We start from the raw sequence: 142798 nt of genomic DNA on the forward strand, positions 1-142798 counted from the left end.
TTTAGCTCTGGTTTATGGTGGCGCTGAGGATTGAACCTGGCATCTTGGAGCCTCAGGCATGAAAGTCATTGTGCATAAACATCATGCTGTTCCCCCAGCCACCTGTACATTTTATTTTAATGACAGAATCTAGACCCAGGAAATTCAAGCAAATGTACTGAAGATTAGACAGGTAAAAGATGATAGAACCACGGATCCAATATCGAGATCATAGACATACAGATGGGGAGTTGGGCTGCAGCACAGAGGGTTAAGTGCAAGTGGCACAAAGTGCAAAGTCTGGTGTAAGAATCCCGGTTCAAGCAGGTCTGCAGGTGTCTATCTTTCTCTCCTCTTCTCTGTCTTCCCCTCCTCTCTCCATTTCTCTGTCCTACCCAACAGCAACAACACCAGCAACAACAACAATAATAACTACAACAACAATGAAAAACAACAAGGGCAACAAAAGGGAAAATAAATAAATAAATAAATAAATAAATAAGTAAAAGGAATTATAGATGATCTCTTATTTCAAGCTAAAGAATTTGGACTCTTTTCAGTTGATAATGAAGAAACTCTAATTTATCCTTCCCAGTAAGTATAAACCATAAATTCTAGTACTGAAGAAATAACAACAGTTTTCAACTACAATGGAAATGTCAAGGGCCAAGAGACTCATTTAATGGTGGTACTTTACTTAGTGAGGATGTCTCTAACTCATGGAGAAAGAAAACAACTAATCTAATAGAAAAACGAAGAAACTAACAAGAAATTCAGAAAAAAGAAAATACCCAATAAGCATATATAAATGTATCTAGCCAATTAAGGTAATTAAACAATTGAGACAATAATGAATATAGTCAAAAAGTACTTAACCAGTTAATTGAGGCAATAATGAATAAAGTTTTCCCATCAAATTCACAAAGGTAAAAAAGACAGAAAAATGCATAAAACTCTAGATTATGTTCACAGCAATTATACTAGGAAAAAGCTGAGAAGTTGAACTAAAGTAGGTATATTACTAAGTGAGAAAGAACTACAGAACCATACATATACTAACATCTATTTTAAGATATATAGAGAGAATTTTTTTAGATAGAAACAGAAGTGCAGAGAGAAAAAGAGTCCCTAGCACTGAAATTCCCTGCAATACAATGTAAGCCAGGCTTGAACCTGGGTCACACAGGGCAAAGCAACACACTATCCAAGTGATCTATTTTGCTGGTCTTAACAATTTTTGTGTGTGTGTGTCTCACCAAGTTTCTTTAAGATAATAGAACAAAAATTACAATCATTTATCTGAAAGCGGAAAACACTAAGAATCACCAAAACAATCTTGAGGAAAAGAAACAGAAATGGAGGCATCACACTCCCAGATCTCAAACTATATTATAAAGTCATTATAATCAAAACATCTTGTTACTAGAACAAAAATAGGTACACAGGCCAGTGGAACAGAATTAAAAGCCCAGAAGTAACCCCCCCCCACCTATGGACATTTAATTTTTGATAAAGGTTACCAAATTGTAAATGGAGGAAGGAGGCTCTCTTCAATAAATGGTGCTGGGAAAATAAGATTGGAATGTACAGAAGAATGAAGCTGAACCACTTTATCTCACCAGAAACAAAAGTCAATTCCAAATGGATCAAGGACCTAGATGTTAGACCAGAAACTATCAAAGACTTAGAGGAAACTATTGGTGGAATACTTTCCCATCTAAACCTCAAGGGCATTTTTGATGGCACAAACCAAATTGCAAGGAAGACTAAATAAAAAAGAAAATCAATGGGACTACATCAAATTGAAAAGCAAAAGAAACCACCACCCAAACAAAGAGACCCCTCACAGAATGGGAGAAGATCTTCACATGCCATACATCAGACAAGAGACTAATAACCAAAAAATATATAAAGAGCTTACCAAATTTAGCAACAAAAAGCAAATGACCCAATCAAAAACTAGGCAGAGGATATGAACAGAATATTCACTACAGAAGAGATCCAAAAGGCCAACAAACATGAAAAATTGCTCCAAATCACTGATTGTCAGAGAAATGCAAATAAAGACAACAATGAGATACCACCTCACCCCTGTGAAAATATCATACATCAAAAAAGACAGCAACGGGATTCGGGCGGTAGCGCAGTGGGTTAAGTGCAGGTGGCACAAAGCACAAGGACGGGCATAAGGATTCTGGTTCAAGCCCCCAGCTCCCCACCTGCAGGGGTGTCGTTTCACAGGCGGTGAAGCAGGCCTGCAGGTATCTGTCTTTCTCTTCCTCTCTCTGTCTTCCCCTTCTCTCTCCATTTCTTTCTGTCCTATCCAACAACAATGACACTAATAACACAACAATAATAACTAATAAAACAACAAGGGCAACAAGAGGGAATAAATAAATAAATATTTTTTTTAACTTATTTTATTTATTTATTCCCTTTTATTGCCCTTGTTGTTTTATTGTTGTAGTTATTATTGTTGTTGTTGGATAGGACAGAGAGAAATGGAGAGAGGGAGGGGAAGACAGAGAGGAGGAGAGAAAGATAGACACCTGCAGACCTGCTTCACCGCCTGTGAAGCGACTCCCCTGCAGGTGGGGAGCCGGGGTTCGAACCGGGATCCTTATGCCGGTCCTTGTGCTTTGCGCCACCTGCGCTTAACCCGCTGCGCTACAGCCCGACTCCCAATAAATATTTTTTTAAAAGACAGTAGCAACAAATTCTGTAGAGGTTGTGGGGACAAAGGAACCCTCCTACACTGCTGATATGAATGTGTATTGGTCCAACCTCTGTGGAGATCAGTATGGAGAACTCTCACAAGGCTAGACATGGACCTTCCATATTATCCAGTAATTCCTCTCATAAGGATATGTCCTAAGGACTTCATAACATGTGACCAATGGTATATGTACACCTATGTTCATAGCAGCACAATTAATAGTAGCTAAAATCTGGAAGCAACTCAGGTGTCCAACAGAAGATAAATGGTTGAGAAAGTTGTGGTATATATACACAACTGAATACTACACAGCTATTAAGAATAATGAACCAATCTTCTCGATCCATCTTGGATGGAGTTAGAAGGAATTATGTTAAGTAAGCTAAGTCAGAAAGACAAAGATGAGTATGAGATGATCCCACTCATAAGCAGAAGTTGAGAGAAGAACAGAAAGGGAAATTCAAAGCTTAAACTGACTGAGTTTGGAGTAGAGCACCAAAGTAAAATCTCTGGGTGAGGGTAGATGTTCAGCTTCACTGGAGGAAGGGGGTACACAAACCGTTAGTGGTGAGAATGGAAAGACTATTTACTTAGAGTCTTTCAAATCACTATTTAATCAATATAAGAGGGGAAAAACGGATCAAATTTCTCAAACGTTTTGATATATAGATCATAGTTCTGAGTACATGTTCCTTCAATCTAAGCACTTGAGACTTCAAGTTGGTAATAAAATTGAAATTTAACAGTAGGCTTAAATTAATGCATTTCCAATAATGACTTGTTCTTTGAAATATTTAATAACCTATAATCTTAGACCAGGGAGACCAGAAGCAACTGGTTTCATCACTATATAAGATACAGCTATATGTAAATAGCATTAAAGGACATAAATTATGGTGAGGTCTTGGATGACACAGTGAATGCTAACAATGGGATTTTCAAAGTTAACCCAATTGCCAAATAATTTGGTTATTATCTGTCACCTTCTTAAACCATAAGACAGCAGTAACCTTCCCTATTCTCTATAAAACCCATATTTCTCACAGTCCTGGAACCTCTAGGGTGGGGAACACTTTCCTGCATGCTTCTCTTGATTCATACCAATTGATAGAGAATCTGCTGACCTCAACCTAATCAATGCAATCAGTACTACCTTGACATGTTTAACTTTGGATTGTGCCCAGAGACAGCAGGTGTGGGATGTCAACCCTTCAATTTCATTACTCTACCACCAAGTTGCAGATGCTACCATGACACCAACCTGACTTCCCTGGGCAGACGATCTCACCAATGTGTCCTGGAACCCCACCTCTCCAGACCCCTGCCCCACCAGAGAAAGAGAGAGACAGACTGGGAGTATGATCGACCTGCCAATGCCCTTGTTCAGTGGAGAAGCAATTACAGAAGCCAAGCCTTCTACCTTCTGTACCCCATTATGATTCTGGGTCCATGCTCCCAGAGGTATAAAGAATAGGAAAACTTTCAAGGGAGGGGATGGGATATGGTGCTCTGCTTTGTGGAAATTGTGTGGAATTGTACCCCTCTGATTCTATAATCTTGTCAATATTTCCATTTCATAAATAAGTTTTAAAAAATAGTAGCTTTAAAAAAAGAATGTTTTGTGACAACTTTCACATAGGTTTATATGTGATGGAATACATTTAAAAAGCATTCAAAAGTACACATAAAAATAAGGGTGATTGTAGTATCTAGAGGTAAGGGAAGTAGGATTGGGGCCTAAGAATGAACATTTGTAAAGCTCAAATTCTATGAATATCTCTAAGAGCAACTTCTGCTTATGTGTTACTTATGTGGTTAATTTTTACCTTAATTAATATAGAGATGGCAAAAAAAAAAAAAAAAAAAAAACCCCAAACACTGACACATCAGTTTCTATGGAAAGTCCTGTGGCTGCAGAATTCACAACAAGGAAATTTTTACTAAATATGTGAATGTAGACAGATCTTGCCTTTAAAGATCTCTCAGGTTACATAGGTGAACAGGTGCATGTGTGGTACAAATTCCTGAAGGAGAGTAGAAAATAAAAAGAGATTTAGCTGGCTGGTGGCTCACCATATAGAGCATACATGCTACCATGTATGAGGTTCCAGCTTCAAGCCCTGGACCAACTCGTGAGAGCATGTGAAGGGTGAAAATTTCCCAAGTAGTGGAATGATACTGTGGTATTTCTCCTTTCTCAATCACACATCCTCTATCTAGGAGGAAGGAAGGAAAGAAGGGAGAAAGAAAGGGAGAAAGGAAGGAAGGAAAGAAGGAAAATATCTTTGATAACAGTGTAGTCTTGCAAGGACTGAGCTCCCCAGTGGTAAAAAGAAGCAAACAAACCAATCAACACTTGCATAGTACTCTTGCTTTTTCACAAGCGTGATCCAGGTTTGAGTTCATCTCCCACGACACCAAAGGACACTTCAGTATCGTGATGTCATTCTGTTTCTTTCTCTTGTTCTCTTCCTATCTGAAAAAGTCAGTCTGGAGTGATAAATTCCCAGTGTGGGGGAGAGTTGGGCCAGGAGGAGGGAGAGAAGGAGGAACAGAAAGAAGGAAGGGAGGGAAAGAGAGATTATGGTTGATAGAAAAGGGGATGATCAAGACATTTCAAGAATGAGAAAAGAGTTTATGGCAACCAAGGAGAGAGAAAGCTGAGCTTTGACTAGACAATCTCATGATGAGAGATTCACCTGTTCCTGGGGTGGGACTATGAGGATTACGTGAATGGGCAGGTTATTGTGGAAAGCTAGTCACAATATGAGAGTCTGGCATCCATATAGGTGTGGGTGGACTCAACTGATGAGAAAGATAGCTGGGCAGTAGTTGGCTGCTTATGGTAGGGGTAAAGAATCTGGAATCAGGGATTGAGTGGTGGCACACCTGGTTGAGTGCATATATTACAATGCACAAGGACCTAGGTTCGAGCTCCTGGTCCCCATTTGCAGGGGGAAAGCTCTGCGAGTGATGAAGCAGTGCTGCAGTTGTCTCTCTGTCTCTCTCCCTCTCTATCTTCCCCTTCCCTCTCAATTTCTGACTGACTCTATCCAACAAATAAATAAAAACAATAGAAAAAAATTTTTTTTAAGAATCTAGAATAATAGCTAAAGGAAAGAACAATATCAGTAGAAATAGATAGAAATGAGCCTGAGCTAACTTAACTGGAATAGGGACTGAATGGGGAGAGCAGAAATCTAGGGGACTTTAAGATCCAGTGATTAGTGGGTGTTGCAAGGAATGAGAAGGAGACCTGGTAATGGATGGCCTTCTGAGGCTACCCACTATGTGGCTTTCTTTTTCCCAGTGGAGCCAAACAATTCAGTGCATAAAGCCAGTCTGCACCCTAAGGACGTGCTAGCAAAGGGCAGGCAGGCAGACATGTAGTCCTTCTGGCGTCCAGCCACCAGCCTCACAGCCTTCCGGGAAAGGCTGACAAGGGCCTCTCTGTTCCTTTGCATCTGAAAATATGTAACTGGGGAAGCCTAAATTAATTAAGTGATGCTGAGACCCTGAGGCCCTCTTGAGGAAGCACATAGAGGTGGGTAGAGAGGACATGATAAATGATGCCCCTCCCCCTAGTACTGGAATCCAAAGAGGTTGATGAGCGTCATTGGAACTAAGCCTGCACTTAAGTGCTTCCAGGGAGACAAAGAAATAATAAATCAGGAGAGGTGCCCCGCCTACACATTGCCACCACAACCAACAACCTGCTTCTGCACAGAAATGCAGTCATTTCACATTTCTGGGATCAGATGTCTCAGTAAAGCAACAAATGGCAGGGTCTTGAGATTCATTCAGCTTATGACTTCCTAGAAAAGCAACCAAGACGGGCTAAAGCCTTCCTTCAAAGTAAAACTACTTAATTCACACACAACACAACTCCTCCCCCACCCCACACACACCACATTACCTCCACCCCACATACACACCAGACCTCACTCAGGTACAGATGCAGGGTGGTTATACTTCCACCTCCTCCCACGTGTGTATATGCAAGGCTCCTGAGAGTTCTCAACTAGTTTCGCTATGTCCACTGTTACACTAGTCCACCGTGAAAAGGACTTTGTTCCAGCTTGAAGTAACAACTGCATCAAATGGATAAAATGAGAAGAAAGGTTGTGAGCCATAAATCTCTCTTTATAAGTCTCTTTTTTTTCATGGATCCAGGAAAAGGGGGTATCATGACTAGTGAATGTGTCTGAAGACAAAATAAGATGCAATTTTGTTGACCCAGAACACTGCTCAGGTCTGGCTATTGACTATGTTGGAGATCTAACCTGGCATCTCTCTTATGCAAGTCACTATCTCCCTAGTGCACCACAGTGTCTCTATTAATGCAAAAACAATGGTAAGTAATATCCTATTAAATGTCGGCATTGAGCTAGGCACTTTTTAAAAATATATATTCATTTATTTATTCCCTTTTGTTGCCCTTGTTGTCTTATTGTTGTAATTATTATTGTTGTTGTTATTGATGTCATCGTTGTTGGATAGGACAGAGAGAAATGGAGAGAGGAGGGGAAGACAGAGAGGGGGAGAGAAAGATAGACACCTGCAGACCTGCTTCACCACTTGTGAAGCGACTCCCCTGCGTGTGGGGAGCCGGGGGCTCGAACCGGGATTAAGCCTGTCCTTGGGCTTTGTGCCACGTGAAGCTAGTCACTTTTAAATAAGTTGTCTCATAATCTTCATTCATCCTGGAGCAGGTCAGAGTGGTAGTTGAGAATCAGATGCTAAGGCTGAATGATCTGCATTTGAGGGCAGGGATAGATAGCAAAATGGTTATGCTAAGAGACTTTCATGACTGAGGCTCCAAAAAAGTCCCAGGTTAAATCCCTTGCACCAACCACCATAAACCAGAGCTGAGCAGTGCTCTGGTAAAAAAAACAAAACAAAACAACCTGCATTTGAATTCAAGCACTAGTGAATCCTCAGGCTAGAAATAAATTACTGTACCTCAGAACTCTTGTCTTAAAAAAGGTAATATGGGGAGTAGGGTGGTAGCACAGCAGGTTAAGCGCAGGTGCTGCAAAGTGCAAGGACCGGCGTAAGGATCCCGGTTCGAGCCCCCGGCTCCCCACCTGCAGGGGAGTCGCTTCACAAGCAGTGAAGCAGTTCTGCAGGTAACAATGACAACAGTAACAACAACAATAATAACTACAATTTAAAAAACAGGGGCAAAAAAAGGGAATAAATAAATATTTTTTTTAAATTTTTAAATGGAAATTTTAAAAAAAGGTAATATGATGAGCCCCCGGCTCCCCACCTGCAGGGGAGTCGCTTCACAATCGGTGAAGCAGGTCTGCAAGTGTCTGTCTTTCTCTCCCCCTCTCTGTCTTCCCCTCCTCTCTCCATTTCTCTCTGTCCTATCCAACAACAATGACATCAGTAACCACAACAATGTTAAACAGGGGCAATAAAAGGGAAAATTTAAAAAAGGTAATGTGAAAGTTGTTGAGAGTTAAGTAAACTAATGTTTTCAAAATGTTTAGAATTTAGCCCTCTGACTTACACTGAGCACCAGGTATGTATTTTGTAGTTAAATTTCTATATCTGGTTGAGAGAGGAAAGAAAAATATGTTTTTGGTTTGACAGGAATAAATGGGAAGATTCCTTTTGCATGTAAGTTTTGCTCAGATAGAAGAGTCTCCAGAAAAGAGTTTTCCAAGTGCTCTAGTGGTGAGAAACCCACAGATTTAGGAGGACAAAGGGGCAGGATCTTTGTGAGAGGTTGATTGGGAAGAGTAAGTACTGAGTCCAGAACCATGGACAGCTCCTTGGTAATCAGAACCTTGGACAGCTCCTGAGGTTTTGTGGAGGAAAAAAGGTATTTTAAGTCCTACCAAGGCTCAGATCCGAATCATTTTCTGGAAGAGAGATGAAATGCAGGGGAGGGAGTGGTGGTGGGATTCATTACCTCCCAGTAAATCTTGTTCTTTAGTTCTTGGGGCTCTGATGGCCTTAAGGGAACAGGGAGGGTTGCCCTCTAAGTTAGATGTTGGAGTACAAAGGAAAGGGGGCCCCCGTCACCTCCTTAGTGAACCAACCCAGGACCCTCTTCCTTCTATACATTTTCATCATTTTCTCTCCTAAACTGCCAGGGTGTGGTTATCTTGACAGAACAACAGAAACACAGTGAAGCGTAAGTAATAACGAGGCAGCATGAGGACTGCAAGACAGGTTCTACAGCCTGAAGTTACATTTAGGCTTTACTGCCAGGGTATTGGGCATGTGATCTAATTTATCCATTGCTCAGTTTCTTTGTCAATAAGACAGAGTGAATAACACCCACACTGCACTAGGACTAACTGAAGATTTAATAAAAGAGCACACATAATCCCCTTGACACCAAGAAGTTCTTAATAAATGAATCTGTTTCCTGTAATAGGAGAATGGAGGACTGGTGAATTAAGCAGGAACCCAGAGATGATTTGGCTTCATGCTCAATAACAGTAATGAATTATATGGAACAGAGGGCTGGAAAAAAAGGGATCTGCACCTTGAAAGCCTTGGAGATACATTCTCTTCTGAAAGATTCCATTATTATTCAAGTTTAAATCTCAATCTTACATTTCCCTTCACCCCCTTAATCAAATAGTGCTACAATATATCTATAAGTAATAATTTTCTCTAGGCAGAGAGACTTTTCCTTTAAAAGTTTCATATTATGGGTATCAGAAAAGGCCAGAGGGTGGAGAACTCTCAGAAGGCTAGAAATGGACCTACCCTATGACCCTGCAATTCTTCTCCTGGGGATATACCCTAAGGAACCCAACACATCCATCCAAAAAGATCTGTGTACACATATGTTCTTGGCAGCACAATTTGTAATAGCCAAAACCTGGAAGCAACCCAGGTGTCCAACAACAGATGAGTGGCTGAGCAAGTTGTGGTATATATACACAATGGAATACTACTCAGCTGTAAAAAATGGTAGTCACCGTTTTCAGCCGATCTTGGATGGACCTTGAAAAATTCATGTTGAGTGAAATAAGTCAGAAACAGAAGGATAAATATGGGATGATCTCACTCTCAGGCTGAAGTTAAAAAACAAGATCAGAAAAGAAAACACAAGTAGAACCTGAAATGGAATTGGCAAATCACACCAAAGTAAAAGACTCTGGGGTGGGTGTGTGTGTGGGGGGAGAATACGGGTCCAAAAAGGATGACAGAGGACCTAGTGGGGGTTGTATTGTTAAATGGGAAACTGGGGAATGTTATGCATGTATAAACTATTGTATTTACTGTTGAATGTAAAACATTAATTCCCCAATAAAGAAATAAAAAAAAGAAAAGGCCAGAGGTCTCAAAGTCAAATAAATTACTAGACAGATGACTTGAATGTGTGGTGCAAGAGGAAGACAGTAATGAGGCAAGCAAGTGTGTGCTGACAAAAAGACGTTCAAATTAATTTTAAAATTATTATCTCACCCCAATTGAGTGAGTGTATTTTCTCCTAGCAGAGAGGTCAAGGCAGGGGTGGGGTTGGGGTGGGTGTCTGTGACTTTCCCAAGGTCCTTCAGAGACAGGCATTTTCCCAACATTAGGGCTCCCCCAGCCATACTCAGAAGAAAGAAAGAAGAAGAAGAAAAAAAGGAAGTTTGGCCACAACATCTTAAATGGAAGACTTTTTCCTTCTTTCCTGGGATGCCTTGGTGGGTGGAGAAATTGAGTAATAGGTAGCTAGGCTTCTGCTTCTCACTCTGATGCTCTGGTCTCCATCACCTCATCCCACAGCCATTTCAGGGGCAGGAGCCAACTTTCCAATAGCTTCTGGCCTTCCTACCAGCCAGAACAGAGTCTGGAACCACAATGCCTACCTAACCTAAGGGCCCAGCCAAGAAGCAAGGGTGTCCCTGTGTCTTTCACCCACTCTTTAAAATACCCACAACAGGGAGTCAGGTGGTAGCCCAGCAGGTTAAGTGCAGGTAGTGCAAAGTGCATGGACCAACTTAAGGATCCCGGTTCAAGCCCCCAACTCCCCACCTGGAGGGCAGTCACTTCACAAGTGATGAAGCAGGTCTGCAGGTGTTTATCTTTCTCTCCCCCTCTCTGTCTTCCCCTCCTTTCTCCATTTCTCTCTGTCCTATCCAACAACGACGACATCAATAACAACAGTAATAACTACAACAATAAAACAACAAGGGCAACAAAAGGGAGTAAACAAATAGATATTTTTTTAAAATACAACTATGAGGGGGAAAGTTTCAGCACATTTTACAGGCAATCACAATAGCAATCACTAACACCACTCTTACTATTTTTCAGGCACTTTGCTATCATTAGGTGCACTTTATATACATAGAAACTGAGGAACAGAAAGGCAAAGTACACCCCCCCCCTCAGTTTTACCCTATCAATGGCAGGACTTGGGGCCATCTCACTCTCTAAAGCTCAAGTCATTTGAACTACATCATCCAAGCTCAAAGTTGCAAGAAGCTGGATCTACTTCTAGTTTGCTTTTGAGGCCAGAAAACCGAGGGTGGAGGTGTGCATGTATGTGTGTGGGTGTGTGTGGGGGGTGATCCTTTCGGACTCCGGAAGTGACAAGCTGTAATCACAACAACACAAGTCTCCCAATATCAGCTGCCTGGGAGCCTCTCTCCTGGCAGCACGCGGACCGGAACACAGACTGTAAGTAGCATGGAGAGTGAGCTCTGTGGAGGACAATAGTCCCAGCGCCCAGCTGGGGTCTGGTCTGCTCGCCTAGTCTACTGACAGTCCGGGAGTCTTGGTGGGTCCCGCCCTTCTGGAAGGTGAGTCTCTCTTGAGCTTCTAATGATAACAAACTACCGAGTTTCTGCTTCAGGAAGAGTGTTCCCCGCCCACGCGGGGTTTTCCCGTAGCTCCAGGAGAGATCACTGGCCACATGACTCCCCAGAGCTCACCCAGCAACAGTAGAGATGGGGTTGGGATGGGGCCTTAAGGAAAGGGGCCGAGCCTGGAGGAGGGAACATTGGAAGAGCTCAGTAGGGAGCGCAAAGAGTCTGGGAGGAGTTTAAGTGGGGAAGGGGTCGGGGAGGAGTGTAGAGAGTAGAGGCGGAGCCGAGAGACCCAGGACAGTTAATGCCGGAAGAGGGGCCAGTGGCTGGAAGAGGGTGGCAAGGTTGCGAAGGAGGGGGGGGGGATGAGTCTGGGTGATATTTAGCGTCCTGGAAGGAGGAGAGGCACCTTTTTCCCTCAGTCCCCATATACCCACAGCCAGGAATCCTCTGCCGGACTATGTCGAACAGAGCTAGTTAGTGGGACTCCAGTCTGTCAGTCTCTGCGCCTCCCCTCCCTTCCCGGGGGTGGAACGAGCCAAGGGGCGGAGCCAGAGAAAGGGTAGGGGGATCCAAATCCAGCGCCCCTTCAGTCGCTTCCCCACCCTCCTGCTGCGAGAACTGATGAACGCATCCCCAGCTCACCTCGGGGGCTCCTTGCCCACTGTGCTCCAAGAACCAGGTTGAGGTGGAGATCTAGAGCCCCGGGCATTCCCCTTTCCAGCTGGGCCAGGAGGAAGAGGTACCCCTTTCCCCCTGTCCCAGGGAGATGAAGATCTAGAGCTAACTCCGCGGATCCTTGATTTGGAATGTAGACAAAACCCGCTCTCCCGCCGCCCCAGATGCTGGGTACAGACTTTTCCCGCTCCGAGACCCCATCCAGGGGTTTCCAGCCAAGGCGCATCTGGGGAAGGGGACTCCCGCCCCGCCACGCCCCGCCTCCGGCCCCCGCCCCGCCGACGTCGCATTAGCATGAACGACGCAAGTGGCCCGGGCACCACTCGGGGACCGAGACTCGCCGCGTCACAACCCCGAGTGGAAAGGGAAAAAAGAGGAGACTGCAGAGGAGGAGGAGGCAAGAGCGGGCGCGAGGGGAGGGGAGAGGCGCGGTGGGGCGAGCGGGCGGGTGGGTGCGCGGCCGGCAGCAAGCCACAGTGCTCAGGCGGGCGGTCTCTCTGCGCGGAGGCGAGGACTACGGGTGCGCCCTAGGCGCGGAGCGCTCAGTCTTCGCCCCGGCCACTCGGCGCACCCGCCTTCCCTGACCACTCCTGAGCCCAGCGCGGGTGGGCCCAGGACTCGACTCTAAATATCCGCGCTGCCCAGCTGAGCAGGGCCCTGATCTTTTCCTGGGGCGCTGGGCCATGAGCCCCACAGCCACCTGAAGCTCAGGGGGCGCTGCGCGGTGCGGACGGCGCTCCCCGAAGTTTCGTACCCCAGTTTCTGCACTGCAGGGTGCCAACGCCCAGCCCCGGTGGAGGCTTCCTCCTAGAGCAACCGGGCGGGGGCAATGGAACCAGCGGCGCCCGTGGGCCAAGTCCGGGCGGCAGCCACCAAGCTGTCGGAGACAGTGGACGCGGCGCTGCAGGAGCCCCGGCGGCAGCGGCGTTTGGTGCTGGTCATCGTGTGTGTGGCGCTACTCTTGGACAACATGCTGTTCATGGTCATCGTGCCCATCGTGCCCGTATACATCGCTCATATGCGCGGGGACAGGGAGAACCCCACCCCGGCCCCCGAAGTGTGGGGGCCTACGCTGCCGCCGCCCACTCTAGACAATGCCAGTGCAGAGATTGCCAACACCACCGAGAACCCGACGGGCACGCCGACGACGACGACCAGGCCACCTTTCCGGCCCCGCTACCCCACTGAGAGCGAGGACGTGAAGATAGGGGTGCTGTTTGCCTCCAAGGCCATCCTGCAACTGCTGGTGAACCCGCTGAGCGGGACCATCATCGACCGCATGAGTTACGACGTACCGCTGCTGATCGGTCTGGGCGTGATGTTCGCTTCCACTGTGTTGTTCGCTTTCGCTGAGGACTACGCCACGCTTTTCACAGCTCGGAGCTTGCAGGGCCTGGGTTCGGCTTTCGCCGACACGTCCGGCATCGCTATGATCGCCGACAAGTACCCCGAGGAGCCGGAGCGCAGCCGCGCCTTGGGAGTGGCGCTGGCCTTCATCAGCTTCGGGAGCCTGGTGGCGCCGCCCTTCGGGGGCTCCCTCTACGAGTTCGCGGGCAAGTGCGTGCCCTTTCTGGTGCTCGCTGCCGTGTCCCTGTTCGATGCACTGCTGCTGCTGGTGGTGGCGAAGCCCTTCTCGGCCGCAGCGCGGGCGCGGGCCAACCTGCCGGTGGGCACCCCCATTCACCGCCTCATGCTGGACCCCTACATTGCGGTGGTAGCGGGCGCGCTCACTACCTGCAACATCCCGCTCGCCTTCCTCGAGCCCACCATCGCCACGTGGATGGAAAACACGATGGCGGCGTCCGAATGGCAGATGGGCATGGTCTGGCTGCCCGCCTTTGTGCCGCATGTGCTGGGCGTCTACCTTACCGTGCGCCTGGCGGCGCGCTACCCGCACCTGCAGTGGCTGTATGGCGCCATCGGGCTAGCGATGATCGGGGCCAGCTCTTGTGTGGTGCCCGCGTGCCGCTCCTTTGCACCACTGGTGATCTCGCTCTGCGGCCTGTGCTTTGGCATTGCGCTGGTCGACACAGCACTGCTGCCCACTCTCGCCTTCCTTGTGGACGTGCGCCACGTCTCGGTCTACGGCAGCGTCTATGCCATCGCAGACATCTCCTACTGCTTGGCCTACGCGCTAGGGCCCATTGTGGCGGGCCACATCGTGCACTCGCTGGGGTTTACGCAGCTTAGCCTTGGCATGGGCCTGGCGAACCTGCTCTACGCGCCTGTCCTGCTGCTGCTGCGCAAAGTGGGCCTCTTGTCGCGCTCGCGCTCTGAACGCGACGTGCTGCTGGATGAGCCGCCACAGGGGCTGTATGATGCCATGCGCCTACGTGAGCGCACAGGACCAGGAACCAAAGATGAGCCTACCAGCCCCCCAGGCCCGTTTGAGGAGTGCGAGGACGACTATAATGACTACTACACCCAAAGCTAGCAGCCCCGCTCCTCCTCCAGGCCATCCCCCCGCCCCCACTACCCCCACCCCGACTCCAGGTCTAGGTGACTGCTCAGTGAGCGCACTGGTCAGCTCAGGCTCAGGGCTGCTCCCTCCAGCAAGTACCCCCACCGTCACCTTCTGTTTTCACTTCATTGTCTCATCTCCTGTCCCTTCCTCGTCTAATGGGCCATGGAAGCACCGAGGAAAACAAAGCAACCGTGCTCCTGGCAGAGCTGAAGAAGCGGGCCTCCACCTCAGATTCCCCTATGTAGAGTTGCAGTCGCGCACGCCTTTCTTTTCTTTTTTCTTTTTTTCCTTCCAGTGCCAATTTGGCCCGCTGCACCGCGGTGCCTTCAGCCTGAATGAATAAACCATATCTGTCTGAGACCAGTCTCTTTACTAATGAGGGTGGGTGACAGGGAACAGGATTGAGGGAAGAGTGAGCTCTGTATAGTCCCAGTCTGGGTCTCAGCCTTGAGGGAGTGTGGCTTTTAGGATACCTGGAAAAGGAGACAGGAATGAAGCAAATGCACAAGAGCTCACCTATGGAAACCATGACACACACACCCTCTTTAGTGCACTTCTTTCCCACACACCCAGTGCAGCACCCTAGGGTGCCACCTGGGGGAGCCTGAGGACCCTCTCCCTCCAGGTGTGCTAGACGCCACCTCTTGAGGGTAGGACTGCCCCAGTCACTGAGCTCTGGGCTTCTTTGGAGCCCAGCATCTGCCACCATCCAGCCTCAGAGACCCAGCTGTTCAGGCAGAGACCTGACCTCTGGGACCCCTGGGATGATAAGTGTGTTCATTAATTGGGGGGGGGGGGCTCACACCAATGGACCTTTCCGTTGTGTCCAGACTGCTGCACCATCAGTGAGGATTTACATTTTTTTTCACTTAGAGAAGGTGAAAGCATGGAAACTGGTAATAATCCACACACACACACACACACACACACACACACACACACACACACACACACCAGCTACTGGGATCCAAATCCTTCATCAGCTGCTCCAAATACTATGCAAGCAACTACTGCCCAGGAGCTCTTGTAGAAATTCCTTCACCTTGAACTCAGGTAGGGGTACCTCAGACCCACCTATGTGTGCCACTCCCACTCTGGAACCTGCAGCACTGAGGCCACAAGGTCCTGGTGACTCTAGGTGTGGAGAGGCCACCCTGTTGAGGTGTGACTATGTATTAGACAACACTCATGAGGCTGGACACTGTTGGAGTGTACACACCTCTGTTCTCCATCTTCTGGTGTGTGTTTGTGTGTGTGTGTGTGTGTGTATCTTTGTGTGTGTATGGTCTGTCTTTGTGGTTCTGTGCCTGTGTATGAGTGTGAATATCTGTATCTGGTGGTGGTGGGATGTACCTGCCTGTCACCCATGTGTCTCTATGAATCCCCAGGTCTGTATCTCTCCCTCCCTTCTCCCCAGTAGTGTCTACAGGGTTCGAGTAGAAATAGAAATGGCTGGTGAAGTGACAGTGATCAGCAAATTGGTTTATTATGATTATTATTGAAAAGGGGTTGTGGTAAGTAGGATTTGAGTCTGGCTTAGATGGTGGGGAAGTCAGTCACAGGCTTCCCCAGATCTAACCTTCTCCAGGTCTTTCAGCTGCACAGCAACTAGGGTAACACGGTGGGAGAGTCTAGAGTCCGAGGGGAGGAAGGCTACACAGAGACAGAGGGCTCGGGCGGGGCAGCCCTTTCAGAGCCTGGAGTCGTCAGAGCTAGGAGTCTCCTAGAGGAGACTGAGGCTGGGGGGCGGCGCAGAGGCGGGGTCCTAGAGGACGGCGGGGGGCGTTGGCGGTGGCTACTGAGGGAGCAGAGGGAAAGACTCGGGGGTGGGGCTGGAGGAGGGGGAGAGGGAGGGAGTAAGGAGAGAGGAGGGAGGAGGGGGAGGAAGGAAGGAGCGAACAGGCGCGGCCAGCTCGCTCACAACCAGTCGGGAGGCTGTGGGGAGCCTGCGACGTCGGAGGCGCTACCTTGGACAGAGGCGGCTGTCCCTACCCCTGCTCCCCGCGCTGCGGACCAGCAGCTTTCCTGGGCCCCTCCCGCGCGTGTTCTTGCCCCAGTCCTGTCTGGTGTTGTGCGGCGGAGAGCAGCAGAGCAGGTGAGAGGAGCCGGGGCTGGCGGAGCGCGACGCGGGGAGGGGTGCGGAGAGCCCTGCTCGCTGGAGGGAGCCGCTTTCAGCCACCTCCCCACGCAGGGCCGGGAGGTCCCCCAACCCGTGGAATCCTACTTGTTCTAACCCTGCAGCCGCCGTCGGGGCGCCATCGGTAGATCAGAGGATTCCTTCCGCAGCTCTGACTGGGGAGTTGCTTGGTGAGAAATTGTAGAGGGGGAAGAGGTTTGGAGAGACTTGACCAGCGGGGCTCCGGGCTCCACGTGCATGCACCCTCTGCTCTTGAGCCCCCATCTGCTGCGTGCTGAGGTCTAAACTTTCTGTGCGGAGTCAGAGCGCCGCATAGCCCACTTCCGTGAAGGTGATGGGTGGGGCTGGGAGAGTGGCCCTGAGGGGGACAAGTATTAGCCAGGGCCCAGGGAGACCCGGGAATACAGTGGAAAAGGGGGGAAAATAAATAAGAATAGCGATCCAGGTATGAGGTGAGGTTGGGCTTCCCAGAGAAGAGAAACCCCTCTGGGTAGCCTTCAGAAAGTGATAGGTGGGAGTATTGATGACTGAACAGCAGAGACAGATGGATCGACCTTCTCGTGGTGCATCCCGTGAGTACCCATTTATTGGGGAAACTGACGATCCTTCCTAGCCGACTGAATCCACATGGATCCCAGTCACTTTCAAAGCCAGCAACAAGCAGACATCAGGCTCAACCTGACGCTGTTGACTGGCTACGGAAGAAGGGCAAACGCTAGAAGAAGAAGAAGAAGAAGAAGAAGAAGAAGAAGAAGAAGAAGAAGAAGAAGAGATAGACAGATGCATGAGTGTAAAACGTTCCAGCATCTGGCCAGTGAGCTCAAGAGAAGCTGTCTGGCTGGGACCAGACACTCCCTCTTTGTACCCTCCCTGAAGCCAGCTCCCCTCTACCCTGTGTACTCCTCTGTGATTTGGGCAATCCCAGCCTTGACTAGTATCTTGTGGTCCTGAGTCCAGCACAAGCAAGAAGTATGCTCCTCAGCACCACAAGCATTTGTACTGATCTGACCTTGTCCTAAGAGCTCTCTCAAACCTGCCCTGTGCTGGGATGGCCCCTTACCCAACACCGCTGAGTTTTAGAGAGTAGGGGGATGGGGAATGGATTTCTATCTCACTGGCAGGTCTGGGGGGGAGGGGGTTGGGTCTCATGGTCCAGAATGCCTTGGAATGGTGATTGAGAACAACTCTCCATTCCGCCTTCTGCACTGCTAGGCAACCACAGACTTCTCTGCCCATGGGCTTGTATCATATATCTTTCTGAATGCTTCACTGGCTGTGTCTCCTGCCTAGCCAGACACTACCTGGCTGTGCCTGCTTGAGAGTTGTGGGTGGGATGAGGTAGTGGCATGGACTGAGCAACAGTTTTATCTTCTTAAGAGAGACTACAAGATGGATGAATAGAAAGCAGAGCTGTGTGTCTCTGCAGATATATGCTTGTAGGGAAATCTGAGGGTAGAGGCTGGGTCCTACTGCCCTTAAACTTTGGTTTTGCCCCTCTTGGCTTAATTCAGTTCTCTTGCGCCTTCAAAATTAATTCATTTCTCACCCAACTGAGTCAGAGTGGGGGAGGAGAGACATGAGGGCCTATATTCAGAAAGGATGGACCTCAAACAATATCCTGGGTTCTGTCAGTTGGGCTGGGGTGACAGCAGCCTTGTAGAGCAAGCGTCACACTCTTACTTGGGGGGCTCAGCACAAAGAATTGGTATGGGAGGGGGGACATCAGGAGATTAGGACCAGGTTCCCTGTGATCTACTGGTCTTCTCACAAGAAGGGGGAAGGAGTATCAGGCTACAAAAGAAGAAGGGTCTATAGCAGAGATCTGGAGCTATTGTTTTGACATTTCCCCACTTTTTGGTTCCTAGATTGGCATCTTTGCTTTCCCAAGCAGGAGCCACCAAGATGCCCATTCTGGAAAAAGCTCCCACTAAGGTGGCAACAAAAACTCCCAGCAGTGAGGGAGACTCGGTGAGTAAACATTTGGAAGTATTTTTCTCTTCCTTTGTCTTATCACTCACATGCCCTTGCTTCCAGAGCAGTCCTACATGGGACTGACCTCTAGAACTTTAGACCTTAGTTCCACACTGTCCCGGGGCATAAGGCTGCAGCCCTCCTTATAGCTTGCTGGGAGGGTCTGAAGCAGCTAGGAGTGACTGATTCAAAGTGGTGCCAAGGAAATGTTGACAGTCATATTTCCTGACGCCCCCCCCCCCCCCACCAAGATCAAGGAAATCATTTGAACTGGACAAGGTATTCTTTTTTTCATAGGGCCACCCCCTGACAGCTTTGAGTTCAATGGGATTACTTTAAGAAAAGGTGAAATTCCCTATTCTTTTTTCTACCAGAGCATTGCTCAACTCTGGCTTATAGTGGTGCAGGGAATTAAACCTGAAATTCCCTATTCTAAGCCTTGTCATATTTCAGCCCCACCCACTGTCAAAACTTCAGCTCTGGAGCCTTAAGCACCCTCTTTCCCACTGTCTAGAGACAGAGCATGCCTCTTGGGTGGCATACTCTCTCCCCACCCTGCCTTCCAGAACTGTAGCGCAACTCATCTGATCTCCAGGTTGTTGCACAAGCTAGTTCCTTGGCTACACTTGTATTTTTGCCATCTTCTTATCCATACACCCCACCTCCCCCACCCCTCACCCCCAGGGCTTCATTTGAAACTCAGATCAGAACTGAACCTGCTGGCTTCTCTCCATGAAGTTGCTCACTGCAGTTTCCCTGTGTCAGCTGATGAACATCTGTGCCATGGACTATGGTCTACAGCACGCCCCTTCCGCTCAACTAGGGCTTCCTTGAGAGCAAGCACTGTCTCTCCAAATGTTCCTGATTCTAGGCCAGGGCCTGAATCACATAAACTGCTCAAGAAATATGTCCTGCCCCAAGATTTCAGGGTCAAAAGAACTTCTCCAGTACAAATCATAAGCGTGTTAAGGAGGAGTCCAAGGGGGCTAAGAGGCCTAGGTCACAACTTTCTGCTTTATTCCTTTTTACCTGTTACCTGATTCCCCCTTAACTATCACAGGTTCCACAGACTGTTTCTAGCAGGGGCTCCAACAAGACTTGTTGACACTATTGGCCAAGTTGTCAGCTGAGCTGGGTTTTCCTTAGCTGACAGTCCATTAACCTATCTTACAAGTCTACAGACCCTAAGCAAAGGAAGAGGGAACCAGAGCATGTGTGTGTGTGTGGGGGGGGGGGGCATGCATCTGGCTCTCTGGGAGTTGAAGGGACAACTTTGTGTGCTGCCCAGGCCAAGCTTCAAGTATTTCTCTGAGCAGAAGTTCTCAGTCATAACACTAAAACCTCTCTCCCACCCTCCTTCTAGGCTAGTGAACTCCGGAGAGCAGGCTTAGGCAGGTGGAGGGTTCCCATTTTACTCATCAGCACCCTCCCGTGTTCCTGTCTTCCCAGAGCTGCCCTGGGGGCTCCTCATCAGCTCTCTTCATCAGAAGCACAATGTTTCAGCTCCTCCCTTTGTTCTTTCTTTCTTTCTTTTTTTTTTTAATGAGAAAGATAGGAGAGAGAGAAAGAACCAGACATCACTCTGGTATATGTGCTGCCGGGGATCGAACTCTAGACCTCATGCTTGAGAGTCCAGTGCCTTAGCCACTGCACCTCCTCCTGCACCACCTCCCTTTGTTCTGCAGCCTATCTGGGGTGGAAATTGACCACCCTCACCACCCCACAGACCAGACAGCCATGAAAGGAGGCAGCTCCTGTCCAGCTTGGTAAAATTTAATTGAATGCACACACACAGACACACTTTCCTTCTATCCTTCCTTCCTTCCTTCCTTCCTTCCTTCCTTCCTTCCTTTCTTTTACCTCTAGGGTTATCACTGCTTCCATGGCCATTTTTTTATTTGGGGGGGAGTAGGACAAAGAGAAATTGAGAGAGGAGGGGACAATAGAGAGGGAAAGAGAGAGACACTTGCGGATCTGCTTCACCATTTGTGAAGTGACCCCTTTGCAGGTGGGGAGCCGGGGGCTCAAACCTGGATCCGTACACAGTCCTTGTAAAGACTTTATACAATATGCACTTAACCTGGTGTGTTACCGCTGGGCCTCTACCTCTTACCTCCCACCCCATTTCTAACTGTGACCAGCTAAGTAATGACAAGAGAGAGAGAGAGAGAGAGAGAGAGAGAGAGAGAGAGAGAGAGAGAGAGGCTACATGGATAAGGGGAAGGAGAAAACAACTAAGTTGCAGGATAGATGTTGGATGAAGACTGATTTCAAACTCTGGCTTTGTCAGCAAATTTCTCATAACATTGCACTAATCTCCACTCGCAAGTTCCTCATCAGTAAATGCAACAAAAACTCCTGCTCAGTTGAAATCCCTGGAGAGAACTGCTGTAAATGAGAAAGCATGCAGTGCACATCAGAAGGACATGGGTGGAGAGGTGGCACAGGGCTTCTGCCTCTTAGGCACCCCTCAGAAGGGGTTTACATTTTATGGTATATAAACTCACACTGGGCCAGTTGCTTCTCTCATTTAATTCCCTGTCCTATTCTCAGGTAGTAACTATTATCTGATGTTCCATCTCTGGATGAGGAAGCTGAGTCTTAAAGAGACCTAAGAGGAGGAATCCTGGTTGAATACTCATGTTACAATGCCCAAGAACCAGGTTCAAGCCCCTGGTCCCTACTTGTAGGGGGAAAGCTTTGTGAGTGGTGAAGCAATATTGCAGGTGTCTCTCTGTCTCTATCCCTCTCTACTACCCCCTTTCCTATCAATTTTGGTTGTCTCTATCCAGTAAATAATCCAGTTATAGAGTAAGAATGAGAAGCAGCCAGTGATAACAAGAACTGAGCTATTTCACCTTAGACCAATTCTTTTAAAATTAATATTTATTTATTTGATAGGACAGAGAGAAATTGAGAAGGAAAGGGAGGTAAAGAGGAAGAGAGAAAGAGAGACATCTGTCCCACTGCTTAACCTCTTGTGAAACTTCTCCTTGCAGGTGTGGGCCAGAGGCTTGAACCCAAGTCTTTCTGCATGGTATTGTGGGTATGCAAGTGCCAGGCTCCTTAGACTCATTCTTGATGGCTTGCAAACACTTTCACATCCACGACCCCTTTGATCAAAGGATGTTATTATATCTATTTTACAGGAGGGTAAACTGAGACACCTGTCTAAAGAAAATCTGTTCATGGTCACACAACTGATCATCAACAGAAGTAGGATATGAATCCAGGACTGTCTGGTACCAACTTCAAGATCTTTTTCTCTGCCCCTTGACCTTTCCTGTGGCAAAACTGGTCAGGGTGTGTGTGTGTGTGTGGGTGGGGTGCGGTGACAAATAGGAGCTTCCTAAGTTGATAACTACTGAGTTTTGCCTTCAAACAGATGTGTTTTGGCCAAGACATATATAGGGGAGCCAGAGTTGGACACTAGAAATCAACGTAGGATAGGCATGGACCACACATAAGGATATGCATAAAAAGTTGCAAACTCTGTCTTCCAGGAGCTGCCCAAACTTCCAGTGCCACCACTGCACCAAACCCTGACCACTTACCTGAGGTGCATGAGGCACCTGGTCCCTGAGGAGCAGTTTAAGAAGAGCCAGGCCATTGTGCAGAGATTTGGGGCCCCAGGTGGCCTTGGTGAGACCCTGCAGCAGAAACTCCTGGAAAGGCAGGAGAAGACAGCCAACTGGGTAAGAGATGCTGGGAGTGGAGTGACTGGAAGGGAAAGCAAGGGGCCTGTGAGGCAGGGTGTGGGGCAGAAGGCAGATATGGAGACAGAAGGGTTCAGATGAAAAGCAGATAGGGGACAAAGATGGGGTAGGTATGGGGATAAGAATGATTGTGAGAGAAGATGACAATTGGCGGGGGCAAAGGTGAGATACAGACAAGATATGAAATGGGAGGACAAATAGGAGGGATATGGGGCAATGGGATGCAGAGGACAGGATTGGAGGGCAGGTGGGGACAAGGATGGGGAGAAAATGGGGGCAGAAATAGGGGGGTGCAAAAATAGGGCAGCAAAGAACAGAGTGAGCTCAGGGAAGCAGAGAGGGATGAGAGGTGGGAAGGGACATGACTAAGGGTCAGGGATGGAGCACCAGGCAATCAAGATGGAAACTGGGATGGAAGAAAGGAGATAGTGTGGGGCAAAGATAAAGAACACAAATGGCAGGGTTGGGCAGTAACGCATCCAATTAAGTGCACATAGTACTAAGTTCAGGATCTCAGTTCAAGCCTCTGCTTCCCATCTGCAATGCGAAAGCTTCACAAATAGTGAAACAGGTCGGCAGGTATCTGTCTTTCTCTCTCCCTCTCTAGCTCCCCATCCTTTCTCAATTTCTCTCTGTCCTATGGAGTAAAATGCAAAAGGAAGAAAGAAAGAAAGAAAGAAAGAAAGAAAGAAAGAAAGAAAGAAAGAAAGACAGAAAGAAAGAGAGAAAGAGAGAGAGAAAGAAAGAGAGGAAGGAAGGAAGGAAGGAAGGAAGGAAAAGAAAAATGACTGTCAGGATCAGTGTATTCATAATGTTGGTATTGAGCCCCAGTGATAAACCTAGAAAGAAAGAAAAAAAAAAAAAAACAGAAATGGTAAAAATGGGAAACACATAGGTCCTAGCACCTATCTAGGGCTCAGTATGCATGTGGAATGGATGGATAAAGTGCATGAGCCAATGAAGTGTCCCCATAGTCCATTGGGCTTGCTAGGATGAACCTGGTGCCATTCTTAGGAGGAGTGTGTATATGACCATTGGGGGTAATAGCTCCCTTCCCCACCCTCTCGGCAGGTGTCTGAGTACTGGATGAATGACATGTATCTCAATAACCGCCTGGCCCTGCCTGTCAACTCCAGTCCAGCTGTCATCTTTGCCCGGCAGTATTTTCAAGACACCAACGACCAGCTAAGGTGAGCCCACCACACTCCTGGAGTCATAGCTCCTGGGTTCACTGCTTATGAATCTGCTTATGAATCTGCTTTGGGAGAGGAGAGAGGAGGTGGTCTGGCCCCAGTTCATGCCTTTGCTGAGCCTTGTGAGGTCAAATAACTCTGAAGATAGCAGCCACCCAGGGCATCAGGAAAGTGGTGAGGTGAAGTGAGGTGAGGCTAGGTGAGTGGCAAACACAGGGTGTTCTGCAGAAAGTATTTCTTTGGGGAATGGTTCAAATGGACTCTTAGATGCCCCCACAACAGTCTTAACCTGGCTGAGGTCCTAGAAGTAGGCATGTACCCTCTATCCTCCTTCCCCAAGGCTACCTGTGAGGACCTCTGTGGCCTCTAGCTCCCAGCTCAGAGCAGAGACTCCAAGGTGTAAATGGTTCCCTCTCAGCAGCCCCAGCCACCAGAGCCTCTGCCATCTGCTGCAATTTCAGAGCTCACTGAGCCACTGGAAGGGCCTCTGGGCCCAGGAATGATGGTGGAGGGCCATTTCTGCAGGAGTGGGGGCAGGGACAGAGGGAGGAAGGTCTCAGAACCAGATCAGAATGGGGCACAGAATGGGGAAAACTGGGGGAAGAGGGGAGTAGCAGGACTCACTTCAACACAGTGATGCTAAGAAGTCCCCTCTCTGTCCTCATTCTACACCAAACTGGCCTGCTGGTCAGGCAGCCTCCCCGGCGCCCCTCCTTGTCCCTGCAGCCCAGGCCTTCCTCTGGGCAAAGATAAATGTAGGGATGAATGAATAAGTCCTGGAAAAGTAGATCTCAGAATTGCATCAGAGGAGGTGTTTTCTTCCTAATGGAATTAAACCAGGGCTGAAGACAGTTAAGATGTGCATAGTCCCAATGCACAATTTTCTGGTACCTTTTTTTCCCAGCAGTAACTGCCCTTTCTGTTAGCTTTAAGGGGTTAGATTACTGACTTCCCAAAAACCCCGAAGTCCTGGCCCAGTCTTTCTTAGGAAGAGCCCCACCCCTGACCACCCAGTTCTCTCCTGCCTACTGTATGTGTGACCTCCTCTATCTGCCTCTCTCTCCTTCTCCACAGTCTCCTTCCAGTTTCCTCTCCTTCCTGCCCCAATCCTTCTCTCAATGGGACCACTTTTAATCCTAGGCTTGTGAAGGACTGACAGCATGGGGTAGGATGGGCGGGGGGGGGGGGGGGAACAGGGGGGGACTCTATGTAATTATAACTCTGGGTCTGGCATCTGGTGGGTGCTCCTGGAGTTAGGAGGGAGAGGGAGAGCCAAGGAAAGGGAAGAGGGAGAGAGAGAAAAGAGAGGAAGTTGAGGGGATGGAGGGCTCGGGCTCTTGGGAGGACAGACAGGAAGACAGCCTGAGACTACTTCTCTCCACAGGTTTGCAGCCAACCTCATCTCTGGTGTGCTCAGCTACAAGGCCATGCTGGACAGGTAGGACTGGGCCCTGTTCTAACACAGCTTATCTCCCTGTCACTCTAGACAGAGCAACTCCAAAGGACCAGGGACCTTCCCTTTTTTCAGCTGTGTCCCTGTATTCTCTAGCAGAGCAGGTGACCCTACCCCCACATTCTCAAGCACCAGGGTGATCTTTGTCCCAAGTTAGCCTGAAATTAGCAGTTCCTTTTCCTGGGGGTGAACAATGCTTTACAGTGACCCCCCCTTCCACCAAAGGTCCTGAGTTCAGTCCCCACCACCATCATAAGCCAGAGTTGAGCAGTGTTTCGATAAAAATAAAACAAAGTAAAGATAAAATCCCTTTGTGGGGAGTCGGGCGGTAACACAGCAGGTTAAGTGCAGGTGGCGCAAAGCACAAGGGCCAGCATAAGGATCCTGGTTCGAGCCCCTCCCCCATTCCCCACCTGCAGGGGAGTCACTTCACAGGCGGTGAAGCAGGTCTGCAGGTGTCTGTCTTTCTCTCCTGCTCTCTGTCTTCCCCTCCTCTCTCCATTTCACTCTGTCCTATCTAACAACAACGACATCAATAATAACTACAACAATAAAACAACAAGGGCAACAAAAGGGAATAAATAAATAAATTTTTTTTTAAATCCCCTTTGTGCCATATCTCCTCTGTTCCTACATGCTGTAAATTTATGTTAGGGACCTAGGGAAGCACAAGGACCCATAAGGATCCTGGTTTGAGCCCCCGGCTCCCCACCTGTAGGGGGTCACTTCACAGGTGGTGAAGCAGGTTTGGAGGTGTCTATCTTTCTCTCGCCCTCTCTGTCTTCCCCTCCTCTCTCCATTTCTCTCTGTCCTATCCAACAACAATGACATCAATAGAAATAATAACTAAAACAAAGGCAACAAAAGGGGAAATAAATAAATAAATATAAAAAAATAAATAAAATTTGTCTGTCAGGTCGCTACAAAAATTTCTGGAATCTCCCTTTGGATTCCATGTGAGTAGGTCACAGTCCAGATAGACACCCACACTTTGAGCTGTAGGGTTGTGGGATATCCCATTCAGTCCAACTCAGGGCTTCATATTTCCTGGGCTTAGAGCACCACTTTTATGTCTGCTTTTCAGTGAGACAGTTTTAGCTCCTGTAAGTTACTGCCTCATTACCTTGTTTCAGGACTTGAAATCTTATTTCCCAGTTTGCACACTTCGTAAGAACAGAAAACTTTGGTTTGTTTTTCTTGCTTTTATATTCCTATTTCTTGCTTTTATTTTCCAAGAATATAGGGTCTGGCACAGAAAAGGACTCAATAAGTACTTACTGGCTGAAAGAGTGAAAGAAAGGAACTGGAAGGAGGCTAGCAGAGGGAGGGAATGAGATTGAGAGAGGGATAGAGAAGAGGAAGAAGAAAGAAACAGGGAACAAGAGAGGGGAAGAAACACATGCTGAGTTTGCAGCAGAAAAATAACATTCTTGGGGCCAGGTGGTGGCATACCTGGTTGAGCATGCATGTTATAATGTGCAAGGACCCAGATTCAAACCCCCGGTTCCACCTGCAGGGGGAAAGCTTTGCTAATGGTGAAGCAGGGCTACAAGTGTCTCTCTTTCTCTCTCCCTCTCTATCTCCCTCTTCTGTCTCAATTTCTGGCTATCTCCATCCAATAAATAAAGATAAATTTTTAAAAATTAAGTATTTTTTTAAAAATAAAGAATGGTACCATTCTTGAATTTGGAAGAAACTTTCTTCCCCTCTCTTGTTCCCTGTTTCTTTCTTCTTCCTCTTCTCTATCCCTCTCTCAATCTCATTCCCTCCCTCTGCTAGCCTCCTTCCAGTTCCTTTCTTTCACTGTTTCAGCCAGTAAGTACTTATTGAGTCCTTTTCTGTGCCAGACCCTATATTCTTGGAAAATAAAAGCAAGAAATAGGAATATAAAAGCAAGAAGATATGGCAGTGGAGTAGGCTGCTAAAGAAGTATGAAAAGAGTTTTCTTTTTTTAAAAAAATATTTATTAATTTATTTATTCCCCCTTGTTGCCCTTGTTGTTTTATTGTTGTAATTATTATTGTTGTTACTGATGTCGTTGTTGTTGGATGGAACAGAGAGAAATGGAGAGAGGAGGGGAAAACAGAGAGGAGGAGAGAAAGACAGACACCTGCAGACCCACTTCACGGCCTGTGAAGCGACTCCCCTGCAGGTGGGGAGCCAGGGGCTTGAACAAGAATACTTACGCCAGTCCTTGCACTTTGTGCCACGTGCGCTTAACCGGCTGCACTACTGCCTGACTCCCTGGGAAGAGTTTTCTAAACATGTTGGTTGAGCACAGAGTGAGGGTGAAGGCATGTCAAGCAGAGCTCAGTACAAGCGGAGGCACAGAGGTCTAAGATGGCAAGATTTGCACACGTTTGAAATTGAAAATGAGATTGGAGGTCTATGTGTGCAGGGGTAGGGTAGGGGAAGGAAGCAAGAGAAGACCCTGAAGGTCTCCATGGACGTTACAACATGGAGGATTGAATTATTTGGCTGTGACTTGTTTTGTACAATCATGTTTTGATGGAACTAATTCTGATTTCCTGTCTCCCTTTATCCTCTCCTACTGTCTGCCTTCCTCTCCCCTCCAGTCATACAATTCCTATCGATTCTGCCAAGGGTCAGCTGTCAGGACAACCCCTCTGTATGAAGCAATATTATGGGCTCTTCTCTTCCTATCGCCTGCCCGGCCAGACTCAGGACACATTAGTGGCCCAGAAGAGCAGTGTCATGCCTGAACCAGAGCACGTTATTGTGGCCTGCTGTAACCAGGTAAGCTGCCTGACCCACTCCAGGTTTGGGTTCAGGGAGGGGGCACACATGTTCTTTTCCATTCCTGCTTCTCCAAGGGTGGTCAGTTCCTCCGGGAGTCACACAGTGAGGTGGGAAAGAGTGATCCCAAAGTGGAGTCTCCTGACTCCCAGAGGGTCCCACTTTCTCTCCACTGGAGAAAGGTAGCATATTGGTTATGCAAAAAAGACTTCCCTGGCTGCGATTTCAAGGTCCTAGGTTCAATCCTTAGCACTACAATAAGTCACAGCTGAGCTGTGAAGGAGGGTAGGAAAAGTCACCCACTGAGAAATCCTTCCTGAGCTCCCTCTTCAGTCCTGACCATCCCAGACATTTTGAAGGAACTGTTTAGCTGAACTAAGGGTCAGTAATGACACCCAGATTGGCTTCAGTCTCTCTACCTTCAGATAACCAGGTTTCCTTCCCAAGGATCCCACACAGATAGATGGACAGTCAGGACTTTACAGACTATCAGGACTTCCTCATTCAGACTGTGGACTCAGATTCATCCCATCTGACCTACAATGCCGATAGAGGAACATGTGGCATTTCTAGCAGACATGTGAAGAAATGAGATTGAGACAAGCTAAGGAACTTGTCTGAGGGTGGGCAGAGTTCCTAGGTCTGACACGCTTCTTATCTCCTGCAGTTCAAGTCTCTAGGTTGGGTTCCAGGTTACTAACAGGGTCCATGGGTACTCAAGAGACAGGTTGAATTATGAAAATTATGAAATTATGACCCCTCAACAGTGTCCACCAGATTGTATATATATGTTGAGGCACCATGCAGACATTTCATCTGACAAAAATCTACCTTTTGACAGCCACCTAGGAACTCCTCTGGCATTTTCCCTGCAGTACTTTTTCTTGGTCCCATCTCATATTTGTAGTCTAAGTGAGGAACTCAGGAAAAGTCCACCATCTTGAGGATGGCTAACCCCAGATATAAAGTTCACCTGAAAATCATAAAATGAGAACATTTCCCCATCTCCCTTCAAAAGCCAAACCCAGAATTTCCACACACACACACACACACACACACACACACACACACCTATCCCACCCAGTGGACCAGGCCACATATATACATACAGCTCAGGAGATGGCATGAAGTATTCATGTCAATGGATAAAAAGGGAGTTTTTTTTCCCCTGGGGCTAAGAACAAGATCCTTTACAACGCCCCAAATTCTGGCCTTAAAAGCTGTTCAATTGATACTTATAGGCCTTCCTTATAAAGCACAAACTGAAATAATGTATATATACACATTTGTACTTAGAGCATTTTGCATGTTGTTTTTTAATCTTCCTCTGTGTATTATTTGATGACTTGCCTTTATTTTTCTCTATTCACTAGTATATCTGAGATCTATCTCTGTAAATGTATCAAGAATTAGTTTATTCCTTTTCACTGTTGAGTAGATGCGCACTGGGCAACCCTACTACATTTTAATTAGTTCCCTACTGGAGAATATTTGGGGTCCCTCTCACATCTTATTATTGCAAAAAAGGCTGAGATGAAGTACACATTCTTTAAGATGTTTTCACAAAGGTTTATGTTTCTCCATGCCTCAGGCTAAAGTGTAGTATTTACATATTTAGTTGCTGAGAATTAATGTATGCACATTTTTAGTTTTGACAGACATTGCCCTCCAACAGCATTGTACCAATGTTATATTCAATTTCCCACATATTTTTATGTTAACTAGAAGTAGTAAAAACAAACTTTCTTTTACTGAGTTTAATCTAGACTGGTTATGATGTGGGGCAGCTTGGGACCCAGTAATAGACAGGATTGGGTTGGTCTCCAAATTGTAACTATTCAAAATGACCGCATGTCTTGGAAACCCTGAGCTTGAGTATTTCCTGACCCAAGCTCAAGTGCGGAGACTCAGTGAAGGCCTGGCACCTCAGGCCAGCTGCCATGAGTGACATGTTTGACCTGTTTCCCCCACAGTTCTTTGTCTTGGATGTTGTCATTAATTTCCGCCGTCTCAGTGAGGGGGATCTGTTCACTCAGTTGAGAAAGATAGTCAAAATGGCGTCCAACGAGGATGAACGCTTACCTCCAATCGGCCTGCTGACGTCAGACGGGAGGAGCGAGTGGGCTGAGGCCAGGACAGTCCTCGTGAAAGGTTAGCAGCAGTGCCCAGTGCTTCTCCACACTCATCTCATCCTCATGCCCATTGGCTTTTCTCCCTCCAGGGTTGGTCAGCATGGCCTCATGCCCATTTGCCATAGCATGGGGGCTCAGGCCTCCTTCCAACTCAGGACTAGATGCAAGCCCCGAGTCTTGTTATCAGCAAAGGAGCCTTACAGCTGAAGGCTCCTTTTTGTACTGATCTGTGGCAACAGTTTAGCTTTCTGGATTAGGCTGGCTAGCACGAGAAACCTGGGATTTCTGGAATTATTCGGGAGGATTAGAACTGAAGGAAGGCTAACTAAAATTTAATCTGTTTTACTAGTGGGCAGGGATGATACTCTCTTGTTTGATGAGTGTGAGTCACTGAGAAATCTGTCAGATGGAGCTTTGGGATGCAGTCCACTTCTGAGGGGTGTTTTTTGGCTGTATAATAATAATAATAATAATAATAATTATTATTATTATTATTATTATTAGATATAGACAGAGAGAAATTGAAGGGGAGGAGGATAGAGATGGAGAGAGACAGAAAGACACCTGAAGCCCTGTTTCACCATTCATGAAGCTTTTCCCCTGCAGGTGGGGACCAGGGGCTTGAACCTGGGTACTATACTGTGTATGCTTAACCAGGTATGCTACCACCAGGCCCCTTTGGCTGCTTTTTGTGGTGTCTTGGTCTTAGAACTTTTCATCTTCAAGCTGACCTTAGCCTTCTGGCTAACTGATGCTCTTATGAAAGTTTCTAAGCAAGTTTATAGTCTTAAATTTTAAAATAATTATCCTTTCAGAAACCACTTTTCAAATTCAAATTCAGTTCTCAGTCAGGCACTAGAAGAAAGGTCTTTCCTTCTTGCCCACATTGGAGATTCTGAGAGAAGAGAACAGATTGCTGTGAGGCTTCATCTGTTTCTCAACCTTCCATTCAAACTCCCTAAGTGTCCATACGTTGAGGGTCTTGAACTAGGCCAGGAGAGTGTAAGAGGAAGATGAGGTCTTTGAATAGCCCACTTTCTAGGAACAGGAGAGCATAGGGTGAAAGAGATTCAGACACACAGTCATGGAATTCTACCCAAGAAAGGCAACAGAAATAGCAGGTGCTATGGAAGTACTCAAGGACTCCAGAGAACAGAGAGAGTCCTTTCTGTTAGGAAGCTTTTGAAAGTTTTCATCGAAAGGGACACAGCCTTGTGATATTGATGAGCAGGCTGGTGGACAGGCTGTGGGCAGTCAGTTACCCAGCAGAGACATATCTGCCCTGTTCCAATACCTTGCGGTGAGCAGTTTAAACAAAGATGGCTGTGTTATACATAGGGGGAGAGAGGAGGGGGAGTGATGGGATCTGGTACTCTAATAACAAGTATCTGTATTTTCTGATCTCTCTCCCTAAAAAGTTCCCCCCCCCCATATTTGGTTGGCTCCTTGCACCAACCGGGGCTCACCTGGGGCTCTCTTTGAGTATCCTTCCCTTCCATGGGCACATTCTGTCCCTTTGTCTTGTTTTCTCATCTTGATTACACTTCCCACTTACTGAAATCAGCCTTTCATGTGTTTGATTTATGCTGGCCATCTCCCCACCCCCCAACACCACCCACCCCTATCTTCAAGGTCCAGGAAAACAGGGTTATTACCTTCAGTTTGCCTTCTGAAGCTGCTGGGTCAAACATGGTTCGGGCCCAGTTGTATCAGTTAAATAAAAGAATAAATTGTTATGATTTGATACTGAACCCCAGACATAATGCCCACTAGCCAACTAAGTATATTTTCATTCAGTTATTGGGCAGCCACAGACTGTTTGGTCTTAAATCAGTGACTACACAGGGAGGTGTGATAACTGACCCTGTTCTTACAGACCTAGCCACCAAGTCAGGGGATTAATAACTTTTCATTTGAAAGTGAGTTAATTCTCTCAGGAGACCATGGTGAAATCAAATCCCACTCTCCTCATCTCCGGGGACAGAGGCAGGCATCAAAATAATCACTTCTGCTTCCAGTACTTTATTAGCAAGCCAGGCCCAAACCATCTCCCTGCAAGACTGAGCAGGGATTGCCTTCAGGTCTAAGTGCTTAGGCTACGCTGATCGGAATTAATTTGTTAATGGCATTTGATCTGGCTTTCTGAATGGAAGTCCTGTTTCCGAGGAGAGTGTGGCAGAAAGGAGGGGACTCCTGAGCCTTCACTTTGGAAATCTGATTAATGCAGTTAGCAACTGACCTGTGTCATCTGCACTGCAGAGACCAGTCCTTCACTTCTGGCAGCAGCCTCTTCTCACTGAAAGGAAACTGTCTTGGACTCAGGTTGAGAGTGACAATCAAAAAGACATGGGTGGGCTTAGGTACATTTCAAAGTAGAAACAACATGACGAGGCTCAAAAAATAGCTGACTGGGTGGGGCACAGGCCTTGCCATTCCTGGTCCCTGTTAGAACCCTGGCACCATATAAGAGTGCCGTGGCAATGGGGAGAAATCTGATATCATGGTCCCCTCCTCGCCCCGCCTCTATCTGAAATGAAAAGATTGGCCTGCAGGCTGGGCAGTGGTACACCAGTTAAGCACATATAGTACATATAGTACTAAGTGCAAGGGCCCATGCAAGGATCCAGGTTCGAGCCCCCAGCTCCCCAACTGCAGCGGGAACAATTCACAAACAGTGAAGCAGGTCTGCATGTGTCTACCTTTCTCTCTCCCTCTCTGTCTCTGCCTCCTCTCTCAATTTCTCTCTAGTCAATAAAATGGAAAAAAAAAAAATGTCTGACAGGAGCAGTGTATTTGTAGTGCAGGCACTGAGCGGTAATTCTGAAGGCAATAAAATAAAATAAAATATTGTCCTGGGGACTGTGAAATTATCCATGTTCAAGGCCCTGGTTAAACACACACACACACACACACACACACACACACACACACACACACACACACACACACCATTAGGAAAAGAAAGAGAAGACAAAACGACCCTGGCTCATGAGTAGATAGATAGTGATATCATTCCCTGAGATGGGACCCAAACTGGGGAACTGGCTACAGAGTGGAGAAATCTTTTCCAGGTATGTGAGGTCTCAGATGCTTTGAGTCATCTAAGTAAAGATGTCAAGTTAGATCTATGTGTCTGGAGCTCAAGAAAGAGGTCGCTACAGGGATATAAATTTGAGAGCCATCAACACATAAGTGATATTTAAAGTCATGGACCTGGGTGAGATCATCTAGAAGCAGAAGAGAGTCTTGGAGGTCAAGTAAAAAAGGAAAAGATGCAAAGGGGATTGAGAAAGAACAGCTCATGAAGCCAGGAGGTGAGTCACAAATGTCTGAAAAGGAATGGGGAAGGAACCAACCATGGGGGATTCTACTGTCAGCCCAGGAAAGAACAGGGCAGAGGGGAGACTCAGTATTTGCCAACTGAAAGTCATCAGTGACCTTCACAAAGATCAGACTTGAATTACAGGAAAGATGAATGACCGTACACTGTTGGAAGTGATCCAACAGCAGAAAAAAAATTTATGAAGCAGAATGAGTGGAATCAGTAGCTTTGGCTGACTTTTGAAACATTTTAGTACTAAAGCAGACAAGTGTGGGACTTGCAGGGAGAGGAATGGAAGTGAAGAGAAATGGTCACAGGAGAGATGAGTGTATGGTTGATTGTATGTAGACCAGTGCATGTTATGTAATCCAGTAAAAGAAATTATTAATTAGGTGCTTGGAAGTAACACACCCAAAAGAATGTACACATTACCATATATAAGGACCTGGGTTCAGTCCTCTGGTCCCCACCAGTAAAGCAGTGGGGAGATTCCTGATCAGTGGAGCAGTGATACGGGTATCTCTCCTTCTCTATTTCTCTCCTTTCCTTCTCTGTCCATCTCTATCACTTTCACGTTACATCAAAGAATAAAAAGGCAAATAAAGAAAGATTAATAATGAAGATAGAGGAGATGAATGGTGGGGTAGAGTTGTTTTTATTTATTTTTTCCCACAAAGGCAAAAGGAGATGGAACCTAGAAAACAAGAAATCTGTAGTTGCTATGAGGAATGCAGAAACTTGATTTGAGACCCATGAGACTGTGATGAGGAACCCATCTCTTCATGACAGGGAGTTGTGAAGACTACAGTTGTGTAGAGCATGGCATCAAAGGATACGACAACAGTGTGGGGATTAAAAAGTCTAATCACTGTTGATCTAAAGGGAAAGGTGGGGAGGAGGAAGTTACCTGTTGGACTTGGCCCTGGAGTATGTGCATATGAAGGAAAAATAATTGTCAGCTGTCGGGAGGCATCAGGGAAGCAGAACACTTTTTTTTTTTAAGAAAAGGTTGATGATGTGAAGAGAGGTGTGTGCCTACTAACACATTGCCAGCATTCAAGAAGAAGGGAAGGAAAAGGGGTGTACACAGCAGACACTGAAGTAGTGGTAGGTGGGAATTTCAGTGACATTCAGCGACAATAATTATTATTAGAAAAGTTATACCCGGGCAGAGGAGACAGCATAAAGGTTATACAAAAACCTTTCAAGCCTGAGGCTCTGAGGTCCGAGGTTCAATCCCCAGCATCACCATAAGTCAGAATTGAGCAGTGTTCTAGTAAAAAAAAATATTGAAAGAAAAGTTACACCCAAACCCCTAACCTCTGGGCACCTGCTCTTTCCTGGTTTCTGGCATGACTTCCACGCTATGGTTGTGAGGTGGGGGCCTTTCTGCTTTAAGACACTATCATGGTTAGCACCTTGAAATGGGCTGAGTTTTCCAGAGCATCTCAGCTGAAAATGCAATGCTTCCACCACACTTCCTAGGACCTGAGCACAGATGAATGTTCTTGGACACTAGGCCCAGGCAGATGCTGTCCAGTATGAGGTCTCAGCCGGCCTCAGTTCCTCTTATCCTGTTGGAGGTCTGCCCCTGACTTGTCATAGGGTCAATAGGTTCAATCAAGGTAACTGATCTCATCAACCTTCTGTCATTCCAGAGGAGGTACCAGACCTCCTATTCCCAACCAGAACAATGACCTCCTATGAGTTTCCAGGCTGCCCAACCTGGCTCTTTGCTTTGACACTGAGTGGCTAGAGATCACCAAGATCCAGTGATCATCAACATGGCACAGCCCATAAGTAGTGGAGTCAGACTTAGGTCAGAAAGGCTGTGGCCTGTTCTATGTGTCAAGTGTTCCCACCCCTCCACAGCAACTCCCACATGCTTCTCACAGCAAATTTACTGAGTACCTAGTGTTGTGTCAGAGTGTGGATTGTTGTCACTATAAGCAACCTGATTATCCAATAGCCAACACCTGGTGAGGGGCAGGTGCAAAAGCACTAAGGGCTACAACACCCATCAGAACTACCACTGTCTTGCAAGACCTGAGGTCTTGTTAGAAACTGGAGTAAGAAAAATTGTTAGGGCCAGAACAGACATAAAACTGAAGGACTGTTTCTGACAGGAGTCCTGCAAGGATTTATTTATTTATTTATTTATTTATTTATTTATTTATTTATTTGGTGGGAAGGCCTCATCCCTCTACCTATGAGAGTATGAGAGCCCAGGATAACTTTTTGTATCAAGAGGGACTTGTGGCTAAATGCAGGTTGGATAAGGTAAGTGTTTTTGAGGCTCATTGAGGACATCAGGGTCATTGAGAGAGTTCCTTAAAAAACAAACAAGCCAACAAAATCACCAGATTCCTAGGCCCCAGTGATTTTGCATTATGGCAGGAATTAGGCCAAGGAGTGTATTTTTATTTATTTTAATGAGAGAGATATTCACAAAGAGAGATAAAGGGGGGGTGTCCAGGCAGAGGTGTACCCAGTTAAGTGCACATCGTACTAAGTTCAAGGACCCACACAAGGATCTGGGTTCAAGCCCTCCCCCCAGCTCTCCACTTACAGGGGGGGACACTTCATAAGCAGTGAAGCAGGTCTGCAGGGTTCTTTCTCTCTCCTCTATCTTTCCCTCCTCTCTAAATTTCTCTCTGTTTTTTCCAATAAGATGGAAAAAATGGCTTCCAGGAGCAGTGGATTTGTAGTGCAGGCACCAAGCTCCAGTGAAAACTCTGGAGAGAAAAAAAAAACTTCACAGCTCTAGTTTATTAGTGGTGCCAGGGGATTGAACCTGGGACCTTGGAATCTTAGAACTACTAACATATGCTCTTACACTTTGAGCTATTTCTTCTATAATTTTCTTTCTTTCTTTCTTTCTTTCTTTCTTTCCTTCCTTCCTTCTTTCTTTCTTTCTTTCTTTCTTTCTTTCTTTCTTTCTTTCTTTCTTTCTTTTTTTGCCAGCCCTGGAATACGTATTTTAAGGCACCCTCTTGGTTAGTCCAGGTTAGAACTCAGTTATACAGATATTAGCATCTACTGTGTACAGTCATGCACATGCAGCACAGCTAACATGTGTGGCTGTGTCCTGGTCATTTTCTGTGTCTTGTTGTCATAGATTTTCATTATAGCTTGTGAGGTGGAGATGTTCACCCACCCAGAACAGAGGATATTGTGCCTTCCCCACGTTAAGGTGATTCCCAACAGCCCTGGGGCAGGGGGTGGGAGGAGGAGCATGTGCCTCCCAAACCTGTGATCTGCAGGGCCTGGCAGTCAGGGGTGCCCATCTCTCAAGATCTCCATCTCCACTAGCTGAGAATCCGTGGCCTTCCTGAACCCGGGAGGAGCCAACACCGTTATCCTGGTCTGGAAATCTAATTAGACATTCAGCCCTGAGTCTGGAAGACTACAGCGCCTGTCAATTTGTAAGAAAAGGATGGCCAGCTCCAAACACCCTCCCCCCCTCCCCGCCTCCCCAACTCACTGGCTTTCCTGGGTGCTGCTGTGGAGATCCTGAAAACAGACTTTGGAGGCAGATGCTCTCCATTTACATAGTCCGTAAATATTTATCCCCAGCAGCCAATTAGAGCTGAACCACTGCTTTCAAGGAGGGAACTGACAGAAGGCGGCTGTGTCTGCAGCAGGCCTTGGCCATGGTTTACCAGAACCACTCAGGGTGGGGCATTTTGCTATTTAAATATTGTGCATCCAGGGCTGGGCAAGTCTGCTGATTTTTAAAAACTAATTACACATTAGCAGTAACAGCCTCTCTGATTTAATTGACCCAGAAATACCTCCTGGGATCTCCAGAAAGAATGCTGTTTTTCTTCTCTGGGGCAGGGGTGAGGGCGCAGTGCTGGGACCAAAGAGCTTCTCTTCCAGCGGAAGCTTTAGGGCTTTGTGAGATGAGAGCATCCAGACAGGCAAAGGCATGCGTTCCAGAGCAAAGAGCCTGGGCTTGGCCCCCTCCCCCTTTCTGTCCTCTGGATTCTAGGATCTGGAGGTGGCAGCCCTGGTCAGTAAATCATGCAAATAGGATTGAGGGGATTGGAGCAGGTAGGGAGCAGAGGGAGAAGAGCCTGTAAAGCAGGCATTCAGGTTCCAGGCACACAGAGGGTGTTCATTAAGTGATTACTCTTATTAGATCTGGAGAGACACTCTAGTGATGATCTGCCTACATCCTCTTAGGGAAAATCCAGTGAGCTGAAAATAGTACCTGTCAAAGTACTAGGTGGTCAGTGAGGGTGCTATAGGCCCTGGGCTCAATGGTCTCTACTTCTTGCATGGAATACCAGCAAGCATGGAAAATCAACTCTGTGTTCCCTGGCCTCCTCTGGGCTCTCCCCCCTCACACTAACACCACATACCCAAGATACCGCTCTTCTTTCATTTATCCCTGCTTGCCATCACAATGGCTCTCAATTTTTTATTTCATGGGCAACACAATACTATTTGGTGGGTTGAAGTGAAGTACAGGCAACTGGGAGGTATTTTCTTTCTTTCTTTCTTTCTTTCTTTCTTTCTTTCTTTCTTCCTTCCTTCCTTCCTTCCTTCCTTCCTTTTCTTCTTCTCCTTCTTCTCCTTCTCCTTCTCCTTCTCCTTCTCCTTCTCCTTCTTCTTCTTCTACTTCTTCTTCTTCTTCTTCTTCTTCTTCTTCTTCTTCTTCTTCTTCTTCTTCTTCTTCTTCTTCTTCTTCTTCTTTTTTAATTCTTCTTTTTTAAATCTCCTGTCCTCTCCCACTTGCCAGTATTCCTCCATTTCTCAAAGTGTGCTATCGCTATTCGCCTTTGTGGGAAGCTTAGTTAAAACCCAGAAGAAAGAACAATTCTTGGCTTTTGAATTCTTACTCTTCTTCTTTTTATTTTATTTTTCAATGCCACCTGGGTTATCTCTGGGGCTCTGTCATCATCTCTGACAATGAATCCATTGATCCTCTTGGCCTTCTCTCTCTCTCTCTCGCTCTCTCTTTCTCTCTCTCCTCTCCTCTCCTCTCCTCTCCTCTCCTCTTCTCTTCTCTTCTCTTCTCTTCTTTGATGGGACAGAGAGAAATCGAGAGGGGAGGGGGAGGTAAAAAGTAGAAAGAAAGAGAAACACCTGCATACCTGCTTCACTACTTGTGAAACTTTCCCCTGCAGGTGGGGAGTGGGGGGTTGGACCCAGCTTTCTGAGCACAGTAGCATATGCAGTCAAAGAGGTGTGCCACCGCCCAGTCCCTGGATTCTTTTATTTTCTATATATTGCCACCACGGTTATTTCTGGGGCTTGGTGCCACTGTTTCCAAAGGCCATATTTTCTTTTCCCCTTCCCTTCTTTCTATTTCATTGAGGAATTGAGAGGGAATAGGGTAATAGGAACAGAGAAAGATAAACACCTGCTGCTCTGCTTTACCAGTTGTGAAGCATCCCTCCTTCAGGTGGGAAGCAGGGGCTTGAACCCAGGTTCTTGCACATGGCTATGTGTGCTTTCGATTGAGTGTGCTACTGTCTGCCCCCCCTCTTTTTCTAATCTCTAAAAAACTTTATGAGAGAGACCAAAGTGTCATTCTATCATTTCTTTCTTCTTATGAGGTACTGGGGAATTAAGCTCAGAACCTCACACATACAAAAGATGCATTCTACAAGTCACTTCCTAGTCACCCTCCCTCCCTCCTTCCCTTCCTTCTTTCCATTAAACATATTTGGGGGCTACTGTAGATGTACATACATATTTGGGGGGTTGGGACAAAAGAACAGTGATTTCAGATCCCCCCCGTTTTTTGTCTTTACTGGGGGGATTAATGGTTTATAGCTGACAGTAAAATACAGTAGTTGTACATGTGTAACGTTTCGCAGCTTTCCACATAACAATTCAAACCTCTCTAGGCCTTCCTCTGCCATCATTCCAGGACTTGAACATTCCCCCAAACCCCAAAGTCTTTTACTTTAGTGTAATACAACAAACCCAGTTCAAGTTCTGCTTGCACATGCATTTTTCAAGAAGCAATCTTTCCTTAACCTTTTCCTCTCAATGCCACCATCTTGTAAAACTATAACACAATATCACAGCCAGGAAACTGACATGGACACACTGAAGATAATACATAGTTCCATCACCACAAGAATGCTTCACTTTGTCCTTGCTAGCCACACCTGCCTCTGCCCCAATTCTATCCTCCTTAATTGCCAATCTGGTGTTCATTTTTATAATGTTGTTTCAAGAATGTTATATAAATAGAATCATGCAGTGTATAACCCTTTGACACTTTTTTTCCCCACTCTGCACTAATTCGTTGGAGATTCATCCAAATTGCTTTATGTATCATCATTCATATATATATATATATATATATATATATTAACTCATGGGTGACAAGATAGTTTATATGAAATGGTGTCTGCTTTGTCATGCATGCAACACAGGGTCAAGCCCCCAGCCTATACCACACTGGGGGAAGCTTTGGTCCTGTGATACCTTTCCCTTTCTCTCTGTTCCTCTCTGTCTCTCCCTTTCTATCTGAAAAGGTTGACCCAGAGTGGTAAAACCCCAGTGATAATAATACACATACCATGAATTACATTATAGTCACTCACCCATTAGAGGGCATCTGAAGTGTTCTATTCCTTGACTATTACAAGTAAAGCTACAATGAAAATATATGTGTAAGTTTGTGTGTAGTTATGTATTTTAATTTTGGGGAAAAAACACCCAAGAATAAAACTGCTAGGTCCTATAATTATTGCATATTTCTCAAAGAAATTGTGAAAATGTTTTTAAATATATTTATTTGTTTATTTTGGATAGAGACAGAGAAATTGAGAGAGAAAGGAGAGATAAAGTGAGGGAGGGAGGGAAAGGGAGAGGGAGAGGGAGAGGGAGAGGGAGAGGGAGGGAGCGAGAGAGAGAGAGAGAGAGAGAGAGAGAGAGGCACCTGCCGTACTGTTTCATTGCTCATGAAGCTTTCCCCCTGCAGGTGGGAACCAGGGGCTTGAACCTGGGTCCTTGTACATTGTAATATGTGCATTCAACCAGATGTGCCACCACCTGCCCCCCATAGAAATCATTAAAATATTTTCCAGAGTGGCTGTACTATTAGAAATGTCCAATGGGGAGTCCGGCTGTAGCGCAGTGGGTTAAGCGCAGGTGGCGCAAAGCAAAAGGACCATCATAAGGATCCCGGTTCGAACCCCGGCTCCCCACCTGCAGGGGAGTCGCTTCACAGGCGGTGAAGCAGGTCTGCAGGTGTCTATCTTTCTCTCCTCCTCTCTGTCTTCCCCTCCTCTCTCCATTTCTCTCTGTCCTATCCAACAACAACAACAACAATAATAACTACAACAATAAAACAACAAGGGCAACAAAAGGGAATAAATAAATTAAATAAATAAAATAAATATAAAAAAAATTTAAAAAAAAGTCCAGTGACTCCAGTTTCTCTGCATCCTTGCTATTGGTAGTATTTGGTGTCACCACTTATTTTTGCTTTCAGTTTTATTCATCCTGATAGATGTATGGTGATAGCTTATTGTTGTTTTAATTTTCAGTGCTCAGGGACTAATGATGCTGCATATCTTCTTGTGAGCTAGTCTGCTAATATCTCTTTGATAAGATATCATTTCCTGTCTTTTGCTTGTTTGCTAGTTGGATTGTTCAGACTTCTCTTTAAACTGTGAGTTCTGAGAGTTTATACAGTTGGGATACTGAGCCTATATTAGATATGCAAGTATTTTCTTCCTCTCTGTATCTTATCTTTTCATCTTCTTCTTTAAAAAGATTTATTTAGTTATTTATTTAATTGGAGGGAACAAGAGACCAGGCATTACTCCCTCATATGTATCTGGTAATCAAACCTTAGGTCTCATGCAAGAAATGCTTTCTACTTGTTGAAACATCTCTCTGCTTTTCTTTTTTCATCATAGTGTGGTGTTTCACTGGGCAGACATTTTAGCTTTGATAAATTCTAACTTACCAATTTTTCTGAATCCCCAGTCCCTCCATTTCAAACCACCACAGTTCACAGTTCAGATAGTACAACTATCTGTCTAGATTTGTACATACTTGCCCCTTTTTTCTTCCAGATCCAGTCCTTTCTTCCCCTCCAAGCCACTCATGACCCTATTACTACATCCAAATGTTCCTCCTTTTTTCCTCTTCTCTCTGCTGGTCCTGATGGAGCTGGAGTTCAGAGCCCTCTTATCCTCTTCCTCCTATCACATCTCCCCCACTGGGAGGATCAAAATTGTTTTTGGAGTTCTGGTGGTGGAAATTGTGTGGAAATCTCCTATAGTCTTGTCAATATTTCCATTTATATATAAAATTTTTTTTTAAGTTTTTGGGTTGCTGAAGGTAGGAATTCTGTTTTCTGTAATTCTTTCTCTGCTGGACCTGGGTGTTGACCCATACCCCTAGCCTACTTCTATCTTTCCCTAGTGGAGTAAAGCTTAGGATAGGTGAGGTTCCAAGATACACTGGTGAGGTCCCCTGTTCAGAGAACTCAGGATGCAATCTGCAGCTTGGTGTCTGGAAGGTGGCAGGACATAAAGTGAGATAAAGTGGTTAAACAACAGGAACCAAAAAATAGGAACAGAGGAGATTAGATTAGAGATCTTAAGGTGAAAGAAAGCTAGGAAGTCCATTTTAGGCATGTTTCTAGGGGCCCTTGACTATGATAGTTTTTGCTTGAGTTTGATGGCAAGGATGAAGTTGGATAAAAATGTCTGAGAAAATTCTGTGTATAAAATTAGCTATTGGAAGCTGGGCAGTAGCTCACCAGGTTAAACGCACATAGTACAAAGCACAAGGACCAGTGCAAGGATCTGGGTTTGAGCCCCACCTCCTCACCTGCAGGAGGATCGCTTCACAAGTCACCACTTATGAAGCAAATCTGCAAATGTCTTTCTCTCCCCCTCTCTATCCTCCCCTCCTCTCTAAATTTCTCTCTGTCCTATCCAACAACAGGAAAAAAAAAGGCGGTGGGGGATTGGCCACCAGGAGCAGTGGATTCATAGTACAGGCACTGAACCCCCCCTAAAATAAGTTATTTTAGGGGGGGTCCAAGAGCAGTGGATTCATAGTGCAGGTTCAGTGCCTGCACTATGAATCCACTGCTCCTGGTGGCCAATCTACCCAGCCCAGGGCATACATATACATATACATATACATATACATATACATATACATATACATATACATATACATATACATATACATATACATATACATATGCATTTTGCAACAGAGTCTGTGTAACCTTCGAGTCCCTACTGGTTTGAGCTCGCAGCTTATGGTCACAGCTGGAAACATAGCAAGCTACACTTGTTTCAGGACCAGTCAGGACAGGATACCTCAGCTTCCTTTTGGAGACTGGGTCAGTCCCTACTGTCACTGCTTTATGGTGAGGGCAAGGTCCTGGGAAGGTCCAGAAGAGTGCTTATGATGATGTTTCTGATGGAAGTGACCCATGGTGGTTTAGAGAGGGGTCCATTAGAAATCTAGGCCCATCATATTTGTGTGGAATTCCTTGACTAGGGCCCCAGGTGATGAGATGGTATTGATCAAAATGGCCACTATTAAGTGAGACAGTCTCTTGCCCTTACATTGATTTCCTTTTTAGTTTTATTTTTCAAATCAGAGAGAGGGAAAGAGAAAGAAAAGAGGAGAAAAGAGAGAGAGAGAGGGGAAAAAACCGCTATTACCACAATAGAGACCACAACCAATCACCAGTAAATGCAGTGCAATAACAACAAAGGCTAATTTTGGTCAAAACAGTAAGAAGGAAAGATAAACTAACAACAATGAAAAAAAGAAACAAAGCAAAAAATAACAACAAAGGAAAAAAAACCAAAACGCCTAAATATCAGCCTGCAGTTTAAACTATTCCAAATTGGCTATACAAAACCTCCCCCTCTTCCTAAACAAAGCAAAAACAATTGCAAAAAGCAATATAAAATGAAGAGCTAGAGGGAAGAAAGGAAGATAACTAAAAGAGAGTCCTCTGAAAATCCCAGCAAAGGCAAAGATTGGTCAAGGAAGTTGGCCAATCAAAAAGAGCTCCAGCCTCCTGGGGGTGGGGGGAACACATCCTTTGGATGTATGACTCCCTGCTAATCTTGGAACCTTGATAAGGAGATTGACTCCACAGGAGGACCTCCTTGTTTGTAACTGGTTCCCTTACCCCTCTGGAGTAGCGAGTTGGGGGAGGGTCCCTGCAGAGGGAGAAATTAAAACTCACAGTAACTCCAGCTCCATGGCTAGTATCTGCGTTGTCTTTTTTCCAGCCCATTGCCAGCCTATAAATAAATGACTTGTGATTCTTTGCCTTGGTTCCACTTTGATATCCTCCTGTATACTTTATCTCTGGCCTGGGAATTTTGCCCTCAGTTATAATTCGCAGGTTTTAAGCAGCTGCTTTGCAAAGAGAAAGCTGGGAGTTTTCTTCAAGCCGCCATCTTGCCTCTGCCCCAATTTCCTTCTTGATTTCACTGATTCTGGTGTTTTGTTTTAAATTTCTCTCCTCTTGGTTGCCTTTGGTTTATTTTGCTTTTTTTCTAGGTTCTTGAAGTTAGAATTTTCATTATCCATCTAAGTTTTTTTTTTTTTTATACTGTAAGCATTTAGTGCTATATATTTCCCTCTTAACCATGCTTTAGCTGTGTCTCATCTTGATATGGTGTATTATTTTTTTCATTTCAGCCTTTCATTTTGTCTTCCCTTGAGATTTTATCCTTGATTCACAGAATTTTTTTGAAGAATCTTGCTTAGTTTCCAATGTTTAAGTTTTTTCCCTGTTCTCAATTTTACTTTGATTCCAGTGGCCAAGGATACATTTTTGTCTGATTTAAATTTATTCAATTTTGTTGAGAATGTTTTATGGCTTAGGATGTGGTCTACTTTGGTAAAAATTGCCAAGGACACTTGGAAAGAACGTACATTTTGCTGTTGTTGGGTGGGGTGTCCTGTAAATGTCAATTAGATTCTGTTGATTGATGATGTCATTAAATCCTTCTAAAGCCTTGCTGAATTTCTCTGTAGTTGTGCTGTCAATTATCAAAAGAGGTGTTTGAAGTCTCTAGATATGATTGTACGTTTGTCTTTTTTTTTCTTTTCACCTTCAGTTATGTCAGTCTTTTCTCCACTTATTATGTGGTAAATTTGGTACATAATACATTTAGGTCTACTGTGTCTCCATAGTAAATTGAGTCTTTTATTTTTATGTAATATCCCTTTATTTTCCCTTACTTTGAAATTTATTTCACCTGATATGAATAAGGCCACTACTGCTTTCATTTGGTTAATGTTTGCTTGATACCTTTTCTTTTTCCTTTGAATCAGTCTACACTATTATATATGATATGAGTTTCCTGCGATAGTATGTGATAGAACATGTGAATCCATTGTCAATTTCTATTTATGTAATTATTAGTATATAGGGGACTAACACTAACATTTTATTTTCTGTGTTTTTCATTATTTTTTTTCTGCTTCCCAGTGAGTTACTTGAACAATTTTAGAATTTGATTTTTAGTGTGCCTGTTTGTGAAGCTTTCTGAAAGCTTATGTAAATATGGTCTAATTTACACAGAAATTATCACAACCTATTGATGTTGGATTTTTTTTTTTTTTTTTTTTTACCAGAGCTCTGCTCATCTGGCTTATGATGGTACAGGGGATTGAACCTGAAATCTTGGAGCCTCAGGCGTGAAAGTCTCTTTGCATAACCATTATGCTATCTACTTCCACCCAGTGTTGGAATTTTTAACCAATTTTGTGAAAAGTAGAAGCTCACTACCTTTGAATTTCCTCTACTCTCCCCTTAAACTATTTTTAATATTTCTTTCTTGTAAATTTATAGCTACATTAGGTTGTAGTGTAGATTTTATTCAACATTAAATTTTAAAAATGCATAAATGCACAATTTACTAGAATTTTTACTCTTTCTATTGGCCTTTCATTCTTCTTGATGTTCCAGTGTTTCCCTTTTTATACCTTTTCATGGGAAAGAAGAATACATTCAGCCATTTGTAGGTAACAAAGTCTCTTAACTTTTCATCATCTAAGAAAGTTTTGACTTATTTCTTTATTCATAAAAGTTATTTTTGTTGGATGTAAAAGTATGGTAAATACAGTTCTCTTCTTTATCACCTGTAAAAGGTTATGCTATGTCCTACCAGTCTTTATTATTTCTGTTGAGAAATATGCTATTGTTTTAATTTATTTTTCCCCAATAAGTGTCATTTTTCTCTCTGATTTCAAGATTGAATTATTTCTATAGCCTCATCTTCAAGTTCACTAATTCTTTTTTTAGCCCTATACACTTTGCTGTTAACTCCACCCTCTGAGCTTTTTATCCTGGTTATTTTATTTCTCAGTTCTAAGTTTTCTATTTGGTCCTTTTTATAGCTTTTGTTTCTTAGCTGAAGCTTCCTGCTTTTTTGCTGAGACTTTCTGAGTTTTTTTTTTTTTTTTTCTTTCTAATGTGTTCACAATTGCTATTTGAAGCATCTTGATGATTACTGGCAAATATTTGTCTCACAGTTCTAATACTCTGTCACCTCATGCTGGTATCTACTAATTGTCTTTTTCATTCAAGCTGGCATTTCCCTGGTTCTCTGTATGACAAATGGTTTTCTATTGAAATCTGGATGCATTATGTTATAAGACTCTGGAGCTTATTTAAACTCTATTTTGGATGGAGTCCTCTGGAAAGGAATCCTACTTTGTTACAACCCAGTAGAAGATATCTAGATTCTTCATTGGCCCTGTAACAAGGGTTCTTCTTGTTACTTGGTGTGGGGGTTCAGAATTCCTACATGATCTCAACTGATTCCACATGGAGGCAACTGGGATGATAGCTGCTACTCAATGTAGACAAAAGTCCTAATTTCATCTATGATCAGGCCTTGTATCATCTCATGCCAGAGATTAAGATACCTCATTCAAATTGAGACTGGTGATGGTTGAAGTTTAAACTCCCCACTTTGATTTTGCTGACACAGAACAAGGCATATTGGGGCATTATCTTAATGTGTTCTGTCTTGCTTGTCTGTTGCTTGCATGGTCATTAGGCTAGAGAATAGGTTTTGTTGGAGCTTTTGTGTGTGATTGTTGTTGTTTACACTTGTGTATGTTTTCATGTTGTTGGCTACGTAAGCTCCAAGTCTCCAAACCTGAGATGTTTATGGAAAAACAAACAAAAAACACCTCAGTATGTTACTTTTTCTGGACTTCTATAACAAAATGTCACAGATCAAGTGGCTTAAACAAGAGAAATCTGTTTCTCACACCTCTGGAGACTGGAAGTCAAGATAAAGGTGACTAGTAGGGTTGTTTTCTCCTGGCTTGCTGATAGTCAGTCACCTCATAACTTCATCTTCATGTGGTCTTTCTTCCATGTCCATGCATTGTTGGTATTTATTCCCTTTGTCTCTCTCTCTCTATCTCTCTCTCTCTCTCTCTCTCTCTCTCTCTCTCTCTCTTTCCTTCACCAGGGTTATTGCTGCACTTAGTGCCAGCAGGATATTTCCACTGCTTTTGGTGGCCGTTTTTTCCTTTTTCTTAGATTGGGGGGGGGGGGGGGGAGGAGGAAGAGAGAGATCTGCAGCAACACTTCACCATATGAAGTTTGCCTCCTGCAGGTGGGAACTGGGGGCTTGAACCCTGATCCCTTCACATGGTAATGTGTGCACTATACCAGGTGCATCCCCTAACCAAATTCTCTTCTTTTTCTTATGAGAACAGCAATCAAATTGGTTTAAGGATTCCAACATTCTGAACTTATTTAACCTTAGCTACCTTTTTAATGGTTTAAATCCAGTCACTTGGGGGTTTGCTTTTCTACATATATAAGTGAGGGACACCCTTCAGTCCACAACAGTCACAGAATCCCTAACTCTGCATTCCCTCTTGATTTTTCAGTCTTCTTATGTTTGCTTTATATATTTATATAATGTCCAGGTTTTTCAGTGGGCGAGTTAGGGGAAAGTCCACATCATTTTCCTGGAAGCAGAAGTCCCTCCCTTTCGAGTTCTATGCAGGAGGCTTTATAACTAAGTCAAAGCAGTTCTCATTTGCAAAAGTCCAATGTATTGTACAGTAGATACCTTTGATAGAATTCTCCAATCTTCTGAGAACTAAGAACATAGAGATGATCCTTTCAGGCAAAGTATGAGGTATATGAGATGTATGATAACACCTTTCCTCCAAAAAAAAATTATTTTTCCCTTCATCTGAGGAGGGTAGATGAAGGCCCATCATTAGGTGAGAATGGAAAATATTTAGTAGCTCTGAGGCCAGGGGACCAGGTGGGGGCACACTCAGTTAAGTGCACCTAGAACTGTGCACAAAGACCAGCGCAGTGGCAGTGGGGATGCTTCACGAGGAGTTAAGCAGGTCTGCAGGTGCCTATCTTTCTCTCTCCTCTATTTTTCCCTCCCCTCTCAATTTCTGTCATATCAAATAAAAATAGGGGGGGGGGAAATGGCCTCCAGGAGCAGTGGATTCATAGTTCAGGCATCAAGCCCCAGTGATAATGCTGGTGAGAGAAAGAGAGAGAGAAAGAGGGAGAGAGAACCAGCCCAGTGTTTCCCATCCCTGGAGTTTGTGAGGAAAGACAGGCTGGACAATAAAAATATGATTTAGAATAACTTCCCTTGGACTAACTAAATCAAAGAAGGCAAATGTCTGTGCCTGGATATGTGCATATACAGGCAGATATGCTGAAACACAGCACCTGAGAGTGCTACCGCCTTCCTTAGGCAGTGGGGCTGTTTTCATTTTATCTATGTTCACTTTAATCACAGCCTGTAAACTTCCAACCTCTAACAAAAAGAAGCCAAAACTCTCCAAGGCCTCATGGTCTCTGGAATTTCTACATTGCCAGAGCCATCAACTCCCCAGGCATCAGTGACAGAGAAAAGCCCTCCTATTACTCAGCTTCTCACCATTAAGCAGGTGCTCCTTGAGGAAGATTGATTCCCCACATTAAACCAGCCTCCATGCTCGATGAGGATGTCACAAGACAAATGGCTCCTGCCACGTGCCTCCAGCCCACTGCCCCATGTTTCCATTACATTTGGGCCAGAGTCATGGTGGGTAGGTTTGGGTGTAGTTCATTTTCTGCCTTACACGATAAACTTGTCAGCATTTGACCGATCAGCTACTTGCATGCAGGGAGTACATTTGCAAGGCCACCTGGTATCCCAGCTCTGCTGTCCTGTTCCCATTTCACTCTGTCTAATGAACCAACACCTGGTTCTGGTAAATGGGGCTGCACTGCGGGGTCCTTGTACAACCTGCTTGCAGTGATGATAGTTCAGCCCCTCCTCAGGGGTCCCTCTTTCCTGCCTGGAGGGACTGGAGCATTGAGGCCCAGAGAGCTGACCTTTTCTACTGGCAGGCTAAGAAGAAGTGTGCCAAGTCTCTCCTCTCCTACCCAGAAATGTTATCAGGCCTTTCCCCCAGTCTCCTGACTGGACAAACCTGCTGTGGACTTTCTGGGGGAACTGCAGCTTTCCAAGTCCACATGAATGTTGGCTGTGCTTCTGAGGAAAACCTTGATATAGGCTGACACCAGACCTAGACTCTTGGAGCTCACCAGAACACAGCCAGTAGGACCAAGGTGTGCAGTTCTTAGGTCACTGTGGCCCTTTCACTAACCTTCAGGGCCACACCATTCCCAAGTGGTCAGGCACCCTGGACTCTGACCACATTGCTCTCTACACAAGGTGATGTAATGATGCTTGGCTGTTGCTAGATAGAGTTCACATTCCCAAGTCCACCACCCACAGTTTGTGTTCTTGGGGTTGGATGCCCAGGACCAAGTTCAGCACCCACCACCACCACCACCACCATTTCCTGGGCGCTCTTGGTTAAGACATGTAGCTTTTGTGGTTTTTGCCTATGAATGGGAGTGAAAATAATGCCCAGCTCAAATTGGTCAATATGAATGCTTAGAGTGATAGTGGAGACTGAACAAACATTAGCTGATAGCATCACTTTACTGATGCTAGAACAGAGAGAGGGCAGGGTGGATAGATATGCAGAGAATTAGTTATCCCTTCCTTGTCTCCATTTCTTCCATCTGCCATTGTACCATCACAGCTTCCCTAATCTGTTGTTGAGTATTTGAATTGTCTTCAAATTTTTTTCTATTACAAATAGAACTTCCATTAACATAGGCATGCATAGATCTCTTTCAGTAAGTGTTTTAGTGTTCTGAGGAGTCTCCAGACTGTTTTCTATAGGGGATAAACAAGTTTACATTCCCACCAGCATTGTAAAAGTGTGCTCTTTTCTCCATATCCTCACCCACATTTATTTCTATTCTTTTCTATGTATGATATTCCCACAGGAGAAGGCTGGGATCTCATTGTTGACATGATTTGCATTTTTCTAATAATAATGACTGAACACTTTCATATGCCTGTTGGCCATCTGAATATTGTCTTTGGTAGAGTCTGATCAGATCTTCCCCTTATTTTCAATGGGGTTGTTAAGTTTTTTTGTTGTTGTGCTGGGTTTTCTTACCTCTTTATATATAGCCCTTTGTTTGGGGTATGGCATATAAATATATTCTCCCACAGAGCAGGGTGACTTTCTGTTTTGGTGATGTTTCCTCTTGCTGTGTAGCTTGATTTCTTCCTACAGTATGAGAATGTGAGCCCAACATAACCAACCAATATGTTAGGTATTAGTTTTGCCCACAGGTGACAGAAACCCAAAATACTAGTGGTTTAGTGTGTGCGCTTAACCAGGTGCGCCACCGCCTGGCCCCAGTACTAGTGATTTAAAGAAAATAGTTCTTGGAGCTGGGGAGATAGCATAATGGTTATGCAAAAGACTTTCATAAGTGAGGCTTCAAAGTCCCAGGTTCAATCCCCAGCCCAACCATGAATCAGAGCTGAGCAGTATAGTTCTAGTAGCTCTCTGTGTGTATCTTTCTCTGTGTCTCTTTCATTAAAAAATAAGTAAATAAGATATTAAAAGAAAGGAAGGAAGAGAGAAAGGAAGAAAACATCTCTTTATCATATATGTCAGAAGTGAGTCATCTAGAACTGAGACATGGTGACTTCTGCTCTTCCACTTCTCTGTGAGTTTGGGACCCATCCTCATAGTTCAATCTGGAAACTGTCTACTGACCATCACAGTTGTGTTCCAGGCAGCGGAATGGATGAAAGTGAGAAGAAATGTAAAGGGAATAGTTAGCCATCTTTAAGGAAGTTTCTTGGAAGTTGTGAGATAAAGCTTCTAGATCTTACTGACAGAATTTGGGCACAGAATTTGTCCCTAGCTTTAAAAGGAAGCTAGAAAAGTATAGCTTTAGTTCTGGTTACCCATGTACCAAATTAAAAACTCAACATTTTATGACTAAAAAAAAGAGAATGGACAGTGGGATATGATAACTAGAAACTTCTACTATACAGTGTTCCTTTACCTCCAAATGCCATACACCTCATCTTTCCATGCATGAAATATTCTGGGGCTGGTGTGAAAGGTAACCCTGTACCTCATTCTGCTACAGCATCCAGTCCAGAGACTGGGATATCTGGATACAGTTCAGTCCTCACTACTCGGTTCTAAAGCCCCCCACCATTTATGGGATGGAGAAATAAAAACAGTCATATCAATGAAGATTTGTATCTGAAGAAGGGGTAGACTACTGCATCAGTCATAACTATGACTTGGTCCCAGTAGGCAGCCTTTGTGAATCCCCAAGCATTCAGCGGAGGAAGCTGTTGGGGGTGTCCCAGCTCTATTCTAGGAGGAACCCCATTCCCAGTGATCCCTCATGGAACAGGCAAGCTCCCTTGGTTACTCATATTCTGCACAGTTCAGTGACTATTAGTACTAATGAATCCACACATTTGAGACAGCCTCAGTGAACACATCTGGATATGAGTTCAGGCTCTGCCTAGTGTGTCCACCTCACTTCTGTATGGAAACATGTGGGGTGACGAGGTGAGGGCAGGTGGCAACTTTTTACTTCTTTGCTTCACATTTCCATGTGAGACCAATTTAAAATGTTTGGCAACTACAGTTTGAACATTCTAATTCAAGACAAATGAACAGGCCTACGTGCCAGCCGTGGTGCCAGGGTGCCAGAATGAGGGGGCTGTTGGATGGGGAGGTTACAGCTCCTCCCTTGGAGTGGATTGGCCTGAGGTTCTAATGTCCATGGTGAAGGCCCTTTATCCCAACAAGTGGCATCAGTGACCACACATCTGGGGACAGAAGTGGCAGAAGTTGGAGGGCGGATCCCTTCAGGGTCCCTGAGTGGGATCTGGCCCCTGGGATTAACACAGAGACTCAATACTCTCTGATTTGATGGCCTACCTAGAGAGATGGAGGGAGGAGACAAGGCTGGCTTAAAATCCGGGTGTCCTTACATGTCTGCCTGTAGTTTGTGGGGCTCTGTGGAGGGGACTCCAGGTCCAGATGCAGGGCAGATGCTAAGGCCTTGCTTGCCTGCCCTGCAGACTCCACCAATCGGGACTCACTGGACATGATCGAGCGCTGTATCTGCCTGGTGTGCCTGGATACCCCAGGAGGAGTGGAGCTCAGTGACACCAACAGGGCACTCCAGCTCCTTCATGGTGGAGGCTGCAGCAAGAATGGGGCAAACCGATGGTATGACAAGTCCTTGCAGGTAAGCCTCCCACCCCCAGCAACCCTATCAGAGCTTGGTTGGTAACTAAGGTTGGCCACATGCTTGTGTGCAGCAGGTTCATTCACTGACCTCTGCTGCCCAGTGTACAATTCTGGGACCAAGGGAGCTGGAGGTGCTGGGCCACTGGCGTTAACCTCTGAGCTGGTCAGACTTCTTGCGAGCAAGTGGCCAAGCCAACCCAAACTCCCTAACCTCTTGGTGCCTATGTGAGGTGAGGGAAGGAGTGGCTCAAATCAGACTTGGGGCTCACTCCCCATCTCCCATCACTCATTACTAGTTTTATTATTATCTTTATTTATTGCATAGAGTCAGTCAGAAATTGAGAAGGATAGAGAGGGAGAAAGACAGAGACACCTGCAGCCCTGCTTCACCACTTTCCCCCTGCAGGTGGAGACCAGGGGCTTGAGTCCGAGTCCTTGCATACTGTGATGTGTGCACTCAACCAGGTGCACCACCACCTGGCCCCCTATCATACATTTTAAGTAGGGGAATGGCAGGGGCTCCCCAGAACAAGTCTTGAACACATCCATCAAGAAGTTTCTCTGATACCCAGAAATATCAGCAGTTCTGAATATCCATCACCAGGTTTGAGATACTTGCCTCCATCCCTGGGAAGCAGGGCAGTTCTGCATCTCCAAAGAAAACATCATAAAATGAAACAAACAGGGAGTAGGCCGGTTGCGCAGTGGGTTAAGCGCGTGTGGTGCAAAGCGCAAGGACAGACATAAGGATCCTGGTTTGAGCCCCCAGCTCCCCACCTGCAGGGGAGTTGCTTCTCAGGAGGTGAAGCAGGTCTGCAGGTGTCTAACTTTCTCTCCCCCTCTCTGTCTCCCCTCCTCCATTTCTCTCTGTTCTATCCAACAACGACGACAACAACAATAATAGCTACAACAATAAAACAACAAGGGCATCAAAAGGGAATAAATAAATATTTTTTAAAAAATGAAACAAACAATGTAGCTTTTAGTCACATGACATCAATTCAGAGGTAAAGCATTCACTTTAGCCTGGAGAAAAATATTCATGCAAATTGAACTGAAGTCGAGGTGGGGTCATTCATTCACATTCCTTCATCTTTATTTTCCTTTTCCTCCTAATATGCCAATCCTGAATTTAATCTTGTTTGTCTGGAAAGCCACTACGTCCACAATGACCACATTAAACAGAAGCTAAAATATCTCTGTGCTTTGGTTTCACATCATTCACATTGATAAACATCTCTAGGCAGCATCTCATTTCCCCCCCCCTCTTTCTCTGCCCCGTACATTCTGCCGGTTCTCCTTTTTATTGGTTTGCATATTGATTCTGCTCTTTCTGATGAGTTCTTTTGCTGCTGTGCTGGCTGTTTTAGCCTCCACCAGCAGTGCTAATGGCTTGTAATCTCTCATGGAGCAGCTGTGGGAACGAAATGATATAATGGATGGATAAGACCTGAAGCATAGTAAGCCTTAGTAACGGTTATTAAAAGGCAGCATTTTCCTCCTGGTCCTTTAGTGATAGGGACAAGAAAGCACTAATGTGGGCACTGCTCTCTCCTCTCCTGCCTCACATGGACAATGGTGCCAAACTCTGGACTCTTTCCCCAGGTAAGACAGAGTATGAGTGAGTTGGAGAAGCCCCAACAAGAAAGAGGCCCACAGACCTGAATTTAATAGGTCTATAGGTAGTCCTATATCTGAACGGCATAGAATAGTGGGGGTGGGGGTGGGGGGGAGGTCCACAAAAGATGAATCTGTTGAAAACTCTGTGGGGAGTATATTTGAAGAATGGGAGTAAGGAGTTGGGTTACGTGCATATGGGTTAAGTGCACATGGCACAAAGTACAAGGGCCAGTATAAGGATCCTGGTTCAAGCCCCCGGATCCCCACCTGCACGGGAGTCGTTTTACAAGCGGTGAAGCAGGTCTGCAGGTGTCTATCTTTCTTTCCCTCTCTCTGTCTTCCCCCCCCCTCCATTTCTCTCTGTCCTATCCAACAACAACAATAGCAATGGTAACAATAATGATAACAAGGGCAACAAAATGGGAAAAGTGGCCTCCAGGTGTAGCGGATTTGCAGTGCAGTCACTGAGCCCCAGAGATAACCCTGGAGGCAAAGTAATTCTAATATTAATAATAATAATGAATGGGAGTAAAGATTCAGGTGAGAAGTGGGCTATATGTGAGATAAAGTAGAGAGTGTCAGCTCAGGTGTGGGCTGGGTGTCATGGACTCTGGAAGTTTTGGTTAAAGTTTCAATTCTTTGTTTATTTATGTATGTACTTGTTGTGGGGTGGTGGTTCCTATCTCCTGAATGTGATGTAGGGTTGAAATCAGAAGTCCTATATTTGAATTTCACTTTAAGAGTTATGTCTTGGGGTGGGTGGAGGGAGCCAGGTGATAATTAAGCATATATGTTACAAAGGGCAAGTACCCACTCCCCACAAGCAAGTGGTCTGAGTCACGAGTGGTGAATCAGATCAATAAGTGTCTACTTTCTCTCCCTCTATCTCCCTGTCCTCTCTTAATTTCTCTCTGACCTATCTAATGAAAAATAGAAAAAAAAAAGGGGGGGGATGGCTGCTAGGAGTGGTGGAATTGTCATGTGGGCACCAAGCCCCAGAGATAACCCTGCTGGCACTAAAATTTTTTTAAAAATTTTAAAAGGGAGGGATAAAAAAGAAATAAAAAATTAAAAAAAGAAATAAAAAAGAATTATAACTCAGGGTGGGGACAGGGTGAGGGCTGGGTTTGTTGTTTACCAGTTGGTAAAGCACACAAGTTACCATGCATGAGGGCCCAAGTCTGAGCCCCTGGAGCCCACCCAAAAGGGGGGAGTTTCTATCATCATAATTTTTTTTAAATATTTTATTTTATTTATTCCCTTTTGTTGCCCTTGTTGTTTTATTGTTGTAGTTATTATTGTTGTTGTCATCGTTGTTGGATAGGACAGAGAGAAATGGAGAGAGGAGGGGAAGACAGGGAGGGAGAGAGAAAGATAGACACCTGCAGACCTAATTCACCACTTGTGAAGTGACTCCCCTGCAGGTGGGGAGTTGGGGTTCAAACCGGAATCCTTCTGCCGGTCCTTGTGCTTTGCGCCACCTGCGCTTAACCTGCTGCACTACAGCCCGACTCCCCTATCATCATAATTTTAAAAAAGGAAAAATTTTGCTGCCAAGATCAGTGTATTTGATGTACAGGCAATGAACTTCAGTGATGACCCTGGTGGGATGGAAGGAAGAAAGGAAGGAAAATGGAAAGAAAGGAAGGAAGGAAGGAAGGAAGGAAGGAAGGAAGGAAGGAAGGAAGGAAGGAAGGAAGGAAGGAAGGAAGGGAGAGAGAGAAAAAGAGAGAGAGAGAGACTGATTTATTAGATCTCTGGGTTGGATGTTGGTGCACCTGATAAAGCACATATATTGCCAGGTATAAGGTCCAAGGTTCAGGTCTCTAATCTTTACCTGCAAGAGGGAAGCTTTACAAATGGTGGAGCAGTACTATAGATTTCTCTTTCTCTCTCCCTTTCTGTCTCTCACCCTCTATAAAGAAAGAAATGGATTCCAGGAATGGTAGAGTGGTGCAGAGAACCTAGCCCTGGTGATAAACTCTGTTGGAATTTCATCTTTTTCGTATATTCTCCTAGAAATTTTGTGTGTACCCTTTTCTTCTCTAAAAAGACTTATTTCATATGAGGGAGGGAGGGAGGGAGAGAGAGAGAGAGAGAGAGAGAGAGAGAGAAATCAGCATCATTAGTTTATGTGCCACAAGGATCAAACCAGGACACTCAGACATACAAGTCCCATACACTACCAGTTGAGCTATTTCCCCAGATACAATATGTCAGCTAAATATAGGCTTTGTGAAATCATAAAAATACTTTAAGTAACCTTTAGTGCTCCTGTAGACCCTTTATGTATCTCCGCTCTAATTTTCACATCAATCCTATAAACTGAGCCTTAGTAGATTTATTTAATTATTTTCTTTTCTTTTAATTGGAGGAAGACACACACACAGAGAGAGAGAGATACCAAGGTGCCATTCAGCTCTGGTTTATGGTGGTGTGAAGAATTGAACCTGGGACTTTGGAGCCTCAACCACAAAAGTCCTTTTGCATAACAATTATGCATCCCACCCCCACACTTCACCCATGAATCTATTTTATTTTATTTTTTTTATTTATTTTCCCTTTTGTTGCCCTTGTTGTCATGAACCTATTTCAAATGAGAGCAAACTGAAGTGTCTCATGGAAATTCTCCCAACTTCCAACTGGTCAGTAGCAATAGCAAAAGTAAAACTCACCCTGTGTTAACCTCAATCCATCTCTCCTTCATTCTCACTGAGGGAATTTTTTCTTCCCCTTAGGGAATCTGCATACCATCCAAAGTGGATTCTGACCTTTCATTTACTCCTTTAACAAAAGCACCTCCTATGGAATGGATGCTGGTCTAGATCCCATCCTCTAACCAGTGGCAGCTAAGCACACAGGGTCCATCAGACACAGCCTCTCAAAGCAGCACAGGACACTAGTGCTGGGATTCACAGTGAATGGGGAAAGGGGGCCAACAGAAACAGATGGTGCCTCCCTGGGGTCCAGGGTGAGCACACACAACTTCACTGAGAACTCTGCAATCAATCAGCTACTTTAACTGGGAGGTTTGGGTTCCACTTAAAATGACCAGAGCATGTCTGGCAAGAAGCTAGGATACTTTAAAGCTGTTTTGAGACTCTCAGATTCTCAGGCTGAGGCAATTGCATACAGCATTATTTTCAGGACACACTGTACCTTGGTGTTCCTGGAGAGGTCCACATGAAAGACAGGGGAGGGAGGATTTTTCCTGGAGTTAAGAGGCTAGTGTAAGATGGAGTTTCCATCAAATGTCCATCCCCACCCCTCCTTTCTACATTGCAGTTTGTGGTGGGCCGAGACGGAACCTGTGGTGTGGTGTGTGAACACTCCCCGTTCGATGGCATTGTGCTGGTACAGTGCACGGAGCATCTGCTCAAGCATATGTGAGTCTGTAGGCTGGGACCCTTCCACAGTCACTTAGGGAAACAAAGTGGCCACTAAACTAGGCCAAGAAAAATATGAGGACCAGGTAGTGGCTCACACAGTAAAGCACACATGTTACCATATGTGAGGACCTGGGTTCAGACCCCCAGTATCCACCTTCAGGGGGCAAAGTCCATGAGCAGTGGGATACTGCTGCAGACATTCTTTTCCTCTCTCTCTCTCCTCCCTCTCTACCTCTTCCTCTATCTCTCCTTATCCCTTTCTGTCTCTCACCTTCTGTTGAAAGAAAAATAAGTTGTCACCAGGAAATGTGGAGTCATGCAGCACCAAGTAACAGCAATGGTGATGAAGAAGAAAAGAAAATAGAAATGAAAGAAAATTTTGGATGAGGACTGTGTAGTCTGGGAAGTGTCTTGGTAACAGGTGAATTTGAGAACTATCTTAAACGCTACATCATACATTTTGTCAGCCATGGACAGATAGAGGCAGATGGGGCCATATATTTAGGATAGAGGGAGAAGGACATGCAGGGCCACAGAAGGTCGACTTTTTTGTACCTTCAGGATGAAAAGCAGCAAGAAACTGGTCCGAGCAGACTCCGTCAGTGAGCTGCCAGCCCCCAGGAGACTGAGGTGGAAATGTTCCCCAGAAATCCAAGGCCTCTTAGCCTCCTCAGCAGAAAAACTTCAACGGTAAGGAGAAGCCCAAGTCTCCTTACCCTGGGGACACTTATCCCCAACCCCACCCTGCCTCCCTTTAGAGGGTTCCAGAGACCCCAGTTGCTCCCCTCCTATGGCTCCAACCTGCCCACCATTGCCCTCTCACACTCCCTCATGGAAATGTAGTCAAACTAAAGGGGAGTTGTAACTCTTGGGAAAATAACCTTGCTGAGGTATCCATCATTTCCATAAAATGCAAACGTGGAGCTATTTTTTTTTCCCCCACAGGTCTCACCTGACTGAGCGGAGTCAAGGTGGGGAAATCATCCCTGCTTTGGGGGCAGTCATTAACAACTGGTTTGAATAGGTCTTTTGAATCTATTAGGTTGTTGGGAAAGTCATGGGGCATTTTTGCATAGAAAAATATGCCATGACTTTTCTGACAGCCTGATATTTAAATTTGCTTGAATTTACACAGCAGATTGACAGGGGGTCTTTCTCTGCAAGGGGGCAGGGGTAGAGCTCAAGTTGTAACAGGACACAGGGTAGAGGATGACAGATGAATATGGGCCTCTCTCAGAGGATCAATAGGCACAGAAGCCAAGTGTTGCACGAGCCATGAGCTAATAACTAGCTCTGGACTCTGGTTTTTCCTTCAGTGAGTGAGCATGAATGCATTTATCTATTCATTCACTTCTCAAAGATGTGCAGGGTGCTGGGCTATGCCAAGCCCATGATAAAGTTCTGAGGACAGGGACCAGGTAGTGGTGCACCTGGTTAAGGACACATACTATATATAGTGCACAAGGACCTGGGTTCAAGCCCCTGGTCCCCATCTACAGTGGGAAAGCTTCTCAAGTGGTGGAGCAGGGCTGCAGGTGTCTTTCTATCTCTCTCCCTCTCTATCTCCCCCTTACCTCTTGACTTCTCTCTGTGTCTATCTAATAGTAAACAAATTAAATAAATAAAGCTCTGAGGACATTGACCTAAATGTGTCCTGGGGCCTGCCCTCCACAATCTAGATAGATCTGGACACCTAGACCAAAACATGAATAGTGTAAGACATGCCCAAACTGGAGAGCTTCATACACACCCACAGAGCACCTGGAACTGAATCACCAAGACCAAGGCACTAAGGGAGGGAACTTGCAAAGGTGAGCCTTGAAGAAGAATCAGGAATTTGTGGTGCAAGTAGTTGGAGACGAGGCCTAAAGGCAACTTGCTTAAGTTTTCAGTTTTTTTTTTTTTAAGATCCAGGCTGGAGGCCAGGAGATAGTTCACCTGGTAGGGTACCTACCTTTCCATGAGCATGATCCAGGTTCAAGTCCCTGGAATCCCATATGGAAGTATTTTTACAGTGGAGGAAGATTTGGTGATGTGGCACTGATTCCTCTATCTCTCTAAAAAAAAAAAAAAGAAAGAAAGGAAGGAAGAAAGAAAGAAAAGAAAAGAAAGAGAAAGAGAAAGAGAAAGAGAAAGAGAAAGAAAGATAGATGCAGGCTGGTTTAGACATCATCAAGTGGAAATTGGGACACTAAGAGGAAGTTAGAGCTACTCTGCACAAATCGTCACCGTTATTACAAGGATCTGAAGGCTGCTCAGCCACCAAGAGGTGCCCCCAGAGGCTTTTGCACAGAGATCTTAGATGGTGAGTTCTGAGAAGACTTGGGGAATAGCAGGAAGAATAAGAGTGAGCAGCACAGAGTGTGGCCAGACTTGGAGACTAAGGCTGGGGAAGATTAGTCCTTCGAGAGCTGCTTTTGGTAGTTGACTGGCTTTCCTGAAGGAGGGAAAGAGGCTCCAGTCTTCATCTACAAAGTGATGTTGAAACTTTGCCCTTACAGAACGGTTCTTGGAACACATAGGCCTCTGGGAAGAAGAGAAAATGGTGGGGTGGTGACCCTGGGTACAGGAAAAAGCCTGTTCACTGACAGGGATTCCAGCAGGCTCTGAGGGTTTCCTAGGCCCTCAGTGCCTCCCTCTGGAGAATGAGGAGAACCAGAGATCTATGGGTGGAGAAGCAGGAGGAACTGTGGGGATTCTACCAGAAGGGGGCAGTGCCTTAATGAGCAAGCGTTTTCCAGATGGCTCTATTAAGCATAGGCTCAGCCTGTCCCCAGAGACAGTATGTCCATGGGTCTGAGGAGGGCGTTCCCTGTGTCCTCAGAACCAGCCTGGCCCCACTGAGAGCTAAGCTCAAACAAGGCAAGACAAATCATTCACAGAAAAGCAGGCAGGGAGAATCTGAGTTCCCAGTAGGTGTACGAATGGGATTAGGATGTCAAGGTTCCACCCAGAGCTCTCTACTCACACATAATTGGTGGACGGGCGTTGAGAACCTTGCAAGACCTCAGGACCCCAAATTCATTATGAAAGAAGAGACTGGCCACTGTTGAGGGATCAGTGCACAAGTGTTATAGCCTACATTCTGGGTCTCTATTATTCTGACAGTGACTCACGGCTGTAGACACTCAAGTGCTTCACAGGAGGCTCACTAGAAGCTTCTGGAACAAGCTGCCCTGGCTGTGGTGACTATGACCAGTGGCCAGGAGCCAGACCTTTCTTCCCAAGGCCCAGCAGGGCTGAGTCTCAGTTAGAAGGTACTATCGCAGTCATCCTAGATATGAGCTTTGGCCTACACAGCAGGCAGCGGTGGCAAGGATGCCAAAAGAATCCACAGAGATTAGGAAGACACCTTCCCTGATGGGGCTAATGATTGTCCTCTTTTAGGCTTATTTCTGGGTGCAGCAGGTTTTAAGAATTTTCTTGTGAGCAGTGTTCTTTCTGTTTATTCAAATAGCTCTCACCCCCTACCTTCCCCTCCCTGCAGTCAAGCCTACCATCCCCAGATCAAAACAGGGTCACAACCCTGCCAAGTCAAGCTTCACTTTCAGCTCAGGGTCGCCTTAGTCCAGCTTGCTTTCTGCCACTTCCACATCAAAACCTACCCTTGAGACCTCAATACATCCCTCAAGACAGGGATAGAGTCCATAACTTCAGAGCAATAGGGCATAGGTGAAGTTCCAGAAACATCCGATTACATCCATGGTGCCTATATTTTATTTGCATTCAATAAAGACATCTTTCTTTTTTTTTTTTTTTCCTTACACAGGATAGTAAAGAATCTTGACTTCACTGTTTATAAGTTTGACAGCTATGGGAAAACGTTCATTAAGAAGCAGAGGTGCAGCCCCGATGCCTTCATTCAGGTGGCTCTCCAACTGACCTTCTACAGGTGAGCTCAGCCTGCTGGCAGAATAAGTTGGTAGCCTGGGGAACTGACTGATGAGGAGCACTGGACTCTGGAGGTAGGGAGAATCCTGGAGGGAGGATTGCCCTTCTGTGGGCCTAGAGGATGGGAGGACGACCAGGGTTGGCTGCATAGAAGGAGGTGTCACCTGTCTTGGATTTTAAAGCATGAAATCAACTTTAGAAAAGGGAAAATGACACCAGGTGGTGGTGCACCTGGTTGAGCGCACATGTAACAATGTGCAAGGACCTGGGTTCGAGTCCCCAGTCCCCACCTGCAGGGGGAAAGCTTTGCGAGTGGTGAAGCAGTGCTGCAGATGTCTATCTGTCTGTCTCCCTCTCTATCACCCCCTTTCCTCTCGATTTCTGGTTGTCTCTATCCAATAAATAAAGATAATTTTTAAAAAGGAGAAAAGAAAGGAAAGGGAAAGAAGAGAAAAAGAAAGGATGTCACTGTCAGGAAACTGCCTGAGTGATGGCACAGAGCTCGCAGGACAGTATCACAAGGCTAAAAAGGCCATGCTGGACCTGGGGATGCCAGCTTCCAGAATCTCCTCTTCCTGATTTCACCCAGCCCTCCCACATCCCCATATCTGTGGCTTGTTCCTCCCTAGTCTCTGGGCCTTCCCAAGAAGTTAGAGCCAGTCCCAGTGAGTCAAGTGGCATATTTACCCTTAATTCTGTCCTACCTCTCATCCTTCACACCCCTATACCAGTTATCTGAATGTCTTTCAAATCCAGACTCTGCACTCTACCTCCACTGCCATGAGCCCTTTCCAAGTCCCTCATCTTGTGCTGAGTTACCTATAGATGTCCGCCCAGGGGTCTCTACTTCCTCTCTTGCCCACATTACTCCTATTTCCTGAAACAAGAACTATATGCAAATCCAGTGAGATCACTTACCACCTTGAGACTGCCCAGCAGCTCCCAACTGAGCTTAGAACAAAGTCCATTCCCAGACAGGGGCCCTGTGAACTAGCCTCACCCAGAGCACTCACCACAAGCTCTTTCCTGCCCCCTAGTTATTTGCACTGGTGGTACTCATCTACCTGTCACCATCATCCTTTGTGTGTGATCTCCTTCCCTCCCCACTCAGGTTTCAGCCCGCTGCCCCACCCACCCCAGAAGCCTTGCCTTTCCTGATCTCTCCTCAGCCCTAATTTAAAGCAGCTATCTCAGCCTCCACTCCGTCTGGGCACCCAGTTCCATAACATACCACGCTGTGTTTCTTTTTGCTTTCATGGTAATTGCTATTCATGGGAACTACTTAGTTCATGGATTTGTTCTTTTGTTCTTGTCCACCTCTGCTAAGCATGATCCTTGAGGCATCTTGCACACTGGGCACAGAGTAGGCTTGAGGGACTGAGTCATGGATGCAAAAAAACATTAGGGGTGTTTTAGCTGGGGTTGAATGGTCAGGTCCATGGTCTGGAAAACTCCCTAGTGGTACCTATCTATTAGACAATAGGTGAAGAGTATGGAGGTAAGGGTTAGAGGTGAAATAGGGCATCCAGTTGACCTTTTATAGGAGGCCAAAATTAAAATGCAAAATAGGTTTACCTGAAGACAAGACTTTATTGTTGATAACAGTATTTCAGAAGTTATAGCTCATAAATTGGCAAGAGCAATAGATAACACTATCTCCTTCCACCATCCCCTTTTTTGAGTTTGCAATACTGGGCTGGGTGAGTGGTAAAGTGACCTTGTGATAGAGGGCAAGGAGGCCTTACTTGTGAATAGGCAGCATCTGTATGGACACAGCATCCCACAGTCCAGGATTCCGAGGGGTTGCAACTTATGGGGAAGGAAATAAGGCCAATCTGAGAATAAGTTCAGTGTGGATTGCTTGGAGAAGGCTGGTGTCCCTGCATAGGACCACTGCTCATCTCCTGGATCTGGAGTCCATGCCAACATTCAGCTGTGGTAACACCTGATGTCTGGAACTGGTGCATTGGGAGTACAGCCCATGATTCTCAGACTGGCATATATTTAAAATGGGCCAAGACATCAGGTTCTTTTTTGCCAATCAATACAGTGTGAAGCACTGTGCTTAATCAAACACAGGCTCCACCTCACTTCCCCCTACCACACACACACATACACCTCTGTGTGGGAAAGACATGAACCAAGGAGACTAAGACACAGGGCCATGACTTGCCATGTAGACCTTAGCTCTCACTGTCCTTCTCTGAACCGTGCCTTTTCCTTACCCCACCCAAAACACCAGTGATTTCCCAGACTGGAGAGAAAGGCATATGCTAGCCAGTAGCAAGCCTATGAGTCCTTGCCCTTCCACATGCCTAAGGAAGAGAGTTCCTTGGCTGATAGGGAGAGCAGTCACTGCTGTTTTGTCACAGATAACAGGGACCAAAAGCACAGTCACAGGGGCACAGCCCACAGAGGGGTCCACACTAATGGCCAGTAAGGCCCCATCCCTGCCTGAATTCTTAGATCATGCTTGAATTGTTTTAAATAAAATGGGAGTCCCTCCAGGGTATGAATGATTAATTACACAATTACTCCATCTTGTACGATTAATATTAATCAAACACTTTAGGTTGTGCATAAAATTCTAGACCAGACCAGACCATTTTTTAAAAATAAGCTACCAGTCATTTATTTTATTTTATATCTACACAACATCACCAGTGTATACAACTACACATAGTTCTTCACGTTAGAGACGTTCCAACATTCATCATGGGGAAATCTCCTCTAGAATTCTATTGATATTAACATTACCATGAAATACTATGCGAAGTGAAGTCAAGACTGTAAAAATAAAGCCTACAGTGGCTATTTTTCTCTCAGTGTGTATGACTCCCCGAGAATGCATCACCGTTTGCCATCCATCCTTCATCTCCTACAGGCTCCACAGGAGATTGGTGCCCACCTATGAGAGTGCATCCATTCGCCGATTCCAGGAAGGACGTGTAGACAACATTCGATCAGCAACCCCAGAGGCACTGCGTTTTGTGAAAGCTATCACTGACCACAAGGCTGCCATGCCAGTAAGTCTGGTTCCACTCTATCATAGCACCTTTTTTTCTTTTTTTTAAAAAAGTAATTTGTTTATTATTGGATAGAGACAGAAATTGAGAGGGGTGTGGGAGATACGAAAGGAAAGAGAAAGAACCCTGCAGCCTTGCTTTACCACTTGTGAAGCTTTCCTCCTGAAGGTAGGGACCAGGGGCTTAAACCCAGGTCCTTGCACACTGTAATATGTACACTTAACCAGGTGCGCCATCACCTGGCTCCTCATCACAGCATCTCCAGTTGACCATTGAGGCAGCTGTAAACTGCCTGTCTGACTAGCTCCATAAAAGTTCTCTCCTGTGAGTCGGGCGGTAGCGCAATGGGTTAAGCGCAAGTGGCGCAAAGTGCAAGGACCGGCATAAGGATCCCGTTTCGAGCCCCTGGCTTCCCACCTGCAGGGGAGTTGCTTCACAAGCAGTGAAGCAGGTCTACAAGTGTCTATCTTTCTCTCCCCCTCTCTGTCTTCCCCTCCTCTCTCCATTTCTCTCTGTCCAATCCAACAACGACAATATCAATAACTACAACAAAAAAACAAGGGCAACAAAAGGGAATAAATTAATAAATATTATTTTAAAAAGTTCTCCCCTGGGAGTCGGGTAGTAGCACAGCAGGTTAAGCACACATGGCATGAAGTACAAGGACTGGCTCAAGGATCCCGGTTTGAGCGCCCGGCTCCCCACCTGCAGGAGAGTCACTTCACAGGTGGTGAAGCAGGTCTGCAGGTGTCTATCTTTCTCTCCCTCCTCTATCTTCCCCTCCTCTCTTCCATTTCTCTCTGTCCTATCTAACAATGATGACATCAATAACAACAACAATAATAATAACTACAACAAAAATAAAAAACAACCAGGACAACAAAAGGGTATATATATATATGTTCTCTCTTGGACTTTATCCTGAGCAGCCATTTGTGTGTGGCTTCTCTAATCTCTTGACAGGATTCAGAGAAGTTGCTGCTCCTGAAAGATGCCATCCGAGCCCAGACTGAGTACACGGTCATGGTGAGTGGCATGGTAGTGGTGGCTCTTGTGTTCACTCTGAGTGAGACCTTTAGGGCCAGATCTCAGTACAGGTTCTGGGTGGGGTCTAAGCCACTAGCTGTTCAGTACCTTGACAAGGCCACCCTGCCTCTCAGACCCTCCTTTTCCTGAGCGCCTACACCACACAGCACTCCTGCTTTTTGCATGGACTTTACAAGAATGCAATAGGAGTTCCTTGTGGCAGAAAGAATAGCATCAAATATGCACAGTGTTTTCATAGTTTATTCAACAAATCAAATATGTTTAGTTGAGGGACATTATTCATTTACTAGCACTGCAATGCCAACGTTTGCATATAAAAAACGTATCAATAGAATAGACTACTACTTGGACTGGTGATCAATACACTAATTGCAAATCATTCGGGTGCAGTCTTTGAAGGATCATATAAGCTATGAAAAGGAGTTGACTGAATTTCACTCTATGTGCTTGAAAGCAAATCCAATACATTTTTATTTTTTAGTTAATCTAAGCAAGTAGACTTTTCTCTTATTTAGTGCCTAAATTCCTAATTCATCTGAATACTTAAGTGTTTACTGGGGGGAACACTCAAGCTCATTCTTATGTGTATATTCAATGGTCATATTTCACTTCTTTGCTCTATGTCACGCAAGGTGCTGGGTACAAGGAAGTGAAAAATGAAGACCTCTCCTTACAGAGTTTACTGTGTAGTTGGGAGGCAAGATCCTTACATTATAATCCCAATTATACATGTAAAAAATCCTCAGGAAATAGCAGAATGCACAAGAGAAGCAAGCTCATATCTCTGCTTTGGAAAGTCAAGAGCCTGTTCAGAGGAAGTGATGCCTAATACAAGATTTAAAAGGATAAGGAAGTACTTGTCACACAGACACGTACATGGGTGAAAAGGGTGACCCCATGAGGGAATAGCATATGCACAAAGTTTAGAAAGAATAAGACACATTAGAATATAAATAAAGTTCAGTGTTTGTTTGCAAAGGACAGAGGAGCAGGAAGATTCATAATTCTGGGTTCCCCTATCATCAGAATCACTCCAGCGACCAGATAGAAGGACTGGTTGGAGCAGGGTATTGGAGAAGCAGTGACACTAATTAGGAAACTGTGTGGTATTTAAGACAAGCTGATAAAAAGACTGAAGAAGAACAGAGGTGGGAGCATTGAAGAGGAAGACACAAACGAATAAACATGGTGGATTGTACATTAGAGTCTTCATCGCTCTCTCTTACACTCTCAAAAGGGTTTTGTTAAGCCATTGATACTTCAGGGCAGAGAGAATGGGCAAAAGAGCAACAGCAAAGCTTTAAAGCAAGTAGAACAGTTAGCAACTAACTTAAAAGAACAGAGAAGGCTGAAACCCAAGCTTTCAGGGATGAAGACCCCAGAGCTAAGTGAACTGTACTGCAGAGCATCAGAATGGCCCAGGAAATGGAAGTATCCACCAAACATAGGTCTGTGTCATGCTGAAGGAAAAGCATTAGCTGATGAATTATTGCTGTAGATTTTTTTTAAAAAATTTAAGTTTTATTTATTTATTCCCTTTTGTTGCCCTTGTTGTTTTATTGTTGTAGTTAATTGTTGTTGTTGTTGATGTCGTTCTTGGATAGGACAGAAAGAAATGGAGAGAGGAGGGGAAGACAGAGAGGGGGAGAGAAAGATAGACACCTGCAGACCTGCTTCACTGCCTTTGAAGCAACGCCCCTGCAGGTGGGGAGCAGGGGGCTTGAACCAGGATCCTTACACTGGTCCTTGTGCTTAGCGCCACCTGCGCTTAACCCTCTGCACTACCGCCTGACTCCCTTAACTGATGAATTATAAAGCTCTTTTTTTAGAAATATTTTTATTTTTTTAGTACTTATTTATTCCCTTTTGTTGCCCTTATTTTATTGTTGTAGTTGTTGTTGCTATTGATGTTGTTCGATAGGACAGAGAGAAATGGAGAGAGGAGGGGAAGACAGAGAGGGGGAGAGGTAGATAGACACCTGCAGACCTGCTCTCCCCTGCAGGTGGGGAGCCGGGGGCTTGAACCGGGATCCTTATGTGGGTCCTTGCGCTTCGCGCCTCGTGCACTTAACCCGCTGTGCTACTACCCAACTCCCGAGTTATAAAGCTCTTAAAACCTTGGGTATTCTTAACTAGCCAGCCCAGCAGTCAGGCTACTACTGTTACTATTCCTTGGTGGTGGACTGAGAAGCTTATCCTCTTGGGGGGCTGAAGAGAATTCTAGACATGGGGATACCAGGTACAAATGAGGGAGGGGACAATATACTAAAAATAGGGAGATTAACCAGTTTGCTTACTTCATAGTAAACTGCACTGGAAATCACCTTAATTACCACCTCACACCAAATAAGAGGTTGAAGAACTACTCAGGGGAAACTGACAAGGTCACAACAAGTCACTGATTTGACAATTGGGGCCTTCAGTGAGTGAGTCCAGCCAGATTGCCTCACAGTGAAGTCCAGCATTTGACAAGCACATTCTCACACACAAACCTGTTAGTCACCTTTTCAGTACTGTTTTCTTTTGTTTGCCATTTGTTTCGCTACCAGGGCTAGCACCGGTGCTCTATGCCTGTATGATGGCTCAGTGGTTCTTGGCAGCCATCTTTCTCTTCCTTCCTTCCTTCCTTCCTTCCTTCCTTCCTTCCTTCCTTCCTTCCTTCCTTCCTTTCTTGCTTTCTAGCATTCATTCTTTTTCTTTTCTTTTCTTTCTTCCTTTCTTTCTCTTTCTTTCTTTCTTTCTTTCTTTCTTTCTTTCTTTCTTTCTTTCTTTCTTTCTTTCTGATAGAGCAGGAGTGGGTGACATCTAGCCCACTGGTTCTGTTCAGTCCATGAAATCACTTAGTCTGACCCTGCCAAGGCAACTACAGGCAGGATTTGAAATTCAATCAATCAAGGAGCTTTTTAAATGTCAACATTAAGTGCTAACTTTTAAGCTTATAATTTCTTATGGTCTCTGAATGATGTTATATATATATATATATATATTCAAAAGGCTCATGGCAGGAAAAAAGGTTCCCACCCCTGTGATAGAAGAAGAAAGAGACAGAGAGAAGTAGAGACAAAGAGAGAGGGACAGACAGAGAGAATACTACAGTGCTATTCCTTTGCTCATAAAGCTTCCACCTGCAGATGGAGGCCAGGGATTTGAACCTATGTCCTCATATATGGTAAAGTATGTGCTCTACCAGGTGAGCCACTACCCAGCCACTTAGTACTTTATTCTACGAATATAATTATATGGCCATATATCTTCATTGAGGACAGACAATAATATAATATAAAATACTAAAACTACATTTATTTACTTTTTTAGTTTGTTTAATTTCTTCTTAAGCAGAGCACTTCTCAACTGTGGCTTGTGGTAGTGTTGGGATTGAATTTGGGGTAGAATTTTGTTTAATTTTTAAAATAATGTTGTTGGCCTGGCTAGTAACTCAATAGCTAAAGTGCTAGACTTACAAGCAGGAGGCCTCGAGTTTGATCCGGATATTGCATGTGCCAGAGTGATTCTCTGATTCTTTTTTTTCCCATCTTGATGATCATACAATCAATAAATAAATCTTGAAAAATAAAAATAAAGTACTTTTCAACAACCATAATGGAAGTAAAAACAATGCAGGGAAAAGGAAGGCATTTTAAAGCTATAATTGAAATCCTATGAAAGACAAAAGGAGGGGCCGGGTGGTGGTGCACATGGTTGAGCACATGTTACAATGCTCAAGGACCCCAGTTCAAGCCCCTGGCCCCCACCTACAGGGAGAAAGCTTTGCGAGTGGCGAAGCAGGGCTGTAGGTGTCTCTCCGTCTCTCTCCCTCTCTATCATCCCCTTCCCTCTTGTTTTCTGTCTCTAGCCAATAAATAAATAAATAAATAAAATGAAATAAGAAAGAAAAAAGAAGTTGTATTCACAATAATAACAATCACAACAACAACAAAAAACTTTAAACATTCTTTTCAGGAAAAGAAATAAAATAACTCTGGGGGCAAGTGGTAGGAACAATGCAGTGGAAAGCTGGAGAGATAAAGCTAAGATAATCTCTTCCCAAATGCCATTAGTACAAATGGTGAGGTGAGGGGCTGGTATAGCACTTACTTGGTGGCACACACATACTTTACCATGTACAAGGACTCCAAATTGAACCCTTTGGTCACTACATGGGAACGTCACACAAAAAAGAAGCTTCATGAGTGGTGGGGCATTACTATGGTAGTGTGTTTTTCCTCCTTCTCCTCCCCCTCCACCTCCCCCTCTACCTCCTCCTCCTTTCCTTTTGCTCTTTCTCTGTCTTTCCCCCTCTATCTGGAAAAAGAAAAGAAAAAAGAGAGATATGAAATATTAGACAAAAACAGAGAGACTGAGTGCAACAGGATCAATATCCCAGGTAATAAATTATTGAAAAGAGAGAATGGGGCAGGGAGATCAACAACTAAATGATGCAAGAAAATTTCCCAAAATTCTAGGACATGATTTTCCACATTGAAAGAGCCTAGTAGGGGGTAGTTAGCATTATGGTTATGCAAAGAAACTCTCATACCTGAGGCTCCAAAGTCCCAAGTTCAATCCCCCATGCCACCATAAGCCAGAGCTGATCAGTGCTCTGGTAAAAAGAAAAGAAAAAGCCTAGTGTGTATCTTGTGTAATAGAGATGAAAAATAGTCAGACTAAGGATATATTTATAAGGACAAAGAATTTAAAATAAGTCTAACTTATTTGAATTTTAATTCTATAAATATATAAATTCAGTAATAAATTAGATGTCTTGAGTTGGTTATTTTATATGGCTTTTTTAATTACTGCCATTTTATTATTATTATTATGTTATTTTGGATATAACATTGGTTTACATCCAGTGTTATGCTTCAGGAATGCTTCCTTCAAAAGAGAGTTGTCATACCATATTGATCACCAATTTCCCCAAGTTTCTCTGCCAACAACTATTAGAATAATTAATATTTTACTAATTTTAAAAATTTATTTATTTTCCCTTTTGTTGCTCTTGTTTTTTATTGTTGTTGTAGTTATTATTGTTGTTATTGATGTTGTCATGTTACATAGGGCAGAGAGAAATGGAGAGAGGAGGGAAAGACAGAGGGGGAGAGAGAGACAACTGCAGACCTGCTTCACCGCTTTCCCCTGGAGGTAGGGAGCCAGGGGCTCAAACCGGGATCTAGTCCTTGAGCTTTGTGCCACATGCGCCTAACCCACTGCACTACCGCCTGACTCTCTAATAATTAATATTTTAATCAAAAATTAGAAAAATACCTTCCATTGAAGACATCATATTAAGTAAGATAAGCCAGAAAGAGAAGGTAAAGTATCCAGTGGTCATATTTATAAATGGAAGGTCTTAATAAATAGGGCCAGGGAAGGAGAATGTCAAGTGAAACATGAACTAGGCATGGTGTATTGCATCAAAGCAAAGGACTCTGGGGAAATAGGGAGAAGAAGAGGCAGAAGAGAACTTTGGGGTTGTGGTGCATAATGAAATTGTGCACAGAGACCAGGCTGTGGCACACCTGGTTAAGTGCACACATTACAGTGCACAAGGACCTAGGCTCAAGCTCCTGGTCCCTACCTGCAGGGGAAAAGCTTCACAAGTGGTGAAGCAGGGCTGCAGGTGTCTCCGTCTCTTTCCCTAGCTCCATTACCCATCAATTTCTCTCTGTCTCTATCCAATAATAAATAGAAAGATAATATATTAAAAATTATACCCATGTCCCAATGACTACACTGTAAATAATTACAACAAAATGAAAAAAAGGGGGGGCAATAAGTCTAGCAGAACTTTAGTGGTGGGTGAGATGCAGCACTATAAGCTGTAATCTTACAATCTTGTAACCCACTATTAATCATAAATTTAAAAATAAGAAAAAAAGAAAGACAATTCCCTCCTGAAATTTTGCCATAGCATTCTGCTGTGTTAGCTGGTTTAGGTTGAGAGTACAACCAAAGAAAAGAGATACAGGGACCAGGCAGTGGTGCATTTGGTTGAGTGCACATGTTACAATGCATAAGGACCCAGGTTCGAGTCCTTGGTCCCTACCCACAGGGGGAAGCTTTGCGAGTGGTAAAGCAGGGTGGTAGGTGCCTCTCTGTCTCTCTGCCTATCTCCCTTTCCCTCTCAATTTCTGGCTGTCTCTATCCAATAAATAGAAATAATAAAAACAAAACCAAAAAAGATATAAAGATGATTTTATAGATAAATCTGCTGCCTGAGTGGCTATCGAGGGTACAAGGAAGAAGAATCTTCCAGATAGCTGGCAAGTATATTTGGGAATGATAGTGGAGAGCGATAATTCCAGTGAAGGGGCAAATGTGGTTCAGATCTCTTATCACATACACACCAGAACTTATATTTTTCCTTCATTACATCTACCCTTATGATTACATGTTTATCTATATAGTTTGGTGAATATCTACTTCCCACCACACCGTAAAACTACAGGAGGCCTGAGTCTATAACTTCTCTCTTCTCTTTGTCCTGGTACCTCGCAGTATCGGGTATACAACAGGCACTCAATTAAAAGTCCTTGAATGAATAAAAGATTGAATGGTGAGTCATTATTCTCAGTGGCGCTGATCCAAACAAAATGCCAAACCAATCTCAAGTACTACCCTGAATTCAGAGATGGTGAAAACAGGGTGGGGCTGACTGCTAGGCCAAGCCATTGCTTCTATAGATCTACATAAAACAGCAAATAAATAGAAGTAACCAGAGGCATTAAAAATGCACTCAACTTCGTATGCTCCTTGTTCTTCCCTTCTGTCCAAGCAGGTCACATCTGAAGTGAACTGTGGCTGTATATCATGTCTGTTCAGCATATAATTAGGTGCATTTGGAGAGACAGGGCCTCTGAGTCATCTTTATGCATTCGACCTCAGCAGAAAGAAAGCAGCTGTCAAATTCTAAAACGTGCTTTGTAAACCTGAGCAAAAGTTCCCTGGGACGAGAGATTTCTTTCTTTGTGGAGCTTTCAGAGCTAAGAGGGCTTCTTACATATCTACAAAACCCTCAAGAGTTACTTCCAGCTATCTTGGTGTTGTTAGTAGGGAAGATGTAGTCCCCATGTTTCCATGAGCCTCCAACATCACCCTAAATATGAAATCCAAGTCCCTTCCCTCCCCCCAAAAATGTTAATGTGCATTCTATGCATGCAGCTTCAAGTGAAAGGACTATTGAGTGAATGTCCTGGCCCCATTGTAAGTCTCAGACCCCATCACCACCAAACTCATACTACACTGAAACACTGGGATCCCCACTGCTGTTACCATCTTATCTTTTGATGAGTTTCTTGGTAACAAAAGGAGAAAAAGTACGACTGGGGAGACGATTCAACTGGTAAAGTATTGGACTTGCATGCTTGAGGTTCTTGGTTGATCTCCAACAATGAATATACCAGAGTGATGCTCTGACCTGCCTCTCTGCCTCTGCCTTTCTCTCTCTCTCTCTCTCCCTCCTCCCTCTCCGTCTTTCTCTTTCTCTCTCTCCTTCTCTCTTTCTGTCAGAAGCTTCCTGGTCAGTGAAACAATGTTGCATATGTCTCTCCTTCTCCCTATCTCTCCTTCTCCTCTCAATTTCTCTCTGTCATATCCAGTAGTAGATACGTAAATAAATAAATGTTTTAAAAAGAAAAAAGATGGGGGGCCAGGTGGTGGTGCACCTGGTTGAGCGCATATGTTACAATGCACAAGGACCTGAGCTCCAGTACCCAGTGCCCACCTGCAGGGGGAAAGCTTCACAAGTGGTGAAGTAGGGCTGCAGGTGTCTGTCTCTCATGCTTTTCATCTCCCCTTCCCCTCTTGATTTCTGACTGTCTCTATCCAATAAATAAAGATAATAAAAATCTAATTTATAAAGAAAAAAGAAAAGGACAGAGAATTTCTTCTTCAATAAAGTTTCCCCTTGGAAATGTCAGCAGAGCCTCTACTAAAGAAAGTGTCTGGTTCCTGTCTCAAAAAGAATTTTTAGCTTAATAATCCAATCTAGTTGAACTGACTCTGGGCCTATGATATAGCAGCTAAGATTCAGGAGCAGTTCTTCCTTCTTTTTTTTTTAAATTTTTTTCATTTATAATGTTTAAAATCTTACAAAAACTAACCTCTGCTGCACAAAACTACAAGGTAAGTTCAAGAGCTTTCCACAGGAAGTCTCAATTGTAGCCATATAATAGGGATAAGAATAGAGCAGCTTTACCTAAAATGATCTTAATGAACTCCATCCATCCTTCCATTGTCACCCGCTAGAGCATCAAGTAATAGGTGGGGTGATAATTGTCCCAGTGTCAACCCTCCCAGTGTGTGGATGGAATCCAGTGGACTCTGGGTCCTGTGCCCTTCTCTTTTTCCTGAGAAAGTGCCAAAGGCAGCCTGCCAGTCCACTCCTTCCACTTAGAGAATCAAGTAGTTATACATGTGCATGATATCTATAAATGACCTCACTGATCTTGAACACAGGCAGCCTCACATTAGAAGCCAGCCTTCTCTGCACTTATCCTATACACACTGAAATGAGCAAAGAGGTGATGCAGTAACTAGCATTGGAGCATTGGACTTAGAAGCATAGGTTCAGAGTGGTATTTCGGCTCTCTCTCACTCTCTTTTCTCTCTCATGTTAATAAATATTTTTAAAATTTATTATCTTTATTTACTGGATAAAGACAGCCATAAATTGAGAGGGGAGGGGAAAACAGAGAGGAAGAAAGACAAAGACACACCAGCAACACTGTTTCACCACCTGCAAAGCTTTCCTCCTGCAGGTGGGGACACAAACCTGGGTCCTTAAATGTTGTAACATGTGAACTCAACCAGGTGCACCACCAGCTGTAAATAAATCTTTGTAAGAAAGAAAAATATGCAAAGGGGACAAGGAGCAGAGGCTGTATGGTCAAGTCCACCTACATATATTGTCAGCAGCTAAGTCTGAGTTAACGAGAGTCCAAGTCGTCAGAGTCACCATTCACATGTGGGCTAGAGAAGAAGAGAGCAAGCAGGGGCATTCCACATCTCATTTCTTATTCTTTCTCCTCATGCCCTAGGCCATAACAGGGATGGCCATCGATAACCACCTACTGGGGCTTCGGGAGCTGGCTCGGGACATGTGCAAGGAACGTCCCGAGATGTTCACAGATGAAACATACCTGCTGAGCAACCAGTTTATCCTCTCCACCAGCCAGGTACAGGCCAGGCATGGCCGCCTCCTTACAGAGACCACTCAGCATAACCAATAGGTTTTCTTTTTAAAAATATTTATTTATTATTGGGTAGAGACAGAGAAATTGAGAGCGGTGAGGGAGATAGAGAGGGAAAGAGACAGAGATACACCTGCAGCCCTGCTTCACCCTGCAGGTGGGGAACCAATAGACTTTTCTAAAGAACTCTGTGATTGGGGCCAGGTGGTGGTGCACCTGGTTGAGCGCACATGTTATAATGCACAAGGACCCAGGTTTGAGCCCCCGGTTCGCACCTTCGGGGGGAAAGCTTTGTGAGTGGTAAAGCAGGGCTGCAGGTATCACTCCATCTATCTCCCTCTCTATCTCCCTCTATTCTCTCAATTTCTGGCTGTCTCTACCCAATAAATAAAGATTTAAAAAGAGTAAGAAGAACTATGATTATGAGCTTTCTTGGAGTAAGGCAAACCCTGGCTCTGCTTCTCACAAGCTATGCTGACCTCAGAAAAATGATTGAGATGCTCAGAGCATGAGTTCCCTCATTGCTTAAATGGGTAGGATCACAGACTTTACCTTACAGAGAATGAGGCAAGCAAGAAGAATGCTTGCTCCTTCTCAGTTATCTGAGAGGTGCTGTTAAATAATGGAGACCACAGGCTCTGAGATCTGGTCAGCCCAGAGCACAGTCCTAGGTCTCCCACCTGCAGTGGTGCAGGTAGAAGGGCCAGCCCAGAGTCTGGTATGGGCAGGATCCTCCAAACAGGTCACCATCATCCTTGTAAAGAGCCACTGGGACCAATGGCAAGAGATGAGCTGCCAATCTAGCACCTTCTAACCAGAGCTACAGGCACACTCATCTGCTGGAGGACCACTGTCACAAAGACTGACTTAACTCCATTAGAGAAAGGCAACAGTTTAGGAGAGAAAATAGTCCCCCCACCCCCACCAACTGTCAGATTACTAAAACTCTGCCTCATCTGAGCAAGGCTGGGCCCAGGCAATAAAAGGGGCTGATAAAGTTGTGTTTGAGGATAAAAGCCCACTCAGTAATTTGATTTTGTCATTATGGCAGTGTGAATAAACGAGGGCAGAACACAGCAACATAAATTCTTCAGGAAACCATCCGTGAGCAAAAAGTGCTTCAGAACGGCTTTATGGCCTTCGGCTGTTGCACGGCAAATTTATCTGACAATGAGGTGACTCTATTAGTAAGACTAATGGCTTGTTCTGCCCCATTAAAATGGCCAGGGACATTTCTGAAGGCCCAAGCACTCAGTGCCAGTAACCTGTGGGTTTAAAACAAACTCTGCCTTGCAACTGCTCGACTTTGCACAGTTTCCCTGCTAGGGTCAGCTAATAAAATGAATATGGGATGTGGCCATGTGGGTTTCCCTCCCCCACCCCCATCAACTGAAAATGAACATGTATTGCTTGAATGCCTTTTCTTGGTGGGTGACCAGATCAGAAACTCTCACACTCTGAATTCAAAATTTATCAGGAGTGTTAACTGAAATTCCAGCTGACGGCAATCTTAGAAACGCCCATGGCTGGGTAATTGCCCGTGGCCAGGCTGTGGGGAGAAGATCAGACCAGTCAGGCAGTACTGACAGTAATTAAGGATGTGGGGGAAATCAACAGAGAAGATGGGCCAGATTTTCTCCAGTTCATAAATTACTCTCTCTGGGAAGCCATCAGACTCTTGGGTGCCACCAGGGTGCCATTTAGTAAATTACTCTGATTGCCTCAGTGCCTCAGATGGCCCCCAGGTGAAGGAGAGAGTCAGCCCCAGACCTAACACCAGGTCACCCTGGGAGCTTGTGACTCCACCAGTTGAGCAGATTTCACACAAGGGAGTGGCAGGTGGCCCCTCTTCCTTCCGTGTTAAACAGTTAGCTGTGTTTGTTTTTATGGCTTTGGCTGTGGCCATCCATGCTGAAGCAATCAGTTGATGTGGTTAATTTAGCCAAACACTCAGGTGAAAAACAGAGATGCAAATATCCCACCTGGCCTCAGGGTTGTTGGAATACCCTGCATTCTAGCAGGCTGGCAAGTTGCATTCTGGAGCCAGCAGTTTCTCACCTCTTCTCTTTTCCAAGGTGCCCACAACCATGGAGATGTTTTGCTGCTATGGTCCCGTGGTGCCCAATGGATATGGTGCCTGCTACAACCCCCAGCCAGAGAGCATCCTTTTCTGCATCTCCAGCTTTCACAGCTGCAAAGAGACCTCTTCTACGAAGTTTGCAAAAGCAGTGGAAGAAAGCCTCACTGAAATGAGAGACCTCTGCAGTCCAAGACAGCCCACCGCAGGCAAGCCACTCACAGCAAGTGAGAAAGCAACAAGGCCCAGCCAGGGACACTAACCTTGACTCCTGCTACTAGGTTTCACCTCCCCAAACCCAGCACTCTACTGCTGCCAGACCCTGACAAACCCTTGCTCCCAACATTCGCCCCAGCTTTCTGTAGCTCTCCTTTCCTCAGGACCCAATGCACAGACCATATGGAGGCATCATACAAAGATGAATAGGTGTGTGTGAGGGTGGAGAGGGATGTATCCCCCCCCCCCCAACATGCTTAGCAATCATTCTTCTGGCCTGTGCATATTAGAGAAGCCCAGCCTGGCTCTGTGGTGGCCTGGGTGAGGTAGGGAAGTTCACACTGGCTTCCCTCCCAACCCATGGAAGCTTAATAGTCTAGTTGCCTTGTACAGCAGGACTGAGCATGTCCAAGTCATGCTTTTGCTCAATGAAAGAATGAGTCACCCTGTTATATGCAGTGGACCTAAATGAGTCATGAAGAGGTCATTACCTCTTTAGGGGAGAAGCCTTCGGGTGCAGATTGAAAGCAGTCTGATCATGGCATTCAGAGTGGCCAACATTGAGCCATACAGTCCTGTAAATACCCCTTCCCCCAACACCCCTGCCACACACACACGTCAGGTTCATTTGAAATGTAGAAATATAGTGGCCTGGGCCCACACACACTTAATCTCCTTTCACCTCCCTGAGATGGCCTTCCCTTGAAGTCAGAACATCTAGTCTAGCTATTCTAAAAGGGAAATTTTTATCTGCAGTTGCTCTATAGGACTTACTGTTCTCTGCTGCCCCAGAAGCAAGAAGACCTTGAAAAGAGAATTCATATCCACTTGCCCCCAGGCCCTGCCACTTGCACTTTATTTTCCTGGTTGCTTTCCCATCCCTCTTCCCATGAAATGTCCCCCTAGAAGCCATCAGAGCTGCTTTACTGTGGAGAAGAAAGGATTAATTTGGGGGTGGAGGGAGGACCTCACTTGTTCTTTGTTTGTTTTGTTTGTTTATTTTTTAAAGAGACTGTTTAAAAAAACCACTGTGACATTAATTTCAGAAAACAGTTCTAGTGGCCCAAGCAAGACACTCTTGTATGACTGGTTTTCTTTATGGAGAGGATGGTTTACAGGGATTGCGCCTAAATCTTACCCACATGAAGGATCTCAGAGTAGGGCTCTCCTGTGGGTGGGGGGGTGTGAGCAGACAGTTGGTGGGGTGGGGGGTGGGGGGATCAGAGGAATGAATGACTGAGCCTAAATCAGGGATGAGCGGGCCTAGAGGAGCCTGCTGAAGAGTCACAGAGTCAGAGTTAAAACCATCTGGAGAGTCTGAGATGATAGAAATATGAGAGGCATTTCCCACTGGGGCACATTTTCATGGGAAATATAAAAGGGGAAGAGGGTGGAAAAGCAACCAGAAAATCAAAATTGCAAGTAACTGAGGGAGCCTAAAAGCCACTTGTCTGTCCTTACTAAATGATCACAGTCCAGACCCAAGTTCCCTTCTGGTTTCCCTGCATGGGTCCTGGCAGGCAGAGAGCTCTGGTTTGGGGAGCAGGCAGCCTTACTGACCTTGGTCAAAAGACTTAAACATGCAGAGACTCACTTGCCTCCATTGTCAAATGAAGACAAGAAGATCCTAACTTTGCAAGCCTGGACTAGGGATTATGTGTGTATAGGGTTTTGCACCAATTGGTCAGCACTGGAGCCCACTGTCAGAATGAGGATAGTGTTAACCCAAGTGGGTACAGTTGGGGTGACTTTGTTTTAAGCTTCACACTGACCTTATAGAATCAAACACATCTATTATTGTCCCAGGTTAGGGAAAGGAAACTGTATTCAGATATTACCCATGCACGCTGAGGGCTTTTGCAAAGTATAAGTGGAGGATGAATGGCAGGAGGGAAACCTATTCTCTCTGAGGAAGGGGCTGGAAGCTGGTCTTCCCCCTCCAAGATAACATGGGTGCATGGAATCTTTATGCAGTGACAGTGCTGAGCCCTGGCTGTGGGCCTCTCCAGTAAAGGAGACTATTCCAAGTGTCCCCAAAGAGATGGGAGAGGAAACCTGGAGACAGCCATTTCTGGACAACGATGCGTAATAAAAAAAAAATGTATGTGGCTACCTTACAATACTTACTGCTAAGTTGCCAAAATATATAAAGTTAATATTTGAGTTCTATTTTTATAAAAAACAGTTCTAGATTTATGGCAATATATGTGAGTATTTATAGTCTTTCATTTTAAGTTATGGTTTTGTGCTTTAAAGAAATATATGTATGACTAAAGGATTGTTATATTCAAAGCACTATATTCAAATTATTTAAAGACTCTAAGTCATTATTCAATAAAAAGTGATGCCAAGAAAAATGTCACTGGTCATTGTTTTAATTACAAATGCCATAAAAAATGTTTGGTGAACTATGCTGGGTCAATAACTCATTTTTTTCTTGATTTTTGTAAAAAAATGTCTTTTTCCTTTTTTAAAAAAGTGTTTTTTTCTTTAGTGGAGGGATTAATTGTTTATAGAGAACAGTAAAATACAATAGTTTGTACATGTATAATATTTCTCAGTTTTCCGAAAAGCAATTCAACCCCCTCTAGGTCCTCCTCTGCCATCATGTTCCAGGACCTGAATCCTCCACCTACCCCAGAGCAATACACCAAACCCAGTTCAAGTTCTGCTGCATTGTGTTTTCTTATTTTTCAACTTTTTAAAAAATTATTATTAGTGCTTTAATAATGGTTGACAAGATTGTGGGGTAAGAGGGGTACAATTCATGTGAATGAAAAGTCATACAATTCCCACCACCAGAGTTCCATATCCCCTTCCCTCCATTGGAAGCTTTCCTATTCTTTATCCCTCTGAGAGTATGGACCAAAGGTCTCTACGAGGTGCAGAAGGTGGAAGGTCTGGCTTCTGTAATTGCTTCTCCGCTGAACATGAGCGTTGACTGGTTGATCCATACCCCCACCCTGTTTCTATCTTTGCCTAGTGGGGTAGGGCTCTGTGGAAGTGTGGTTCCAGGACACATTGGTGAGGTCGTCTGACCAGGGAAGTATTTTTCAATGTCTGTCTATGAGTGAGATTATCCCATAATCATCCTCTTTCGGACTTATCTCACTTAACATAATTCCTTCAAGCTCCATCCAAGATGAGGTGAAGAAAGTGAAATCACCATTTTTAATAACTGAGTAGTATTCCATCTTTTCCCTTTTATTAGTGATTTAAAAGATTATAATAGGGGTATAAGTCTACACCATTCTTCCTACCAAAGGTCTGTGCCCCCACCCCTCTCCAATGGTAACCACCATAGTTCTCCCAAGGTCATGGCTATAGCATATATATATATATATTCTTTTTTTCAAGTTCATGTCTTTCAATTCTCTATATTCTACCTATGAGTGAAATTATCCTGTAGTTGTCCTTCACTTTCTCACTTACTTCATTAAGCATAGTCATTGCTAATTCCATGTATTTAGTCCCAAAAAACAAATTATAGTCTTTTTTAAATTACTGAGTCATACTCCATTGAGTATATGTCCCATGACCTTTTTTCTTATTAGTGATTTCACACTTATTTACAAAATTATAAGATAACAGGGGTATAATTCCACACCAATCCCATCACCAGAGTTCTGTGTCCCCACTCTCTCTACTGAAAACTGCAGTGGTCACAGGTATGGGTTGAAAAAAAAAATATATATATATATTCCCCCACCATGGTCTTGCCTTCTCTTCCTTTCTAAGTTACAACTACACCTATTACTACCTCTGAGTTTTGTTTTGTTTTTCATAATTTCCCCCCCCCCATTTTTTGGATAGGACAGAGAGAAATTGTAAGAGGAAGGGAAGATACAAAGGGAAAGGCAAATACCTGCAGACCTGCTTCACCACTTGTGACGTGACCCCCCCCCGCCGCCACAGGTGGGGAGCCAGGAGCTTGAACCAGGATATTTGCACAGGCCTCTGCACTGTGTACTATGTGCACCTGACTCCCATTTTAAAACCTTTTTTAAAAAAACTCATTTTCCTGTGTCTAAGATGTGTCAGCAACAACGGAAAAATCTTAGAAGACAAGGGAAATGAAAGAGAAAAGAGAGGAAGGAGCATAGTCTCTCCTGGTATATGGGATATCATCACGCATGGAAGAAAAGGGTAGAAAGGTTTCCTGGGGTGTTTATGAGACAGACAGAAGACAGGGCATTGTCTCTGCTTGTCTATACAAACATGTGTAGACAGGATGGTGGCAGGGGGAGCACTGAACTTGAAAAAGGGAACCCAATTATGTCACTGTGTTGCTAGGGATTTCAGATATCTCATTTCACCTCCTTATCCCTCAGTTTGCTCACCTGCAAAACAGAGAGGTTGACATCAGTGCCATCTCCAAAGTTGCAGTGAGAGAGCAAGTGTTATTTGTTGTTTTAAAACTCAGGAAGCAATGGAAAAGCCTAGTATTTTTGTTGTTGTTATAGGCTCATGGGTATCCTGAGTATATGGGTTCCTTCACCGTGCACAAACCATAGATATTCCAGTATACAGGAGCCCGCCCAGAGCCACAATACTCTACAGAAACAAAAATGTGATTCCTCCTAATAGAAGTCCAAATGCTTTCCAGTTAGACCCTGAATGAAACTCTCAAGTCCATAGCTGGGAGACTTGTAAGACAGCTCACACCACCACACCCAAGTTCAAACCCAGTCCCCACCACAATAAAGAAACTTCAGTGCTATGGTACCTATTTCTCGCTTCCTCTGCTTTCCTCTCTGAAAAGTTGACTGAGATCAGTGAAACACCAGCAACAACAAAAACAAATTTCAACAAAAACAAATGTCATAACTGGAGATTATTAATTTGAATGATCAGGAAGCAGAAAAGGCACTACCCAAAAATGTGGGAGCTAGGTGGAGACACAACTTGTGAAATGCAAAAGGTCACCATGAAAAAAAAAAAGATTGAAAAAAATGTGGCCAGTTGGTGGCACACCTGGTTGAGCGTACATGTTACAATGTGCAAGGACCCAGGTTTGAGTCCCCAGTCCCCACTTGCAGGGGGAAACTTTTGCAAGTGGTGAAGCAGTGCTGCAGGTGCCTCACTGTCTCTCTCCCTCTCTACCACCTCCTTCCTTCTAGATTTCTGGCTGTTTCTATCCTATAAATAAATAAAAGATAATAAAAATTTTTTAAAGATTCAAAGGTTACCATTCATGAGGGCCTGTGTTCAAGTCTCTGGCCCCCATTAATAGGGAGGAAGCTTCAGTAGTGGTGGAGCAGATTGCAGGCAGGTATCTCTTTTTCTCTCCCCTTTTTGGATCTAACCAAGTCAAAATGAGGTTATAGTAAGCTGCCTAATATAGTTGCTAGGAAATACGGATACACAAGTAAGTATAGGAGAAAGGCAAAACTGAGAAGACATGATGAGGAGGGTGATGCTACTAGGCATAGAGGGAGTATGGAACAAAGTGTTTCCTTGTGGTCCTCAGAAAGAAATAATCCTGCCAATGTCTTGATTTAGAACTTGCTTCTAGAACTGTGAAATAATAAATTTTTGCTTTGTAAGCTACCTGGGTTATAAATTATGTTACATTAGCCCTAAAAAAATGAATACAGAAAGAATTGGGCTTAAAAAAGATCAATCAATCAAACAAACAAACAAAAAACAGGCTATGCAAAAGACTACTATGCATTGAAGTGGATTCCCTGAAAAGGGAGAGTGTAGGACACAAGTGATATGTGAAGAGACAATGGGTCAAATCTTTCCAAAAACAGATTAAATGATTTTAATTTACAGTTTCAAGAGTCTCAACAAATCTCGGGGAAGGAAGGAAGGAAAGAAGGAAGGAAGGAAGGAAGGAAGGGAGGGAGGAAGGAAGGAAGGAAGGAAGGAAGGAAGGAAGGAGGCAAGCTATGCTTAAGCATCGTACAAGTTACTCAACTTTTGTCTTGTAGCCACAAATACTGCATTTCATAGGGATGGTAAATTTTTAGGTTAGTGAGGTAACACAAAATTACACACACACACACACACATACACACACACCATTTGGCCAGTATAACACCTTACACACACTTTTTGTAGCTGCTTGTAAATACTGACCTTTGTTATCATCAGCTCTTGTCAGATCTGTTTACCTGCCTGCATGCTAGAGCAAATCCTCAAATGACCACACCTTTTTTGCGTCATTTGTGGTTACAGAATGGGTGGCACAGGCATCGGGGAATGGGGTGTTCCGCAGGGGACTTGGTATGATTAGGACCCCGGAGGAGCTCGGTGCTCCCACTTTCACAGGGTTCCTCTGCCCACCTGGAGCCCCGCCTGGAGCCCCGCCCCCCTATGCAAGACCACACCTACTCCCAAGGGCCAGAGGAGCGGTTGCCTAGCAGTGTGTGTTGTGCCACAGCAGGGCAGGCAGCCCACCATGCCCCAGAATGCCGTGGTGATCATGCGCTATGGGCCTTACAGCTCAGTTGGACTATCTGTGGAGCACCGTACCTTTCGCCTAGAGGGAATGCAAGGTGGGCAGCAGAGTAAGTGCCAGAACGTGACCCAGTTTCGTGAACCCAGGTCTGAGAATCCATACAAGCTATACCCCCTAAATAGACCTTTCTCAAGTCCAGGCCAATTACTGTCTCCTCTATAAAGTGTTCCCTGAGACCCCAAAACCCCAAAAATGGTTTAACATCTATTCAATATGGCTTCCACTGCTTCAGTATGAGCCAGAACAGTCACATAAACTTACACAGGGTCCCTGAATAGAATATTCTGTCCTGCTTTACACATCGGAATCAGGACTGTTAAGTGACTTTCTAAGGTTATAGAGCTGGAAAATGGTAGAGAATATTTATCCCTTACTCATTCATCTATGCAACACACTTTTATTGAGTACCTGATATATGTAGAGACTCTTCCAGCTCCTTAAATTGAGTGGTTTTGTCAAGTATTCCACAGAAGAATGTAATTCAAGACTAGGAATAAGAAAACTTCAGAAATGATTAAGAAAATTGTGGTACATGTATACAATGGAATATTATTCAACTGTTAAGAATGATGAAGTCACCTCCTTTGCCTCATCTTGGATGGAACTGGAAGATGTTATGTCAAGTGAGGTTAATAAAAAAGAATAGGACAAATGCCAGATTATCTCACTTATAGGTTGAATTTAAGAAAAAAGACCAGAAAAGGAAAATGCAAAGTGAAACATGCACTGGGTGTACTGCACCAATGCAAAAGAATCTAAGGAAGGAGGAGTTGGGAGGGTGTGAGAAATATATTGATGTTTCCATCTATAAATTAACTAATAACTCTCCAATGAAATAAAAAAGAAAAGAGAAAGGAAAAAGAAAGGAAAGAAAGAAAAGAAAAGAAAGAGAAGGAAGAAAGGAAGGAAGGAAGGAAGGGAGGGAGGAAACCTCAGTGCAGTTCTAACAGATCTCTCTGGCCATGGTCGCCAGGAAAAAGAGAGTGGAAATTTTTATTTGCTAAAATCAAATTTGTTATTTAAAAAAAAAAGGTGTGCTTGGTGGTTTGGGAAGTCCAGCAAGTGGCACAGTGAATAAAGTGTTGGACTCAAGCAAATGGTCCTGAGTTCAATCCCCAGCAGCACATGTACCAGAGTGATGTCTGGTTCTCTCTCTCTCTCTCTCTCTCTCTTACTTCTCATCAAATAATAAATAAAAATAAGATATTTGCTTGTTTTGAGAAAGAAAGAGAACCATGATCTGTGACAGGATCAAATCTCAAACCTTGGGCATGTGAATCCTGAACTCAATCATTGAGCCATCTTCCTGGTTTGGAATTACAACTCAATTTAACTTCACAGAGTAAAAAGAAACTAACCAGTTAATAAAGAACAAAGGATGTTCCAAGAGAGGGATTGGTATCTGCAAATGCCAAAATCACAGACAAATAATGTATAGATATTTGTTGAAATGAGTATGAGGTTGGAGAGGAAGATCTTCCAGAGTCATAAAATTTGTAGACAGGAGAGTGAAACTGTATATGAGAACAGATTAGTAGGTGACCAGGAATGGACACAGAGCGATAAATCAAAGAACTGTTGAATGATTCAAGGAAGCTATGATACTAAGTTGCATCAGGACAGCCATAAAGGAGTGCTAAATAAAGTCAAAGCAATGATTCTGTCTGAGAAAATGGATCTGGGGGGGGGGGTGAGTGTCAGAGGTGTCCTTCAGATCCAGTCAGTGTCTAGCTTGAGTGAAGTGCTGACAAATGGAAGTCCTTTACCCTAACATGGACCAGTTTGGAAAATGTGCTCCATTTGGGATATATTAAATTTCATGTGCTTTCAGATATAAAAAATGCAGGTACTGATTTGACCCTGCTATTCTGGAGTTGCCTCTACTGTTCAGTCTCAGTTGAAGCTAGAAAGGTATATGAGTCAATGACTTGTTGAAAACATCTAGAATGAAAAGAGAACCTAGGAGTGAGCCTCTAGGGACTCTATTGTTGGTATGCATGAGACCCCTTCTGTTTCATTTGGTTTAAATCCCCCCTGCTTAACACTATTCTATTTACATAACCACTGTTAACAAGCACCACCCTCCCTCCAGGGCATTGGTGGTTCAGTGATAGGATTCTTGCCTGCTCCGCCCCCTCCTTGTCACACTCTGATTTTTACCAGTCACTTTTCTCTCCACCCTCTCTATGTCACATCCTGTTTCCACCCTACTTGGCAAGTATATATAAAGACAGCATTGTGAGTTTTACAGTACTTGAGTTTAGCTTAGCTCGTCTTAGATTGTGCTGTGTCCTGCATGAATAAAGAGATACTGCCTACAGCTCAACCATGAGTCCCTGGTCATCTGTCTCCCGTCAATGAAGCTCAGCCCGATATATGGCGCCTGAACAGGGACTGACATAAGCCTTGAAACAGAAACCGGCACCAACGTGGGACCTAACCCGCCCATGGCCCAGATAAGTAAACTTGGCTACCCTTCCACCATGGGTTGCCTTTCTACTTATGAAGATGTTTGCCAAAGCCTCTACTGTTTCATTATGAGACAGTTTCTCTGTCTCTGGAACATTTTACTCTGGGCCACACTTCGGTTCCCTGACCGGGAACTTTGGTTTCTTATGACCAGGATCATAGAGCTTGGGAGATGCACGGAGATTTCTCCTTGGACTTTCTGGATTCCCTCTCCCATGTTTCCAGAGGAAAAGGACTGCATTTTGCTCCCGGCCACAATTTGGTTCTTTATGACCATGATCGTAGACCTTGGGATATGCATGGGGATTTCCCCTGGGACTTTCTGGACTTCTTCTCGCATGTTTCCCATGGATAAGGACTACTCTAATTTGAGAAGCGTTCTCCAGTACCCTGGCAGTCCCCAAGAATGGAGACACATGGTTAGTTCTACTCTTCTGATTGGATTCTTTCTTCGATGGGAAGACGCTTTTAAAAATGGGTGCCTGAAGCAATCCAGCAGGAACAGTCAGAAGCACCCTAAATGGAATTTCGAGGAGCTTTTTGGACTAGGACGCTCTCCGGGGACTCTTAATATAGGTCTGCAAGTGTCTATCTTCCTCTCCCACTCTATGTCTTTCCTTCTCTCTCAATTTCTCTCTGTCCTATCCAACAACAATAATAGCAATAACAACAATACAGTAATAACAACAATAACAAAATTGAAAAAATAGCCACCAGGAGCAGTGGATTCGTAGTGCAGGCACTGAGCCCCAGCGATAACACTGAAGGTAAAAAAAAAAAATTTTTTTTGAGGAATTGTCAAACTGTTTTTCATAACTATTGCACCATTTTACATTACACTAACAATGTATGATAGTTCTCATTTCTCCACATCCTTGCCAAGCCTGTTTTTTATTTCTTTTTATTTATGCTTCCTTTAAAAATTGTATATGTGTATAATTTTTTATTTTTTATTATCTTTAGTATGTGTGAAATGTGGTCTCACTGTGATTTTTTTGCATTTCTCTGAAGCTAATGATGTTTCATTTTTAATGTGCTTTTTGTCACTTGTATGTCTTATTTTTTAATATTTATTTATTCCCTTTTGTTGTCCTTATTATTTTTTTATTGTAGTTATTATTGTTGTCGTCGCTGTTGGATAGGACAGAGAGAAATGGAGAGAGGAGGGGAAGACAGAGGGGGGAAAGATAGACATTTGCAGACCTGCTTCACCACCTGTGAAGCGACTCCCCTACAGGTGGGATCCGGTGGCTCGAACCGGGATCCTTATGCCAGTCCTTGCACTTTGCGCCACCTGCTCTACCGCTGACTTTCACTTGTATGTCTTCTTTAAGGAAAGATCTGTTTACATTTTTTCTCATTATCTAATTAATTAGATTGTCCTTTTTTGTCATTGAGTTGAAGAGTCTTCACATATTCCTGATAGTAGATCCTTATCAGATGTGTGATTTGCAGATATTTTCTCCTATTCCGTAGATTTTTTTTCACTCTTTTCTTTTGTTCCATGCACCTTTGGTATTCAAAAAAATTAATTCTTAAAAAAAAAATCAATTGACCACAGGTGTGTTGACTTATTTCTAGACTCTCAATTCTATTCCATTATTCTGCATGTCTATTGTGATGACGTAGCTTTGAGTAATTTTTAAAATCAAAAAGTACAATTTCAACTTTATTCTTTCTCAATATTATTTAACCTCTTCTGAGGTACTTCAAACTCCTTATTAATATCTGAATGAGGCTTTTTCACTTCTGAAAAAAAAACTCAAATTGGGATTTTGTTAAGGGTTGTATTGACTCTATATAAAGTTCTGAGAGTTTTTCAATCCATGCACATGCAATGTCAATTATTTAGGGTTTTCATTTGTTTGTTTTTGTCTTTAGTACTCACTGTTATTTTCAATATACAGTACTTACCCTGGGTAAATCTATTTCTGAGAGTTTTGTGCTTTTAAGTGCTATTGTAATTGGACCTCCTTTCATAATTTCCTTTTCATATTGTCCATAGGGTATGTTAGTTTTGTATCCTGAAATTTTGCTGATTTTCTTAGCTGAATCAGTGGTTTTTGAGGACTCACTTGAGGGTTTTCTAGGTAATGTGCCATCTTCAAATAGAAGTAGCTTTACTTCATCCATTTTGGTGTGAATATATTTTACTTCTTTTTCTTGCCTAATTTCTCTGGCTCAGACATCTAGTACTGTGTTAACTAGAAGTGCCAAAAACAGACACTCTTATCTCGTTCTTGATTTTAGAGGAAAAGCTTTTAGCTTTCCTTTGAGTCATGTTAGCTATGGGAATTTCGTTTACAACTTCTATTATGTTGAGAAAACTTCCTTATATTCCTAGTCTGCTGAGCATTTTTATCATGAAAGAATTTTAATTTTGTCAAATCCTTCCTCTGAATCAATTGAAATGATTCTGTTTTTATGTTCTTTATCCTTTTAATGAGATTTATGACATGTATTGATTTTTTTATGTTGTACCTTTGCACACTTGAGTTGAACCCTTTAGCTACTGAATTTGTTTTGCTAGTTTCTGAATGGGGATTTTTCCCTCAACAGTCACAGTTTTCATTTTTAATATTGTCTCCATCTGGCTTTGGTATTAAGATAATACTTGCTTCATATAATAAAATTGGAAGTGTACTCAACTCTTCAACTTTTGTAAAAACATTTAAAAATTGGATTAATGTTTCTTTAAATGTTTCTCACAATTCATAAGTGAGAACATCTGGTACTGAGTTTTTCTTGGTAGGTAGGTTTTTAACTACTACATCAATCAGTTTACTATAGTAGTTATAAGTTTACTAAGATAATCTTATTTTGCTTGTGGTTTTTCTAGAAATTTGTTCCTTTCATTTAGGTTATCCAGTCTGTTGATACCAGTTCAGTTGTACACAGTATTCCTTACAGTCATTTTTATTTATGTAAAGCTAGTTGGAATGCCCCCGTCTCATTAATTTAGTAGTTTAAGCTTTTGATTTTGTTAGTCAATCTTAGTTTGCCAGTTTTGTTCATCTTTTCAAGGAATCCAATTTTTAGTATAATTTCTATTTGTTATTAACATTTTGTTACAAGATTATAAGATACAATGTATAGTTAGTTCTACACCACTCCCACCACCAAAATTTGGTATCTCCATCCTCCAGCCTCCCAAAGATAACCACCATAGTTCTCTTTGTATAGGTGTTTTTGTTTTCTTTGGACAAATCCTTAGGGAAATTGTCAGATCATAGAGTAGGTCCATTTCTTTCTCCTTTTTTTTTTTTAAGTTTTTTTTTCCTTTTTTGTGGTGGTGAAGGGGTGTTAATGGTTTACAGTGCAGTTATTAGCACATTGATTCAATGTCTTTTCTTCCCATGCTTCATGCAGCAGGACCTCAAGATGCTCTCCACTCCCTCTGCATCCAGAAACATCTGTTTTGGTGCAGTGCACCACATCCAGTCAAAGTTTTACTTTGTGATTTCCCTCTTTGTCCTTACTTTTAGATAGGTCCAGTTCTGAAGAATCTCTGGACTGTTTTCCACAGCGTTGAATCAATATACATTCCCACCAGAGTGTAGAATGATTCGTTTTCACTCATTATCTTTTCCAGGACTCATGTCTATTCTTTCCAATGTATGACATTTTCTTACAGATGTGAAGTGATATCTTATTGTTGTTTTGATTTACATTTCTCTGCTAGTCAGTGACATTGAACAATTTTTTTGTATGTCTGTTGACCATCTGCTATCTCCTTTGGTGGTGATTATGTCTTTTCCCAATTCTTAAATGGGGTTGTTTATTTTTTAGTTACTGAATTTGTAATTTCTTTTTTTCTTTCTTTTTTTTTTTTTAGCCCTTGTGTGAGATATGATATTTAAAGATCTTCTCTCATATGGTAGGGTATCTTTCTGCTTTTGGTTTTATTTTCCTTGATTGTTGGGCTTGATTCTACACAGATATTTCTGAAGCAGAAAAAGTTTTCTAGAAATATTTTTTCCTATGGATTTAATGGTTTCTGATAGTTGACTTCTGTGCATGGTGAGATATGGTGGTCCTGTTTCATTCTTTTGCTTTTTTCCATCCAGTTTTCCCAGTACCATTTATTTAAAAAAATCCTCCAGTTAATGTATTGGACTCACTTATCAAAAATTAGTTGACTATAGGTATGAGAATGACAACTCTTTATATATATATATATATATATATATATATATATATAGAGAGAGAGAGAGAGAGAGAGAGAGAGGGAGAGAGAGAGAGACACAAATGGAAGAGCCAAAGCTTCCTCCACTGTGGTGAGGATCTGGCTCAACCTAGGTTGTGGGGATTAGCAAAACCTTCAGGTCTTTCTTAAAAGTCACCTTCATTTCCATTTTATATAAAAAAAATTTTTAAGGCACCTTCATGGCCAGGCTTCCTTATGCATTCCCACTGAAAATGTCAACACTTTCCTCTATCTCCTTCTTCCATATCTTTCTTCTCTCCTCTTTTATCTTTTTTAATGCCATAAGGATCTAATATGGTACACATTTTACTTGTTTATTAATGATCCTTCTTTCTTACATGATGTATGTTTCAAGGAGTGGCATTCTTCTGCTCTGTTCTCTGCTGTGTCCCAATTTCTGCAACTGTGCCTGGCCTATCTTAAGGATTGATAAGTATAATTTAAAACAAACCTGTATAAAGCCAAACACTAAAGCCACAAGAGGAAGGACTGTGGAGGAAGCAGGAAAGGCAGAATCAGGCTGACACAGGGGACTAGCAACGCTCCCTCTGGGGCACAGAAATGGGAGAGAGCCTGGAGACCAAGGGGGAAAGCAAGAGGAGAATTCCAAGGGACAAATGTGTAATGGGTGTCAAACTGTTATCTGCAGAAAAAGATGAATTTATGATTAATGGAGAACTTAGAAAAAAATATCAAAAACGTGGGAGGAGTTCATCTGTACAATACCTTTGGAGGGTAACTTGGCAGTACATTAAAACTTAGCCACTAGGGAAAGATAGAAACAGGATGGAGGTATGGATCTACCTGCCAACATCCATATCCAGCAGAGAAGCAATTATAGAAGTCCGACATTCCATCTTCTGCACACCATAAAGAATTGTGGTCCATACTCCCAGAGGGGTAAATGTCAGGGGAAGATGACCAGAGGGCTCTGAACCCCAATTCCAACAGGGTCCAGAGAGAGAAGAAAAAAAAATAGGAAGAGCTCTCAGAAGTAGATGTAACATAGAAAGGAAGAGAAGGTAGGACCACAGAAAAAGTGGGCAGACAGCTAGATAATTATAGAAATAATAGTCACCCCATATCTGTGATTTTGGGAGAACTAATGCAGTTTCCAGTGGAGAGAATGGGGACACAGAACTCTCATGGTGGGAAAGGTATGGAATTATACCTCTGTTATCTTATAATTTTGTAAAACAATATTAAATCACAAATAATTTATTTTAATATTTATTTCCTGTTGTTTTATTGTTGTAATTATCATTGTTGTTGCTATTGAGGTCGTCGTCGTTGTTGGATAGGACAGACAGAAATGGAGAGAGGAGGGGAAGACAGAGAGGAGGAGAGAATGATACCTGCAGACCTGCTTCACTGCCTATGAAGTGACTCCCCTGCAGGTGGGGAGCCAGGGACTCAAACCAGAATCCTTATGCTTAACCCGCTGCGCTATTGACCGACTCCCACAAATAATTTTTTTTAATTTAGCTAAGTAGTGTAGAATTCAGCTATTTAATTTCTCAGTTTTTTTTTTTTAAGACATTTACTTATTCTAATGAGAAATAGACCAAGGGGCCGGGTGGTGGCTCACCTGATTAAGTGCAGAAGGAACCAGGTGCACCACTATCTGGCCCTTTAATATTAATTTTACTTTTTAACCAGCAAACTAACTTTGGGAAGGAGACAGGTCAGAGCTTAAATTTGCAGAGAGAGGTGGGCAGCACAAGACAAGCCTGTCAATGTACTAAGGATGGTTCTTGGCCTAGGAAAGAGAAGGTTCAGGAAAAGGTGGGCTGAAGGCTCCTCTGCAGGAGGTGAAGTGGGATAAGGAAGCAGAGAGCACTGACAGCTCTTTCCACAGTAGGGGAGGGGAAAGAGTGTGGCAGGAAGATCAGGGGGAGAAATTTCATGGTACAAGGAAACTTGGGCACTGCAAGCTGTCAGCAGGTGGTTGATTTTTAAAGTTAGCTTTGTATACCCCCTGAATGATAATTCCTATAACAGGATTATAACGTTGGATGCCAGGGCAACCAACATTCAGTGAGGGCCAGTGCAAAATGCCAGGGTATTAATAGAAGCAAAGCAGGGAGCATCCGCTGCCCTCACCCCTGGGTCCTATGCTCCTCCCACCACTTTATACCCATCAGTAATATCACAGCCAGCACTGGAAGGGTTCATTTGCAGGCCCTCAACTATAAAATCTGCATCTGAATTCTGTGTATTTCTCTTAAAATCATAGCCCTTTATCAATTCCAGAAGTCCTGCTGGCTTTGTAAATAAGCCTGATCTTTCCTGAACTTACTATGCCTTAAGCAATCTGGAAAATTTTTGTTCTTTATTACCCACAAATTAGAATAGTTCAGGGAAAAAAAAGAGTCTCAATACTGCTCTCAATACAAATGAAACTGAACTAACCAGTGCTTAGCAAAAAGTTCAAGTAATTTCCCTGGCTATGGTTGCTTCTTGCCCACTGTATTTTAAGTGAGCCAGGTGACCTACTGGAAAGAACTGGAGGGGTTTGAAACTGATCCATAAAAATAGAATGTATCCTTATTTAGCTAAGATGCTTGGTGTGTCATCTTCCAGTAACTAGTATATATGAGCTTGCCTGCGCTATTGGTCAAGAGGATTTCATCCATGCGTAATAGAGAGGGAGATAGGCCTGTCTGTTTGCCTTGACTTTCCCAACCAGCAGTGTTTAAATCATTCACAGATGGTACACAACTCAGCCAGCACTTTGAAGAAGGAGCCTTTTTAGTGTCCCTTCAGTTTATCCAGATCCCCCTTGAAGAATGAGGTGCCACTTCAAAGAGGAAGGCATTCTGCAGGTGGTCTTAACAGCTTCTAGTTGATTTATGCTGGAGTTTAGCCACTGCATTTGCAAAGACTTTGTTGCATGGAGTCTATTTATCTGACCTTTCTTTGAAGAGACAACCCCACAGCAGCTCCTAAGAATAAATGGGTCCTCCATGGAGAGAGGTGGCATTTGGAGGAACTGCAGGAATTCTGGTACTTCCCTGGGTTTGATGTCTTAAGCCCACACAGACTACCTTGCAGCTAGGCTCAACACATCCTGAATTGATGAAAATGGGATGGGAGTCCTTGGGGTAAATATATGATGTTGACTCTAAGGTAGTTTATTGCCTTAATGGAAAAAAAAAAAGAGAGACTCCAAAGGAGGTGTTGAAGTACTTGTTAATTCAATGAACTGTATTAATACTGGTCACCTGGAGTCTACTGGAAGCAGAGGCAGCATGTGATTCAGAGTTGTGTCCTTAAAAGAGGCCCTCTGAGTTGGGTGGGAGCACAGTGGGTTAAGCGCACGTGGTGTGAAGCGCAAGGATCCCAGTTCAAGCCCCTGGCTCCCCACCAGCAGGGGAGTCACTTCACAGGCAGTGAAGCAGATCTGCAAGTGTCTTTCATTCTCTCCCTCTCTCTGTCTTCCCCTCCTCTCTCCATTTCTCTCTGTCCTATCCAACAACAGTGAAATCAATAACAACAACAATAATAACTACAACAACAACATAGAACAATAAGGGCAACAAAAAGGGAAAATAAATAAATATTTAAAAAAAAGAGGCTCCCAATGCCCATGCTTTGTGGCCACATAAGTGAAATGAGGATTTCTCTTATAAGACCTTCTTCCCAGTGGGGAAAGTCATATGCATAACTATGAGAAAGACCCCTGTGTCTCACTCCCCACCACCAGGTATTCATATCTTATTTCTCAGGTATACTATGCCATGAAAGAGAGATGCTGTCCTCAGAAAACAAATCCCAAATAGAGCCCTGTAAGAAAAGCAGCTGTGGGAGTCAGACTGTAGCTCAGCAGGTTAAGTGCAGATGCCGCAAAGCACAACGACCGGCTTAAGGATCCTGGTTCGAGCCCCGGCTCCCTACTTGCAGGGGAGTCACTTCACAAGCGGTGAAGCAGGTCTGCAGGTGTCTATCTTTCTCTCCCCTTCTCTGTATCCCCCTCCTCTCTCCATTTCTCTCTGTCCTATCCAACAGTGACGACATCTATAACTACAATAAAAAAGGGCAACAAAAGGGAATAAATAAATATTTTTAAAAAATTAAAAAAAAAAAAAAGAAAGGCAGCTGCCAGCGGATGGACACCTTTCAGGGATCTGCTTTTCCAATATCCTTCTCATTTATACTGAAAGCATAGTGACCAGCCCTAGTCAGAACCTGCAACCGTACTCTCTCCAGAATCTCCTAGGCCTTAGAGAATTGGCGTTGGATAGTATGAAAGTGGTAACACTTTATCCGGAAGTAGGATGTAAGATGAAAGTGGAGAAGCCATTTGTTCCTGCATTCTTTCTGTCAAACTGGAATCCATGTCCCAGGAGTGTCTTCAGTCAGTATAAAGCAAATTGCCTCCTTTCTACTGATTTAGAGCTTTCCCGCATTCACTCCAGCTTTATCTCCTCTCCTCTGAGAGGGTGCTGTTGGGATCTCCTGAAATCTTTACCTATATCCTGTGACCTACTGGCCATACCAGACTATTTGGGCAGCTTCTTTTAAACAAGCTATGGATTCAAGCTGAGTGCCATCCTCAAAAGGTGTTCAAGAATGAGACAGATGAAGAGGATACAATGACATAAATAAGCCAGAAAAAAAATGTGTCAGGAGAGAGAGGTCAATTAGGGCCACCACTGGGTGCCTAAAGAGTGCTATCTTGTTAATGGAAATGCTTGCTGAGTTACTTTCTGAAGTTCCTTTCTGGATATAGAATTAAAATCACGCAATTAAAATGTTCACAGTTGGGGCTGGATCTTCTCAAACTGACTGAAAGATTAAGAGTGGAAATGCCAACATTTTGAAATAGCAATTGTCTCTGTAATTAAGTGCAATTAACTGGCACAACTGTCTCATTCTTCCTATGTTAGACTGATTGCAATTTAATGACCTTAGAAAACATAGCCCCACCTGACTTTTTTGCTAACCAGAATGCTCACCAATATTTGAAGATAACCAGAAGCAGTGGTTTAGCACAGCAGTAAGAACACCAATGAAAACATGGGGAGAAAAATGGGGGAAACTTGGGGGGGGGATTAGAGATCTGAACTGTTAAATGAAAATTCTTGCTCTGGGCAGGGGTAGATAGCATAATGGTTATGCAAAGATGATCTCAAGTCTGAGGATCTAAAGTCCCAGGTTGAATCCCCTGCACCACCATAAGCCAGAGCTGAGCAGTGCTCTGGTTTATAAAAGAAAAAAAAAAAAAATTTCTCCGAAGCCCTCATGCTCTTGTTCTCTAACAACTTTTTCCATGAAACATCTCTCTCTCAACTTTTTCCATGACAGATCCCCCCCTCCCTCTCTCTCTTATTTTTGCTAGTGACTTAATAACAGCTTATAAGTTTGCAGGAATACAGTTCTCCACCATATCTACTACCAAAGCTCTATGCACCCCTGCCCCTAAACATAACCACCATAATTCTTAGAAACAGGTTGGCTAATTCTCTCTCTCTCTCTTTTTTTCTTTTGCAAACATGTTTCAATTTCTTATATTCTGCATATGAATGAAACCATGTAGTAGTTGTTAATGATAGTTCATAATAAAGGAAAAAGAAAGCATGCAAGTGGTTTCCAAAATACAGATTTGCAAAGAAAGAATAACACATTAGCTGTTTTAAAACCAATTTTCTGAGGGCTGAAGAGTGGCACACCTGGCTAAGTGCACATATTACTATGCCCAAGGACCCAGGTTCAAGCCCCTAGTCCCCACCTGCAGGGGGAAAGCTTCACAAGTGGTGAAGCAGGGCTGCAGGTGTATCATCTCTACTTTAAAATGAAAGAGAGAAGGGGGAAAAAAAAGAGAGTGGGGGTGGGGAGAAGGACTCAAAAATTCTTTGTAGAGAAAGCTCTGAGAACAGATCATATGGGTCTGGGTCAAACTGAAACCATGTCCAACATTGCTCAGGTCTCTGGGCTTCTCAATAAAATTGGGGGCCTATCAGAACCAGCTCCAAGGAAGGTATCCACCAGGGTTGAACAATAGCTGTGAATCATAGGAGATCCGACAGGTTGTTGTCATCCATAAGGACATCTACACACCATCTTCTTTCCAAGGATCATAGCCTTTCCTGAGGGTTCCTTCAATTTCTTTTGTTGTTTTTGTTATTGTTGTTGAAGCTGTCAGTGTAGCAATCTGCGACCAGATTATTCTAGAGGTTGTTCTATGTCATACATTTCCAGCTCTCTCTTTTCCAGCTGTGTTGACTGAAGATGGACACCAGGTCATCCTAGAAAAGGTAGAAGAGTGGAATGTGGTAGAACTCATGGTGAATGGAGAAATTGTCTTTCAATGCAACATCAAAGACTTAGAGTTTGGTAAGCCCTTGGTTTTCTTCCCTTTTCTGAGGGCTACTTCAATTTCTTTTTGTTGTTGTTGTTGTTGTTGTTGAAGTTGTCAGTGTGCTGTGCCCAGATTCAAACCAAGTTCCCTTGTGACTATGAAGTTTTTACTGAAAGCACTCTATTCTGCATCACATAACTGTGTATACTCTAGACCACCCAGCAAAATGCTGGGTACTCCGGGTCTCTTCCAAGAACACTAGGAAGAATAGATCTCACTGCATGTGGCACAAAGCGCAAGGACTGGCGCAAGGATCCCAGTTCGAGCCCCCGGCAGGCGATGAAGCAGGTCTGCAGGTGTCTATCTTTCTCTCCCCCTCTGGCCTCCCCTCCTCTCTCCATTTCTCTCTGTCCTATCCAATGACAGCAGCAGCAACAACAATAATAATAACCACAACAATGATGGAACAACAAGGGCAACAAAAGGGGAAAAAATGGTCTCCAGGAGTAGTGGTTTCATGGTACAGGCACTGAGCCCTAGCAATAACCCTGGGGGGAAAAAATAAAAGAATAGATCTCACACATAGGTGGAAAGTAAGAAATAAGAAAAGAAAGGGGAAAACACACACAAGGTGATACGTGAACTGTATGTAGTATATTGCAACAAAGTAAAGAATGCCAGAGAAGGAAGGAGACAGGAAGTGGGGAGAGGTTCTTGAGGACCCAGTACATGATGGTGGAGAAAGACTTGAATGAGAGGCTGAGCAATGTACAGACACCTACTACGGGGAGATGAGAAGCTATGCCTATGTGTCAACAACTGTCCTGTAACCATCATTTCCTCCCAGTAAAAATATTTAGAAAAGAAAAAGAAGAGAGAGAAAGAACAGAAAGAAAACGAAGTTTTAGGGGCTTGCTTATGTGTGAGGATCTGGGTTGGAGCCCCTGCTCCCCACCTGCAAGGGGGATCATTTCACAACCAGTGAAGCAGTTCTGCAGGTGTCTCTCTCTTCCTCTTTATCTCTACTTCCCCTCTTAATTTCTTTCTGTCCTATCAAATGAAGTTAAAAAATATATGTAATCTTTAAGTACTAGTTTCTTTCATTTGAGGTAAAAAAAAAAATGAAAGAAAGAGAAAGAAAGGGAGTTTCAGGGTCAGCAGATTAGCTCAGTTGGATAGTGCACTGCTTCATCATGTACACAGCCCAAGTTCAAACCCAGTCCCCACTTCAGTGAAGGAAGCTTTGGTGCTGTCATCTCACTCACTCTCTCCCTTTCTGCTTCAATCTCTACAAAAAAGAAGGAGGAGGAGAAGTTTTTAAACCTAAACCTCAAATGATATGGGAATCTAGAAATAATAAATAAACTGGGGAGTCGGGCGGTAGCGCAGCAGGTTAAGCGCAGGTGGCACAAAGTGCAAGGACTGGTGTAAGGATCCCAGTTCGAGCCCCCTGCTCCCCACCTGCAGGGGAGTCGCTTCACAAGCGGTGAAGCAGGTCTGCAGGTGTCTATCTTTCTCTCCCCCTCTCTGTCTTCCCCTCCTCTCTCCATTTCTCTTTGTCCTATCCAACAATGAAGACATCAATAACAACAACAACAATAAACACAATGATAAAACAAGGGCAACAAAAGGGGATAAATAAATATTTTAAAAAATTAATTTAAAAAAAGAAATAATAAACTGCTTTGTGTATAGTTTAAAATGGTATGTTTTATTACTATTTACCTCACAGTAGGTTTTGTTCCACTTGGTTATTCTATCTAAATTTGCCAATGCTGTTAGAACATCTAGATGCCGTCAACATAAGACACTATCAACAATATTCTGAGAAATTCCTTGCCCCAGGGAGCTTTTGACCTGGCAGGCTGGCATCATGAGGCCACACTCTGATCAAAAGTAAAAGCTTCTACAATCCATTAATACTCTATTAAAGGCTAGTTAATAGTATAAGTGCCTCTGGCCTTTCAAAATGCTCCCCTAGTAGCAGCTATTTATGTTGTGCTTGTTTTGCCACAAGGCTTTTCACTGGGGCTCAGTGCCTACACAACTCCACTGTTCCCAGAGATCATTTTTTTCATAGGAGGTTGAAAGAAGAGATAAGGAGATAAAGAGAGAGACGAAAGATATTTCTTTAGCCTCTAGGGTTATTACAGGGCTCCACACCTGCACTAAGGATCCACTGCTCCTAAGACCATTTTTTTCCCTTTTTTGTGGGGGGGGGGGGAATAGGACAGAGAGAAATTGAGAGAGGAGGGGAACACAGAGAGAGAAAGATAGACACCTGCAGATGTGCTTCACTGCTTGTGAGGTTTGTGAACCCTAACCCAACTGGCGGGAAGCCCAGGGCTGGAACTGTGATCCTTGCGCAAGTCCTTGTGCTTCGTGCTATATGGCTTAACCTGCTGTACCATCACCTGGCCCCCCCCCCAAAAGATATTTACAGCACTGCTCCACCACTTATATAGTTTATTCCCCTGCAGGGAGGGACAAGGGCTTGAATCTGGGTCCTCACATATGAGGACTCCTTTGCTCTACAAGGTGCACCGCCACCCAGACCCTCTGTGTATATATCATATATGACAAAGTTGTATATGAAGCTGGTAAAAGAAAATTTTGTCTATTTCCCTAGGAGGTGATGGTAAACTAGATCCGATATGCCAGGAGGCCAGGACAGCTGTACTAAATGCTTTCTGACCTCCTCTCTGGAACACACAGAACAAGGTAACACAACAGTAGATGCCTCTAGCCATTCTGTGAGGCAAAAATAAATGATCACTGGGCCATGAACACTGGATGCTCACAGAACAAGGTAACACCAGCTTGCTCTTCAGTCTGCACAGAATAAGGTTTCTCACCAGCCTGCAAGAAAAGGGGGCACTCAAAAATATTAAAAACCACGGCATCTTAAGCATCTCTCAGTGTCAACCCATAGGGAAAGTCCTTTCAATATCAAATACACATTGAGCTGAAGGAAATAATAAAATGCAATATAATAACAACACACCATCCCTTACTAATAACACATAGTTGCCAGAAGCATCATCTGAGCTTCCATTCTGTAGTAAGTGAAAAGTTAAGAACAGGTAAAAATTAAAGATTGGGAGTGGGGAGGAGGTAGGGGATGGGAGAACAGTGAACTAAATCTGAAACCATCCTAAGAATCTAAGCTAAAAATGAGTATCAGTCTTTGAAAACCTAACTTTTTCTATATATTTTATTCTTGCTCCAAATATAATCAATATTTAATATGATAATATACAATCACCTAAAGCCAATCTTATCATTTTTCTTCTCTGAAACAGGAAGATCATCTGTCTTTTTTGACTTAGCCAGTCCAATAGTTTCTTCTATAGAGGCCATAAAAAGGGCCAGGACAGAAGGGTTAAGTGGTTTTCCTGTCCCTTTAGAGGAAACCACAGCCCTGCAGAGTTAGAGAAGACTTTCCATTCTGGTCGGTATGAAAAAAACTTTTTTTTCCCTTTACTTTCAGGTGTTATGCACCAAACTGTAATATATATCCTTAGCTAAAAAGTAAAATATAGGGAGAAATACAGATATTGATCTAGTGATGTTAAATGTGAGGTCATGGTAAGAAATCATCACATCTCTCAGAAGGAAGATGTTTCCTTCATGGAATATTCTGGAATCCTGGGTGCCCTGCTGAAAGAAAAGAGAAGGGCTTTCAGTTGCAGGGCACAGCCCTCAGGGCTAGGAGCTTCTCTGCACCTGGATAGCAATCCTTTCCATTGTGCTGCAAATCTTCCTGCTTCCCAGGATATCAAAGGCATAGAGAACTCTATGAAACCATTCCTACAAGTTGCTTCTTGCACATAATGAAATAGGGAATATAATTTCCATTTCCAGTCCAAGCTTCTTCTATCAGATTTTACCAGAGATCACAAATCACCTAGTACTCTGGAAATATTTAATCATCCTTATTGATAATCTGATGCAAAAAAAAAAAAAAGAAAATCTTCCTTCACATACTGGTTACTGGTTTGCATATGTCTTTAGTAGTCCTAAAATTAATCCCTTTTTATCAAAGGCCAGTTTAAGTTATTATAGACTTTGTATTCTTTTTTCACACAGAAGAAATACACTTTGAAATAAAGTAAAAGGTATAAAGGTATATATAAGGTATAAATTGGATAATATTTTGGGGTTTTTTTGGTATATTTAAATTTGGATTTCTTCTATTGATGCGTGGACATTAGTCAAAGGAAGCATAAATAAAAATTATTTCACCAATATAGCTGACTTTTTAGTGAGTTACTAATAGTTCACAAGATTACAAGGTATCAATCTGCATCACACACAGCACCACAGGTGTATGTCCTCCCCTTCCTTCATCCTGGCTCTCCCCACTGCCCCCCCAGGATAATCAACATATTTTTCACAAAATCTTAGCTACAGTTTAACTGCTTTTGCTTTCTTTTAAAAAATCTCATATATTTCAGTTCTTGATCTTGTACATATGAGCAAAACCACCCAATAGTGGTCTTTCAGAGAAATGCAAGTCATTTGGTGACAGCTATAAATTATAGCAACAAGAGTTCTTGAGCACAAACACCAAATTATAGAACCTCAAGTCATTATAAATGACAGCAAAAATGAGAAAAACAAACAAAAAGATGTAATAAAGGTTAGAAAGTACTTGAAAGAAAATATCATTTTAAAAGACATACAGGACTGTGTACATGTAAATGTGTTATACATAAAATTACTGTATGATTTATATATAAACATCTTAATGTAAATACATTGAAGAAAGTCTTTTGAATGGTTCTTGTCTCATAGTTCTTTGCTTGAACATCCTCTATCCATTTCTTTCTCCCCTTCATTCTTTAAAGTTGTCTCATACGTCTATGGCTTGTGTTTCTGGGTCTGTTTAGTGTATTATCTAGTTGAAAATTATATATTCCTTCGTTGTTTCTTTCCCCATTAGTACTTCTTTCAGTAACTCTTAAAGACAGGTCTGGGAATGGCAAATTTCTTTAGTTTTTGTATGTCTGGTAAGGTTTGGATTGCTCTTCCATAGATGAATGATACTCTTGTAGGGTGAAGTATGCATAGCTGTCACTGGTTATCTTTCAAAACTTTGAGTATACCACTCTAGTCTCTCCTGGATTCCACGCAGAAAAATATGGTGTCAGTCTGAATACATTGCCTTTATAGGTCACTTTCTTTATTTCCCTGGAAATCTGAAAAAAAAATTTGTCCTTGATTTTGATAGTTTAATAATGATGTGTCTTAGCACAGGTCTATTTGAGTTTAGAAATTTAGGCATTCTCTTTTAAAATTTTTTTGTTTAATTTAGTTATTATTGGGTAGAAACAGAGAAATTGAGAGGGGAGATGGAGATAGAGACAGAGATAGATAGATAGATAGATAGATAGATAGATAGATAGATAGATAGATATAGAGAGAGACCTGCAGCCCTGCTTCACCACTCCTGAAGCTTTCCCCCTACCAATGGGGACCAGGGGTTTGAACTGGGTCCTTGTACACTGTAATGTATGTACTTAACCAGGTGTGCCACTACCTGGCCCCAAATTTAGGCATTGTTGCTGCTTCCTGAGCATCTACATACTGATCATATCCCAGCTTTGGAAATATGTCTGCTATTATTTCTTTGAATATAGTTTCTGCTCCCGTCTTTCTCTCCTCTCCTTCTGAGACCCCTATAATTCTGGTATTTGCTTTGCTAATGGTGTCTTCAGTTTCTTGAAGAGTTGTTTCATTTTTCCTAAACCTTGTTTTATCCTACTTTGAAGAGAAAAAGTATGGCCAGTTTGTTTTCTATTTCTGAAGTTCTCTCTTTTACTTGGGTATGTCTACTTCCTTGACTTGCTATTTAAGACTGGAATGTCTTCAACGTGTCCTTCATACTCTATAACTCTGTTTTCAAGTTCTCCATGTCCTGTCAAGTGACTCCTCGAAGTCATGGATTTCTTTCTTAACCCATTTCTCCATATTAAACTGAAACCTTTATATTTCTTCAAATTTCCTGACAATGTATTTCCTAAATTCCTTTTCTGATAGCTCTTCTAAATTTGCCTTGTTAATTTTCTGGCCCTCATCTTGGTTTAGAAGAACCAGCATTTCCCTAGATTTACCCATCTGTTTTGGTTTCTATTGTTGTCCACAAATGGTGCCAGGTTCTGCTTTGTGTGTGAGTTGCAGAGGCAGGAGAGGAGCTTTGAAGAAGTGACATAGTACTATGGCACCTGATGTCCCTAATCTGGGAGGGTTGAGGAGGAAGAGATACCAGGCCTCCTTCTCTTCCAAGACTGTTTCCTGAAGTGGAAACCCTGCCCCTTTGCCCTACTCTGATGTGCCCTCCTCCCAGGCCATACTTATGCCCCTAGAATCACCCCCATACACACACACACACACGCACACACACACACACATCCTAGAGATCTGATTTCCTTCCTGTCATGAACAGAGCAGAAGGGCAGGGGAAGCAAGATTGCACATATTCCAAGGAAATTCTGAGTGTATCAAGTTTCTAGGAGATGCCTGTGCCAAGGGGTGTGTGTTCCAGTTTAGATAATAGTTAAATGATGTATGAGTCAGTTTTACTGGGAATAAAAAAAATTACAGGTTTTCCTTTGGGTGTTAGACTTGGAGAGGTGGGTGGGCATCTGCATGCAGGACTATTATTTATTCCACATTATAAATGTTTTCAGGGATATGACTTTCACTTTGCAGGTGAATTTGGTGGGGAGGAGAACTTTTCAAAAAAAATTATCAAAATTAAAGTCAGGAATTTGGCAATGAAGTGGTTCATCTGTCTCCGAGACCTAACTTCTCTGTCATTAAGAAGAGCTTTCTTGGGAGTGGGGTGGTAGTGCAGCGGGTTAAGCACAGGTGGCGCAAAGCGCAAGCAAAGCGCAAGGGCCGGCGTAAGGATCCTGGTTCGAGCCCCTGGCTCCCCACCTGCAGGGGAGTTGCTCACAGGTGGTGAAGAAGGTCTGCAAGTGTCTATCTTTCTCTCTCCCCTCTCTGTCTTCTCCTCCTCTCTCCATTTCTCTGTCCTATCTAACAACGACAACATCAACAACAATAACTACAACAACAATGAAAAACAACAAGGACAACAAAAAGGGAAAATAAATAAATATAAAAAGAAAGAAAGAAGGAAGGAAGAGCTTTCTTTGGAGTTGGGTGTGTAACTCGCTGGTAGAGTGACTGCTTTTGCATGAGGAGGGGCTGGATTTGATCCCCCACAGACCTGCCCCATCCAAAAGAAAAGAGCAAAACAAATTTTCTCTTTGGAAATGCAATCATTTTCTTCTAAAGAAACATGCAGCCATCCTCCTCTATGCTATGTCTTCTTTTTTTATTAACTTAATTTTTATTAGTGACTTAATAATGATTTACGAGGTTAAAAGATTATAGGGTATAGTTTCACACCAGACTCACCACCAAAGCTCTGTGCCTCTCACTTTGATAACCACCAAAATTCTCACAAAGTCTTGGGTAAAATTTGGCTACCTCTTCCTTTTTTCTTTTGTTTTTTTTGAAAATTCCTGTGTTATAATTATTTATTTTCATTCATTTACTCATTCATTCATTCATTCATCTTAACTGCCACCATGACTATCACTGGAACCTGGTGCCTCCATGAATATACTGCTCCTGCTGGCATTTTTTTCTTTTTTTTTTTTCTTGCATTCATTTGATAAGGCAGAGAGAAACTAAGAGGGGAGGAGGAAATAGAGAAGGAGAAAGAAAGAGATCAGCAGCTCTGATTCACACTGCTCATGAAGCTTCCCCTCTGTAGTGGGGGCCAGGGTCTTGAACCCAGAACCTTAAGCTTGGCAATGTGTATTCTCAATCACATGCACCATGACCCAGCCCCTTAACTATTTATAGTTTACACATGTGTGAATCCATCTGTTAGTTGCTTTTTCATATTCTTACTTATTTCACTAAATTGTATTTCTTTTTATACATATCTCTCCTTGCACAGAAATGTGGTTTGTTCAGGTCTGAAGGTAGAAGTGCTCCGAGTCTCAGTCAGCTAAATATTTAGGTCCCTTTTAATGCTTTTTAAACACCATATTTTTTGTTTGTTTTTAGATAAAGACAGAGGAGAGGGAGAGAAAGAGAGAGAGAGAATATAGACCACCACATCAAATGTCCTTTCAGTGCAATGAATTGGACTTGAACCTGGGTTGCACACATGGGAAAGTAGTACACTATCCAAGTGTGCTGTTTTGCCATCTCAAATGTCATTTTTTGTAAAGTTTATTACATTTGTTTTATGAGAATGAAAGAGAAGGAAAATGAAAGAAAGAAAGAAAGAAAGAAAGGAAGGAAGGAAGAAAGGAAGGAAGGAAGGAAGGAAGGAAGGAAGGAAGGAAGGAAGAAAAGAGGAAAGAAGGAAGGAAGGAGAAAGAGTAAAAGGAAGGAAGGAAGGAGACAGAAAGAAAGGAAGGAAGGAAGGAAGGAAGGAAGGAAGGAAGGAAACCAGAGTATCACTCCCATACATGATGCTGGAGGAAAAATTCAGGACCTCATGCATTTAAGTTCCGTTTCACCACTGTTAGAGATGTGGCTAGGCAAGCAAAAGACTCCTGGTTGCCACGAGGGATTACTCAACCAAAATGTAGGTGTGTGTAGGTGATGGGTGCCTCCAGAAGAAGTTGTGACACAGGTCGTTATGACCAGAAAAAAAAAACAGCAATTATGAAATATTACTCCACCTGTTGCTATGTTGCCAAAAACTGCCCTAACTGGCACCATGCTGTTGTCCGATGTTGACCACCTCAACAACCTAATAGTTCTTCAATCTATAAAAAGGTCTCTCCTTGAGAGCACAGGAATTCTCATCCTGGAGAAACTACATGTGTCTATGCTTGAATTTCCCTTTGCTTTCCTGTCCCAATAAACGCTTTACTGACCTGAGACCAACAGTGTCTGAGACCAACAGTGTATTCTCCTTCCAATCTCCAGTCAGAATTTGGGACCACCATTTGTCACCTGTTACACCATCGCACCACCTCTTAGGCTACTTACACCCCATTTTAAGCTTTGTGAAAAGTCAAATTGGTTACACTGTTGTTAGAACATGTAAAAAAAGTACAACTTTGGAATAAAATTACGAGCATAACTCTTACTGGCTTTACAATGAAAATTTGTATCTATAATCTTTTCATCTACTTTAAATTTTTTTTAAAGAGTGGCAATTTTTAGCAGTCTCCCTGGATTTACTGCCTGGAGTTTCACCATCTGTACCTGTTCTTTGTACCTTTGAAAATCTGAGGGGCCGAGTGGTGGCAAACCTGGTTGAGCACACCTGTTACCATGCACAAGGACTGGGGTTGAATCCCTGTCCCCATTTGCAGGTGGAAAGCTTTGCAAGTGGTGAAGTAATGCTGCAGGTGTCTCTCTATCTCCTCCTTCCCTCATGATTTCCGACTGCCTCTATCCAATAAATAAATAAAGATAAAAAAGAGAGAAAGAAAATTTGACAAGCAGTGAAGATACAGTGCTTCAGACAGAGCATGGAACTTGCATGCCTAAGGCTCCCAGTTCAGTCCCTGGCACTGCATGTACTGAAATGGTGCTTTATCTTCTCTCTCTCTCTCTCTCTCTCTCTCTCTCTCATGAAATGTCCTCTCTATATCATATGAAATAAAAAATAAAACTGAAGGGGTTGGGCGGTGGCACAGTGGATTAAGCGCATGTGGCGCAAAGTGCAGGGACCTGCGTAGGGATCCCAGTTCGAGCCCCCGGCTCCCCACCTGCAGGGGAGTCGCTTCACAGGCAGTGAAGCAGGTCTGCGGGTGTCTATCTTTCTCTCCCCCTCTCTGTCTTCCCTTCCTCTCTCCATTTCTCTCTGTCCTATCCAACAACGAACTACATCAACAATGGCAATGACAATAACCACAACGAGGCTACAACAACAAGGGCAACAAAAGGGGGAAAAATGGCCTCCAGGAGCGGTGGATTCATGGTGCAGGCACTGAGCCCAGCAATAACCCTGAAGGAAAAAAATTAAAATAAAATAAAACAATAATAAATAAAACTTAAAAAAACAACTTGATAGATAAACAATACTTGTGCAAAAGACCCCATACAACAGAAATGTTTTTAAAAGCAGTGCTGGGTGCTGGAAAGTTAGTTCAGTGGGTAGGGTATATGCCTTTTGTCATGCACAATGTACACGTTCTAGCTCCAGTACTACACAGGAGATGCCATTTGTGTGGAGTGGAGGTGTCTTCCTCTCTATTTAAATTTATTTCTTTCAGCCTTCTTATCTGAATAAGTTGATTTTTAATTTTATTTATTTTATTTATCCATTTATTAGAAAGAAACTGAGATGGAAGAGGGAGACGGAGGAGAGAGAAAGAGAGACACCTAGATTATTATGTCACTGCACTGGGGCTTGAACCTGAGCCCTTGCTCATAGTAATGTGTGCACTCAGCTAAGTTCACCACAAACCGGCCCTTTTCCTTAGCTGCCAGGCAGTGGTGAAATCACACATATCTGAACCCCAGGTCCTGTTTTAAAAAATATATAGTGCTAGGACATTTGAGCAGTAGGGGAATGCAAAGAATGTCAAAGGTCTCTCTGCATGTTCTCAGTGGGAGGACTTGAACACATATCCCTGACAAGGTAACACTGAGATCTGATGCTCAGATCTATGTCAGCTCTTCAGTCTTACCTTGTGGACTTTGCAAGCACCAGAAGAGAGGACTTCTCAGATGTCCATGGGTACATATCCTGTGGGTGCCAAGCTTCCAGGAGAAACTCACAATTGGCCAAAGTCAAGTGGAAGACAAAATGTCAACCCAGGTTGCTATCATAAGGCATGGAGAAAATTTCCCCCCAAAAGTAGAGAATTAGCTGGAAAGGATATACCTGTGGTTATTTGGATAATCATGTAATTAGATGTTCCACTCCTGACTGTGAACTCATGTTCTGGCTCAGGAAGGGAGAGTGAATCCTGTCTATGTCAGAAGCTGCCTTCCACTGCCCCATACCCAAGGTCACAAAGTGGGCACAGGGAAAACTGAGTCACATTAAACTGATAAAAGGAAATAATACGGTAAATGGTATTGAAATAAAATGTTCCCCAGCTCCATGAAGGAAAGGCAGGCAGGTCTGCTGTTCTTGCATTTCAGTAAACATAGAGGACTAGAAATGTAACCAATCTGGTTGAATCATTTCATTAACTAAATTGTATGCACTTGTATCTTGGCACTCAGGGTTGGGTGTGGAATGTGGCCAATCCACCTTATCCTTTGTCTTACCTGATTGGTGCACCTTGTAACCAATCAAAATGTATCTTTTCCAACCACCCTATATATAAATATCTAAATTAGGTGAGTAATCTAGCAGTGGCAGGAGTCAGCTAGATTCTGCTGGTGTAATAAAGTATCTCCCTGCAGTCCACATGGTTTCAGCCTCAGACTCATTCTTTGGATCTTCAACACCTGGAGCTGTAACACCCTTGAGCTGTAACAGCTCACTTGGAGCTGTTCTGTGGATATATTTTCCTTAACAGTATCATGACTGCATGGTCATTGGCCTGGTGGGGGAGTCTATAAGAGGAGGGCAGCCTGGGGGCAGCTGGAGGGCAAGTGTCCAGACTTAAAGGGGCAGATGCATCCTCTGGCTTTGCAGGAGGAGGCAGAGCAAGCGGGACTGATTTTATGAAGTTCTCCAGAGCCAGAAAGAAACCTGGATTTTTATTTTAAAACTTGGTCTGGAGCCAGGTGGTAGGGAAGCAGATTAAGTGCACATGATATGAAGCAAGGACATGATATGAAGTAAGGATCCCAGTTAGAGGCCCCCCCCCCCCAGCTCCCCACCTTCAGGGGGATCACTTCACAAGTAGTGAGGCAGGTCTGCAAGTGTCTTTCTCTCCCCATCTTCCCCTTCTCCTCTCTGTCTTCCCCTCCTCTCTCAATTTCTCTCTGTTCTATCCAACAACAGCAAGAACAATAAAAATGGGAAAAATGGCCTCTAGGAGCAGTGGATTTGTAGTAGTGAAGGCACTGAGCCCCAGAGATATGGAGGAAAAAAAAAAAACTTGGTCTTAGGGGTTGAGTGGTGGAATACCCAGTTAAGCATACACATTACCATACCTTATGCAAGAACCCAGATTCAAACCTTGGTTCCCCCCCTTTTTTTTTACTTTAATTTCTCCAAGGGGGAAGCTTCATGAACAGTGAGACAGGTCTGTAGGTATCTGTCTCTCTTCCTCTATTCCTCCCTCCCCCCTCTCAGTTTCTCTGTCCTATAAAAGAAGGAGGAGGAGAAGGATGGGGGGGGAGGAGAAGGAAGAAGAGAATATGGAGAGGGAGAAGAAGGAGAAGGAGAAGGAAAAGAAAGAAAAAAGAAAAGAAAGGAAGGAAAAATGGAAGAGGGGTGAACACCAAACCCCAGCAATAACCCAGTGACAAAAACAAACAAAAACTTGGTTTTAAAAGCCAGAAAGCAAAACAAAAGCAACCACACGTATGAACATGTGGATGAACATTAATTCATGTTCTCCAGGGTCCACTCCAATTCACACCTTTAGGCTGAGTGTAGCAATCCCCCTGATGCGAGACACCACCCCATCCCAAGGCCTATCAGTGAGGTGAGGACTACTTTGTTCTGGTGAAACGGTTTGACCCAGCCATTTGAGTATGCAAATGAAAAGCAGAGTGTTTGCTGATCTCTGAAATAAAGACACTTGAGAAGACTAAGCTTCTAAATAGGCTTATTGGTCTCCATAAGCAGTCCCCACAATTATAAACAAAATCACATGCTCTAGAGCCTTCTCTGAGTGAGGCGCTGGACTGAAATTGCCTGTGTAGCTATTGTTCTTTTTTAAAAAACGTGTGTTCCTCTTTGAGAAACTGGAAGAAGCAAAGGGTGAGCAGAATCAGTCCATCCAGGATGTAACTTCGATGACTGCTTCTTACTCCTATAAGGCATGCGTTCATGTTGCTGTCTCTTGTCAGCTATGTCTGTCTCCTTCCACTGCTCAGAAATTTTTTTAACTTTAATTTTTTTAATTATTTTTGCCACCAAGGGTACCAGTGATCAGTGCCTCCATAACTCCATCATTTCCTGTGGCCATTTTTTTTTTAATAACAGAATGAGGGGCGAGGTAGATAGCATAATGGTTATGTAAAGAGACTCTCATGCCTGAGACTCCAAAGTCCCAGGTTCAATACCCCGCACCACTGTAAACCAGAATTTAGCAACTCTCTCAAAAATAAATAAATAAACAAAATATTTTTAAAAAAATATTTTCTGTCTCCTTTTTCTTTCTTTCTTTTTCTTTTTTTTTTACCAGAACACTGTTCAGTTCTGGCTTATGGTGGTGCGGGGGATTGAACCTGGTACGTTGGAGTCTCAGGCATGAGAGTCTGTTTGCATAACCATTATGCTATCTACCCTCCGCTCTATCTCCCTTTTTATTAAAAAAAAGGGGGGGGGAGAGAGACACAGCACTGTTTCCTGCAGGTAAGGACGAGGGGCTTGAACCTGGGTCTCCACACATGGCAATATGTGTATTCTACCATGTGTGCCACAGTCTAGCTTCTTATTGTAATAAAAAAATGCATAATATAGCTCAAAAGTAATCAAAGAACGAGACCTGAGGCCACATGGAGGGCAAGGAGCTACCTTTATTTTACAGGTTACACGTCGATTTCTACCAGACCTCCACAACTTGTACTGCAGTACCCAACTTTTAGCAGTTTCAAACTGGGCGTGGCACAAGCTGATTGTTTAGAAACAATGTCCATCAAAGTGCTGACAATAAAATTGAGAACAGGTTGGCTACCATCAAAGCCCGCCACTCAGATGCTGAAATGTAGAAGTGGGCGTCCACCAGGAGCATATAGTTCTTCATTTCACTTCTTTTTTTTTTTTTTTTTCAATTTTACTTACTTATTTATTCCCTTTTTGTTGCCCTTGTTGTATTACTTCTTTTTTTTAAGATGAACTAGAGCACTGCTCAACTGTTTTTTTATTGGCACTGTCATGAGTCAAACCTGAGACTTCAGGTATGCAAATCATCTACTAAACCATGGAACTATCAGCCTGGTCCTCCACATTCAACTTTTTAAAAAATTCTTTTAATATTTATTTATTCCCTTTTGTTGCCCTTGTTTTATTGTTGTAGTCGTTGTTGGTTAGGACAGAGAGAAATGGAGAGAGGAGAGGAAGACAGAGAAGTGAAGAGAGAGACAGACACCTGCAGATCTGCTTCACCGTTTGTGAAGCGACTCCCCTGCAGGTGGGGAGCCGGGGGCTTGAACCAGGATCCTGAGGCACGTCCTTGCGCTTTGCGCCAAGTGCGCTTAACCCACTGTGCTACCGCGGACTCCCCACATTCAACTTTTAAGGAGTCTGGGGTGGGACCTAGGAATCTGCATCTTGATATATATATCAACTGATTCCAATGAATGTAAGTCACCTGCATTCTGAGAAAAATAGAACTGAGGTGTTAGGGCAAGATGAGGAGAAGCAGGGATTCCCCTGTTCATCTCGGACACTCATGCTGTTTTCCTAGGAAAGCTATCCCTAGATAAATGACACAAGGTGTTCTTCTTTCTAGACTTGATGTTCCTGAGCCTTAATTCCAAGGAGCCTAGCAATGCTGGGAAATTAGTCCTGGGGCATGAGCGAAGATCATCACCAGAGCATGGAAGGGATAAGTTGGGAAATATTCTATGATTTTTATCTACCTCATGTGTATGACCAATTTTCTCTGCAGACTTTTTTTTTTTTTTTTTTGGTCAATTTATATAGCTTCTGGCAATCTATGTGTGCCCATACCTACATCCTTTCTAACACAGAATGCTGTCTCCTTTTTTAAATTTAGTTTCTCAGTTTCAATTTGATGTTAGTATTAGTGAGGTTAAACATCTTTTCTATATTTAAGGACCATTTATATTTCCTTTTATGTGAATTGCCTTTGTTTCTGTGCTGTTTGAATGCTTTATAGTGAGCACTTGCTACCATTTTAGTATACAGTAAAAATAAGAGGCAAAAATTGAGCTTCTTTACTGACATCTGTCAGTCATTGAACCCTTACTGTCACCAGTGTTCGTGTCTCTTGATATATCTGATTTCATCCACTTTTCAAAAATGCCTTGCAAAGCCCTTACTGTGATGCATTTTCTCTAACAGGAGTGTCAGTGAAGGTGAGGGAACTGACCAGGTTCTCTGACACTGGTGAGAGATGGCAAAGATGGCTGAGTCTGTTGATCCCTCACCCAGGGGGGCCCAAGCCTGAGCATTCCAGCTCACCCTTCTCAGTGCTGGAATGGGACTCAAGGTACTTCATTTTTCTTTTTTTATTTTATTAGTGAATTAATAACGATTAACAAGATTATAAGGTAACAGGGTACAATTCCATAAAGTTCCCACCACCAGAGTTCCAAGCCCCACCCCCTCCATTGAAGCTTCCCTATTCTTTATCCCTCTGAGAGGATGGACCAAAAATCTTTTTGGGCAGCAGAAGGTGGAAGGTCTGGCTTCTATAATTGCTTCTCAGATGGACATAGGTGTTGGCAGGTTGGTCTACACCTCCAGCCTGTTTCTATCTTTACCTAGTGGGGTAGGGCTCTGGAGAGGTGGGATTCCAGGACATATTGTTGAGGTCATCTGCCCAGGGGATTCAGGATGGTGTCATAGTAGCATCTGAAATTTGATGGCTGAAAGGCAGTAAGATATAAATCAGGACAAACTGTTCAATATTCAGGAACCCAAAGGTAAGAATAGAGCAGATGAAGCTAGGGGTCTTCACATGGGAAGAAACTAGGAAGTCTATTTTAGGTATGTTCCAAGGGGTCATAACTTTCATAATTTTTGCCTGAGTCTGACAGCCAACATGCAGTGGGTAAAGTTATTGTCTGGGAAGATGGTGTCAGAGTTGGACTAGAAAACTAGATTAGGGCAGGGAGTAGCTCCCAAATATGAAGAAAGCATATAAATACCATTAATTGTAAACTCCACCAATCTGACCTAGGACACATGTATATTCATATTTAGCAAAGGAGTATGCGTAACCTCAAAGTCCCTGTTAGTCTGAGCTCGAAGTCCATGGCTAGGAACATTCTAGACTGCACTCATTTTAGTCTTTCTTAAGTGGCAGAGTAAGTTGACCCAGCCTCCCTTCAGAGAGTGGGGAGGCTGCTCTACAGTGAGGGCAAGGTCCTGGAAAGGCCCAAAAGAGGTCTTATGATGATGTTCCTGATGGAAGTGACCAGATCAGTGATTTTCTTTTCTCTTTTATTTCTTTCTTACCTCCCCCCCCCCCCCCAGAGCATTGTTCACTGTTCAGCTCTGGTTTATGCTGGTATGGGAGATTGAACCTGGGACATTGGGGCCTCAGGCATGAGGGACTCAAAATATTTCTCAATTTTTCCCAAGGCTGACCTCCTGGGAGTCTACTTCAACAACAATGCATAATAACAATGATTCAGATAAAATAAACATTCACCCAAATTAGTAATAGCCTGAATAACTCCAGTGGAGACTCAGAACAGCTGGTGATCAGACTCCAAAACTTGATTGATTGATTCTTATCTTTAAAGCGTTCCAGTCACTTTAATATTCATTAGGGATTCGGCATCACTGGGGAAATAGATTAAATGAGTTAAATGAGCTAAATACTACAATTCACAGTGGAGAACTTGCCTAAACTACCTGTTACCGCCAAGAGAATTAGATCAGTCCAGTTAGTTTCGCGGGCCCACTTGGCCCCGCCCCTAGGAACCCCGACAGAGTTCCAGAGTTCCAGAGTTGCAGAGTGAGAGAGAATGCTTGCGCCGCCGCAAAGAGACAGCAGAGTTCTGTTTGGTGATTAGTTTGGTTTAGTTTATGAATCGTTGTTCCTGAATAAAGAAATACAGCTTCCCTGCCCAGCCGTTGTCTCCGCGTCTCTGTTACCCGACCGTGAAGCCAGCCCAGCCAGCTGGAGCCTCGGAATTTTTAACAACAATTATTATGCTTTCTGAGGCAAGAAATGGAGTAGTGCTGAAACCAGTCAGTCCAATGGCATTTGAATCATGTGTGACTTCTTGGAACAGTCCTCAGAAAGACGTGCATTTTTTTTTTAAGTTTTGAAAAATGCTTTGGAGCAGTCTGGGATATGGCACAGACGATAAAGAACTGGACTCTCAAGCACTGGGTCCTGAGTTTGATCCCTAGCATCATATAGGCATATATGATATATATACTGGCAGTAGATGTTCTGGTTTCCTCCTCCTCCTCTTCCTCTCTCACTAATAAAAATACTTCAAGGGGCAGGTGATTGTTGGAGAATGGAGCCCACTGTCCCAGGAAGTCAAGGCCGTTGTTTCCATGAGGTCTAAGCAGGTTGACCCCCAGCTCTCCCTTCAAGTAGAGAGGTGGGCAGGTCCCCCTGACATCCTGAACTAATGATGGATGGATTCTCCAGAATGGAGGCTACCTTTTTGCACATGCCTCTCCTCTCCCCTTAAAACAAAGGCCATGAGTTACTGTACATTGTGTTTGGCCTAACTTGAATGCCACCACGTATGTTCTTGTTCCATTGCCCCCTCCTCCTCCTTCCTCTGAAGTGCCTGTAATTTACCCTGAAGTGCCTATAATTTAGCCCTGGGTAAATATGCATTGTGAAGCTTGTGATCAAACCTTGTATGGTAATTCTTCATTTGTGATCAAATAGTTTGTAGGTCAACATGCGGCTATGCATTGTGTTGCTCTGTGCTTGTGTTATTGATTGCCTTGACCTTCTACCTGGGCAATGGGTATATGTACTTGTTGTCTCTTTCGATAAACGAATTGCTCTCTGAGGTTTTCCCAGAGCTGATTGTCCTGTCTCTCTGCACACTTTGTCTTTGACACACTGAGCTACCCCAGGACCCCTGGGGGCCGCTTAGACTCTCTCCCCAGCTGGCCAGGGGGAGGGGGACCCAGAGTGAGCCTGCAGGTGCTGGACACCAGGTTAAGCGTTCATATCACCATGTGCAAGGACCCAGGTTCCAGCCCCCACTCCCCACTTGCAGTGGGGACACTTCACAAGCAATGAAGTAGGTCTGTAGGTGCCTGTCTTTCTCTGTCCCTCTATATCTCCCCTTCCCCTCTCAATTTCTTTCTGTCCAACCAAATTTAAAAAGAATACAAAGAGGCAGTTGGGCGGTGGCGCAGCGGGTTAAGGGCATGTGGCGCAAAGCTCAACAACCAGCATAAGGATCACGGTTCAAGTCCCCTGCTCCCCACCTGCAGGGGAATCGCTTCACAGGTGGTGAAGCAGGTCTGCAGGTGTCTGTCTTTCTCTCCCCCTCTCTGTTTTCTCCTCCTCTCTCCATTTCTCCCTGCCCTACCCAACAAAGACAACATCAATAACAACAACAATACCTACAACAATAAAACAACAAGGGCAACAAAAGGGAATAAATAAATTTTTTAAAAACTGTCTTAAAAAAAAGAATAGAAAGAAAAATAGGGGGGAAATGGCCACCAGGAGTGGTAGATTTGTTGTGTAGCCACCGAGGTGGGGGGAGAGGGGGTGGGTGAGGGGGCTTTTTATTGGGCAACAACCAGAGGTGACGTGTAGGGCCAGGACTGGTTGAAGGGGGCAATGCTAGGGTTTCCCGCTGCGTAGTAAAACCTGGGGGTGGAGACTGCATCAGAATAACTCCTCAGCAACACATACGTTACAGTGCACAAGGACCGGGCACTTGGTCCCCACTTGCAGTGGTGAAGTAGGACAACAGGTGTCTCGGTCTCTTTTCCTCTTTATCTCTCCCTCCTCTCTCAATATCTGTCTCTAATAAATAAATAAATAAATAAATAAATATTTTAAAATATAGTCAGAACTCAGATTAGATCTGCCTTCAAGACCCAGACTAAGAAAACAGTGTGACAGGGAGACCAGAAAGTGGTGCATCTGGTTGAGGGCCCATGTTTTAATGCTCAAGGACCCAGGTTCAAGCCTCTGGTCCCCACCTATAGGTGGGAAGCTTCACAAGTAGGGAAGCAGTGCTTCAGGTGTCTCTCTTTCTCTCTCCCTCTCTGTGCCCCCCTTCCCTCTCAATTGCTGCCTCTACTCAATAAATAAATTAAGAAAATAGTATGGCAGCCAAGAAAGTTGTTCAATAGAGCACAGGCTGGCATGTATGATGCTCCACATTCAATTTTTTGTTGTTTTCTCCTTATTTACTTATTATTTATTATTGAATAGAGACAGAAATTGGGGGGTTCAAGCAATGGAGCATCAGGCTTAGGACACACATTATAGTGCACAAGGACCCGGTTCAAGCCCTTGATTCCCATCTGCAGGGAGGGAAGCTTCACAAGTGGTGTAGTCAGGCTATAGGTGGCTGTCTGTCTCTTTCCCTATCTTCCCCTCCCCCCTCAATTTCTCTCTGACTCTATCCAATAATAAATTAAAAATTGAAAAGATTTTAAAACTAAGTAAATAATAGTAATCTTAGAAAAAAAAATTTTAAAAAGAGACATTGAGAAGGGTGGAGAGATAAAGAAGGAAAGAAACAGAGAGCATCACCACTTGTAAAGCTTTCTTCCTACAGGTAAGGACCAGGGGGTTGAACCCGGATCCTTGCGCTCTGTAATGTGTCTGCTTAACCAGGTGCACCACTGCCTGGACCCTCACATTCAATTTAAAAAAAAAAAAAAGAAGAAGAAGAAAAAGGGTGGGGCTGGGAAGGAGAAAGGAAATGCTGTGGGTGAGCCACACACCATTAGATGAAAGAGAGAGGCAGTAGAGGTGGCCAGCAGATTTATTTCATTAGATTTGCAGAAGGTATCAGAACATGTTAGGACTTCTGGCAAATGGAAAGATATGCATGTGAAGTCCTTCCTGCAGAAAATAAAATGATCATTCACAGTGATATGCTTGGGAAAACCATCCTACTTCCTGAGCTGTTCATTTTGTCACTGTCTTAGCCAGGTTGACTTGCTTGTACAATGAGTCATACCTGTTTATACATGTGAAGTTGCAGCAACACAGTGTCTTGCTGTTCAAAGCACATCTTTCAAGAGGCTGTAAGATCCCAGCAAGAAAGGCCTTGCAGTACTTTCCTATGCATGACAACCCTGGATGCATGAATGTTTGAGAAAATGTTCTGATGTTTGCTCAAACAAAAGCGTCTATGTCCTTTTATAGACGGAAGGAATAGAAAACAAACAGCGTTGTTTTCTTTGTCAGCAATAAGTACACTATTCAGGGAGAAGATTCAGAACTTGGATGTGTAAGCCCTGTCTTCTGTTCAGTAAAGCTACATTAGTCCACCTCACAACTCTCATTTTTCTCTTCTGGAAAGTGGGGGAAGCAGTAATTTCTTCCTTACAGAATTATTATCTAGATAAAAATGAAAAGCTATAAAGAGTAGGGCCAAGGGCCTGACGGTAGCGCAACAGGTTCAACATACATAGTGCAAAGTGCAAGAACCTGCTCAAGGATCCTGGTTTTAGCCATCCAGCTCCACACCTGCAGGGAAGTCACCTTGCAAACAGTGAAGCAGGTCTGCAGGCATCTATCTTTCTCTCCCCTCTCTGTCTTCCCTTCTTCTCTCAATCCAACAACAGCAACAACAAAAATAGAAAAAAATGGCCGCCAGAAGCAGTGGATTCTTAGTGCAGGCACTGAGCCCTAGCAATAAACTGGAAGGCAAAAAAAAAAAAAAAAAAAAACCTAAAATCAGAAGATAAATTGTATGACAAGAAAATTTATTTATTTTTACCAGAGCACTGCTCAGCACTGGTTTCTGGTGGTTTGGGGGATTGAACCTGGGACTTTAAAGCCTCAGGCATGAGACTCTCTTCGCATAACCATTATGCTATAACCCCACCTAATTTTTATTTTTGCATGGAACACACAGAAAATATTTTATTAGTTTACAGGTGGAGAAAAGAGCTAAGTGAAAATATTTTAATAGAAATCCACAGCTCTTCTCAAAGAGCCCACCCTGGCACTCGTGCCCCTCCTCTCCAGTCGTGGCAGTGCCTGTAATCTCCTGGCCTCAGCAGATACTGAAGCCCCCAGTAGTTGGGCATCTCATAGAGGATCCAAGAGTCCTCCAGCATGTTGAAGGAGTGGATGTCGCTGAAATGGAATCGGTCCTGGATCGAGGAACAGTCCTCAGTAGTCTCCACCATCTGGTCTCAGAAGTCCTCTCCTTCGTAGATCCTGACCCTGTGGGAGCTGGCTTGGGGGGGGGGGTGAGGTGGCAGGAACAAATTTACTACTGGTAGTCAGGGTAGTCCCCACACCTCAGAATGTACCAGCTGTACATTCGTCGGGCTGCTCATACAGCATCTAGCAGCCACAGTCCACGCACACAGAGTTGCAGCGGATGAAGTAAGGCTGCAGGTTGGAGTTGCACTCATAGTGGCAGCCCTGGAAGTTATGCTTCTCAAAGAAGGTGATCTTCCCCGGGCTGGTGGCTGGTGGCTGGTGGCTGGAGTTGCTCAAAAATTTAATTTTTTATTCAACAAAAGATAAACTAAGTAAAATGTAAAGATAAGCTATGGTTTGAAAAATAATATTTATAATACATATAACTGACAATAGAGTTTATTATTTAGTAGACTCTAAAATTTAATATAAAAATAAAGACAAAGTGTTTCCGATGCATTTGCTAGGCTGTATTCTTTTATAAATACACAAAACACACTTGGTGTCAGGAGCTGATCAAGATAAGTGGTTGATAGGTAGACTGATGTTAGCTTTCATAGACTCTCAACTTTTATGTATATGGTTAAGTATAATATTTTTTAAGAACTAAAAGTCATACAATAACAGGAACAAAGACATACCCATTTTACCCTCAGCTTTCACCTTAGCCACCACACTGTAAAGCAAATGCTCACCCTGTGTCTTCTCAAAGTTGTCTCCGCTAAGACCAAGAGGTGAAGGTCATGACTTAGCTAAGACCTCAATAGTGAAGGAAGTGTACCTGGAGAACATCTTCTTCTAAGCAGAGGAAATCTGTGCCTCCATACTGAAGGGAGTTGCTTTCTTTCTACTATTTCAAAAAATCCACAACAGCAGTAGCTATGGCCTTCCTGCTGACCTTCCTCTGGGGAACCCAGTCTTCTTTGATGTTAGTTGTCCCACTGAGCCCCTCATATGTTCCCTAGCAACAGGGAGGGAGTCATTGGCCACTCCACAGAACTCACAAAGGGTGAAAAAAGACACTGTTGTCATTTCTGCCAATGGAGTTCTATTTCCATGGATCTAGTCCACAGGAATCCCTAGCACTTCAGGACCTTCAGCACAGAAGTAAGAATGGGGGAGAGTCCAGTTCTTGACTTTTCTGACAACCCAACATTACCCACATTAGTTGACAGGATAGCTGACATAGGTAATGTCATTTCATTGTCATATTTGTGACTCAGGCTCAAGCCTAGCACTCACAAAGAAGCTTCAGTGCTCTGCTATTCTTTCCCCTGTCTCTCTATGTCTTTATTTCTCTATATATGAAAAAAATCAACTCAAAGTGATAAAGTCCCAGTGATGACAAAAGCAAACAAACAAAAACCCAACACTGAAGAAGAAAATACTGTTAAAGCAGAAGAAATAAAATACACTGGGGAAAAAAATCCAGTTCTGACAAGCCAAAATTCTGTCAAAAAAAAGGATGAATACAAGATGATCTCACTTATAGGTAGAACTTAAGAAATAAGAACAAAAGAAGAAACACAAAGTAAACTTGAACTGGGTTTGGGGTATTGCATGAAAGCAAAGGACTCTGGGGAAGGAGAGTAGGGGAGAGCATATGAGAGAGTTGTGGGGTCCTGATGCATGATGGTAGAAAGGGACCGAAGTTGTGGGTGAGAGTATTACTGCAGACACTTATCACGAGAAGAGAATTGTATCCACTTATCAACAACTGTACAACCCCCCACCAATAAAATGATAAAAGAAGGGCTAGGTGGTGGCAAATCTGGTTAGGCACATATGTTACAATGTGCAGGGATCTGGGTTGGAGCTCCCAGTCCTCAACAGCAAGGGGAAAGCTTTGCAAGAGGTGAAGCAGTATTTCAGCCTCTCTGTATCTCTCCTTCTCTATTACCCCATTCCCTCTCTATTTCTGGCTGTCTCTAGCCAATAAATAAATAAATAAAATTTATTTTTATTATAGAAGGAAAAAAAAAAGTTCTGCAGGTAGCTGGATGAAAACAGCTAGATCAGAGTAACATTCAGGGCATGGGATGCTTCAGATGCTACATTTCATAGTTTGGCAGAAAATGTAAGCTTCAAAAATACAAATTCTATAGATGTCACTCCTTGAGAGAAAACGTGGGCTTCCCAGGTTAGTCAGCAACTCCACTTTAAAGTGAAAAACACATGCCAAGACAATTAGTGCTCAATCCACAGTTGCCTGACTTTCAGTGATTACAAAGAACTTAACCTCCTGGAGCTCTCTCAAGGGTGTTCTGTTGAGTGAAGAAGAAGAAGAAAAAAGTCAGACTCATAAAGTACATGATCCCATTTACACAACATTCTCAAATTGGCAAAATCATAGAGATGGAGACAAAATTAATGGTTGCCATGGGTTACCTGAAGATTAAATGAGGTGGGGTTGGGGTTTGTGACTATATAAACAAGTGGCATGAAGGAGACCTTTGTGGTGGTAGAATAGCTCTTTATCTTGAATGCAGTGGTTGTTACACTAGTCTACACAAATGATAAAGTAGCGTAAAAACAGTGCACACATTGTCAGTTTCTTGGGTTTTGTGTTGTACTTTGGTTATGGAAATGCAACTCTGGGATGATTCTGTGATGGGCCCTATACCATCCTTGCAATTTCTTGCCAATTTTTAATGTTTGCTTGCTTGCTTGCTTAATTTTTTATTATTCAGTTATTTATTGTTGAGGGAGAAAAAGACCAGTACTGGCTTGTGGTGGTGCCAGAAATTGAACCTGCAGCCTCAGATATGCAAATCTTGTACTGTAATGCTGTTTTAGCTCCCTGACCCTAAAAGCAAATTTAAATAATAAGTTAAGGACAAGAAGACAGCTCGTAGTAAGACACAAGCTTTGCCATGCACACAACCCAGATACAAACCTCAGCACCATATGGGAGTACCACAACCAGGGCAAACTCCAATGTTGTGGTATCTCTCTATCTCTGAAATAAAACGAATGAGAAAGTTAACCCAGGATCATTTATGGGTAAGGGCCCACTGTCTGGGAAGTCCAAGCCATTATTTCCATGAGAGTCTGAAATGGTAGACCCCGAGCCCTGTCCTTCCAAGAAGAGTGGTAGGCAGGTCCCAACCTGACCTTGTGGCCTTATGATGTATGGGCCTTTTCTTTTTTAAAATTTTATTTATAAAAAGGAAACATTGACAAAACCATAGGATAAGAGGGATACAACTCCACACAATTCCCAACACCAGAACTCCATACCCCATCCCCTCCCCTGATAGCTTTCCTATTCTTTAGCCCTCTAGGAGTATGGATCCAAGGTCATTGTGGGATAGAGAAGGTAGAAGGTCTGGCTTCTGTAATTGCTTCCCCACTGAACATGGGCTTTGACCGGTTGATCCATACTCCCAGCCTGTCTCTCTCTTTCCCTAGTGGGGTGGGGCTTTGGGGAATATTTTGGGGAATAATTATTTTTATTATCTTTATCTATTTATTGGATAGAGACAGCCAGAAATAAAGAAGGAAAGGGGTAATAGAGAGAGACCTCTGCAACATTGCTTCACGACTCAAGAAGCTATCACCCCGCAGGTAGGGCTTGGGGGCTCAAACCTGGGCCCTTGTGCATTGTAGCATGTGTGCTCAACTAGATGTGCCACTACCCATCTCCTGAATGATCTTAAATATTATCTTAAAATTTGATGAACTTGGAAGGGTTTGAGGCATTCAGTGGGTAGAGGGATTGACTCTTCTAGTAATTATATTATAGTATATACACATGTCAAATCATCACACTGTACATCTTACATATGTTAAGTATTAATATCTAAAGCCCAGGGAAGAGAGGAGAGAAGAGAGATAATAGGGTAGAAAATATTAGAATAAATACTGGGTGTTTCTGTGCTTCAAAAAAAAAAAAAAAAGTTAGCAGACCGAGGAGACAGCATAATGGTTATGCAAAGGTTGAACTTTTCTTTCTCTCTTTTCTATTACTAAAAAAAAATAATAATAAGCATTTTTTAATTTAGAAAAAGAAACACAAAGGGAAAAGGTAAGAGTGAAATGTAAATAAAGTGGCTTAGGAGGTAGCATAGTAGATGGACTATGTTGGACTCTGAACCATGAGATCCAGAGTTTGATTCCCAGAAATAGGTATTCCAGAACACCTCTGGTGTTCTCTCCCTCTCTCCTTATCCCTTTTTCTCCTCTCTTATGTAAATAAATATTTAAAGAAATGGTCAATAAACCCAAATTCTATATCTGCAGATCTAAGTTTACAAAGTGGGAGGGGGAAAAGGGAACAGGGATAAAAGTGTCTGAGGAGGCTGGGAGTAGAGATCAAACTGCTTATCCAATACCCATGTCCAGCGGAGAAGCAATTACAGAAGCCAGACCTTCCACCTAATGACTACTGGGTCTATACTCCCAGAGGGATAAAGAATAAAGATAAAAGCTCCCAATGGGGGAGTCGGGCTGTAGCGCAGCGGGTTAAGCGCAGGTGGCGCAAAGCACAAGGACCGGCGTAAGGATCCCGGTTCGAACCCCGGCTCCCCACCTGCAGGGGAGTCGCTTCACAGGCGGTGAAGCAGGTCTGCAGGTGTCTATCTTTCTCTCCTCCTCTCTGTCTTCCCCTCCTCTCTCCATTTCTCTCTGTCCTATCCAACAACGACAACAACAATAATAACTACAACAATAAAACAAGGGCAACAAAAGGGAATAAATAAATAAAATAAATATTAAAAAAAAAGAAATTCATTTAAAAAAAAAGCTTCCAATGGAGGGGATGGGATGCAGTTCTCTGGTGGTAGGAATTGTGTGTTGAATTGTAGCCCTTTTATCCAACAGACTTATCGATCATTATTAAATTAATTTAAAAAAAGGAAGATGGGAGGAAGAAAGAAAGAAAGAGAGAGAAAGGAAGGAAGAAAGAGGCAAAACACAGATTTTTAAAAAAGTGTCTGAGAAACCCAGTGTCTTCTAGTGGAAGGAGATGCATTTTGGTGATTGTAATGTATACTAGCATATATTGAGGGAAATGTGAAACTACACTCCTGAAGACTATTCATTTGTAAAACAACATTTTATTTTTTTTAAGATTTTATTTATTGATGAGAAAGCTAGGAGGAGAGAGAGAAAGAACCAGACATCACTCTGGTATATGTGCTGGCGGGCCTTGAACTCAAGATCTCACGCTTGAGAGTCAAGCACTTTATCCACGGTGCCACCTCCCAGACCACAGTAAAACAACATTTTTTCAATTCAAAAATATTTTTAAACAAAGACCTGCAGAATCTATTTATACTCCATTATCTTTTACAGAAAATATTTTGTCTGTGTAAGGAGCACTATGTTTTTATAGAGAGTGAGACAAGGAGAGGGGTGGAGAGGTAGCAATACCTGCAGCACTATTCCACTGCTTATGAAGCATTCCACACTGTAGATGGGAACTGAAGGCTTGAATCCAGGTTCTTGTCCGTGGTGACGTGGACATGATGGACATGGTGTGATCTACTGAGTGATCCACCACCCCAACCCTCAAATAATGTTTCAAATATATATTTATCTTTGTTCTTTCTTGGAAGAAATCTATAGGGTTTTTTCCTACAAATTTATTTATTTTTATTTTTTTACTATTTATTCCCTTTTGTTGCCCTCATTTTATTGTAGTTATTGATGTTGTCATTTTTGGATAGGTCAAAGAGAAACAGAGAAAGGAGGGGAAGACAGAGGGGGAGAGAAAGATGGACACCTGTAGATCTGCATCACCACTTGTGAAGCGACTCCCCTGCAGGTGGGGAGCCGGGGGTTTCAAACCGAGATCCTTACGCTGGTCCTTGTGTTTTCTACAAATTTATTATTATCATCTCAGTCTATCTATTCTGTATTTGTTTTACCCATTGCAGATTTCAATTTTTTGGCAATATTATTTTCTAAATACCTGATTATTTTTCATTGTCTTTCATTATTTCATAAGGAGCAATATTTCCCTTGCATTTTGAGGCTATTCAAGTTTATTGAAAGCCTTTGTCCCATGAGCTCCATTTTACCTGCCAGCATTTGCTCTCATGTGGGACGATCTTGACACCCTCTTTTCATATCATTGGCTTGGAGAGCTCAGCAGTTGGTCTTCACCAGCCTGATTCCCTTTGACACTGAGAATGATGAAAGGGCAGCATATGCTCTGAGCAGGGCACACCAGCCATTCAACTGCAGAACACAGAGCTCCCTGTCCAGCTGCACCCAGCTCACTGCCACAGCCTAAGTGCAGACAGAGTCCAGACCACTGGGTCTTCAAGAAGCCAGGAATGCATGATGAGGGAAAACTTATTTCCCAAGGGAAGAAAGGTGAGTCAACTTGGTGAGTGACCCTGAGGAAATAGCCTTTTAAAAAAATTTTTATTAGTCATTTAATAATGATGAACAAGATTATAAGATAACAGGGGTACAATTCTACACAGTCCCCACCACCAGAGTTCTGTATCTCATCCTCTCCATTGGAAGCTTCCTCATTCATTCATTCATTACTTATTTATTTTGCCTCCAGGTTTATCGCTGGGCCTTGGTACATACACTACAAACCCAACTGCTCCTGGAAGCCATTTTTTCCCATTGTTGTTATTGTTATTGCTGTTGTTGTTGTTGGATAGGACAGAGAGAATTGAAGAGAGGAGGTTAGAAAAAGATAGTCACCTGAAGGCCTGCTTCACTGTTGGAGAAGCAACCCCAGGCAGGTGGGAGGGCAGGGGCTCATACAGGGATTCTTGCACTGGTCCTTGTGCTTTGCGTCATGTGTGCTTAACCCACTGCACTACCTCCGGGCCCCAGTTTCCTAGTCTTTAACCCTCTGAAAGTATGGGCCAAATAATTTATGGGGTGCAGAAGGTGGAAGGTCTGGTTAACAGCTTTTTATGAATCTTCATTTCCTCATGAGTAAAATGGGCAGATTCCCAAAATGCAAAGCCAAGGCAAAGGATAAACATCTAGCAGAGCACCCAAAACACAAGAGATATTAAGGTAGGTGAAATTATTTTCACTTTATGTCACTGAGAATGCCTATTTTCCTTTTTTTTTCTTTTTTATTTAAGAAAGGATTCTATTTTCTTTTTCTAAAGATGAGAGAGAAACACCAGAGCACCATGCTGCCAGTATATGCTGTGCCAGGAATTGAACTCAAGATTTCATGCTTGTGAGTCCAATGCTTTAACCACTCTACTACCTTTAAGACCTTCTTGTAATTTGTTTGGCTTTGTATGTTAACTGTCTTTTCAGCCAGCAGGTTCCAGATACTACCATGATGCCAACCAGACTTCCCTGGACAGACAACCCCACCAATGTGTCCTGGAGCTCTAACTCCCCAGAGCCCCACCCCACTAGGGAAAGAGAGGCAGGCTGGGAATATGGATCGACCTGTTAGTGCCCATGTTCAGCAGGGAAGCAATTACAGAAGCCAGACCTTCCACCTTCTCTATCCCATAGTGACCTTGGGTCCATACTCCCAGAGGGATAAAGAATAGGAAAGCTTTCAAGGGAGGGGGTGGGATGCAGAGTTCTGGTGTTGGGAATTATGTGGAGTTGTATCCCTCTTATCCTATGGTTTTGTTAGTATTTCCTTTTTATAAATAAAATAATAATAAAAATTAAATTAAGTTAAATTAAAACTCTGGAAAAAAAAAGACCTTGTTTAAAATGTTTATGTGGTACAACTTAAAGTATGTCCCTCAACAAGTGATATTTAAGACTGATTGAACTTAGCATGGCATTCTCCAACTTCAAGCTGAGTTTTTCCTGTCTTTTAAAATTTATTTTATTTATTTATTTTACCAGAACACTGCTCAGTCCTGGTGTATGGTAATACTGGGGACTGAACCAGGGACTTTGAAGCCTTAGACATGAGAGTCTCTTTGCATAGCCATTATGCTATCTACCTGTACCTGAGTTTTTCTTCCTGTTATCTCACCCTACCCTCTGGCCAGTACTTCTTGATCTGCTTCACACACGACTCATTTTTTCCTTATTCTTCTCAGTCTTCTTCCTTTAAATCCCTCTTCCTCCAGAAAGCCTTCCTTGATACCTATAGTCCTTTACACTTACCTTCAAAAGACATAGCAATTCAGGGAATTCAACTGTTTATACATCTCACCAATTGGATTCATGGATGGGAAGAGCCAGCATGCAGACAAAGGCCTCTTTCATGCAGGCCCTCTCTACCCATCTAGTGCTGAGGCAATGCTTTCAGAAGGGGCTAAATGAGTAAGTGGCTTGTAGAAAGCAATGCATCTTCATGTCATGAAGCTTCCCAGCATCTCTGCTTGGAAGCAACACCAAAAAAAAAAAAAAAAAAAAAGGTGTGGGAGGTTGGGCAGTAGCGCAGCAGGTTAAGTGCACATGGCACGAAGCGCAAGGACCGGCATAGGGATCCTGCTTAGAGCCCCCGGCACCCCACCTGCTGCAAGGCAGTCGCTTCACAGGTGGTGAAGCAGGTCTGCAGGTGTCCTTCTCTCCCCCTCTCTGTCTTCTCCTCCTCCTCGCCATTTCTCTCTGTCCTATCCAACAACAAACAACATCAATACAACAACAATAATAATAGCCACAACAAGGGCAACAAAAGGGGGAAAAATGGCCTCCAGGAGCAGTGGATTCATGGTGCAGGCACTGGGCCCCAGCAATAATCTTGGAGGCAAAAAACAAAAAGCTAAAGAAGGAGATGAAAACAGGTGCACAAACATCCTAGCCCCTATATCCTCGGGATATTTATTCAAAGAAAAGTCTGCCCAATGGAGGCAGATATTACATCTTTAGTTTCTCCTTTCTCCCTACCCCCACCCTCTCTAGGTCACCTTACTTCTCCCCAAATTCTGTAACAGAAAACAAACACACAGAACATCTCTCATGATCATTTTTTTGAACTTTTTTTTAATTTCACTGTTACTTGGTTTCTACTTTGGCACACATGAGCTGCGGCTGTATTTCACACAGAAGCTGACATATCTGATTATGACACGCCCCATAAATCACCTGGCATGCTTCTGCTTCACCTGATGGTTATTGCTTAAATCTCTACTTCTAAGAGCACAAAAGAAAATAATTCTTTGAGTCTACAGCTAAACAAGGACAGAGTGAGTAGCAGCTACATCTGCTAAGATGGGAAAGACCAGAAACAAGGACATCTGGGAACCTATCTGCAGAGTTTGCTCCAGAACCATCTTTTACCCTCTGGTTTGTTCAGTCCAAACAGATTCTGAAATTAACACGATGCTTCAAGCTGGCCTGACACCACAATTGGTGGGGACTACTCTTTGACCTCAATCTCTGCATGAGTATGTCTTATCCTAGTCCCCCCTCCACAGCCCCCCTCCTAGGCAGCTCAATCGCTCCCTAGCTAGCCCCACATTCCTCCCTCCCTCAAACAACTCCCTGGCAAGACACAGGGAGGTCTTGCTCAATTCTAAAAGGTCTTGCCCTCAAAGGCCTGGAGATTGAAGGCAGTATCCAGAAACTTCTTCAGAGATACCAGGTGAGTATTTCTGTTTCCTGTGGCTGGTGCAGCTGCTGGGTCACGGCCAACATACCTGAGGGAGGAGAGACAAGCCAAGGGTGTGTATGTGTTGGGGGGGGAACTTGCCTATCTCAGGACTATGGACTGCGCAGATTCTTTTTTTTTTTTTCCTCCTCCAGGGTTATTGCTGGGCTTGGTGCCTGCACCATGAATCCACTGCTCCTGGAAGCCATTTCTTCCCCCTTTTGTTGCCCTTGTTGTTGTAGCCTCATTGTGGTTATTATTATTGCCATTGTTGATGTTGTTCATTGTTGGATAGGACAGAGAGAAATGGAAAGAGGAGGGGAAGACAGAGAGGGGGAGAGAAAGATAGACACCTGCAGACCTGCTTCACCACCTGTGAAGCGACTCCCCTGCAGGTGGGGAGCCGGGGGCTCAAACCGGGATCCTCATGCCTGTCCTTGTACTTTGCGCCAAATGTGCTTAACACACTGCACTACCACCCGACCCCCGACTATGCAGATTCTAACCCCATCATCATCGTACTGGAGAGATGAAGATCCTGCAGTTCTAAGAGGCTAAGTAACCAGCTTAAAATAAAAGGCAGGAGATTTGAGGCATGCAGGAAAAGGTGGGGTTCAGTTGCAGAGCAGAAACAAAGGCTTACTCTCTATGAGGAAGTATCAAGTCCTATTCCAGATGGGGAAGCCAGACTGTCATTGACAGGGACTATAGGGTCCACCCCTCAGTTTATAGCACAACGCAGAGAATGGCAATGGTCAGTTTCTGAGTCACATGCTAAATTGGGTGGGCAGAATGGGGATAGGTCTGGAGCACGCCACCCCCCCCACCAAGCCCTGTACCATATAGGCCGCGCCCGGCCCAGGATGGTCATGAAGCGGGGGTTGATATAGTCGTAGTAGCCCATGTTCTTGTGCTCCTCCTGGCACCACACCAGCTCAGCGCCTGGATACTTCTCTGCCTCTTGCTTGATCAGGTCAAAAGGGAATGGAGAAATCTGGGGCAGGCAGGGAGAAAGGAGAGCATAGCCTGGGGCAGGAGGAGGGTGCACTGGTGGCTGGGTTCACAGCAGCCACGGTTCCCCATCCTGGGCACACTGTCTCCAGAGTCAAATGCTGGGGAATAGAGCTCATCCACCACTCTGATTGGCTGAGAAACTCAAGACATACCTGCTCCAAGCGAGTAATGGCCACCCTGTCCTCCAGGCCCTGGCTGCTCCGTTCCTTCACCAGGTCATAGTACACCTTTCCCGTACAGAAGATGAGCCGCTGCACCTGCTCAGCGGCCCGTACTGCAGCCCCATCCTCAGGAATCACCCGCTGGAAGCTGGTCCCTAGGGAAGCGCAGTGCTTGGTAGGGGCCACAGTAGCTTGAGCATCAGGCCCTCATGCCTGGCATCCCCAGGCTCTCCCTGCCCACTGAGACTGGCCCTGGATTTAGACCAAGCGAACACCTCTTGAGTTAAAGAACAGAGCAGGAGATAAATGATACCCTGGAATGTTACTGAGAGAGGTGCAAAGAGACAGGGCAGAGTCCTGGGAGCATCAAAGATTAAGGTGGATGAGGTGGTGGGGGGATAATGGGGTGTCCCTTTTACAGGGGACAGAGGAAATGACGGCACATGTCCATCTGAAAACACCACTGTTTGGCCCCAAATCTGCTCCTAGAAGAGTCTTGCCTATTTGCCTCTTCTGTGCAGTCTGGGCACCAAACCAGAAGGCGAAGAGCTATCCTGGGAGGCTCACCACATCCCTCCTGTCTCCCCTCCCTCAGCCCTGTAGCCAAGTGTCCATTTTTCCTTCTGGAGTTCATGTCAAGTGCCTGACATCAGGCTGAGCACAATGCAAGACCCTCAGAGGAAGCTACTACTACTGTCCCCAGGATTTTAGGTGAGAACACTAAAGCAGAGAAGGTAACTGACTGCCATATCCTAAAGGGGGAAAGTTGACATCAGGATCTCATACCAGGTGGTCCAGTGCCAACATCAGAGCTCTCAACGGCAGGGTCAGTCACCTGCCCGTACCGGAGGGGCTTCCCAAACACACACAGGGAACACACCTGCCCACGCTGCTGCCCCTCCTCTGCTACCCAGGACTGCTTGGCAACATCAGATCTGCCTGACCAAGTCTCAGGATGCCACTCCTACCTTTTCAGGACTCTCATTGGGCCACATCTCAGTTCCAACATTAGGCCTTCCAGCTGCTTTATCCTAACCCAATCTCCAGCTGAATAAGGCTGAGAGTATCTAGAGGAGACACTGGGTCCCCAGAGTCAATAAAGTCAATTTTGTTCAAAAGGAAGGAAGGAAAGGAGGGAGGGAGGAAGGGAGGAAGAGGGAAGGAGGATGGAAAGAAGAAAGGAAGGAAGAAAGAAAGCTCCTTTGAACTAGACATCACCAGAGCAATTGCCTCTAGGCTTCCCAGCACAGCCAACTGACCCTGCTATCTGGGGAGACCCAGTGTATCCCAATGCTCAACTTAAGTGACTAGAGCTGGGTTATCTTAGCTAGCAGCTGCTGCAGGGCTGATGGGGCTATAGACAGATATCAGTATAGATGAACCCCAGAAACAGATGCCACCAGGTCCCATACTGGCCACTACCTCCAATCTTGGACTCTCTCAACATGCCCACACACCTACCAGATACCATTTGGTCAAAGCTGGACTTGGCCTCTGGGTGCCTCAGCAGAGATTTGGGTGTGAAGACAATGAGCTGGAAGGGAAACATGTGTCCAGCTGCCAGCTGTCCCTAACTGCCCCCCACCTGCCCAGAGATCCCCGTGTCCAACCCCTGCAGTGCTATGACAACCAGGGCAGGTGCTCACCGGCTTCCGGAAGGGCAGCAGGATCTGCCGGCGCAGCACATGGAAGTAGCTGGCTGGGGTGGAGCAGTTGACCACAATCCAGTTACAGTCATAGAGCTGGCTCACCTCAAAGTCCTGAGTAAAAGTCTGAAGGGACAAGGAGTAGCTGGGAAGTGGCCGTCCAGAGCACCCTCACTCTGGCAGGGTGCACCCTCCTCCTAGGGGAATGGCGTGTGGCACTCACGGGGTAGGCATCCGAGTCATCATTACTCATCTGCAGGAACCTCTCCGGCCTGGCTGAAGAGTGCTCTGGGCCCTGAAAGCAAACACCAGACAGGTCGTACTAGGCCATGCTGGGACAGGGGTTTGACACACAGGCTACTCTTGCAGAATCCCAGCACTGAGGGCAGTCTGATGGCCTCACTTCACTCTGGAGTGTAAACCATAGGAAAAAGTCAGGAAGTGGGGGGAGTCGGGCAGTAGCGCATGACTGGCATATGGATCCCGGTTTGAACCCCCGGCTTCCCAGCTGCAGGGGAGTCACTTCACAAGAGGTGAAGCAGGTCTGCAGGTGTTTATCTTTCTCTCCCCCTCTGTCTTCCCCTCCTCTCTCCATTTCTCTGTCCTATCCAACAACAACAACATCAATCATAACTACAACAATAAAACAATAAGGACCACAAAAGGGAATAAATAATAAATAAATATTTAAAAATATAAATCTTAAAAAAAAAGTCAGGAAGTGGGGTAAGCACTGGGAAAGCATTTTCAGAGGAGGATCCAGTCGGAGCCAGCACATGTGACTGTGTGGGATGGGAGGAGAGGGCAAAATGTCCACTTGAAATGCTTTCTCTCAGGTGGGGGTAGATAGTATAATGGTTATACAAAAAGGGTTATGCAATGGTAATGCAAAAAGACTTATGCCTGAAGCTCCGAAGTCCCAGGTCCAATCCCCCGCATCTCCATAAACCAGAGCCGAGAAAAAAGAAATGCTTTCTCTCTAGAATGTTCTGACTTAGAGCCACTGTCCTTTTCTGAGGGTCAGGAACCACCTATGCACCCTATACATGTTATTCAACTCTTGAAGGCAGGCTGGTGATATAGACTTATTATCTTACTTTACAGATAAAGACAAGCAGAGAGATTAAGAAACAACCTCCCAGGTCACCCAGTCAGAAAGGAGTTGGGGAGGGGGAGGCTAGGCAGTGGAACACCTGGTTAAATGCATATATAACCAAGCACAAGGACCCAGGTTCAAGCCCCTATTCCCCACCTATAAGGGGGATGCACCTCTCTATTTCCCTTTCCTCCCTTAATTTCTCTCTGTCCTATCCAATAAAATAGAAAGAAAAGAGAAAAAAGGAAAAAAAAAAAACGGTCATTGGAAGCAGTAGATTTTGTAGTGTTGCCACCAAGCCCCAGTGATAATCCTGGTAGGGAAGGAAGGAAGGAAGGAAGGAAGGAAGGAAGGAAGGAAGGAAGGAAGGAAGAGGGGGGGCTGGGCGGTGGCTCATCTGACTGAGCACATGCTACAATGCCCAAGGATTCGGGTTTGAGCCCCTGGTCCCCACCTACAAGGGGAAAGCTTTGTGAGTGGTGAAGCAGGTCTGCAGATGTCTCTCTTTCTCTCTCTATCTCCCCCATCCCTCTTGATTTCTGGCTGTCTCGATCCAATTAATAAAGGTAATTTTTAAAAGAGAGAAAGAGAGAAAGGAGTAAGTAAGCAAGTGTTTTTGGTTGTCGTCATCACTGGGGTTGTACTGCTCCAGGTCAACTTTTTCAGATAGAAAGACAGAGACAGAGATAGAGAGTAAGACACCACAGCACCAGAGCTTTATTCAGTAAGTTGGGGGCCGGGCTCAAACCAAGTTCATGTGCATGACACAGCAAGTGTACTACGTGAGCTATCTTGGCAGTCCAAGAAAGAAGCTCTGAACAAGGCCCACTCTCACCCATACAGTCTGCTCCACTCCGTGACAGCAGGGTGACACCCCACACTGACACCCTAGCTGGCTCCTTATGGGATGGGGTAGCCTGCCCTATAGTCACCACCTGTACCCCTCCCCCCCACACACACACCCTTTGTAGGGATGTTCCAAGTACCCAGTACAGGCCTCAGTTGGGTCAGCACAACCCTGGCAACCCAGCTTGGCTCAGACTCACTCTGTAAAGAGCACTTTCATAGCTCAGTGACCTGGGATGGGTCACACCACCTCTCTCCTCATATGTGAAATGGAGACAGGACTGACTGACCGTCCAATGATGGGGAGATCACAGGCTCAGAGATGGCATGTAATGTGTGCAGCAGATGCCCAGCTCTGAGCAGCCATGCAGTGGCTCCAGTAGTGATCAGTGTCTCACCAGGTGACTGATCTTTGCTGCATGGGACCTCAGGGATCTCCACTGACCATCCATCCAGGATTGGCAAGGCCTGGCGCTGGTCACCCAAGCCCACCCTGCTTCATGCTCCTACAGCCCCCTGATCAGGTTTCATAGCCACCAACGTAGTATCTCCTCTCTCCGCTGGCCTATAAGCCTCTCTCTGCCTTACAAGTAGATACATGGGCTGGGCACCCAGGAGAGGACCGTGTGACAAGGGCAAACTACTGCACCTCTCTGAGTCTCAGCATCCTCATCTACAAAGCCAGAACAGGATCAATTTCATTCATTGGTATGAGGACAGAAGAGTTACTACACAGAGAAGAGGTTTGTGTGTTTTTGGTTTGTCCTCCAGGATTATCACTGAGAGATTCTACCACTCCCAGTAGTTATTTCTTTCCTTCTCCCTCTCCCCCCTCCTTCTCTATCTCTCTTCTCTTTTTTTTCTTTCTCTTAGATAGGTGTGAGAAACAGAGAGAGGCAGGGAAAAGTAGAAGAGAGACACACCTACACTGTTCTACCACTATTGAGGCTTCCCACCTGCAGGTGACGACAAAGAGTTTGAACTATGGTCCAGGAGGTGGTGCAGTGGATAAAGCATTAGACTCTCAAGCAAGAGTTCCTGAGTTCAATCTCCAGCAGCACATGTACCAGAGTGATGTCTGGTTCTTTCTTTCTCTCCTCTTATCTTTCTCATTAATAAATAAAATCTTTTAAAAAATTTTATATTTATTTTCCCTTTTGTTGCCCTTTTTTTAGTTATCGTTGTTGTTATTGATGTCGTCATTGTTAGATTGAATAGAGAGAAATGGAGAGAGGAGGAGAAGACAGGGGGAGAGAAAGGCAGACACTTGCAGACCTGCTTCACTGCCTGTGAAGTGACTCCCCTGCAGGTGGGGAGCCGGGAGTTCGAACTGAGATCCTTACGCCAGTTCTTGTGCTTTGCGCCACATGTGCTTAACCCACTGCACTACTGCCCGACTCCTAATAAATAAAATCTTTAAAAGAGAGGGGGGGAAAAGAGGGAAAGAGAAAGGGGGGGGAAGAGGGGAGGGGAGGGGAGGGGAAGGGAGAGAGGGAGAGAGAGAGAGAGATAGAGGGCCTGAACCTCGACTCAGTGAGTCACAAGAATGAAGATTTTAGGCAGAGCTTAGCTCATCACCAGCTTGCATGTATATTACATAAAATGCTAATAACATCATTATCCTCAGGTGACAACAGGCCCATGCAAGCCCAGATGCTTCAGGCTCCTGGAAGGAGGAGACCCCAACCTTTCAAGCAGCCAAGGCTCCACCCGTGCTTTCCCTCTTTCCATAGCCCACCCAGCCCCAGCATCACCACAGCCCTCACCATGCCCTCCATGCCATGGGGCAGCAGCAGCACGATACCATTGTGCCGCACCCACTTGGCTTGGCCGGTGCTGATGAACTGGTCGATGATGCACTGGGCCGTGTTGTGGAAGTCGCCAAACTGAGCCTCCCAGAGGACCAGGGCATTCGGGCTTGCCATGGCATAGCCCAGCTCAAAGCCTACACAGAAGACACACACTGTCACCAAGTGGTTGCAGCTAAACCCAGCCCTTCCTCACACCTTCTCCCTGTCCCCTCCCCCATTCTTCCCAGCAGCTAGGAAGATACTGGGGCCTCCTTGGGGCCCAAAGACCACAGTCATCCTTTCTGAGTACTGACAAGATGTTTAGGGATGCCACCTCCAGCCCTGACCTCATGTGTGGCCAACTTTAGCTCTATTGAAACCAGGAGACAAATCTCTTAAGATGCCAGAAGCTGCCCCAAAGTATGCTAAGGGCAAAGGACAGGAAAGAACCCCAGGGGCAAAACCCCAGAGATTATGGGCCTATTCATGGGTGGGAGTAGGGGACTCTACTTCTGGAAGGAGGTAATGTGAGAGGAAGTGAAACAGCCAAAGATTGAGCCAAAAGAGAAAGAATAGAGGGTTCACAGCCCAGAGTCCAAAGAGGGGACCTCAGAACAGGACTGCTGAGTGCAATGCAGAAGTGACACCGAGGTCAGAAACACTGTGGTAAGTCAGCCAGACTCAGAGCTGCATCCTACTAGTCAGTGGGCCCACTGGGGATGGTGCACAGGGAAAGGGTTCTCTTATTCTCCCTGTCCCAACCCCCCACCCAGGCAAGCAGGGACCCAAGACAGGCTAGTTTAAGGCAAATAATTCCCTCCTAGGCCCAGACCCTGGCATCCTCCCAGCCCTAGGTACATGGTCAGAATGACCAGAGGCCTCCCTTTTGAGGCTGTAAACCCCTTTTCTGCTCCCCAGGCATCTCAGGGCCCACTGGACCTGCAGGTAATTCTGACCCACCCAAGACTCCATACTCCGAGAGGGAGCTGTTGCACACGGTGTAGGGGGCCTGGTCTGGCCAGAGGTGGTTCATGGGGACACAAGTCCTCCGGTCAACTTCTTGGTCATGGAGAACGTGGTGGCGATGACTGAAGAGACAGATGAGCAATGGATGGAGGATATGTGGACTGGCACCTGTTCACCCAGAGCAGGTATACCAGGCATTGGGAAGCAGGTAAGTCTTTGTCACTGGGCCAAGAACCCTGATTCCACAGAATGGTAAGGACAAGAAAGTTCTGAAAAGCCAGTGATCTTACCCCTTCTGCAGGGAGCTCTGAGACTCTGAGTACAGATTGGAGGCACTCAGCTTCTCACATACAGAAGGGAATCAGTGAGGTCCTGAGACCCTAAAAACTATACTCCTGTGGCAACCATGCCCATTCTGCTAGCCACCTTGCTGCCTCACCTGTTCTGTCCAGGATGGCAGGAAACAGGAACTTGTGAAAGTTGAGGGCTGACATGTAGTGAAGGTGCAATGAAGCAGCTCCCTGGTGGTCCCCTGGCTGAGCAGGGCCAGCAGTAATGAGCTGCTGTGAATGGTGCTTATGAATCCTGGGAGCCAAGCCACCTTGACTTATGACCATGACAGTGACTAAGTCAGGATCCAAAGCATCTAAGTCCTTCATTTGGACTCAAAAGGTTGACTGTAAGCAAAATGGAGTAGGCTGGCTTGACAATAGTTCAATATATATATATATATATATATATCTTATAAAAACAAGTAAAATCTTGAGGACCAGGGAGCTTGATATCAGCCAACCAACAAACTGAGTCAGGTGGTCGGCTCTTCATAAGGATCAGAGAATTCTGCAGCCCTCTGACGGTGAGGTCCTGAGGGAAGGGGCTTAAGGATGGGGTTACCTGTGAATACTCAAAACAGTTAAAGGCCCTCTCTGGCCTCCCCAACCAAGGGTTAGGAAGGAGAGGAAAGGTCTGCTCCATTCTGGAGCTCCTGGGCTGGCACTGGGAGCTCTAGTGTAGGCTCCATGGAGACAGGTTGATGCCCTTGGGGCCTGGGGCCTAGATCCCTTGGCCATACCTGAACGTGCCCCTCTCCACATCCTGCCCACTGAGCCGCACATGGATGCCCTCTTTGAGCAGGGAGCCAAAGGCCATGTACTCTGCCAGCGCCCAGTCCACTGTCCGATTCTTGGTCATGTCTGCACGGCCCCGCAAGATACGAGAGAGACCTGCAGGTAGGATCAACCTGAGAGTTACAGGAGTCTGGCCACCCTGCTGAGACAGCTGTGATGCCAAGGCCCTCACCAAGCGTGTTAGGAGACAGTGTACACCCCTTCCACCCACTAGGTCCCAGGCAGGCCTCCTGTGGCAAATCCACTCTAGCCAATACAACGGGCAGCCTGAGCTTGCTATAGCTTCCACACCCTCCCTGCAGAAGGCAGGCATGACTATGCGAGCAGTTGTCACTTACAGACATCATGTGCACCTAGCCTGGTACTTTCTTCAATCACAACCCCACAGGGAGGAGCTGCTTTCTCCCCCTCAGGTGAGGAGATGAAGCTCAGTTGGGTGAAGTCATTACCAGGAACATGCAGTGTTACCAGGAACATGCAGCTCTAAAGATGCATGAATTTGAGCTCAGGTTCAGGGGTCTCCTTGGCCCTACACCTGCATGGGCCCTCCAAGTTGTGCACAAAGAGAAGTGCACCCCAGGACACCTGAGCCTCTGTATACTGTGAAGGAATTCCCTGGGAACTCCCATAGGCTGGTCAGAGGATGCAGAATGCAGGAGTCCCATGACCACCATGAGGAGTCCTCCAGCTCAAAGTGGACATGGACAAGAGGTGACCACCTAGCAGCCCAGGGTGGCCCACCAGCATGGGGCCACACTCTGTCAGCCCTCCAGGTCTGACGTTCCCCTCAAAAGGTTGGGTTATCCTTCAACCTGGTACTGGTAAAGATACTGGGAAAATGCCAATAAGCCTGATCTGGCACCCAACTGGGAGTACAGTGCCTGCCAGCTACTCTGCCAGGAGCTGTTACCATGGGCACCTCACAGGGGTACAAACTAGGCTCTGAGAGCTCAGCTGGCCCATACATAGCAGGAATGCAGGTCCCTGATCCCTGACACCATTAGGGCACAATGCCAGGCTGAGACAGGGCCCACACCAAAGCTAGCACAGCAACCTCACCCGTGTGGATCTTGAAGTCCTCCAGAGGTACAGAGCTGGCCACATTGCCAATGTGGGTCAGCATGTCCTCAGGAATTCCCGTGGCTGGACACGTCATGCTCTTGGGCTCCCCATCCACATTGAAGAAGCCTGTGAGGACAGAGGCTCTGGGCACACTGGGGTGGCAAAGGGGACGCAGATCCCCCAGTCAACCTGCCTCCTTGGGACTAGGACAGGGAGGATGGGCAATCCTTCCTCACTCTCTTCCCCAGCAACCAAACCCTGAATCCACTCTAAGCCCTGATGACAGCTGACACTCAAAGCTTAACTCTACAGCTAACCATTCTCCTCTAGGCCCCAAGGGGGCTACTCTCTCGGTCCAGGGTCACAGCCATCTAGCTCAATCGCAAAGGGGGTTCTCTGAGAACCCCAACCAAGGACACCTTGTGAACCCCCCACACACACACACGTGCACACACATATTCTCCAAGCATCTCTACTTTTTCAAACCCCCGATCAGCTCAGCATAACCTTTCCAAGGTCATATAAATTCTGAGGGTGAGTCCTCTTCCCCTCTAGTCTAGCTCAGTCCAGTCCAGCTCAGCCTAGCCTAGCCCAGTCCAGAGGAATCAGCCTCACACCTCCTCAAGTGCTTCAAAGACAGCCTATAGCCTCTAGGCTTGGCAGTGACTGCCCTCATGAGGGCCACTCCAGTCCTGGTCCCAACACCCGGTTCAGGTGAATCACTGTCAGCCTCTTGCTTGCTCACCAGGCCAGGGAGAGTCCAGCCAGTGCTTTATGTGAAGGATCTTTTTATCCTTGGACCGGCCATATGCTTCCTCACAGATCCGGTCGTATTTGGCAATTTCCTCCTGAAATCAGACAGAGTTGTGGATTGGGGCAACAGTGACCTGCAGTGCAGAAAGCTGGCTTCCTCCAGATTCATAAACCAGGCCCCTCTCACCAACTTCTAGAACTCTCTCCACTGGTCTGTAAGAACCCTACAGCCAGAGGCAAAGTCTGAGTTCAAGAGGATCCCAGGACATGTTCCCCAGGCCTGTGTGCTCAACAGACACTTGGAGGGTGGGAACCTATGACTCAATTTCCTTGCCCTCAGGGTTCCCTGAAGAGGGAACTCCTCTATATATAACTCTGGAAACAAAACTGTTTCAGAGCCACCTCCCACAGGCAGCCTTTCTGGACTGCTGCCTGTGCCTAGGCTCCCCCTCCCCCCACCCCCATATATACATGGACTTCATTCCACCAGACTATAAATGTGCCTTTGGTTCTGTCCTCCATGAAAACTGGGTACTGTTGAGGACAAAGACCATACCGGCTACTTCTGCCCAGCATGGGTTGGGGACAGAAACAGCTGCCCCAGGCTTTTCTCAGGCACTCACAAGCCCTGCCTGCCCACCTCAAATTCCTGCAGGGTGACCGTGCCTTCAGCAATGAGCTTATCGGCGTACTTCTTCAGTACGGGCACCTGTCTCTGGATCTGCTTATACATGAGTGGCTGTGTGAACATGGGCTCGTCCATCTCATTGTGGCCACGCCTGCGGTAGCAGACCTGCAGGGACAGTGCAGGGGTGAGGAGACAGTTTCTGCTCCCTCCCCCACCCCAGACAGTGTGATTGGCAGTCACTGCACATCTGGGGGCACATCTGGCAAGGTAACCCTGAAAGTCCCTCACTACCATCACTGAATATCCATCCCAAGTCTTTGCACAGATTGCAAAGGTGACGCTAAACCTCCCATCCAACACGTGCTCCCCGACTGCCAAGGACGCTGCGGATCTCCCCACTCAGCAGAGCAGGTTCAGGCTGAGGGTATGTTCCCCCCGCCCCAAACTTGGCCTTGCTCCCCTCTCCCCCACGAGACCCACCAGGTCCACCACGACGTCTTTATTGAAGGTGTTCCTCCACTCGGCTGCCACACTACACACATAGATCACGGCCTCTGGGTCATCTGCGTTCACGTGGAAGATGGGAGCATTGACCACACGGGCCACGTCAGTAGGGTACGGTGAGGACCGGGCCATCCGAGGATCCGTGGTGAAGCCAATCTGCAAATACAGCTTCTCAGTTTGCTTCAAGCTAGGCAGGTGGGGGTCTGTCTGGGAGACCAGCAGGTGAGGAGCTGGGCAAGTGATTAGGGCAGGGGTTGGTCTAGTGGGTGTGCCCCAGAGAAACATGCAGTGTGGAGAGGAGACGGTGAAAGGTCCTGAAGTCAGTCAGATGCGTGTGCCATGAGGATAGCAGTAAAACCTGGGGAATCATGCCTGCTCTTCCCCCCAAGTGCCCCCAGATCATTTTGTGTTTTTTTTTTTTTTTTTTAAGATTTCATCTTTTCATTTCTTTTATCCTTTTATTTAATAGGACAGAGAGAAATTGAGAGGGCAGGAGCAAATAGAAATAGAGAGGGAGAGTGAAAGAGACATCTGCAAATCTACTTCACCATTGGTGAAGTGTCCTCCTTGAAGGTGGGGAGCAGGGAGGGCTTGAACCTGGGTCCTTGCTCTCGGTAATACGTGCAGTAACTAGGTGTGCCACTCCCAACACCCCCTGCAGTATTTTTTAAAAGAGGAAAGATATGGGGAGAGAAAGCACTGAAACATCACTACCACATGCAGTGCTGGGTATCAAACTCGGCACCTCACTCTTGAATGTCCCGTGCTCTGCCACTGAGCCACTTCCCAGCTATTGCATTCTTTCATGTGCAGTGGCAGTGAGGAACTCAAGCCTGGATAAGTCTCAGTCCTACCAGTTATAAATTGTACCATCTTGGGCAAGTTACTTAAATTCCCAAGTCTCAGAGCAGGACACCAAGGCACACTGGAAGGGGGCAGAGCAGAGCAATCAGGACCAGGACTGGCTCATAAAGCCCCCAAACTGCCACCTGGACTTCAGGACCAGGCTAGACTAACCAGGCACAATGAGCAGCCCAGGCTCCCACCTGATTGTTGACGACAATGTGCACGGTTCCATTGGTTGTGTAAGAGGGCAGGTCACTCAGATGGAAGGTCTCATAGACCACACCCTGGCCAGCAAAGGCAGCATCTCCATGGACCAGGATGGACATGACCTACAGGGCAGGATGTGAGCTAAAAGTATCCTCATCCTTCCACTTGGGCAGCCCAGCCTTGACCCTGGCATAGCACAGACCAAGGACCCCACCCCTCAATACCTTCGTCCCATGGTCCAACACTCTGAGGGCAGACATCAGAGCCAACCCCTCAGAACTGAGCCCCAGTGCAGACCCCTCCAATTTTACATTTTGATGCCCAGGTGAATTCACCTTCTTGCCCTGTGCATCCCCACGGTAGAACTGCTCTGCCTTTGTCTTCCCTTGCACCACGGGGTCCACGGCTTCCAGGTGGGAGGGGTTGGCCACAAGCGACAGAGTGATGTTCCTGTTTGTGACTCGGTTGATCCTCTCATGGTACATGCCAAGGTGATATTTGACATCTCCAGAGCCCTGAGAGTTGAGGTGGGCTATGAAGAACCAGCACCCTCCCATCTCAAACAGGCAGATGATATGCCCAGGCACACAGCCCACAGTGGATTCTGGCACCTAGGAAGATGATGCTGTCCCTATCCCCACCCACACAGACACATGACCCCTCCTTATCCTGCCAGCTGATCTGACAAAGACAGGCAGAACCCCCTGAGCCTTGGTTCAAAAGCCTAACTAGCCACACCCTCATCAGAGGACCCCAGTACTACATTATCAACCACTGCCTTCTCAGCACCAGTGCCTGCAGAGGCAAAAGCATGGAAACAACAACAAAAAAAAAGGCAGTAGGAATGGGTCAGCCAGCAACAGTGAAATCAGAGAACTAAAGGACAACAGCTAGTAATCAGTGCTGAGACCAACAGCCAGGCCTCCGTGCTAACATAAGCTAAATCCCACCTAAGTCCAAGCACCAAGAATGTACATACAGCAGACAAAGCCCCAGTATCAGGAAAACACGATATACTTTATGATCTTGGGGAAGGAAAAAGCCTTTCTAAACAATATACAAATCTCAGAAGCCAAGCAAAAGCAGACAGCTGAAATGCAATAGATTTATCATGGGGAAAGCAAATCCATGCACAGTGTTTTTGAGGGTGAGAAGAATCAAGCTGAGAAAAGTACTTTTGAAGACAAACAAGAGCAAGAGGCTAATTCCCTCAATATATAAAGTACTTATACATATCAGTATGGTTAAGAACTGTCCAAAACCTCAGAGAGAAAAAAATAAGCAAAAGTCACAGAGAAGAATTTATAGAAAAAGAAATACACAGGGTTTAACAACATAGGAATGGAATACAATTCATAACAAAGAAACAAGTCAATATGCAATCACTTTTATACCTGTCATACTGACAGGCTCCCTCCAAAAACAACCAGGAAAATCACCAGAATGGGGGATGGGTAGATCTGTGACAGAGGCAGAGAAAAAGGCTGACAGACAATGAGTCCAGCATGAATAAGGCAGGGGGTGTGAGGCATTTATGATGTGCATGGGTGACAGGAAGCAAACACAAGCAGATAAATGACTAACCAACACTGCTCTGGACAAAAAAAAAAAAAATGAGGAGATAGGTTCCAGTGCGTGGATAGAACTTTGGGAACAGAGGCACAGCCACAGGAGCTAAAGTGAGTAAATCCACCCTGCTACCCTATGGGCCTCAGTTTCCTTAAGTGGAAATAAGGGATATGGCCCAGATTCTGAGAGCTCTCTCAGCTGTCACAAGATGCATAGCACTTAATCCAAATACCTCAGTGCCCTCATGCAATTATTATAATTATTCCAGCCTATATCCCTCATGTATATTTGTCCATCTCAAGGTTCTGTCTCAACCTGAAAGCTTCAGTCCCCTTCCCAGTCTACTTCTTGTGTCTCCACGCTCTGGGACCTAGGTCTGACACTCACCTCATCCGCTGCCTCCAGCTTGGGATCAAACTGGCAGAAGATCTGCTCCAGGTCCTTGCGGATCACGTTGGCCAGCACATTCAACCTGCCCCTGGACAGAAAGGATAAGGCTCCCACCTGGCAAAGGAGCTACCTCACCCAGCAGATGCAATATCACCTGTTCCCCACCCAGGGAAGCCCAACCTGTCATTCCTGCAGCAATCTATGAGACAAGTGAAGGAACAGTCCAGCCAGCTTCCCCCAGGCAGACACCTCTGCTCATCTCAGACTCAGCAGGCCTGCATGAGCAGGGAGCCACCCAGCCACTACTCAACCCAATACAAAAGGTAAGCTGAATGTATACCTTGACCCCAATATACTAATGCACCACAGCTGCTTCCACATGACCCCCCACACACACACCCCCAGCCCAGCAGCATCCTCGAACAGAATAGGGAAGAAGGGGGCTGGGCAGTAGCACACTGGGTTAAGTGCACATAGTACAAAGCACAAGAATCCTGGTTTGAGCCCGTGAATCCCCACCTGCGGGGGGGTGGGGGGGGGAGTCACTTCACAAGCAGTGAAACAGGTCTGAAAGTAATTGTTTTTCTCTGCCCCCATCTTCCCCTCCCTTCTCAATTTCTCTCTGTCCTATCCAATAAAAAAAAATGGGAAAAAAATGGGGAAAAAATGGCCTCCAGGAGCAGTGGATTTGTAGTGCAGGTACAGAAGCCCAGTGCTAACCCTAGAGACAAAAAACCAAAACAAACAAACAAGAAAAAAAACAGTAGGGAAGAAAAGATGGACTGACTCTATGACTAGGAGTTAATGGAAGACCTGTGTGGGGGAACTGAGGTTTAAAGGATACAGGGAGAGGAAAACAGCCAGGGACCAGGGGCTCTCCCAGCATAATCTGAATTTCCCATCAGGAAGCAATCTATTTAGAGTTGGGCACTAGCCTGACCTGAGTGCAAGGGATGACTCATAATTTGCTCCCCAGATCCCACAAGCAGATGCCCACCCCAGGGCACACACAGTCCCAGCCTCCAACCCTACTGGTCCCTTTTGATCTGGGCAGGGTTGGGGCTGGGGGTGTCACAACAGCAGTCTAAACACTCCTCAACCCTTTGGGCATAGCTCTGGCCTCAGAGACTTCTCCCCCATTGTATGGTTTGGCCTAGAACCTCTCCCATGCCAATTCTCAGTGCCTTCTGGGGATAGAAAGCTGCCAAGCACCATAACCAGTCTCCAGAGCTACTCCAACTGATAGTCCCAGAGCCATCTTCTCCACTGTTCTAATGAAGACACACATTATCTCACACCACAGGGCCAGCTCAGCCTGACCCTCAGAGCACTGAGCCTGTGACAAACACTGAGTTCCTGATGGGCCAGCCACAAGAAGGGGACCTTCCTCATACTGCACCTGGATTTCTCTCATGCTAATGGGGCCTGGGGGTGGTCCAGCAAGAAGGGCTAGAAATGGTCACAGGAAACACCAGGGCTTTGCCCCCAGGCTGCTCAGCAGTTTCTTTTGCCCCATCAATAGAGATGCTGACTGCCTTGATCTTTGTCCCCAGGCCATTCTCATTAGCCCAAAGCTCCAGCTCAGTTGCCCAGCAAGCCTTCTCAATCTTTACCAAGGTCACAGGGAAATGTGCAGTCAGCTTTGTAGCCAGAGAGGAAATTTTCAGTTCAACTCCAGGGACCTCCTTCCAGAAAATGCCAATCTGGGGTCAACAATCCTGGCCCATGCTCCTTTCATAGTCCC

The 142798-nt window shown here is 44.5% G+C and overlaps 4 protein-coding genes and 1 pseudogene across 6 annotated transcripts in view; 3 read left to right on the forward strand and 2 right to left on the reverse strand.

The window, feature by feature from the left end:
• Positions 1–12618: 12618 nt before the first annotated feature.
• Positions 12619–14940, forward strand: SLC18A3 (solute carrier family 18 member A3). The gene has a single exon (XM_007526484.3). It carries the CDS (start codon positions 12971–12973, stop codon positions 14573–14575), a length of 1605 nt encoding a protein of 534 aa, XP_007526546.2. The 5' UTR covers positions 12619–12970; the 3' UTR covers positions 14576–14940.
• Positions 14941–18611: 3671 nt separating this feature from the next.
• Positions 18612–77513, forward strand: CHAT (choline O-acetyltransferase). The gene is made up of 14 exons (XM_007526485.3): positions 18612–18710; positions 22217–22408; positions 23501–23619; positions 25007–25060; positions 27652–27832; positions 29806–29983; positions 51733–51902; positions 56810–56910; positions 57475–57603; positions 60683–60805; positions 63689–63830; positions 64794–64856; positions 73916–74053; positions 76144–77513. Exons 1-14 carry the CDS (start codon positions 18645–18647, stop codon positions 76405–76407), a joined length of 1920 nt encoding a protein of 639 aa, XP_007526547.1. The 5' UTR covers positions 18612–18644; the 3' UTR covers positions 76408–77513.
• Positions 77514–82767: 5254 nt separating this feature from the next.
• On the forward strand, positions 82768–111084 carry C1H10orf53 (chromosome 1 C10orf53 homolog). Of its 2 annotated transcripts, XM_060203574.1 has the most exons (4): positions 82768–82864; positions 95720–95839; positions 98434–98525; positions 110956–111084. In XM_060203574.1, exons 1-3 carry the CDS (start codon positions 82768–82770, stop codon positions 98496–98498), a joined length of 282 nt encoding a protein of 93 aa, XP_060059557.1. In that variant the 3' UTR covers positions 98499–98525; positions 110956–111084. The 2 variants fall into 2 exon arrangements, with proteins under 2 accessions (XP_060059557.1, XP_007526548.1); XM_007526486.2 differs by lacking the exon at positions 110956–111084 and having other exon boundaries at positions 98434–98717.
• A 5402-nt stretch (positions 111085–116486) lies between these two features.
• On the reverse strand, positions 116487–117256 carry LOC103116589 (gamma-crystallin F-like; annotated as a pseudogene).
• Positions 117257–125814: 8558 nt separating this feature from the next.
• The window catches only part of OGDHL (oxoglutarate dehydrogenase L), a 38027-nt gene continuing 21043 nt past the window's right edge, over positions 125815–142798 (reverse strand). For both annotated transcript variants that reach the window (XM_007526488.3, XM_060191537.1), the window contains exons 8-23: positions 141052–141142; positions 139431–139610; positions 139089–139217; positions 138019–138198; positions 137551–137703; positions 136903–137005; positions 136155–136283; positions 135041–135191; positions 133963–134090; positions 132979–133157; positions 129494–129565; positions 129271–129396; positions 129086–129158; positions 127616–127779; positions 127289–127443; positions 125815–126498 (exon numbers count right to left, since the gene is read on the reverse strand). In XM_007526488.3, the coding sequence (XP_007526550.1) occupies positions 126375–126498; positions 127289–127443; positions 127616–127779; positions 129086–129158; positions 129271–129396; positions 129494–129565; positions 132979–133157; positions 133963–134090; positions 135041–135191; positions 136155–136283; positions 136903–137005; positions 137551–137703; positions 138019–138198; positions 139089–139217; positions 139431–139610; positions 141052–141142 (2137 nt within the window). In that variant the 3' untranslated portion in view covers positions 125815–126374. The remainder of the gene's footprint in view (positions 126499–127288; positions 127444–127615; positions 127780–129085; positions 129159–129270; positions 129397–129493; positions 129566–132978; positions 133158–133962; positions 134091–135040; positions 135192–136154; positions 136284–136902; positions 137006–137550; positions 137704–138018; positions 138199–139088; positions 139218–139430; positions 139611–141051; positions 141143–142798) is intronic.

Source organism: Erinaceus europaeus, chromosome 1, assembly GCF_950295315.1.
Source record: "Erinaceus europaeus chromosome 1, mEriEur2.1, whole genome shotgun sequence".
NCBI lineage: Eukaryota > Metazoa > Chordata > Mammalia > Eulipotyphla > Erinaceidae > Erinaceus > Erinaceus europaeus.

Bases quoted from the DNA above. Each gene is read 5' to 3' on its own strand.
- C1H10orf53 (XM_060203574.1), top strand. From the start codon at position 82,768: ATGCCCCAGAATGCCGTGGTGATCATGCGCTATGGGCCTTACAGCTCA. The intron at 82,865-95,719 runs GTGGGCAGCAGA...TCTCTTTTCCAG, and splicing joins TCGCCTAGAGGGAATGCAAG to CTGTGTTGACTGAAGATGGA. The intron at 95,840-98,433 runs GTAAGCCCTTGG...CTATTTCCCTAG, and splicing joins CATCAAAGACTTAGAGTTTG to GAGGTGATGGTAAACTAGAT.
- CHAT (XM_007526485.3), top strand. From the start codon at position 18,645: ATGCCCATTCTGGAAAAAGCTCCCACTAAGGTGGCAACAAAAACTCCC. The intron at 51,903-56,809 runs GTAAGCCTCCCA...TCTACATTGCAG, and splicing joins GGTATGACAAGTCCTTGCAG to TTTGTGGTGGGCCGAGACGG. The intron at 56,911-57,474 runs GTGAGTCTGTAG...TTGTACCTTCAG, and splicing joins GAGCATCTGCTCAAGCATAT to GATGAAAAGCAGCAAGAAAC.
- SLC18A3 (XM_007526484.3), top strand. From the start codon at position 12,971: ATGGAACCAGCGGCGCCCGTGGGCCAAGTCCGGGCGGCAGCCACCAAG.